The following is a 101,427-nucleotide window of genomic DNA, read 5'->3' as shown; positions in this document are numbered from 1 at the left end:
GGAGGACTATTGGAAGCAGCGCGCTCGGGAGGAGATGGATTCCTGGTCGCTGGAAGTATTGGAGGAGAGGATTGACTGGACATGGGAGCAGTTGCGGGCCCACTGTGACAACCTGCCTGGGAGGCAAGTAGAACCCGAGAGGCAGCCCCAATAATTTTTTTTGGGGGGGCACAAGGGCTATTTGGCAGGGCGAGATTGGAGCCCCAGGCCAGCTCCCCGTACCCTTGTAGGGCAGACTGGACAGGTCCCGTGCTTTGGGGTTGGGGCTGTGGTGAGGCCTGGAGGCACAGTACCAGGCCGGTAGGCACAGTACCAGCACCCCGCATGTGCCAGGGCGAAGTAGGCATCGAGCCGGAAGGGGTGATGCCAACCCTGCGCTCAAGACCGCCAGTGCGCCTCTACGGTCCGGTGTTTCCCGCCATACGCACTAGCATGGAGGTGCGTGTCTCCAGGCTGGCACGTCCAGTACCAGCCCCACGCATCAGGCGTCTAGTGCGTCAGCCCAGCCTCGCCAGTCAAGAGTCGCCTGAGCCGCCCGCCAGTCAAGAGTCGCCTGAGCCGCCCGCCAGTCAAGAGTCGCCTGAGCCGCCCGCCAGTCAAGAGTCGCCTGACCCGCCCGCCAGTCAAGAGTCGCCTGAGCCGCCCACCAGTCAAGAGCCGCCTGAGCCGCCCGCCAGTCAAGAGCCGCCTGAGCCGCCCGCCAGTCAAGAGCCGCCTGAGCCGCCCGCCAGTCAAGAGCCGCCTGAGCCGCCCGCCAGTCAGGAGCCGCCAGAGCCGCCCGCCAGTCAGGAGCCGCCAGAGCCGCCCGCCAGTCAGGAGCCGCCAGAGCCGCCCGCCAGTCAGGAGTCGCCAGAGCCGCCCGCCAGTCAGGAGCCGCCAGAGCCGCCCGCCAGTCAGGAGCCGCCAGAGCCGCCCGCCAGTCAGGAGCCGCCAGAGCCGCCCGCTAGTCAGGAGCCACCAGAGTGGCCCGACTGCCCGGAGCTGCCAGAGTGGCCCGACTGCCCGGAGCTGCCTGAGTGGCCCGCCTGTCCTCCGGCCCTGCCAGAGTGGCCCGCCTGTCCTCCGGCCCTGCCAGAGTGGCCCGCCTGTCCTCCGGCCCTGCCAGAGTGGCCCGCCTGTCCTCCGGACCTGCCAGAGTGGCCCGCCTGTCCTCCGGCCCTGCCCGAGTGGCCCGCCTGTCCTCCGGGCCAGCCCGAGTGGCCCGCCTGCCCTCCGGGCCAGCCCGACTGCCCGGAGCTGCCTGAGTGGCCCGCCTGTCCTCCGGCCCTGCCAGAGTGGCCCGCCTGTCCTCCGGCCCTGCCAGAGTGGCCCGCCTGTCCTCCGGCCCTGCCAGAGTGGCCCGCCTGTCCTCCGGCCCTGCCAGAGTGGCCCGCCTGTCCTCCGGCCCTGCCAGAGTGGCCCGCCTGTCCTCCGGCCCTGCCCGAGTGGCCCGCCTGCCCTCCGGGCCAGCCCGAGTGGCCCGCCTGCCCTCCGGGCCAGCCCGAGTGGCCCGTCTGCCAGGGTCAGCCCGAGTGGCCTGTCTGCCCGGCGCAGCTATCGGCGCCGCCAAAGTGGACGACGCCAAAGGTGGAGCGTGGTTTACGTCCCGCACCTGAGCCACCTCCAGGATAGGTGGGTTGGGGGAGGGAGGGTGTAGCACAGTGCCGTCGTTGACGGCAGCCACCCTCCCTTCCCTCCCTTTAGTTTAGGGGGATTTTTTGTTGTTGTTTTGTTTTTTTGTTTTTTTTCTTGAGGTGCTTCCGGGGTTAGCACCTTTAGGGGGGGGGGGGGGGGTACTGTCACGTCCTGCCAGTATAAGGGTTAATTGTCATTGTAGTTTGGTCAGGACGTGGCAGAGGGTATTTGGTTTATGTGGTTCGGGGTGGTGTTTTTGTAGTAAAGGCATTTGATTTAAGTATTCCGGGGATTTTTGAGCACTGTTTGAGATTCATGTATTCTGTTTAGTCTAGGTAGTCTGGTTCTATGTTTAGTTAATTAGGGTGGGGACTCTCAATTGAAGGCAGGTGTGGTCTATTTGCCTTTGATTGAGAGTCCCATATATTAGGGTGTGTTTGTGTTTGTCATTTGTGGGGGATTGTTCTTGCACTGCGTTTTTGTATGCCTGTAAGACTGTTCCTGTCGTGTGTATTGTTTTTTTCCAAGTGGATGCTTTACTCCTTTTTTTAAATTAAAATATGAGTATCCATAATCCCGCTGCAGTTTGGTCTATTCAACACGGCTCTTTTTGTGACAGCAGCCCCATCTCAATCAGCTTTATGTAGGCCAGGGATAGGCAACTGGTGGCCCGCGAGAAGGCCCTTGGATCAATTTCTACCCCCCCCCAAAATATATAGGCCTATATATACACACAGTGGCAAGAAAAAGTATGTGAACCCTTTGGAAATTCCTGTATTTCTGCATAAATTGGTAAAAAAAAAATCTGATCTTCATCCAGGTCACAACAATAGACAAACACAGTCTGCTTAAACTAATAACACACAAACAATTATACGTTTTCATGTCTTTATTGAACCCACCGTGTAAACATTCATAGTGCAGGGTGGAAAAAGTATGTGAACCCTTGGATTTAATAACTGGTTGACCCTCTTTTGGCAGCAATAACCTCAACCGAACATTTTCTGTAGTTGCGGATCAGACCTGCACAATGGTCAGGAGGAATTTTGGACCATTCCTCTTTACAAAACTGTTTCAGTTCAGCATTATTCTTGGGATGTCTTGTGTGAACTGCTCTCGAGATCATGCGACAGCATCTCAATCGGGTTAAGGTCAGAACTCTGACTGGGCCACTCCAGAATGTGTATTATCTTCTCTTCAAGCCATTCTTTAGTTGATTTCCTGTCTTATTGTCCTGTTGCATCATCTAACTTCTGTTGAGCTGCAATTGGCGGACAGAAAGCCTAACAGTCTCCTGCAAAATGTGTTGATTAACTTGGGAATTCATTTTTCCGTTGATGATAGCAAGCTGTCCAGGCCCTGAGGCAGCAAAGCAGCCCCAAACCATGATGCTCCCTCCACCATACTTTATAGTTGGGATGAGGTTTTGATGTTCGTGTGCTGCGCCTTTTTTCTCTCCACACACAGTGTTCCAAACAACTCAACTGTAGTTTCATCTGTCCACAGAATATTTTGCAAGTAGTGCTGTGGAACATCCAGGTGCACTTTTGCAAACTTCAGACGTGCAGCAATGTTTTTTTTGGACAGCAGTGGCTTCTTCCGTGGTGTCCTCCCATGAACACCATTCTTGTTTGGTGTTTTACGTATCATAGACTCGTCAACGGAGATGTTAGCTTGTTCCAGAGATTTCTGTAAGTCTTTAGCTGACACTCTAGGATTCTTCTTAACCTCATTGAGCATTCTGCACTGTGCTCTTGCAGTCATCTTTGCAGGACGGCCACTCTTAGGGAGAGTAGCAACAGTGCGGAACTTTCTCCATTTATAGACAATTTGTCTTACCGTGGACTGATGAACATCAAGGCTTTTAGAGATACTTTTGTAACCCTTTCCAGTTTTTATGTAAGTCAACAATTCTTAATCTCAGGTCTTCTGAGATCTCTTTTGTTCGAGGCATGGTTCACATCAGGCAATGCTTCTTGTGAATAGCAAACTCAGATTTTGTTAGTGTTTTTTATATGGCAAGGCAGCTCCAATATATCCAATCTCGTCTCATTGATTGAACTCTAGGTTACCTGCCTCCTGACTCCAATTAGCTTTTGGAGAAGTCATTAGCCTAGGGGTTAACATACTTTTTAGAATCTACACTGTGAATGTTTTATGTATTTTTTTGTCTATATTGAATACAATAATTTGAGTGTTATTAGTTTAAGCACACTATGTGTGTCTATTGTTGTGACTTAGATGAAGATCAGATCAAATTTGATTACCAATTTATGCAGAAATCCAGGTAATTCCAAAGGGTTCACATACTTTGTAACTTAACTCAGCCAGGGTCTCAACTTACTGTTTCGAGTGAGAATAATAGAATACAAAATTTGCTTGTGCATCAGCAGTTTTTCTCTTTTTATGTAAGTCACTGATAGTCAGTCAATTAGCCATGTCATCTAACATTTTTTAGATTGCCAAGTTAGTTTAGTGGCCAGTTATCTAAACTTGTTATCATGATCGATTTTACTCAGATATCATATTAAAAACTGCAAACATTTCTCTCCACCCTATGGCAAAATGTGTAGAATTGAAAGAAATGAAAACAGCTAATTTTCCTCTCCGCCTCATGGCAAATGTGTAGAATTGCAACAGACTTGCTTTAACACTACAACATACAGTTGAAGTCGGAAGTTTACGTACACTTATGTTGGAGTCATTAACCTGTTTAATCTAGGGGGCAGTATTGAGAATTTTGGAAAAAAATATGTGCCCATTTTTAACTGCCTCCTACACCAACTCAGAAGCTAGAATATGCCTATTATTGTTCAGGTTTGGATAGAAAACACTCTGAATTTTCTAAAACAGTTTGAATGGTGTCTGTAAGTATAACAAAACTCATATTGCAGGCAAAAACCTGTGAAAAATAGATTAAAAAAAATTGAATTTTGTGACTGTACTATTTAGTGTCATTGTTTTATAGATACCATAGTGAGAAAGGATTCAGTTCGCAACTCCTAAGGCTTCCACTAGATGTCAACGATCTTTAGAAAGTTGTTTGAAGCATCTGTGATTAATACAGACCGAATTAGAATGCTTACAAGTTGACACGTCATCACTTCATTTTTTGCGCCTGCGCATAAATCTGAGAAGAGTGTCTTTGTCATAATCGTTTATTCTAGACACTTGATAGGTTGTGTGAAAATATTACTGATGTTTACTGATGTTTCACGTTAAAAATGGACCAAAAGATTAATGCTAAACAACGTTTGACATGTTTGAACAAACGTAAATAGATTATTTACTAGGTTTTCTTTAGCTTTTCGGCGTGACTTTACACTGCCCACCTCATTTTGTGGGAGCCTACTGAACGCTAACTATTTGGACAAATTATGAACTTTGTCAAAAGAAACCACATTTGTTCTGGACCTGGGATCGCTGGCAGCGCCTTCTGATGGAGATAATCAAAGGTAAGGGGATATTTAGAATGTTATTATCGATATTAGATGATGCTAATGCTAACTGTATAGCTTAGCTTAGCTTATAGCTTAGCTTGCTGTTGTTAGCATAGTACCCAGTTTATTGCAAAATGTGATTTCCCAGTAAAGTTATTTTGAGATCTGGCCATTCGGTAGCAATTACGAGATGATAATATATTATTCTTTGAATGACAATATTATAATTTACCAATGTTTTCGAATAGTAATTCCGTGATTTGTAATGCTGGATTCACTGGGAGCATTCGAGCCGAAAAAAATTCTGAATTTCACCGCGACTGTAAATGCTGTTTTTGGATATAAATATGAACTTGATGGAACTAAAAATACATGTATTGTATAACATAATGTCCTATGAGTGTCATCTGATGCAGATTGTCAAAGGTAAGTGCATAATTCTAGCTAGTTTTCTGTCTGTTGATGCCCTTCTTTGAATTGGCTAAACATTACACGCAGCTATTGTCAATGTACTCCTAACATAACCTAACTTTATGCATTCTCCGTAAAGCCTCTGAAAATCGGACAGCGTGGTTAGATTTAGGAGATATATCTTTCAAATGGAGGAAAATAGTTGATTATTTGATTATTTGAAATGATTACTCTTGCAGTTTTGAATTCCCCGCCATGGTCACATGACAATGAATCCCAATACCGGGATAAGATCCTGCCCCCTGGCCTCAACAGGTTTTAACACTCATTTTTCAACCACTCCCCAAATTTCTTGTTAACAAACTATAGTTTTGTCAAGTCGGTTAGGACATCTACTTTGTGCATGACACAAGTAATTTTTCCAACAATTGTTTACAGACAGATTATTTCACTTAATCACAATTCCAGTGGGTCAGAAGTTTACATACACTAAGTTGACTGTGCCTTTAAACAGCTTGGAAAATTCCAGAAAATTATGTCATGGCTTTAGAAGCTTCTGATAGGCTAATTGACATCATTTGAGTCAATTAGAGGTGTACCTGTGGATGTATTTCAAGGCCTAACTTCAAACTCAGTGCCTCTTTGCTTGACATCATGGGAAAATCAAAAGAAATCAGCCAAAACCTCAGAAAAATAATTGTAGACCTCCACAAGTCTGGTTCATCCTTGGGATCAATTTAGAAACGCTTGAAGGTACCACGTTCATCTGTACACACAATACTATGCACGTATAAACACCATGGGACAACGCAGCCGTCATACCGCTCAGGAAGGAGACGCGTTCTGTCTCCTAGAGATGAACGTACCTTGGTTACGTAAAGTGCAAGTCAATCCCAGAACAACAGCAAAGGACCTTGTGAAGATGCTGGAGGAAACAGGTACAAAAGTATCTATATCCACAGTAAAACAAGTCCTATGTCGACATAACCTGAAAGGCCGCTCAGCAAGGAAGAAGTCACTGCTCCAAAACCCCCATGAAAAAAGCCAGACTATGGTTTGCAACTGAACATGGGGACAAAGATTGTACTTTTTGGAGAAATGTCCTCTGGTCTGATGAAACAAAAATAGAACTGTTTGGCCATAATGACCATCGTTATGTTTGGAAGAAAAAGGGGGAGGCTTGCAAGCCAAAGAACACCATCCCAACCGTGAAGCACGGGGGTGGCAGCATCATGTTGTGGGGGTGCTTTGCTGCAGGAGGGACTGGTGCACTTCACAAAATAGATGGCATCAGGAGAAGAAAAATGATGTGGATATATTGAAGCAACATCTCAAGACATCAGTCAGGAAGTTAAAGCTTGGTTGCAAATGGGTCTTCCAAATGGACAATGACCACAAGCATACTTCCAAAGTTGTGGAAAAATGGCTTAAGGACAACAAAGTCAAGGTATTGGAGTGGCCATCACAAAGCCCTGACCTCAATCCTGTAGAAAATTTGTGGGCAGAACTGAAGAAGTGTGTGCGAGCAAGGAGGCCTACAAACCTGACTCAGTTACACCAGCTCTGTCAGGAGGAATGGGCCAAAATTCACCCAATTTATTGTGGGAAGCTTGTGGAAGGCTACCCGAAACATTTGACCCAAGTTAAACAATTTAAAGGCAATGCTACCATATACTAATTGAGTGTATGTAACTTCTGACCCACTGGGAATGTGATGAAAGAAATAAAAGCTGAAATAACTCTACTATTATTCTGACATTTCACATTCTTAAAATAAAGCTCTGGATAAATTATGCTCTGGATAAGAGCGTCTGCTAAATGACTAAAATGTAAATGTATGGAGGAGCCATCGTCATAAGCCAGGACTGAATACTGACAGTTGCTGTGTGTTCATACACCACCGCATTGGTATATATACATATATTGAATGTATACTATTTAGCTACTTTAGTTTTGACTCTTTCCAAAAATGTAACTTTTCATTTGCGCTTTTTGTTGCAGCCTTTGGACCTACCTGATAGTCAAAGCTAGGACCATGGATGCAATCAACAATGACGCTAACACACAGGAATTACACATTTAGAGAATAGTCAGTCAAGAGTTTTAATCCCATCACACTGCAATACAACGTTGCACTTATGAACATGAAAACCCCCTTGTATTCAACACCTTTGTGGATCAAATTTGCATCCCAGATTAATCCAAATGTTAAGGAACATAATTATAGTATCTGCCACATCACAGGCTATGCAGGACCCAATGGAAAATCCCAAAATACTACACTGCTTTGCATCGTCAAAGTATAGCTCGCCACATAGCCTACTGCTTCAAATGGTTAGACACACCAGTACCAGTCAAAAGTTGGGACACATCTACTCATTCAAGGGCTTTTCTTTATTTTTTACTATTTTCTACATTGTAGAAAAATAGGGAAGACATCAAAACTATGAAATAACACATATGGAATCATGTAGTAACCAAAAAAGTGTTAAGAAAATCAAAATATATTTTATATTTGAGATTCTTCAAAGTAGCCACCCTTTGCCATGATGACAGCTTTGCACACTCTTGGCATTCTCTCAACCAGCTTCATGAGGTAGTCACCTGGAATGCATTTCAATTAACAGATGTGCCTTGTTAGAAGTTAATCGGTGGAATTTCTTTCCTTCTTAATGTGTTTGAGCCAATCAGTTGTGTTTTGACAAGGTATACAGAAGATGGTCTTTTACCAAATAGGGCTAAGTCCATATTATGGCAAGAACAGCTCAAATAAGCAAAGAGAAACAACAGTCCATCATTACTTTAAGACATGAAGGTCAGTCAATAAGGAACATTTCAAGAACTTTGAACATTTCTTCAAGTGCAGTTAGAAAAACCATCAAGCACTATGATGAAACTGTCTCTCATGAGGATCACCACAGGAAAGGAAGACCCAGAGTTACCTCTGCTGCAGAGAATCATTTCATTAGAGTTACCAGCCTCAGAAATTGCAGCCCAAATAAATGCTTCACAGAGTTCAAGTAACAAGACACATTTCAACATCAACTGTTCAGAGGAGACTGCATGAATCAGGCCTTCATGGTCAAATTACAGCAAAGAAACCACTACTAAAGGACACCAATAGGAAGAAGAGACTTGCTTGGGCCAAGAAACATGAGCAATGGACATTAGACCAGTGGAAAATGCTTTGGGATGAGTTGGACCGCAGAGTGAAGGAATAGAAGCCAACAAGTGCTCAGGATATGTGTGAACTCCAGCTTCACCTGGAAAAGCATTCCAGGTGAAGCTGGTTGTGAGAATGCCAAGAGTGTGCAAAACTGTCAGGAAAAGGGTGGCTACTTTGAAGAATCTCAAATTTATTTTGATTTGTTTAACACTTTTTTTGGTTACTAAATGATTCCATATGTGTTATTTCATAATTGTCATGTCTTCACTATTATTCTACAATGTAGAAAATAGTAAAAATAAAGAAAAATCCTTGAATGAGTAGGTGTGTCCAAACTTGACTGGTACTGTATATTCATACAAAATGTAACTTGGCTGAAGTTGTGAAGAGATGAAGATAAGCCAGGAGATGGAGCAACCACTGTAGACATCTAGAAACGACTAGAAAATTCAGCTGAGAAAGAGGGTTGGCTGACCCCTGGTGGAGAGATGTAACTTTTCTCTGTAATAATGGGCTGCTGCACTGTGGCTTTGTAGTCTCTTTTTACAGTTCTCTTTTCACTTGTCTTCGCCACAGCATCTCGGTTCAACACTATTGGGCATTCAGCGAATGAGCCCCCCCCCCAAAAAAAATAAAAATCAGAAGTGGATGGGCTGTTGATGTTAAAAATGAAATTACTGACAGGTCATCACACCAATCAGACACCAAGTGGGCAGAGACAAGCAACTGAAAATAGACTAGTGGCTTTACAGATCACAGAGCAGGGCCCGGTTTCCCAAAGGCATCTTAAGTTGCACCACTGATGCATAGCGTTTATGCATAGTGAACAGACCTCAAGCCTCGAGGTTAACAAAGAAACATTTATCTGAAAGATCTTTTTTTATCACTACAAAAGTACAGTACATTTTGTGCTTTCAATACTGACTCTAAAAGATTATAACATCCTTCATTGTTTTAAATTGTACTACAATTGGCACAGTATAAAAAAATTAAATAGGAAATGTTTGCAATTCTGATGGCTTATGCATGGGCAGATTTTTTTTTAAACTATTCACCCTTTCCAGTTTTGGATAGCACCAATGTGTGTTGAATACATGGCAGGGCAACATGTTGTCCCACCCATAGAAATAAAATGAGTAGAATGGGCTTGGAACTTCTCACCGTGGCTCATTCTAGTTCTATGGTCACACCACTGTAAGATGAGATGTTTAAAACATGCAAATGTGTAATTATACAGTAGCAACTTGCAAAAAAATCCAAATACCACAGAATAGTCCAAGTTCAATACATTTATTTATGAACCATTCAATTTCAACTTCACTCAAGAGATGGACTTATAAATTACAATGTTTGTCTGTCATTCAAGTAGTCTAAACTACTTCCAAATCAAACAAGGCTTTAGTTTTGCAACGGAGTTGTGCTGTTAATGTAGGATCGTTGAAAGAAGAGTTCATGAGAAAGAGAACATAAAATCTTGCATGAAAAACCATTAGAATTACATTTAAATCAATAATGTCTCATTTAGATAAAAAAAAGTGGTTGATCAACCTATATAAATTGTAGTACAGTGAATTTGACAAAAAAAAGCCAATCTGGAACTAAAATATTGTTCAATATTTTGATGTTCATTTAATTAAAAAGGGCAATGAAACTTTTTGCACAAGAAAAGACAAACAATGTCACCATTTAAACCATACACACACACACACACACACACACACACGATATGGGAAAGTGCAAATTGTTACCACCTGCCAAACCATAAGATACTTTTTTGAATTTTGCAATTTGTTACTTAGCCTATTTTTATGTCAGTAATGCAGAAATTGGCTGTCAAGTATGAAAGATCAGTCAAGTTTTATCAACATAAAGAATAAGTTCATCATGTCAATGTACACAGTAACACCAGTTATACAGTTTTTGACCTCTAAAATATACACTATGCTATACAGTCAACATCTCAACCTTACCCTCCGCAATCCCTTTTCTATTCATCACAAGCACAGCAATAAAATGAAAGCCTTTGACAAATAAAAACTAAAATGTTAAAAGTTCCACAGGTTTTATAAGGCAAGAATTTGTTCTCATCTTATACCCACTGCAAACTGTTTTGGTAATACACCAAGTCGTTGATTTCTGAAGATGTTACGTTTCATGTTAACACAATAGAAAGGCACAGGGCAGCAGTCTCGTGATAACCCCGATGTAGCCTCGTGAAGTTAGTCAGAGTTGAAGATGCCCTTTGTGGCTCAATGGACAGTACAGAACAAAGAAACAAGCTTAGCAATTGACTAGCCTTTTGGACGCCAGGCTTCGCTTGTTGGACGCCAGGCTTCGCTTGTTGGACGCCAGGCTTCGCTTGTTGAAAGCCCGTGACAGAGGCTAGCAGTCGACTGACTGACTGATACTTATTCAAGCTAAGATATATTGACTCAGTATAGGAGCCTCCGTGATATCAGCCAATAAGATAATCAGTTTATCAGAAGTCAATTGTTCCATATTACCAGTATTGTGTTTGCTTGCTATTTAAATAATGATTATTTACAATTCATTACTGTATGGTGCACTATAGTGAATACAGATGTTTAAAGGTAAATATCTACACCAGTTTACCTTGTCTTGTGGCCGCGCAGACATATAACCGTAAGCCCGGTGAATAGCGTTACAGTTAAACAGGAGTTCCTTTTCTATACACGATCGATGAGATCACTGTCATTCCCGCTCATACATCCAAGGACTTTGAATATTGTCCAGAAATAAACAGCTTGTCCGTTTTGTTGGTTCAGTTTGCTGCTGATATGTTTGTTGCACATCCTTTTTCGTTCCATACCAATTCAAAGTGGGTTTTAAAAGGGATTTCTTCCAGCAAGTCTGAAAGCTCGTAACATAGCAGTGAGCCGTTAAAACAAACCTAGAGATGTGCGGGGACAGAAACGTACGATGACCGATCGATCGCAGCTCTGAAAGTAAGTGCCGCGATAGAGGTGCAGGCATTTGTTTGCCTGAAGTGAGCTGTACTTGCTGGCGGTATTGTATTGTTTGAATAGTTGTTGATCTGAATTGTATCATGAAAAATGGTGGTTAGAGGAAGTCAGTTTCACATCGACTACCCAGGGGACATATATGCACTATATAGGGAATAGGGTGCCATTTGGGACACACACTGAGCCTGGTCTCAGATCTGTTTGCACTGTCTTTCCAACTCCTACGGTCATTGTCACATGAGGAGTTGGCAAGACGGCATAAACAGATCTGAGACCAGGCTAAGAGAGACAGGACAGGTTATGGAAGGACAAGGAAAGGTTAAAGTGCATGGGGGGGGGGGGGGGGGGGAAGCTTCCAGCTCGTCTCATTGGCTCCACGGTCCCATCCTGACAAACATGACGGACTGTGGACCCCTCAGGTGAAAGGAGAGCGCAAGGTACAGGCTGAACTAAAAACAAACCATGGAATGGATTGAGACGATAAACAAATCTCTACAGTTTTTGTCTCCCTCTACAAAACAAGATGCACAAAAATCATTATTTCTGGGGATAAAATCATTGATCGGAGTAGTCGGGAGAGAAGAGGGGAGAGAGAGTGGATGAGGGTATTGGCAAACGTCTCCTTGATAGGTGGACCTAAATGTCAATCAAAGAGAAGTAACCAATCCTATTCCTCCTCTGTCAGAGAGAGGTGAGGAGTGGTTGGATAAGCACCGGTAAGAAGCAGCTCAACCCCATGCAGACGGACATGCTGTAGCTTCACTCCCACCCAAAACCTCAACAAACATAGTAGAGTAGACTCTGGCCAAGAGAGAGAGAGAGAGCACGCACTTAGGCAGAAGACAGTGTAACAGGGTGGCTAAACTAAGTCCAAGCCCATTCACCATCGCCACTCCTGTTCTGCCACGCTGTCCCACTGACAGATGAGTGAATGTGAGAGGTCCGTTCTCAGGAGGAGCAATCCATCCCACACCCCCGCCTCTCTCCTCTCTCTCTGTCCATCAACTCATTCTTAGAGCCTCTACACACCCTCGTCTCCACCCCAGTGGACCCCCATAGCCAGCCTTCACTCTAGTGGACCCCCATAGCCAGCTTTCACTCTAGTGGACCCCCATAGCCAGCCTTCACTCCAGTGGACCCCCATAGCCAGCTTTCACTCCAGTGGACCCCCATAGCCAGCCTTCACTCCAGTGGACCCCCATAGCCAGCCTTCACTCCAGTGGACCCCCATAGTCAGCCTTCACTCCAGTGGACCCCCATAGTCAGCCTTTACTCCAGTGGACCCCCATAGTCAGCCTTCACTCCAGTGGACCCCCATAGTCAGCCTTTACTCCAGTGGACCCCCATAGTCAGCCTTCACCCCAGTGTGTCCGGCCCTCCTGTCTGGCCCTCCTCCTCACATCTCACATGTTATAGGCCACGTAGATGGGGTCCAGCTGGTCGGCCAGGAACGAGTCCCGGAGGTGCATCCTCTGCTTCTCTCCCCGGGAGTTGATGGGGATGACGCCCGGGTCCACGACGACCACCACCCCCACGATCAGGTGGTGCTCCTCCAGAACTACGTTGGTCACCAGAGGCACCAAGTCCAGGGCCTCCTGCTCCGACCCGGCCAGCTCAGCCACTACAACCAGGAGGTTGGTCCATGTGAACACAGCACTGGGAGACAGACAGAGAGACAGACATGCACAAATAGTCAGTCACTATTCAAGTTTAACTTTCAACTGTGGTTCCAATGGCTCAGTGGTTTAGAGCAGCGGTTCTCACACCTTTTGACCCACGACCCGCTGTAGTTCAAAGCTTGCCACACACCCACGCTCAATCGCTGCGGAAATGTAGCCTGTCATTACAGCCATAAATTGCGATGCATTTTCAAAACGCAAGATACAGAAATAAACTGCGTTTTATACCTGCATTTTTAGCTGAAAGTCATTCATGTTAGCAGCCAATATCAACTAGGGATATCATGTCCCTCCTCTGGAGTCCAGAGGAAGCAGAATTATACAGGCTATCTGAACATAGCGGAGGTCGCAGGATCGGATGGAAAGCAGGTTCCGTCTGCACCGTGTGCTATCACTTTGGACGGCCGCCTGCCCGCAGATACTCGTTGACAACTGTGGAGCCCTTTTATTCCTCACAAATGTCTATTTTATTTGTATTTATTACACCTTTATTTAACCAGGTAGACTAGTTGAGAACAAGTTCTCATTTGCAACTGCGACCTGGCCAAGATAAAGCAAAGCAGTTCGACACATACAACAACACAGAGTTACACATGGGATAAACAAGCGTACAGTCAACACAATAGGAGGGGGGGAAAAAAAGTTTCTATACAGTGTGTGCAAATGGCATGAGGAGGTAAGGCAATAAATAGGCCATAGTAGCAAAGTAATTACAATTGAGCAGATTAACACTGGAGTGATAGATGAGCAGATGATGATGAGCAGATGATGGTGTGTAAGTAGTGATACTGGTGTGCAAAAGAGCAGCAAAGTAAATAAAAACAATATGGGGATGAGGTAGGTAGATTGGGTGGGCTATTTAAAGATGGACTATGTACAGCTGCAGCGATCGGTTAGCTGCTCAGATAGCTGATGTTTAAAGTTAGTGAGGGAGATATAAGTCTTCAGCTTCAGCGATTTTTGCAGTTCGTTCCAGTCAACGGCAGCAGAGAACTGGAAGGAAAGGCGGCCAAAGGAGGTGTTGGCTTTGGGATGACCAGTGAGATAGACCTGCTGGAGCGCGTGCTACGAGTGGGTGTTATGGTGACTAGTGAGCTGAGATAAGGCAAAGACTTAAAGATGACCTGGAGCCAGTGGGTCTAAAGGCGGCCAGTTTTATTGCTTCTTTAATCAGAACAACAGTTTTCAGCTATGCTAACAATTGCAAAAAGGGTTTTCCAATGATCAATTAACCTTTTAAAATGATCAACTTGGATTAGCTAACACAACATGCCATTGGAACACAGGAGTGATGGTTGCTGATAATGGGCCTCTGTACGCCTATGTAGATATTCCATTAAAAATCAACCGTTTCCAGCTACAATAGTCATTTACAACATTAACAATGTCTACACTGTTTTTCTGATCAATTTGATGTTATTTTAAATCAACAAAAGTGTTATTTTTTTTCAAACACAAGGACATTTCTAAGTGACCCCAAACTTCTGAACGGTAGTGTATGTATGAAAAATATGTATTCACACTTGCGACCCCCCCAAATCCTCCTTGAGGGGGGTTGAGACGCCCACTTTGAGAACCACTGGCTTAGAGCATGGTATTGTGGGTTTATAGCAAAAATATATGTCACTGTCAAACACAGCTCTGGGAGACAAGAGAGACGGCGACCACAACAGTCACACATCAGGTACAACAGTCAGCTTCAAAACAGTGTGAGTTACAGCTTCGGGATCCTAACTTTCATCTGTGTGCATAATCCAATCGGTGTGACTCGTACTCAGACCAAAGGCAGCCACAAACAGTCACCACAATCACATTCAGCCCATTCATTGAACTGTGTGTGCTATTGGTGCCACCCAGAGACAGCAGCTATACATGTGTCTATATCATAGTGCTGTACGCTGTGCATGTATGTGTGCACCCATCTTACATCTCAGTGATTCTGCGGTGTATATATACACAGTATACACACTCTGTGAAGCATGTAGGTACTGTGTGTGACAACACCCGTCAGCGTGCATTTACCGTGTGTGTCTGAGCAGACAACAGAACGGTGTGTATCGTACCTCTCAGCGATGCTGCGGTGTGCCCGGGACACAGAGGTCTCGATGTCGATGGGGTGGTAGCGAAGCCCCCTGAGCTCCAACGTCTCATCCAACTGGCCCACCACAAACAGGGCGTCATGCCGATCTAAGAAGGGGGGGAAAAAAGATGGTTCTGGTTGGAAAGCGCTATAATCCTTCATAACTGAATGATCGATCAACTGACTAAACACGCCTTGCACGACTAAGCGGAACTTCTCAGATCGGTTTAGTGTAGCAAACCGACGCCCAGGGTGAGAATCGCCACAATCCCAAGAAAGATATCTGACTTGGGAGAGTCCATAACATGCTCAATGCTAGGATGGTTACATTAGAAGAGTCCTTAACCTCCGGTTGACCCCAGTAGCTCGGTCCTCTTGACAAAGCCCAGGTATCCCGTCCTGGCCCACAGGGTATGGGGCTCCCCGAAGCTCAGCCGCGTGTTGAAGTGGTCCGCCTGCAAGCTCTCCTCTCCATAGATGGTGTAGTAGCCACTGGAACTGTGGGGACTCTGAACCCAGATCTAAACAGAGAGAGGGAGAGGGAAATATGCAAAGGAGGTAGAAAAAAGAAAGCAAAGTGAAAGGCAAGGAAATGGGGGATGGGATTTGAACGGATAGTGGATTAATTTAAAAAAGGACAAGAAACTGGGTGGAATCCTCTGTGCAATACTCAATGCAATAACACCATTTTCAGCCATTCTTCAACGCTGCCATGCCTTCAACTCTAGTGTCTGTCTGCCAACTCACCTCTCCAAGATGGGAATCCCCCAGCGGTCCCCTGGTCTCTGGGTTCACGATGATCACCCTCACCCCTGGCAGAATCTGGAGACAAGAGGTTTGGGTTAAGGTTAACAGACAACCCCACAGTTTCATCAATCTCAACAATGTTTTTGAACAAGTCCACTGGTTCTTCAGTACAGTAGCTCGATGACTGAACATGATGACAGGACAGCATGTGTAACCTGACCACTTAGCTACCCTGATCAACAGTGACACAGCCACATACTGTCAGAAACCCCAGGGATACTTACAGTGCCTGACTCCATGAGGGAAAGACTCTGGGGGGCACCTCGCTCCACCAACCTCACCCTGGAAGAGACACGGACAAGACAGACAGGGAATGAGACTAGCAATGTCTCCGACACAAAGTGAAACACAAAACACTAGTAAATTGCATTCTACTATGGTCTCTGGCTCGGCAGTGTAGGGCACATGTTTTTCCTGTCAACGTGACCCGACCAGTTAAAACATCTGAGCTGTAGTAAATGACAGCTATGCCTCGTCTTACCTGTCATGGCGGAGGGACTTCATGTCTACATAGACGGTGGAGGGGTCTGGTCCAGCAGTTCCCTAGCACAGAAACAGAGAGAGCATTTTAAGCTGTATGTTTACCTGAGGTTAACCCCTGTAAATAGACCTAATGACGCAGTAAATTAGTAGGTGTGGGGTTGTATATTTAGTCTAATGAGTGGTTGTGTGAGACAGGGGTGAAGTTCAACGAAAGAGGGAGGGAGGGAGGGAGAGAAAGAGAGAAAATGAAAGAAAGAGAAGGTACATGGAGATAGAGAGCACATGAGAGGGTTAGACATCATACATGGGGAGAGCCAGAGAGCGAGAAAGAGTGTGTGCTGGGGCCCACCTGTAGGCAGATGGCTAGGTTGACCCTGGATCCGAAGGCTGTGCTGACCGCGCGGGGGGAGAGACCCAGGTCTTTAAACAGCTTGGAGAAGGACTGGGTCAGGGTCAGCCGGGGACGCTCCTCTGCTATCACCACACAGCTCCTCACACACGACAGGTTCACACCCCGCGCCTGGAAATATAAACACACACAGGTGACATCGCAATACAGAAATACACACAGGTCGGAAACAGACAAAACACACATTCAGCCACTGATGCCATGCGGTGGTTAAGAAGTATCCTTTCATGACCCAAATTGTAATATTCTGGCTCAGATGGTTTGATTTTTCATATTGTCCATCCCAGCACGGTTTCAGCAACTATGGTGGATTTGCAACCAGGCCATCATCAGTACAGCTCAACTTGGCTCGGCTCAGCTCAGTAGTGTGAAAAGGGTAAGTGTGTGTGTGTCCCTCACCTTGAGTGCGTCAGTCTGCGTTCCCAGGCCCTTGGTGCAGAGCTCCATGACAGAGTAGGAACAGAAGGTGTCTCTGATCTTATACTGGCTCAGGGTGCTCAGCCACAGAGGCAAGGACAGCTCCAACTCCATAGGAGGGATCAGGATGGACTGGTGACCTGAGTAGACACTAGACACACCAACGGTAGAGTATTTAATTAGAATATATACTGAAATTGATCATCTTGCTATTACAATGCCCAACCTTACATACACACAGACACTCACTGGGATGGAAGCAGCCGGTCTTTCAAGTACTTGGATCGTTTGATTGGGCTTGTCTGAAGAGCTGGATGGGCGGGGTTTGCACGATTCCATTGGTTACGTTGAGCCAGCCAGACAAGCTCAATCAAGCACAGATCAAGTATTTTAAAGAAAACCAATACTATTTGAACTATATTTCATTTAAGGACCAAAAAATGGACAGCTGTGCCATAGAGGTTGCAAATAGCTGGGAAGAGATTTCCAATGTACTGATTCCATGGCACAACAACGCCAGATTCAAAACTTGAGAGTTTTCTATTTAAATGATCATACCAAATTCTTGCAACCAATAGAATATATATATGGGGGATACAACCATCCCAGCTCTGCAGATCTTGCTGCGAAGAGACAGAATCATTAGATCACTTGTTTTGGTACTGTCCATATGTAGCTTGTTTTTGGTCGCAGGTTCAGGAACGGCTGAAGAATTACAACACTTACTTGGAGCTAACTATGCAAATAGCACTGCTGGGTGATTTGAAAAGTCATAGTCAATCGATCAATAATATAACAACTCTTAGCAAAATATTTCATGTTTAATTTACAATCTGTAGAAACTATGAGAACAGAAAGGTTCAGAACCTTTGTGAAACATCACAGCACAGTTGAAAAATATATGGCAAATAGAAATAAAAACTGGACGGTGTTCAGAGATAGATGGGAGATGGCACATCAATGCGAGCTGTGGCAAGAAGGTTCGCTGTGTCTGTCAGCGTAGTGTCCAGAGCATGGAGGCGCTACCAGGAGACAGGCCAGTACATCAGGAAACGTGGAGGAGGCCAACAACCCAGCAGCAGGACCGCTACCCCCGCCTTTGTGCAAGGAGGAGCAGGAGGAGCACTGCCAGAGCCCTGCAAAATGACCTCCAGCAGGCCACAAATGTGCATGTGTCTGCTCAAACGGTCAGAAACAGACTCCATGAGGGTGGTATGAGGCCCCGACGTCCACAGGTGGGGGTTGTGCTTACAGCCCAACACCGTGCAAGATGTTTGGCATTTGCCAGAGAACACCAAGATTGGCAAATTCGCCACTGGCGGCCTGTGCTCTTCACAGATGAAAGCAAGTTCACACTGAGCACATGTGACAGACGTGACAGAGTCTGGAGACGCCGTGGAGAACGTTCTGCTGCCTGCAACATCCTCCAGCATGACCGGTTTGGCGGTGGGTCAGTCATGGTGTGGGGTGGCATTTCTTTGGGGGGCCGCACAGCCCTCCATGTGCTCGCCAGAGGTAACCTGACTGCCATTAGATACCGAGATGAGATCCTCAGACCCCTTGTGAGACCATATGCTGGTGCGGTTGGCCCTGGGTTCCTCCTAATGCAAGACAATGCTAGACCTCATGTGGCTGGAGTGTGTCAGCAGTTCCTGCAAGAGGAAGGCATTGATGCTATGGACTGGCCCGCCCGTTCCCCAGACCTGAATCCAATTGAGCACATCTGGGACATCATGTCTCGCTCAATCCACCAACACCACGTTGCACCACAGACTGTCCAGGAGTTGGCGGATGCTTTAGTCCAGGTCTGGGAGGAGATCCCTCAGGAGACCATCCGCCACCTCATCAGGAGCATGCCCAGGCGTTGTAGGGAGGTCATACAGGCACGTGGAGGCCACACACACTACTGAGCCTCATTTTGACTTGTTTTAAGGACATTACATCAAAGTTGGATCAGCCTGTAGTGTGGTTTTCCACTTTAATTTTGAGTGTGACTCCAAATCCAGACCTCCATGGGTTGACAAATTGGATTTCCATTGATTATTTTTGTGTGATTTTGTTGTCAGCACATTCAACTATGTAAAGAAAAAAGTATTTAATAAGATTATTTCATTCATTCAGATCTAGGATGTGTTATTTTAGTGTTCCCTTTATTTTTTTGAGCAGTGTATATCACACACACACACACACACACACACACACACACACACACACACACACACACACACACACAGGTTTGGACATTCCAGGGTGTTTCGTTATTTGTACTATTTTCTACATTGTAGAATGTGAATGTGAAGACATCAAAACAATGAAATAACACATATGGAATCATGTAGTAACCAAAAAAAGTGTTAAACAAATCACAATATATTCTATATCTTCAAATTAGCCACCCTTTGCATTGATGACAGCTTTGCACACTCTTGGCATTCTCTCAACAAGCTTCACCTGGGATGCTTTTCCAACAGTCTTGAAAGAGTTCCCACATATGCTGAGCACTTGTTCGCTGCTTTTCCTTCACTCTGCGGTCCAACCTTCTTGGTCAAATAGCTCTTACACAGCCTGGGGGTGTGTTGGGTCATTGTTGTGTTGAAAAACAAATGATAGTGGGACTAAGCCCAAACCAGATGGGATGGCGTATCGCTGCAGAATGCTGTGGTAGCCATGCTGGTTAAGTGTGCCTTGAATTCTAAATACATCACTGACAGTGTCACCAGTAAAGCACCCCCACACCATCACACCTCCAGCTCCATGCTTCACGGTGGGAAATACACATGCAGAGATCATCCGTTCATCTACTCTTTGTTTCACAAAGACACGGCGGTTGAACCAAAAATCTAAAATGTGGACTCATCAGACCAAAGGACAGATTTCTACCGGTCTAATGTCCATTGCTTATGTTTCTTGGCCCAAGTAAGTCTCTTCTTCTGATTGGTGTCCTTTGGAGTCATTAAAACTCGTTTTTCAACCACTCCACAAATGTATTGTTAACAAACTATAGTTTTGGCAAGTCGGTTAGGACATCTACTTTGTGCATGACAAGTCATTTTTCCAACAACTGTTTACAGACAGATTATTTCACTTATTATTCACTATATCACAATTCCAGTGGGTCAGAAGTTTACATACACTAAGTTGACTGTGCCTTTAAACAACTTGGAAAATTCCAGAAAATTATGTCATGGCTTTAGAAGCTTCTGATAGGCTAATTGACATCATTTGAGTCAATTGGAGGTGTACCTGTGGAGATATTTCAAGGCCTAACTTCAAACTCAGTGCCTCTTTGCTTGACATCATGGGAAAATCAAAAGAAATCAGCCAAGACCTCAGAAAAATAATTGTAGACCGCCACAGGTCTGGTTCATCCTTGGGAGCAATTTCCAAACCCTTGAAGGTACCACGTTCATCTGTACAAACAATAGTACGCAAGTATAAACACCATGGGACCACGCAGCCGTCATACCGCTCAGGAAGGAGACGCGTTCTGTCTCCCAGAGATGAACGTACTTTGGTGCGAAAAGTGCAAATCAATCCCAGAACAACAGCAAATGACCTTGTGAAGATGCTGGAAGAAACAGGTTCAAAAGTATCTATATCCACAGTAAAACGAGTCCTATAATCGACATAACGTGAAAGGCCGCTCAGCAAGGAAGAAGCCACTACTCCAAAACCGCCATAAAAAAGCCAGACTACGGTTTGCAACTGCACATGGTGACAAAGATTGTACTTTTTGGAGAAATGTCCTCTGGTCTGATGAAACAAAAATATAACTGTTTGGCCATAATGACCATCGTTATGTTTGGAGGAAAAAGGGGGAGGCTTGCAAGCCGAAGAATACCATCCCAACCGTGAAGCACGGGGGTGGCAGCCTCATGTTGTGCGGGTGCTTTGCTGCAGGAGGGACTGGTGCACTTCACAAAATAGATGGCATCATGAGAAGGAAAATTATGTGGATAAATTGAAGCAACATCTCAAGACATCAGTCAGGAAGTTAAAGCTTGGTCGTAAATGGGTCTTCCAAATGGACAATGACCCCAAGCATACTTCCAAAGTTGTGGCAAAATGGCTTAAGCACAACAAAGTCAAGGTATTGGAGTGGCCATCACAAAACCTGACCTCAATCCTATAGAAAGTTTCTGGGCAGAACTGAAAAAGTGTGTGCGAGCAAGGAGGCCTACAAACCTGACTCAGTTACACCAGCTCTGTCAGGAGGAATGGGCCAAAATTCACCCAATTTATTGTGGGAAGCTTGTGGAAGGCTACCCGAAACGTTTGACCCAAGTTAAACAATTTAAAGCCAATGCTACCAAATACTAATTGAGTGTATGTAAACTTCTGACCCACTGGGAATGTGATGAAAGAAATAAAAGCTGAAATAAATAATTCTCTCTACTATTATTCTGACATTTCACATTCTTAAAATAAAGTGGTGATCCTAACTGACCTAAGACAGGGAATGTTTACTAAGATTAAATGTCAGGTATTGTGAAACACTGAGTTTAAGTAGTTTGGCTAAGGTGTATGTAAACTTCCCACTTCAACTCTATATATACATGCACACTATTTGAAGCCAGGTCTTACCTGGAGAGGCACCACTGTACAAAGCCCAGGCCGCAGTAGGGGTCCAGACAGATGGCTATTTGGCGTGAGGAGTAGAGCTCACACTGTAGCTTGATGGAGCGACACAGAGTACTGACCGCCGAGTGGGACATCTGACGCATACACACCACAGACGGAGACAAAAAAAGGGAGAGCGAGAGAGAGACAGAAGACAGAGAAAGAAAAGAGAGAGATGCATTTCAATATATAAATGTGCAAACAATTACTGTGGTGTTTTCCGAGTGGATACAGTATTTAAGCGCACATAGACATTGAGCAAATATACTTTTTGTCTATTCATGTTACTGCAGAGCCCTTACCTTGACCCCAGTCAGCATGCCTGTGGTGGACACACTGAAGTCCAGGTAGGCCAGCATCTCTGCTGTGGGGGGCTTGTAGAGCTGGGGGGGCCGCCTCCTGGGGAGGTCGTCTAGAAAGGGAGCGGGAGACTGAACTTAGGAAAAGACATGACCATCTCAAAAGGTACGACTCTCACAATTAAAAGCTGTTGAAATTCATTTCACTTCACTTCTCTCCTTGCGGTGAGCTTTGAATAGGCTACCACCAAATATTTCAGATCAGTACCTGTGTCTATGATAGTGGGCCAGGTCTTGACGTTGACGCTGGCAGCAGCCTCTCTGGACCGGAGGATCCTCATAAGGGGCTGGGTGGTTAGGATACAGGCTGCTTTACTCACCTTTAACACAGACAGAGACAGGGACGTTAAGAGTAGATGGGGGGGTCATTTTTCAAGATCATTTCAGCGCTCACCAAAGTTTTCATAGTACAACTATATGCATGTCTACATTTGATGTTGCTCATTGAGGCCAAGCATCTTTTATAAAGCTATAAGGCTGTAGCTGACTCACGTCGATGATCATGCGGACGGTGGGCAGGGTAGCAGCCAGGTTCTGGGGGTGAGGGGGCCGCACTGTTACAGGGATCACCCCCGCGTACAGACAGCCATAGAACGCAGCTATCAGATCAATGCCTGGGGAGAGAGAGAGAGAGAGATGGGGGTGGGGGCTTTTAACAATAGCATATAACTGACTATTCTGAGGACTAGATTTAATTGAGGTGAGGAAGGGCAGTCGCAGCAGTCAGGTGTGTGTGTGTGTAGCTCCTCACCAGGGGGGTATAGCAACACTACGTTGTCTCCAGTGTTGAGGCCTCCTCTCTCCATCAGGGCTGAGGTTATCTTCTCTGCTCTCTTATGCAGCTGACTGCACGTGGCCGTGCACACCGCTACCCCCTGCAGGATGGAGGTGGGGAAACAGATACCATATGCAACAGAACAGCTGCAGCTCAAATTCACAGGAAAGTCTAGCAATTGTGACTGACCGGGGTTCGAACCCTGATCTCCTGCATTGTACCTGACTGTCAGCCCACTGAGCTGAAGGCACCGCAAATCTTCCAGACGCCGTTACTCATCAAGCGAGCACGGTTCCAAACGACCTCCCTAACACGACCATGTTAATGCTTAGAAGCTCATAAAGAAAACGTGTGAACATGAATGTGTGTGTCGTACCTTAGCGTTGAGCAGCACATAGAGGACGTGGTCAGGGTCGGTCTGGGCTCTCCACTGTAAGGCTTCAGACAGAAACTGGTGCTGAGAGAGAGAGCGAGAGCGCGAGAGAGGAGAAAGAGAGCGAGGGAGAGGAGAGGAGAGATAGAAGAGAGAGAGAGCCGAGAGAGGGGGTGAGCAGTCAGGATCATTCAATACTGATATTACGATTTCAGTTCAGGACTTTTCAGGGGCCGATCACACAACCAAAGACCAGGGTACAAGAACAGGACGCTAAGGGTCACTGTAACTGGGGAGGGAGAACAGTTACAGTAGCAGGCTAGCAGCCACAGTAAAAACACACCGATATAGTGAGTTCTCTGTTGATCCCTGGACGGTACCATGCTGAGCTTGATTCCCTTCTCAACACAAGGGTGTACACACAAATGACTACCAGCGCAAAGCAGCACATCTGACAGAGGCAACATGAGCAGAAGCAACACCCAGCTCAGCTAGCGGTAGACTTACCATCATGGTGGGCCAAGAACAGAGCTACCGGCGCCACCGACAGTAGAGACAGAACACAACACAACCTTAGGACAGGAAACCAGCAATAGTCACCCCTCCCCGACTCCATACCAGACATAAGGATCCTGCGTGGCCAATCTCTCTCGTACAACAATACGGTTTAGTCAATGCTGGTATAATCAGTTGTGATGTGGTTTCTTCCAGGCGTAAGTCTGTTTAGGAGAGAAGACAGACAGTAGGGACAAGCCTCACCAGGTACGTTAAGGTCTTACCTTCCTGACCAGGCCTTCTTCCTCCAGCACTCCCAGCTCTCTGCCTGCAGCCTGGGCCATCCTCTTCCCCGCTACCAGGTTACCAACCATGATAGAGGCCGGGCCCACACCAACTATACAGGATAGGAGGATGGGAGAGTCAGAGATGCACAGAGACTGAGACATTAGGCGAGCCAATCGTTGTCGCCCTGTTCTGTATACAAACAGACAAGAGTTCAAGATGCGAGATTACAATCCCGAATCACGGGAACCGAACTTCCCCCAACATTCAGGACAGCCCATCGTCTTTACCTGGTTGTTTCTGTCGTGGTTTGGGCAGGTTGGTGACACAGGTGTGTGGACAGAGGAGGATGTTACATGGGTGCAGGTTCCCCTCTAGGAAGTTCTGTTTGGTCTCAGAGATGTGGATCCCTCCCAGCGGGGTCTTGGGTAACGTGTTGGCCGGCACCAGGGCCAGACAGTACAAACCCACCTGATGAATACTGTCTATTGCCTACAGAGGAAAACACAGCACAAGTGTTATGTTTAGCTAGGTGTACTAACTATACGTCCATCTAACTGTAACTGAAAGACACATCGACAGATGCTATTCGAGATGAATGCATAGGTGACATGGAGGTGATGTGACAGGATACCTGTAGTACTCTGCTCATCCACTGGAAGCTGTCCTCTTCACTGGCGTCAGGCCTCTGCTCAGCTACAATCACTATCCTCTCATCATAGAACACGGTCACTGAGAACACAGCGATCCTACACAAGGGGAGAGAGAGATTAGAGAGAGGGAGAGAGGGTCAGTCGGCAATAACACACAACCCTGTGAACTACCATCACACACACACACACCAAAAGCAACGTATTCTGACAACACAACACACAGTACATCAGGGAACACCGTTACAGAGAACACAGTGATCCTGCCCCGGTGCCGAGGGGAAGGACAGCGCGACCCCACACAGCACGGCACGCTTTCATACCACGCCCTCACGCCGCCCTCACACGTCACTTAAGGTCAGCACAACACGGAGATTACATTTGAAACGGATCCAAAACGTTTCCTCCGGAGTCGTGCCTACTCAACAGGACCCGGAGGCTTCTGTATATCTCACCTCCCTCCTCAAACCACAATTCTACAAAGGCACACTTGAACACAGGATGTCACACAAGAAACCTGAGTCCCCTGACACCCACCTCCCCCGGTAGACAGTTTTAACAGGCTCCACGGCCAGGGCGGTGGCCACCAGGTCATCAGCATTGTGTCGTCTACCACTGACCGTCAGGAGCCCCTCGTTCTTTCCCACTACAAAGACCAGACTGCCCTGTGGAGAGAGAGGGAGAAGATCTTCACCTACTGCACATCGACAGACTAAAGAAGCCAATTCTAGATAGACAGGTTTTTTCTTCTTCTATTCCTCCAGATCAGTAGAGAGCCTGGTCCCAGATCTGTTTGTGCTCTTGCCAACTCCATCGGTGTCAAGCCAAACTGTCTGGCCTCACTGCAAACTATAAGTGTGAACTTTTTAATCATTCAGCCAGACTGTACGGCAGGACAATTCCATAAGGATTTGGCAAGAGAAAGGACTGGCACCCAGGCTAGCTCAGTATGGCAAGTCCTACAATTTGGAGGCAAGTCCAAGGGGGACTCGATGTGGTCTTACCGGCCCTACGAAGCCCAGCAGGCCAGTCCTAGTGAAGAGGATCTCTCCCAACGGAGCTCCAGCCTGATTGACAGGAATCACCTGAACAGAAGACAGAGGGACACGCGTTCAGTTAGGGGGTTTACGGAAATATATTTCATAATGACCATCATTTCAAAAACATCACATAAACAACACTTTTAACGGTCAACACAACTCCTCAACTCAGTTTAAAGAGTAGAGAGACCATAGGCAACCATGCCCAGTGAAGAATAAAGGTGGGGTAGAGCTTTTAGAAGTGTAACGCTCTGACAGAGGGGTCTGTTTTTTAGGTTGATGTCTACACAACCGTGCCGGTACACCACACTGCGGCCGGAGACGCAGAGGCCTGATGAGAGAGTTCAGTAAACAGTCCTCTCCTGACCTCAAAGGTGTTCTTGGTGACTCCAGGCAGGCCGTAGTACATGGTTCCTCCAGCCCTGGAGTTCAACACTATCTCTCCGATCTCATCTGTCTTACAGAGCTGCGGAGGGCCGTCTGGCTTCACGATACACATCAGAGCTGAAACACAAGAGGACAATGACATCAGGGCTGAAACACAAGAGAACAATGACATCAGGGCTGAAACACAAGAGGACAATGACATCAGAGCTGAAACACAAGAGGACAATGACATCAGGGCTGAAACACAAGAGGACAATGACATCAGGGCTAAAACACAAGAGGACAATGACATCAGAGCTGAAACACAAGAGGACAATGACATCAGGGCTAAAACACAAGAGGACAATGACATCAGGGCTGAAACACAAGAGAACAATGACATCAGGGCTGAAACACAAGAGGACAATGACATCAGAGCTGAAACACAAGAGGACAATGACTTCAGGGCTGAAACACAAGAGGACAATGACATCAGGGCTAAAACACAAGAGGACAATGACATCAGAGCTGAAACACAAGAGGACATTGACATCAGGGCTAAAACACAAGAGGACAATGACATCAGGGCTAAAACACAAGAGGACAATGACATCAGGGCTAAAACACAAGAGGACAATGACATCAGGGCTAAAACACAAGAGGACAATGACATCAGGGCTAAAACACAAGAGGACAATGACATCAGAGCTGAAACACAAGAGGACAATGACAACAGAGCTGAAACACAAGAGGACAATGACATCAGGGCTAAAACACAAGAGGACAATGACATCAGGGCTAAAACACAAGAGGACAATGACATCAGGGCTAAAACACAAGAGGACAATGACATCAGAGCTAAAACACAAGAGGACAATGACATCAGGGCTGAAACACAAGAGGACAATGACATCAGAGCTGAAACACAAGAGGACAATGACATCAGGGCTGAAACACAAGAGGACAATGACATCAGGGCTAAAACACAAGAGGACAATGACATCAGAGCTGAAACACAAGAGGACAATGACATCAGGGCTAAAACACAAGAGGACAATGACATCAGGGCTGAAACACAAGAGAACAATGACATCAGGGCTGAAACACAAGAGGACAATGACATCAGAGCTGAAACACAAGAGGACAATGACATCAGGGCTAAAACACAAGAGGACAATGACATCAGGGCTAAAACACAAGAGGACAATGACATCAGGGCTAAAACACAAGAGGACAATGACATCAGGGCTAAAACACAAGAGGACAATGACATCAGAGCTGAAACACAAGAGGACAATGACAACAGAGCTGAAACACAAGAGGACAATGACATCAGGGCTAAAACACAAGAGGACAATGACATCAGGGCTAAAACACAAGAGGACAATGACATCAGGGCTAAAACACAAGAGGACAATGACATCAGAGCTGAAACACAAGAGGACAATGTCATTAGGGCTAAAACACAAGACGACAATGACATCAGAGCTGAAACACAAGAGGACAATGACATCAGGGCTAAAACACAAGAGGACAATGACATCAGAGCTGAAACACAAGAGGACAATGTCATTAGGGCTAAAACACAAGAGGACAATGACATCAGAGCTGAAACACAAGAAGACAATGTCATTAGGGCTAAAACACAAGAGGACAATGACATCAGAGCTGAAACACAAGAGGACAATGTCATTAGGGCTGAAACACAAGAGGACAATGACATCAGGGCTAAAACACAAAAAGCACACACACATAAGAAACTAACTTCCGAAGCGTCTTTGGGTCCAAGATAAGCGCGATATAAAATCAATGTATTATTGAAGCAATGACTCGAACACTGAGCCAAGTAGACTTAACACCAAGGAAGAGACATTGACATGACAGTAAAAGCCCCACTGTTAAAGTAAGTCAGTGAGGAACAACTGTTAAAGCGATTTGAACCGTAACAGTACACAAAACGCGTGTACTGTAGTGTGGTGCGCGGTGAAGTCAGTTCGCTGACCTCCAGGCATGACATGGCCCACGTCCTGTACAGTGAGGGCAGAGTTTTTATCCTCTGTGTTGACCCTGATGACCCCGTGACTCAGACCGCCCATGGACAGGATGGCTCTGGCTGGGAGGGCTGCACCACGGGCACCAGGCCTGGAAGGGGAGGGAGGGGGAGATGGAGAGCGAGGGAGAGTAAGGGCAAAGAAAATACGGAGTGTGAGAGAGCTATGGAGACATGAGACATGCGTTTCTCAATTGATGTGAAGAAGATTACTTTATTGTTCATATACTACATGAGCACTGGAAATGGGTTGGGTGTACGTTTCCTTAGAGGTTGTGTATATATATATATATATATATATATATATATATATATATATATATATATATATAAATAAAACCCATTTTGTTCACAGCTACTGGTGCACCATATAATTCATATAATTCATATATATATATATATATATATGAATTATATGGTGCACCAGTAGCTGTGAACTGGTGTATAGTGTAGTACCTGCGGATAGCCACAGTGAGGGCTTCAGGAGAGGAGGCACAGGGGCAGATGACCTCCGGCTTTAACCCGTGAGACTGGAACACGTTGAGGAAGGCGTCGCACGACGACACGGACCCTGAAAGACATCACAAATACAGTGAGTGTGTGTCAATATTCACGCACAATGCAAACTTTTCTATACTTCCAATGTACTTTGATAAGGTTAGATACAGTGCAACCTGTAATCCAATTGAGAATCTGTGGTATGACTTAAAGATTGCTGTATACCAGCGGAACCCATCCAACTTGAAGAAGCTGGAACAGTTTTGCCTTGAAGAATGGGCAAAAATCCCAGTGGCTAGATGTGCCAAGCTTATAGAGACATACCCCAAGAGACTTGCCGCTGTAATTGCTGCAAAAGTTGGCTCTACAAAGTATTGACTTTGGAGGGGTGAATAGTTGTGCACGCTCAAGTTCTGTTTTTTGTGTTGTTTGTTTCACAATAAAAAACAAATTGCATCTTCAAAGTGGTAAGCAAGTTGTGTAAATCAAATGATACAATCCCCCCCCCCCAAAAAAAATCCCTTTTAATTTGTGGTTGTAAGGCAACAAAATAGGAAAAATGCCAAGGGGGGTGAAAACTTTCGCAAGCCACTGTATGATTGTTGACCGGCGGATGCACTGTAGCTTACAAATACTAAATCACAGTGTACCTTTGTAAGGACAAATAATAGTCTTACGAATAGATAAATAAAGCAAGCATGCTTCGTGGCTGCCATGTATATGTGACTCACAGGAAAGGTTAAGGAGTGGTCCCTGTGTGTGTGTGTGTGTGTGTGTGTGTGTGTGTGTGTGTGTGTGTGTGTGTCCAAAGCGTCCATGTGTCTGTAGCCCGCGCACGTGTGTGTGACTCACAGGGGTTGGCTCCATCGGCTACTATGAGCATGCGTATGGAAGACAGGTTGGTGTCTCTCTGGTCCCTGTGAGCCATCATAGCCCAGTGGAGGTCACGACACTTCACCAAGGCGACACGTGCTGCAGGGAGGGAGGAACAGTAGGGACAGCTCAGCCTCTCACATATAGCAGTTAATGACACAAGCGCTAATGCCAATTCCACACATTTAGGTTGCGTTCATTAAGGCACAAAATGGAAGAAACGTTCCAAAACAGACTGAAACAGAGGTAATATCTGAATTTGCTCAATAAGAAACGCTTGTTTTCATTTTCCAGCAGACCACATCTTAAAACATTTTGCTACAATGTCTCCTAATGAACCTGACCCGATTTACCTAATCCATAGCGTGCAGTTTAGGATGCTAGTCTCTATGCAGTTTACAATACAAATGCTAACTGTAGCCTTACCTTTGTGTATGTGGACCCTCTGCACCCAGGACATGGGACAGGCCTTCATGACAGCGTAGGGTACAGTGATGGTGTGGATCCTGTTCATCACACTGGTTAACACCCCATGCCACAAACCCATGTCCTTCTTACAATCTAGCACGTTGACCAGCGTTTCTCCTGAAAAGAGAGGACACACACTCGATTTCAATCCACAAATCACATTACAGTCACGAACGATTCCAACAGTTACACGGACACTTAAGGATACCGAAAGCAGCTTCTCCATATAGCTAGGCTGCCACAGGGCATTTGATAATAGCTTTATACCACACGATAAGTCTGTAGGCTACAATTAAACGAAACTAATTATGGACAGGGAGACACCGTGTTCCAGGAACAGTCTTGCTGCCTGCCTGCCTCTGTGGATTCCCCTCACAGGATCTAATGTTCTCTGAGACACAGAGGGTCAAGTTCCCTTTGTCCAACAGACGATCTGAGTAGAGAGAGGAGAGAAGAGAGAGACAGAACGAGACAGAGAGCGTACAGGAGAAGAGACCTCAGGCCTGATCAATTATTTAACCTGAGCGTGAGTATTCGTGGTGAAGACAAGAGTAACAACATCACCCTAACCTCCTCCAAAGGTTCCAGTTCCTTTAGCTTCTTCATGTTCCTCCTTGCATAATTAACAAACTCGTTTTGGGTCATCTCTGTGTATCTAGGCTACCAAGAGTGCTTGAGTAGATAAATTGTCACTAAAACATTTTTACATTTTAGTCATTTTTAGCAGACGCTCTTATCCAGAGCGACTTACAGTAGTGAATGCATACATTTCATACATTTTTTCTCTCCGTACCAGTCCCCCGTGGGAATCGAACCCACAACCCTGGCGTTGCAAACACCATGCTCTACCAACTGAGCCACACGGGAACAATATGTGTCAGTGTGTGTTTTTCATGTACTGACCTTCACAGTAGTTGCAGGCCTGTGTCAGGGCCTGGCAGTGTGTCAACAAGGCTATCTTAGACACGGCTACTCCCATCACTGTCCCCTCTTTACTAGCCTTGTACTGGAAGAGCAGAACACACATAGTCAGTCATAGAGTTAAATGAATTCTCAAAAGAAATCTGCGATACACAACATAAACAGAAAGACAAACGAGCATAATTATTATTATTTTTGTATTTATTTAAAAAAATCTGTCAAATACACACATAAATGGTCTGTATACTTCCCATAAGGCCGCTGGTCTCACCTCGATGTAAGCTGTGTCTGTGTTGGCGGTGGGGATGTGGGGCTGCCAGTCTTTAGAGGGCTTGGTCAGGTACTTGGTGTCTGTCACAACCCACTTCATACGGGGCCAACCTGGGAGGCAGAACAACAACATCATCAGCAGACACAGGACAATACCAGAAGTCCGTTTGACGACTGGACAAAGATCCAGTGTGGATCAAAACCTTGTAGCTTTGAAAAAGGTGGTGTTAGGACCATTTGTGTAGGCCTCGTTTCGTTCACCCACAGATAAACAGTATAATGAGCAACGGGCTCCTCCTAATATGCCTAGCTAATGAGTCCCAGAGAGAGAGAGAGAGTGAGTGGGGTGACAACTGCAGTGGAGCATTTTGTGGTGTGTGCTGACCTTTGAACTGCATGATCTCTCCCTGGGGTGTCTTGGGCAGTCCTTTGAGACAGATCTCGCTAGTCAGGGCCAGGCCTACCCCACAGCTGCCCAATAGAAAGCCAATCTGAAGACTGCCTGCGTCCTGGGATGTGAAACACAAAAGGTAACCATTACAAATTGACAGGAAATCTATACTGCCACTATTGGTCTGTAATGAGACAGGTGCCCACTTGGATCTAGCTATGTTGTTTGTGTTGCTATAGCTGGTAAGAACTGGCCCATGTCTACTGCATAGTGACTGAAAGCTGGATTTATGCTACTCTGATTTGGTTATTTGTCAGGAACCAAATATTCCATGAGATTGAGCTACATAGCTAATGATGTCACTATAAAACACTCAACATCCTTGTCCCTTACCTGTCTAGACAGTGGCACCTCTATGGGTACAGGGATGACCTCTGCTAGGAGACAGCCATAGAAGGCCACCCAGAACATAGCAGGGTCACTGTTGGGGTACACCAGCGCCACCTAGGGGACATAGACATGCAGTACAGTTTCAGAAAGAGCACCACACGTCACAACGGGAACATCTTACATAGTGTGTTGTGTCGTCTGTGCATGTGCTATGTATCTAGAAGACACGTTTCACGTTTTTGAATAAAGATCAATCAGTTTTGACCACGTACCCTATCTCCAGGTCTCAGGACAGGCTCGTTCTTGGTGCCCAGTTTGTTCAACAGCGTGTAGGCCAGTTTCAGACTGCGGCTCCACAGTTTACCTGAAGGAGAGAGAGAGAGATACATACACCGTGGTCACAACAGCAATTTCTAAGAGGAGACTAAAATGACTTGAGCTCTCCATAGACTGACTGAGAGGAGTGTGATCTTTTGTGTCGATGAACTACGTAGCACAAGTCATAAACTAAAGAGGTCAGATCTGAGACACCCGCAATCCTCCTCCCACCTCGGCAGCAGCGTCCTCCAGGTCTGTGGGTTTCGTGTTGCACTTGTAATGACTGGGAAGGACCCTACCATGTTGCGTGTAGAACACCCACGTTTCAGGAAATCGTTCGCGAGCTATTGATTGTTTGAAGGCCCGAATGTCTGGCGAATATCGAAACTCAAGCCAACTTGACCACGTTTTTTTTCACCAAGCGTTTCGCTTTGGATGTTTCTATCTGCTCTAACGCGCACCTGTCTGGTAAGGTTGAACGCCTCCTCTCCTACTCAGCCTCCCGAAAAAAGCTTCTCCCAAGCAGGTATGACACCTACTCCCGTTGCCTGCTGCACTGCTGTTTGGATCCCACCCATCGATCTGTTCCCCGTCTGCCTCCCCGTCTGGTACAGGTACCCCTGGCACCCCCCCCCCCCCTAAATGGGACTCCTTAAATCTCTCTCAGATTATTACCAATCCCACAATGTATGACTCCAAACACCCAGAAAAGGCTACTCTCCTTGATGTTATCCTCACAAATAATCCTGATAGGTATCAGTCTGGTGTTTTCAGTAATGACCTTCGTGATTACTGTTTTACAGCCTGTGTTAGTAATGGCTGCTCAGTGAAACAACCCGTCCTGATTTGTCATAGGCGCTTGCTGAACAACTTTAATGAGCAAGCCTTCCTTCATGACCTGGTCTCTGTAAATTGGTATAGAATAAGCTTGATCCCCTCTGTCGAAGACGCTTGGACCTTCTATTTTTATATTTTCAGTGGTATTGTTAACAAACACGCCCCTATAAAGAGAAATTAGAATTAAAAAAAGGTTCAGCCCCTGGTTTGACCGTGATCTGGCAGAGTTACTCCATCTCAAGAACACCATCCGGCGAAAGGCTCGGCACACAAATACTCAGGCTGACTGGCTGTGGTTCAGGCAAATGAGAAATAAGTGCACTCTGGCTATACAGAAGGCCAAATTTAGTTACTTTAAGGAGCAGTTTTCCCTCTGTGGGTCTAACCCCAAGAAGTTCTGGAAAACAGTGAAAGACCTGGAGAATAAACCCTCCTCCTTACAGCTGCCCATGGCCCTTAACGTTTTTATTTTAAAAAGTCATTATTATTTAACCTTCATTTAACTAGGCAAGTCAGTTAAGAACACATTGTTATTTACAATGACAGCCTAGGAACAGTGGGTTAACTGCCTTGTTCAGGAGCAGAACAACATATTTTTACCTTGTCAGCACGGGGATTCAATCTAGCAACCTTTCGGTTACTGGCCCAACGCTCTAACCACTAGGCAACCTGCCACCCCAAATGTTGATGATGTGGTTGTTACTGACAAGGAGCAAATGGCTGAGCTCTTTAATCACCACTTCATTAAGTCAGGATTCCTATTTGCCTCCTTGCCCGTCCAACATTTCCTCATCTTCCAGCCCTTCTAATGCGACTAGCCCCAATGCTCATCCCTCTTTTCTACCTGCTCCGCTACACCACTTCTCCCTGAGGTGTAAAGTAGCTCCTCAAACTTGACCCCAAAAAACATCTGGGTCAGATAGTTTAGATCCTTTCTTCTTTAAGGTTGCAGCCCCTATCATCGCCAAGCCTATCTCTGAACTTTTTAACCTGTCTCTCCCCTCTGGGGAGGTTCCCATTGCTTGGAAGGCAAATCAAGCTGATCCTAACTGTTATAGGCCAATTTTTATCTTGCCCTGTTTATCAAAAGTGTTGGGAAAAAGTTGTCAATAATCAACTGACTGGCTTTCTTGAGGTCTATAGTATTCTCTCAGGTATGCAATCTGGTTTCCGCTCAGGTTATGGATGTATCACTGCAACCTTAAAGGTCCTAAATGATGTCAACATTGCGCTTGATTCTAAGCAATGTTTATATTTTTATTGACTTGGTCAAAGCTTTTAATACGGTAGACCATTCAATTCTTGTGGATCGGAAAAGGAGTATTGGTGTCTCTGAGGGGTCTTTGGCCTGGTTTGCTAACTACCCCTCTCAAAGAGTGCAGTGCCTGTCTGTCACCAAGGGAGTACCCCAAGGCTCAATCCTAGGCCCCACGCTCTTCTCAATTTACATCAACAACATAGCTCAGGCAGTAAGTAGCAAGCTCTCTCATCCATTTATATGCAGATGATACAGTCTAATACTCAGCTGGTCCCTCCCCAGATGTTGTGTTTAACACTCTACAACAATGCTTTCTTAGTGTCTAACAAGCTTTCTGGACCGTTTTATCTCCATCTCTAGATTCAAAGACTCAATCATGGACACTCTTACTGACACTTGTGTCTGCTTCGCGTGATGTAATGTTATCTCTACCTTTTTGTCCTTTGCGCTGTTGTCTGTGCCCAACAATGTTTGTGCTGCTGCCATGTTGTGCTGCTGCCATGTTGTGTTGCTACCATATTGTGTTGCTACCATATTGTGTTGCTGTTGTGTTGTGTTGCTGTCATGTTGCTGCCAGGCTGTGTCGTCATCTTAGGTCTTTCTTTTTGTAGTGTGGTGGTGACTCTCTCATTGTGATGTGCTATATCTACATGTTTAATTTTAATCCACGCAGCAGGCCTTTTTACTATTGGTAGGCCGTCACTGTAAATACAAATGTTTTCTTAACTGCCTTGCCTAGTTAAATAAAAGGCAAAATAAAAAATAAAGTGGGTTAGCTGGAAATTACTCCCTATATAGCAGGGAATAGCGAGCCGAGTACCATTTAAGACGGTGAGACCAACCGTATGTCAGCGTGTAGAGGGGTTTCCCGGTAACGTCCAGGGCGGTGAGAGCGGGGCTCTTGGCCTGTGTGGCTCCCCAGCGTGCCAGGGCTGCCTGAAGGGCCGGGGGCCAGTTACTGACCACCCCCAGGGGCTCCCCCTTCACTGGGATGATCTGACGGCCCTCTGGCCTGGGGGTGTTGGGGTCCGGCTGGGGCACTACGGAGAGGGGAGGAGACAGGGATGAGGGTGAAGAGGAAGAGAATAATAAAGTGGGGTATAGTGAGTTAAATGTCTACTGTCTATATATTTCTTTCAAGGAAGGGAGGAAGGAAGAATGCATTGTATTCAATGGAATGTAAGTATTGGAATGTACAGTGCCTTCAGAAAGTATTCATACCCCTTGACTTTTTGTTGTTGTTGTGTTACAGCCTGAATTCAAAATGGATTACATTTATTTTTTTCCTCACCCATTTACACACAATAACACATAATGACAGTGAAAACATGTTTTTACAAATTGTTACAAATGTATTTCAAATGAAATAAAAAAAACTGCTAATTTACATAAATATTCACACCCGGGTCAATATTGTTAAGAGCTTTCCGCACCTGGATTGTACAACCTTTGCCCATTATTCTTTTCAAAATTCTTCAAGCTGTGTAAAATTGGTTGTTGATCTTTGCTAAACATACATTTTCAGGTCTTGCCATAGAAATTCAAGCAATTTAAGTCAAAACTAACTAGGCCACTCAGGAACATTCACGGTCTTCTTGTTAAGCAACTCCAGTGTAGATTTGAACTTGTGTTTTAGGTTATTGTCCTGCTGAAAGGTGAATTCATCTCCCACTGTCTGGTGGAAAGCAGACTGAACCAGGTTTTCCTGTGCTCAGGAATTTGCCTGTGCTTAGCTCCATTCCATTTTTATCTTGAAAAACTCCCCAGTCCTTAACAATTACAAGCATACCCATAACATGATGCAGCCACCACTTGCTTGAAAATATAGAGAGTGGTACTCAGTAATGTGTTGTATTTGCCCCAAACATAACACTTTGTATTTAGGAAAAAAAGTGAATTGCTTTGACAATTTTTTTGCAGTATTACTTTAGTGCCTTACTGCAAACAGGATGCATGTTTTGGATTTAAAAAAAATAATCTGTACAGGGTTCCTTCTTGTCAATTAAGTTACTATTGTGGAGTTACTACAATTTTGTTGATCCATCCTCAGTTTTCTCCTATCACAGCCATTAAACTCTGTAACTGTTTTAAAGTCACCATTGGCCTCATGGTATCACGGCTGTCGAAAGGAGCGGACCAAAGTGCAGCGTGGTTGTAGTTCCACATTTTATTAAATCCGTGATACTTTGCAAAACATAAATAACTGAATTTACAAAACAACAAACCGTGACGCAGAGAGAAACAAACACTACTTAAAAGATAACCCACAAACACACGCGGAAAAACCCCCTACATAAATATGATCTCTAATTAGAGACAATGAGAGAACCGGCTGCCTCTAATTGGAGATCATCCCAACAACCCCAACATAGAAATAGAAACCTAGAAACACACATAGAAACAAATAACCAGAAAAGCACCCAAAAACACCCCCTGACCACTCTACTATAGAAAATGACATCTTACAAGGGTCAGGACGTGACCTGAGCGGTTTCCTTTCTCTCTCCCGCAACTGAGTTAGGAAGGACGCCTGTATCTTTGTAGTGACGGGGTGTCTTAATACACCCTCCAAAGGGTAATGAATAACTCCACCTTGCTCAAAGGAATATGTAATGTCTGCTTTTTTTATTTACCAATAGGTGCCCTTCTTTGCGAAGCATTAGAAAACCTCCCTGGTCTTTGTGGTTGAATCTGTGTTCGAAATTCACTGCTGGACTGAGGGACCTTACAGATAATTGTATGTGTGGGATACAGAGATGAGGTAGTCATTCAAAGATCTTGTTAAACACTATTATTGCACACAGTGTGAGTCCATGCAACTTAGTATGTGACTTGTTAAGCAACTGAACTCCTGAACTTACAAAGGCTTGCCATAACAAAGGGGTTGAATACTTATTGACTCAAGACACTTCAGCTTTTAATTTTTTATAAAATTTGTCAAACATAATTCCACTTTGACATTATGGGGTATTGTGTGTATGACATTGACACAAAATCTCTTAATCCATTTTAAATTCAGGTTGTAACACAACAAAATGTGGAAAAGTCAAGCGGTGTGAATACTTTCTGAAGGTGCTGTAAGTATCAGAATGGAAGTATTGTATTTTATGGAACCTAAGTCTTGGAGCAGGTCCTCTCTGTGCTTCTTACCCTCTACGATCTCCTCGGAATCATCCAGGAAGAACTCACTGAGCGCTTGTCTCTTGGGCCGCTTCAGAGTGTTCAGCAGCTGCTGGATCTTAGTGGAAACACGGCTGTTCACTGGCACACCTGGAGAGCACAGAGGTAGAAGCAGACAATCACAGACACGACCATAGACACAAACACACACACTCACTAATAGTCACAATCACGCACAAAAACACACATACTCATACACTCAGACATTAAATAGGCAAGCACGCACAAACGGACACAAATGCTCACAAACGGACACACACAACAGGTAGATACAACTTTATTCTGGGTCAAAAACAGAAGGATATTTCTATCTGTGGAGAGCCGATGGAGAGACAGGACAAACAGACGACAGAAGAGGTGAAAAAGCAAGCTGATTGGAATTGATCCCTCCATCGCCCCTCCCCGGCCCCGGCCCATTTTGATTCATATTACCTTTTCGCTTTCCTTTTTTTAATGAAAGACACGACACGAACAGCCGAAAAAGGGATCACCCCAAAAAAGAACAAAATATAGTATGTTAGCAGCATTCCCAACAACGCCTGGAATGGGGATGAGAGTGAGTGAGATTCATTCAATGTTATTATGTCTTGTCAGTGTGTCATTATGTCGGAATAAAAATAGATTATTAAAAAAAGAGGGAGGTTGACATGAGCATGAGCACCCAAATCATCCGAATAGATTCACATAGGAACTGTCCCAAATGGCACCCCATTCCCTATATACATGTAGTGCACTACTTGACCAGGGGGCTCTGGTTAAAAGTAATACACTATGTAGGAAATAGGGTGTCATTTGGGATGCAGCCATAGCCATTTCAAACACAGTAGGGTAAACACACTGAATTTCCGGCCACATTCATGATTACTGCAAACGCAGTACAACAGTGCTTTGTCAGTTAGCCAAACCATCACCAGATTAAGGACGTTACAGACTAGAGATTATGGTTAAAACAGTGAGTGATCGCAGTGTGTGGTGGTTTTCTGCGGTGTGTTACCAGTCTGCTGCCGTGTGTGTGTGTGTGACATCATACATTCTGCAGTGTGTGGTTGTTGTTCTACAGTGTGTTCTACTGTGTGTGGTTGTTGTTCTACAGTGTGTTCTACAGTGTGTGGTTGTTGTTCTACAGTGTGTTCTACAGTGTGTGGTTGTTGCTCTACAGTGTGTTCTACAGTGTGTGGTTGTTGCTCTACAGTGTGTTCTGCAGTGGGTGGTTGTTGCTCTACAGTGTGTGGTTGTTATTCTACAGTTTGTAGTTGTTGTTCTATAGTTTGTAGTTGTTGTTTTACAGTTTGTAGTTGTTGTTTTACAGTTTGTAGTTGTTGTTTTACAGTTTGTAGTTGTTGTTTTACAGTTTGTAGTTGTTGTTTTACAGTTTGTAGTTGCTGTTTTACAGTTTGTAGTTGCTGTTTTACAGTTTGTAGTTGTTCTACAGTGTGTGGCTGTTGTTTTACAGTGTGACAGTGTGTGGTTGTTGCTCTACAGTGTGTTCTACAGTGTGTGGTTGTTGCTCTACAGTATGTTCTGCAGTGTGTGGTTGTTGCTCTACAGTGTGTTCTGCAGTGTGTGGTTATTGCTCTACAGTGTGTGGTTGTTGCTCTACAGTGTGTTCTGCAGTGTGTGGTTGTTGCTCTACAGTGTGTTCTGCAGTGTGTGGTTGTTGCTCTATAGTGTGTTCTACAGTGTGTGGTTGTTGCTCTACAGTGTGTTCTACAGTGTGTGGTTGTTGCTCTACAGTGTGTTCTGCAGTGGGTGGTTGTTGCTCTACAGTGTGTTCTGCAGTGGGTGGCTGTTGCTCTACAGTGTGTTCTGCAGTGTGTGGTTGTTGCTCTACAGTGTGTTGTTGTTGTTCTGCAGTGTGTGGTTGTTGTTCTGCAGTGTGTGGTTGTTGCTCTACAGTGTGTGGTTGTTGCTCTACAGTGTGTTGTTGCTCTACAGTGTGTTCTGCAGTGTGTGGTTGTTGCTCTACAGTGTGTGGTTGTTGCTCTACAGTGTGTTCTGCAGTGTGTGGTTGTTGCTCTACAGTGTGTGGCTGTTGCTCTACAGTGTGTGGTTGTTGCTCTACAGTGTGTTGTTGTTGCTCTACAGTGTGTTGTTGTTGCTCTACAGTGTGTGGTCGTTGCTCTACAGTGTGTTGTTGTTGCTCTACAGTGTGTGGTTGTTGCTCTACAGTGTGTTCTGCAGTGTGTGGTTGTTGCTCTACAGTGTGTTGTTGTTGTTCTGCAGTGTGTGGATGTTGCTCTACAGTGTGTGGTTGTTGCTCTACAGTGTGTGGTTGTTGCTCTACAGTGTGTGGTTGTTGCTCTACAGTGTGTTCTGCAGTGTGTGGTTGTTGCTCTACAGTGTGTTCTGCAGTGTGTGGTTGTTGTTCTACAGTGTGTGGTTGTTGCTCTACAGTGTGTGGTTGTTGCTCTACAGTGTGTGGTTGTTGCTCTACAGTGTGTGGTTGTTGCTCTACAGTGTGTGGTTGTTACTCTACAGTGTGTGGTTGTTACTCTACAGTGTGTTCTGCAGTGTGTGGTTGTTGCTCCACAGTGCGTTGTTGTTCTGGGGGGGGTTGTTGCTCTACAGTGTGTTCTGCAGTGTGTGGTTGTTGCTCAACAGTGTGTTCTGCAGTGTGTGGTTGTTGCTCTACAGTGTGTTCTGCAGTGTGTGGTTGTTGCTCTAGTGTGTTCTGCAGTGTGTGGCTGTTGCTCTACAGTGTGTTCTGCGGTGTGTGGCTGTTGCTCTACAGTGTGTTCTGCAGTGTGTGGCTGTTGCTCTACAGTGTGTGGTTGTTCCTCTACAGTGTGTTCTGCAGTGTGTGGTTGTTGCTCTACAGTGTGTTGTTGTTCTGCGGTGTGTGGTTGTTGCTCTACAGTGTGTTCTGCAGTGTGTGGTTGTTGCTCTACAGTGTGTTGTTGTTCTGCAGTGTGTGGGTGTTGCTCTACAGTGTGTTGTTGTTGTTCTGCAGTGTGTTATTGTTGCTCTACAGTGTGTTGTTGTTGCTCTACAGTGTGTGGTTGTTGCTCTACAGTGTGTTCTGCAGTGTGTGGCTGTTGCTCTACAGTGTGTTCTGCAGTGTGTGGCTGTTGCTCTACAGTGTGTTCTGCAGTGTGTGGTTGTTCCTCTACAGTGTGTTTTTGTTCCTCTACAGTGTGTTGTTGTTGTTCTGCAGTGTGTGGTTGTTGCTCTGCAGTGTGTTCTGCAGTGTGTGGTTGTTGCTCTACAGTGTGTTCTGCAGTGTGTGGCTGTTGCTCTACAGTGTGTTCTGCAGTGTGTGGATGTTGCTCTACAGTGTGTTCTGCAGTGTGTGGTTGTTCCTCTACAGTGTGTTTTTGTTCCTCTACAGTGTGTTGTTGTTGTTCTGCAGTGTGTGGCTGTTGCTCTACAGTGTGTTCTGCAGTGTGTGGTTGTTGCTCTACAGTGTGTTCTGCAGTGTGTGGTTTTTACTCTACAGTGTGTGGTTGTTGCACTACAGTGTATGGTTGTTGTTGTTCTGCAGTGTGTGGTTGTTGCTCTACAGTGTGTGGTTGTTGCTCTACAGTGTGTGGTTGTTTCTCTACAGTGTGTTCTGCAGTGTGTGGTTGTTGCTCTACAGTGTGTTCTGCAGTGTGTGGTTGTTGCTCTACAGTGTGTTGTTGTTGTTCTGCAGTGTGTGGTTGTTGCTCTACAGTGTGTTGTTGTTCTGCAGTGTGTGGTTGTTGCTCTACAGTGTGTTCTGCAGTGTGTGGTTGTTGCTTTACAGTGTGTGGTTGTTGCTCTACAGTGTGTTCTGCAGTGTGTGGTTGTTGCTCTACAGTGTGTTCTGCAGTGTGTGGTTGTTGCTCTACAGTGTGTTCTACAGTGTGTGGTTGTTGCTCTACAGTGTTTTCTGCAGTGGGTGGTTGTTGCTCTTACAGTGTGTTCTGCAGTGGGTGGCTGTTGCTCTACAGTGTGTTCTGCAGTGTGTGGTTGTTGCTCTACAGTGTGTTGTTGTTGTTCTGCAGTGTGTGGTTGTTGTTCTGCAGTGTGTGGTTGTTGCTCTACAGTGTGTGGTTGTTGCTCTACAGTGTATGGTTGTTGCTCTACAGTGTGTTGTTGCTCTACAGTGTGTTCTGCAGTGTGTGGTTGTTGCTCTACAGTGTGTGGTTGTTGCTCTACAGTGTGTGGTTGTTGCTCTACAGTGTGTTCTGCAGTGTGTGGTTGTTGTTCTGCAGTGTGTGGTTGTTGCTCTACAGTGTGTTGTTGTTGCTCTACAGTGTGTGGTCGTTGCTCTACAGTGTGTGGTCGTTGCTCTACAGTGTGTTGTTGTTGCTCTACAGTGTGTGGTTGTTGCTCTACAGTGTGTTCTGCAGTGTGTGGTTGTTGCTCTACAGTGTGTTGTTGTTGTTGTTCTGCAGTGTGTGGTTGTTGCTCTACAGTGTGTGGTTGTTGCTCTACAGTGTGTTCTGCAGTGTGTGGTTGTTGCTCTACAGTGTGTTCTGCAGTGTGTGGTTGTTGCTCTACAGTGTGTTCTGCAGTGTGTGGTTGTTGTTCTACAGTGTGTTCTGCAGTGTGTGGTTGTTGTTCTACAGTGTGTGGTTGTTGCTTTACAGTGTGTGGTTGTTGCTCTACAGTGTGTGGTTGTTGCTCTACAGTGTGTGGTTGTTGCTCTACAGTGTGTGGTTGTTACTCTACAGTGTGTGGTTGTTACTCTACAGTGTGTTCTGCAGTGTGTGGTTGTTCCTCTACAGTGTGTTTTTGTTCCTCTACAGTGTGTTGTTGTTGTTCTGCAGTGTGTGGCTGTTGCTCTACAGTGTGTTCTGCAGTGTGTGGCTGTTGCTCTACAGTGTGTTCTGCAGTGTGTGGTTGTTGCTCTACAGTGTGTTCTGCAGTGTGTGGTTGTTGCTCTACAGTGTGTTCTGCAGTGTGTGGCTGTTGCTCTACAGTGTGTTCTGCAGTGTGTGGTTGTTACTCTACAGTGTGTGGTTGTTGCTCTACAGTGTATGGTTGTTGTTGTTCTGCAGTGTGTGGTTGTTGCTCTACAGTGTGTTCTACAGTGTGTTGTTGTTCTGCAGTGTGTGGTTGTTGCTCTACAGTGTGTGGTTGTTGCTCTACAGTATGTTGTTGTTGCTCTACAGTGTGTTGTTGTTGCTCTACAGTGTGTTGTTGTTGCTCTACAGTGTGTTGTTGTTGCTCTACAGTGTGTTGTTGTTGCTCTACAGTGTTCTGCAGTGTGTGTGTGGATACCGTCAGCGGTGGTATCCAGCATGCTGGTGCGGCTCTGTCCTCGGGGCATCCCCTTGGGCATAGCATTGGGGGGCAGGTCCACCCTGGAGTCCACCCTTGAACCCCTCTCAGGGGTGTAGGACGTCACATCTGGGGGGACACTGTTCTCTGGAGGAGAAGGGACAAGGAGGTTTAATACTCTGAGGTAAACTTACCCAAAGCTGTGGAGCTACAGACAATACATCTTCATTTAGAAAGTGTCTCTGAGGGTACGAAGGGCTGTTATGTGTGTGCGCACGCGAGTCAGTTTTACCAATGCGTGTGCGTGTAAGGAATATGGATTATGTGTTTGCAGGGTGTGTTTGTCTTACCTATGTGTGGGGTGTGTGTGTTTACAGAGTGAGTGTGTGTGTGTGTTACCTATGCGTGTGCTTGCCAGTATGTCGGCCAGTGCTGAGGTGGGCTGCGGCTGCGGTTGCATCTGAGTTTTATTTTCCCCGTGGGACAGGGTGGAGGAGGCGGAGGAGGAGGTGGAGGAGCTCTGCACTGAGCGGTTGATCCAGTAGTCTGGGCTCTGGAGACTCTGGGCCAGCACTGCACTCAGAGTCGCCTGGCGACGCAGAGAACCTTCGTCCTCAGACGCTGACGATGTGTCTGACAGGGAGACAGAACGAGATGTATTTAGCAGATGACGCGTGGTGAGCTTTGTAGCACAAAATGGCTGCCTTGGCAGCACCCCAGGTGGGTTATATACAGTGTTTGTGGACACCCAATACTCCTGCTCTTATTGGGGCAAAAGCAGTGATAACCAACCATCCCTGGTCCTGATGATGAGCTACAGGGTATGCAGGATTTTGTCCCAACCCACACCTGAATCAACTCATCAAAGGTTGCCCAGTTACTGAACATCTAGACTTTGAATATGCTGAATCAGGTGTGTTAGTGCTGGGCTGGAACTAAAGCCTGCACAGCGCACCCTGTATTTTAGCTCTCCGGGACCAGGGTTAGTTATTGACCACTACAGTGTACTACTCAAACATGGCAGGGTTGGGGTCAATTCCATTTCAATTCATAAACTAAACCAAATTCCCATTCTAAAATCTCCTCATTGAAAAGCATTGAAGAGAATTGGAATTTCAGTGTACTTCCTGAATTGTGTGGAATTGAAATGGAATTGACCTCAACCCTCAAGCAATAGTTTGATCTCATTGGTAGTGACCTGGAGGGGTGCAGTTGTCTACGGGTGACTGGACGAAGGCTGAGCGGCGCTTGGTGGGCATGGGCAGTGCCATCTTCTCCTCCTTGTGTTTGGCCAACGCTGCCTGCACCGCCTCCGTGTGGATATCTGACAGAGAGGGTGAGAAAGAATGAGAGCAAGATCTGGACAGACCAAAAAACAGGGATGAGGAATGGAAAAAGTAGGTCAGTCACTGCACCAACTGTGGTCCACTAGACTCCTCTGTCACAATCAGAACCAACCACTATCCCTAAGCAAGGCAGCAGCTCCCACACATCCCACTTCTACTGTGGTGCCATGCATGTTAGAGGTCTGTGTCATTTTTATGAAATTGCACTTAGTCTACTTCCCATGTAAATATCCTTTGCTATGTTGTTGCTTTTAAATCTGTAATTTCCTCTGAATGTACTGTGTTTGCTGCTAAATGAATGGCCTCATTGAGGACATTAACGTTTTCGGAATCTGAATCTGTGACGTATGAATGTGTGTCTGTACCTGATCTGTAGCGGTCATCCCTTGCCCCCCCGCTGCGGTTTCTGCGGCCCCCGGAGGAAGAAGAGGGGCCAGAGGCCTCAGGACTGGCAGGGCTACGGTCAGAGCTGGCAGGGCTGGGCTCACCACTGGTAGGGCCGGAGGACGACTGCTGCTGGACGTCTGGGAGAGGCAGATCCACACCTGGACAGAGAGGAACGAGGAGATACTCAGGGCCTAGCTCTAACACACATACTAGGGCTGGGCGATATGGCAAAAAATCATATACATTTTTTCTCAAACTTATGGGTGATTCACAAAATACACTATATACACAAAAAAGTATGTGGACACCTCTTCAAATTAGTGGATTCGCCTATTTCAGCCACACGTTGCTGACAGGTGTATAAAATCAAGCTCACAGCCATACAATCGCCATAGGCCATTCTACTGCCAATGTTTGTCTAACTGAAGAGCTCAGTGACTTTCAAGTTTGTCAAATTTCTGCCCTGCTAGAGCTGTCCCGGTCAACTGTAAGTTCTGTTATTGTGAAGTGGAAACGTCTACGAGCAACAACGGCTCAGCGACAAAGTGGTAGGCAACACAAGTTCACAGAACAGGACCGCCAAGTTCTGAAGTGTGTAGTGCGTAAAAATGGTCTGTCCTCGGTTGCAGCACTCACTACCGAGTTCCAAACTGCCTCTAGAAGCAACGTCAGCACAAAAACTGATCATCGGGAGCTTCATGAAATGGGTTTCCGTGGCCGAGCAGTGGCACACAAGCTTAAGATCACCATGCCCAATATCAAGCGTTGTCTGGAGTGGTGTAAAGCTTGCCGCCATTGGACTCTGGAGCAATGGAAATGTGTTCTCTGAAGTGATGAATCACACTTCACCATCTAGCAGTCCGACTGACTAATCTGGGTTTGGCGGATGCCAGGAGAATGCTACTTGCCTCAATGCATAGTGCCAACTGTAAAGTTTGGTGGAGGAAGAATAATGGTCTAGGGCTGTTTTTCATGGTTCGGGCTAGGCCCCTTAGTTCAAGTGAAGAGAAATCTTAACACGACAGCATACAATGACATTCTAGATGATTCTGTGCTTCCAACTATGTGGCAACAGTTTGGGTAAGGCGCCTTCCTGTTTCAGCATGACAATGGCCCCGTGCACAAAGCGAGGTTCATAAAGAAATTGTTTGTCGAGATCGGTGTGGAAGAACTTGACTGGCTTGCACAGAGCCCTGACCTTAACTCCATCAAACACCTTTGGGATGAATAGGAACGCCGACTGCGAGCCAGGCCTAATCGCCCAACATCAGTGCCCAACCCTCACTAATGCTCTTGTGGCTGAATGGAAGCAAGTCCCCACAGTAATGTTCCAACATCTAATGGAAAGCCTTCCCAGAAGAGTGGAGGCTGTTATAGCAGCAGGTGTCCACATACTTTTGGTCATCAAATCAAGCTTTATTTACACAGCACATTTCAGACATGGAATGGAACTCAATGTGCTTTAAAAGAAAAAAATATGAAAATAAAAGCTGAAACATTTACTATACAACAAACATAAGATAAAACACTAAAGAATGACAAACTGAACTACTAAAAAGCACCCTAAAGAAAATAAAAAAGTTTTAAGATCTCCTTCTAAAAATGTCCAGTTTCAGCCCCCTCAGGCTCTCTGGCAGGCTATTCCAGAGGCTGGGGGCATAATAACTAAAGGCTGCCTCTCCATGCCTCTTGGTCCTAGGCTTTGGGATAGTTAAAAGGCTAGTGCCAGAGGACCTGAGGGACCAACTGGGTGCTTAACTTAAAAGCATGTCTGACATGCATTGAGGTGCACAGTTGTGAATTGATTTTAAAAAAACAATAAGAATCTTAAAATGAAATTCTAAAAAAACTCACAGGCAGCCAGTACAGAGACCTTAAAACCGGTGTAAAGTGTGCTCTCCATGTGGTCTTGGTCAGTACCCGTGCTGCAACATTCTGTATCCTTTACAGTTGAACAATGGCTTTCTTGGGTAGACCAGACAGGAGAGTATTACAGTATTCAAGCCTGCTTGTAATAAAAGCATGGATTAGTCCATCTGTATCAGCCGGAGAGAGAAACGACCGCAGCTTGGAAATGTTCCTCGGGTGTTAGAAAACTATTTTGGTTACATTCCTAATGTGCGATTCGAAATTTTGTTCAGAATCTAAAATAACACCTAGCTTTTTTACCTGGTGTTTTATCTCTGTTGTGAAAGGAATTAAAATGTGCGTCTAGATTCTCTCTTTGTGCTTCGACTCCAACAATAAGTACGTCGGCATTGTTTTGATTTAGCTGGAGGAAGCTGTATTTTCTCTGAGTTATGTTCACCAAGGGTGACCTAAAAAAACTATTGACCGGTTAAATAGGTCCTAAACCAACCCACCTCTCCAGTCTGTCCAGAAGGACATCATGGTCAACAGTGTCGAATGCAGCACTTAAATCTATGAGTAAAAGGCCAGAGAGCTGTTTGGCATCTGTGTTGGCTCGAAGATCCTTTACCACTTTAACTAAGGCTGTGGTGCGCACAAAAACCGGATTGGAATTTTTCAAAAATACATTTGGCACTAAAAAAAAATGGAACTGTTTGAACACCAATTTCTCCAGAATTTTGCTTAAGAATGGAAGGTTGGATTTTGGCCAAAAATTGCTAAGAGCTGAATAATCTTGATGCCTTTTCTTCAGAAGGGGTTTCACCATTGCAGTTTTTAGTGCAGTGGGGAAAGTGCCTGTGAACAGGGAGTGATTAACAATAGCTTGCACTTCTTCAGATATGCAATTAAAAACTATTTTGAAGACGGTGGTGTGGATAGGATCAAGAAGGCAGGTAGAAGGCTTAAGTTGTGATATCACTTTCCTGAGCATGTCTGTGTCAACCAGGGAAAATAAATCAAATCAAACTTTCTCACATGCGCCAAATACAACAAGTGCAGTTCAAGAAGAGTTAAGAAAATATTTAGCAAATAAACTAAAGTAAGAAAAGCATAAAAAGTAACACAATAACAACAATAACGGGGATATATACAGGGGGTACAGGTACTGAGTCAGTGTGTGGGGGTACAGATTAGAGGTAATTTGTACATGTAGGTAGGGGTGAAGTGACTAAGCATAGATAATAAACAGCGAGAAGCAGCAGTGTACAAAACAAATGGGGCGGGGGGCAGGTCAATTTAATATTTCGGTGGCCATTTGATTAACTGTTCAGCAGTCTTATGAATATTACAATCGCCCAACACATAGATTTTTTTTCATAGTTCTGAAGAACTATAGACAATAGCTCAGATAAATCAGTGAAGAAAGTGGGGCAGTGCTTTGGTGGCCTACACAGGGTTATGGCCAGCACTGGTGGCTGACATTTAAACAGTATATCATGATGCTCAAAAGACCCAAAGTCGCCAAATGAAATGTCCTTACACCTGAAAGCATTAGTAAAAATAGAGGCTGTCGCCCCTCCCTTTTTCCCTTTTCTGATAGAGTATGGGGTGGCAGGTAGCCTAGTGGTTAGAGCGTTGGGCCAGTAACCGAAAGGTTGCTGGATCGAATCCCTGAGCTGACAAGGTAAAAATCTGTCGTTCTGCCCCTGAACAAGGCAATTAACCCACTGTTCCTAGGCCATCATTGTAAATGAGAATTTGTTCTTAACTGAGTAGCCTAGTTAAATAAAAACATTTAATTGTGATTGCTCTAACATTTAAAAGCACCATGTTCAATGAGTGTGGGCCACTCTGCCCTGGGGCATCTGCCTCGAGGTAACCAATGGAATAACAACCAAATGATTAACATTACAACCACATTTTCTGACAGCCTCCAATCTATCAGAATGGTAGGAGATAACAGTTTGTATAAACTCACTAGAAGGCAGAGTTAAAGAAACTCATAGTGCCATTTCTACAAGAGTTTACATGCTTTCCAAGACCTGTCTTGCCTATTTTGACAGGGAGAACTGGAGCACTAACAGACCTGGTACGTCTATCCCTAAAACAGTTTGCCATGTTGCGGGAAATAATCCTGGAACCCCTGAGGTTAGGGTGAATCCCGTCTCTTTTAAAAAGTGCTGGTTGCTCCCACAGCAAATCAAAGGTTGTCACAAAAAGAGACATTCCTGTCGTTGATAAGTTTCTTCAAATACTCATTCAGGGCAATGAATTGGTTGAAATGTTCCGAACCCTTTCGGTAGCACGGGAGGGGGACAGAGATAATTATTCTCTTCCCTGTGATAGCGATAGTGCACTCGAAATTGAGCTCAGATGTTTCTACAACTTGATTGGAGTCCACCTGTGGCAAACTCAAATAGTTGGAGATGATTTGGAAAGGCAGACACCTGTCTATATAAAGGTCCCACAGTTGACAGTGAACGTTAGAGCAAAAACAAAGCCATGAGGTTGAAGGAATTGCACATGCACTGTCAACTGTGGGACCTTATATAGACAGGTGTGTGCCTTTCCAAATCATGTCCAATCAATTGAATTGACCACAGGTGGACTCCAATCAAGTTGCTGACACATCTCAAGGATGATCAATGGAAACAGGATGCAACTGAGCTCAATTCCGAGTCTCATAGCAAAGGGTCTGAATACTTATGTAAATAAGGTCTGTTTTTTTTTTAATTATACATTTGCACATAAAATTCAAAAACTGTTTTCGCTATGCCATTATGGGGTCTTGTGTGTAGATTGAAGAGGAAATGTTTTTATTTAATCCATTTTAGAATAAAACTAACATAACAAAATGTGGAAAAAGTGAAAGGGTCTGAATACTTTTATAATGCACTGTATACAGGGTATCAGTATCGAGTCGATGTGCAGGGGTACAAGGTAATTGAGGTAGCTACGTACTGTACATATACAGAAGGTAGGGGTAAAGTGACAAGGCAACAGGATAGACAGTAGTAGTAGCAGCATAAGTGGTCAATGTGAAAGTGTGTATGTGAGTGTATATGTGAGTGTGTGGCCACAGTGTACATGTGTGTGCATATAATGTGTGTGTGTGTGTGTGTGTGTTTGGTTGCCAGTGTAAGTATGTGTGAGTGTGTAGGTAGAGTCCAGTGTGTGCAGAGTCAGTGCAAGAGAGTTAGTGCAAAAAAGGGTCAATAAAGGTAGCCATTTGATTAGCTATTTAGCTGTCTGTTTTTACAAGTCTTGGGGTTAGAAGCTGTTCAGGGTCCTGTTGGTTATAGACTTGGTGCATTGGTACCACTTGTCATGCTGTAGCAGAGAGAACAGTGTGGGGCTTGAGTATTTGACCATTTTTGGGGCCTTCCTCTGACACCACCTGGTATAGAGGTCCTAGACGTCAGGGAGCTTGACTCCAGTGATGTACTGGGCCGTACGCGCTACCCACTGTAGTGCCTTGCAGTCGGATTCCAAAAAGTTGCCATACCAAGTGGTGATGCAGTCATTCAAGATGCTCGATGGTGCAGCTGTAGAACCTATTAAGGATCTGAGGTCCCATGCCAAATCTTTTCAGCCTCCTGAGGGGGAACTTTGTTGGTGTGCTTGGACCATGACAGATTCTGAGTGATGTGGACATTGAGGAACTTGAAGCTCTCGACACGCTCTACTACAGCCCGGTCGATGTGAATGAGGCGTGCTCAGTCCTCCGTTTCCTGTAGTCTACGATCAGCTCCTTTGTCTTACTGACGTTGAGGAAGAGGTTGTTGTCCTGTCACCACACTGCCAGGTCTCTGATCTCCTCCCTATAGGCTGTCTCATCGTCGTTGGTGATCAGGCCTTCCGCCGTCGGTAAACTTAATAATGGTGTTGGAGTCGTGCTCGGCCAGTATGACCAAGGAGTACAAAAGGCGATTAAGCACGCACCCCGGAGGGGCCCCTGTGTTGAGGGTCAGTGTGGCGGATGTGTTGTTGCCTATCCTCACCACCTGGGGGTGTCACGTCAGGAAGTCCAGGATCCAGTTGCAGATGGAGGTGTTCAGTTCCAGGGACCTTAGTTTAATGATGCGCTTCAAGGGCACGATGGTGTTGAACGTGGGGCTGTAGTCAATGAACAGGATTCTCACGTAGGTGTTCCTTTTGTCCAAGTGGGAAAGGGCAGTGTGGAGCTTAGCTCGTCTGGTAGGCGCGTATCATTGGGCAGCTTGTTGCTGGGTTTCCCGTTGTAATCCGTGACAGTTTGCGAGCCCTGCCACATCCAATAAGTGTCAGAGCCAGTGTAGTATAAGCGTCCGGGTTAGTCTCCCGCTCCTTGAAAGCGGCAGCTCTAGCCTTTAGCTCAGTGCAGATGTCTGTAATCCATGGCTTCTTGTTGGGATATGTACAGTTGAAGTCAGAAGTTTACATACACCTTAGCCAAATACATTTAAACTCAGTTTTTCACAACTCCTGACATTTAATCCAAGTTAAAATTCGCTGTTTTAGGTCAGGTAGGATCATCACTTTCTTTTAAGAATGTGAAATGCCAGAATAATAGTAGAGAGAATGATTTATTTCAGCTTTTATTTCTTTCATCACATTCCCAGTGGGTCAGAAGTTTACATACACTCAATAAGTATTTGGTAGCATTGCCTTTAAATTGTTTAACTTCGGTCAAACGTTTCGAGTAGCCTTCCACAAGCTTCCCACAATAAGTTGGGTGAATTTTGGCCGATTACTCCTGACAGAGCTGGTGTAACTGCTCGCACACACTTTTTCAGTTCTGCCCTCAAATTTTCTATGGGATTGAGGTCAGGGCTTTGTGATGGCCACTCCAATACCTTGACTTTGTTGTCCTTAAGCCACAACTTTGGAAGTATGCTTGTGGTCATTGTCCATTTGTAAGACCCATTTGCGAGCAAGCTTTAACTTCCTGACTGATGTCTTGAGATGTTGCTTCAATATATCCACATAATTTTCCTGTCTCATGATGCCATCTATTTTGTGAAGTGCACCAGTCCCTCTTGCAGCAAAGCACCTACACAACATGATACTGCCACTCCCGTGCTTTACGGTTGGGATGGTGTTCTTTGGCTTGCAAGCCTCCCCCTTTTTCATCCAAACATAACAATGGTCATTTTGGTCAAACAGTTCTATTTTTGTTTCATCAGACCAGAGGATATTTCTCCAAAAAGCATGATCTTTGTCCCCATGTGCAGTTGCAAACTGTAGTCTGTTTTTTTTTATGGCGGTTTTGGAGCAGTGCCTTCTCCTTGCTGAGCGGCCTTTCAGGTTATGTCGATATAGGACTTGTTTTACTGTGGATATAGATACTTTTGTAACCGTTTCCTCCAGCATCTTCACAAGGTCCTTTGTTGTTGTTCTGGGATTGATTTGCACTTTTCACACCAAAGTACGTTCATCTCTAGGAGACAGAACATGTCTCCTTCCTGAGCGGTATGACAGCTGCGTGGTCCCATTGTGTTTATACTTGCGTACTATTGTTTGTACAGATGAACATGGTACTTTCAGGCGTTTGTAAATTGCTCCCAAGGACGAACCAAACTTGTGGAGGTCTACAATTGTTTTTCTGAGGTCTTGGCTGATTTCTTTTGATTTTTCCATGATGTCAAGCAAAGAGGCACTGAGTTTGAAGGTAGGCCTTGAAATACATCCACAGGTACACTTCCAATTGACTCAAATGATGTCAACTAGCCTATCAGAAGCTTCTACAGCCATGACATCATTTTCTGGAATTTTCCAAGCTGTTTAAAGGTACAGTCAACTTAGTGTATGTAAACTTCTGACCCACTGGAATTGTGATACAGTGAATTATAAGTTAAATAATCTGTCTGTAAACAATTGTTGGAAAAATTACTTGTGTCATGCACAATGTAGATGTCCTAACCGACTTGCCAAAACTATAGTTTGTTAACAAGAAATTTGTGGAAACAAAAAAAAACCGACGTTTTCATCTTTTGAGCTTCTAGGCATGAAATCTATGCAGCTACTCAATCACTTTTTATAGCTACAGTTAACAGGCCTCCTGGGCCATATACAGCGTTCCTCACTGAGTTCCCCGAATTCCTATCGGACCTTGTAGTCATAGCAGATAATATTCTAATTTTTGGTGACTTTAATATTCACATGGAAAAGTCCACAGACACACTCCAAAAGGCTTTCGGAGCCATCATCGACTCAGTGGGTTTTGTCCAACATGTCTCCGGACCTGCTCACTGCCACAGTCATACTCTGGACCTAGTTTTGTCCCATGGAATAAATGTTGTGGATCTTAATGTTTTTCCTCATAATCCTGGACTATCGGACCACCATTTTATTACGTTTGCAATTGCAACAAATAATCTGCTCAGACCCCAACCAAGGAGCATCAAAAGTCGTGCTATAAATTCTCAGACAACCCAAAGATTCCTTGATGCCCTTCCAGACTCCCTCTGCCTACCCAAGGACGTCAGAGGACAAAAACACTGCTGCTCGATCATCCTATTTTCCCAACCTAATTGAGGAAAATAAGAAATATCCTAAATGTATTTTTGATACTGTCGCAAAATCTAACTAAAAAGCAGCATTCCCCAAGAGAGGATGGCTTTCACTTCAGCAGTAATAAATTAATGAACTTCTTTGAGGAAAAGATCATGATCATTTGAAAGCAAATTATGGACCCTCTTTAAATCTGCGTATTCCTCCAAAGCTCAGTTGTCCTGAGTCTGCACAACTCTGCCAGGACCTAGGATCAAGGGAGACACTCAAGTGTTTTAGTACTATATCTCTTGACACAATGATGAAAATAATCATGGCCTCTAAACCTTCAAGCTGCATACTGGACCCTATTCCAACTAAACTACTGAAAGAGCTGCTTCCTGTGTTTGGCCCTCCTATGTTGAACATAATAAACGGCTCTCTATCCACCAGATGTGTCCCAAACAAACTAAAAGTGGCAGTAATAAAGCCTCTCTTGAAAAAGCAAAACCTTGACCCAGAAAATATAAAAAACTATCGGCCTATATCGAATCTCCCATTCCTCTCATAAATGTTAGAAAAAGCTGTTGCGCAGCAACTCACTGCCTTCCTGAAGACAAACAATGTATACGAAATGCTTCAGTCTAATTTTAGACCCCATCATAGCACTGAGACTGCACTTGTGAATGTGGTAAATGACCTTTTAATGGCGTCAGACCGAGGCTCTGCATCGGTCCTCGTGCTCCTAGACCTTAGTGCTGCTTTCGATACCATCGATCACCACATAAGGAAGTGGATGGCTGCAAACGTTCTACTTTTAAACTTGGACAAAACAGAGATGCTTGTTCTAGGTCCCAAGAAACAAAGAGATCTTCTGTTGAATCTGACAATTAAGCTTGATGGTTGTTCAGTCGTTTCAAATGAAACAGTGAAGGACCTCGGTGTTACTCTTGACCCTGATCTCTCTTTTGACGAACATATCAAGATTGTTTCAAGGACAGCTTTTTTCCATCTGCGTAACATTGCAAAGATCAGAAATTTTCTGTCCAAAATTGATGCAGAAAAATTTATCCATGCTTTTGTTACTTCTAGGTTAGACTACTGCAATGCTCTACTTTCCGGCTACCCGGATAAAGCACTAAATTAACTTCAGTTAGTGCTAAATACAGCTGCTAGAATCCTGACTAGAACCAAAAAATGTGATCATATTACTCCAGTGCTAGCCTCCCTACACTGGCTTCCTGTTAAGGCAAGGGCTGACTTCAAGGTTTTACTGCTAACCTACAAAGCATTACATGGGCTTGCTCCTACCTATCTTTCCGATTTGGTCCTGCCGTACATACCTACACGTACACTACGGTCACAAGACGCAGGCCTCCTAATTGTCCCTAGAATTTCTAAGCAAACAGCTGGAGGCAGGGCTTTCTCTTATAGAGCTCCATTTTTATGGAATGGTCTGCCTACCCATGTGAGAGACGCAGACTCGGTCTCAACCTTTAAGTCTTTACTGAAGACTAATCTCTTCCGTAGGTCCTATGATTGAGTGTAGTCTGGCCCAGGAGTGTGAAGGTGAACGGAAAGGCTCTGGAGCAACGAACCGCCCTTGCTGTCTCTGCCTGGCTGGTTCCCCTCTCTCCACTGGGATTCTCTGCCTCTAACCCTATTACAGGGGCCGAGTCACTGGCTGACTGGTGCTCTTCCATGCCGTCCCTAGGAGGGGTGCGTCACTTGAGTGGGTTGAGTCACTGACGTGGCCTTCCTGTCTGGGTTGGCGACCCCCTTGGGTTGTGCCGTGGCGGAGATCTTTGTGGGCTATACTCGGCCTTGTCTCAGGATGGTAAGTTGGTGGTTGAAGATATCCCTCTAGTGGTGTGGGGCTGTGCTTTGGCACAGTGGGTGGGGTTATATCCTGCCTGTTTGGCCCTGTCCGGGGGTATCATCGGATGGGAATTTAAGTATTCTCTCTCTCTCTCTCTCTCTCTGATTTTGGAGTGGTTGAGAAACTAGATTTAATGACTCCAACCTAAGTGTATGTAAACTTCCGACTTCAACTGCACGTGTGGGGACGACGTTGTTGATGCACTTAATTATGAAGCCGATGACTGACGTGGTAAACTCCTCAATGCCATCGAATGAATCCTGGAACATATTCCAGTCTGTGCTAGTGAAACAATCCTGTCACTTAGTATCCGCTTCATTGGACCACTTCCTAATTGAGTGTCACTGGTACTTCCGGTTTGAGTTTTTGCTTGTAAGCAGGAATCAGGAGGATAGAGTTAATGTCAGATTTGCGAAATGGAGGGCGAGGGAGAGCTTTGTATGTATCTCTGTGTGTGCAGTAAAGGTGATATCGTTTTTTTCCCCTTGTAGTTGCACAGGTGACATGCTGGTAGAAATTAGGTAAGATGGATTTCATTTTTTCTGAATTAAATCACTGGCCACTAGGTGCTTCGCTTCTGGGTGAGCATTTTCTTGTTTACCTATGGCCCTACACAGCTTATTGAGTGCGCTCTTAGTGCCAGCATCAGTTTGTGGTGGTAAGTAGCTATGAAAAATATAGATCTCTTGTAAATAGTATGGTCTACAGTTTATCATGAGGCATTGTAACTCAGGCGAGCAGAACCTCGAGACTTACTTTTAATATTAGAGATTGCCCGCTGTTAACAAAGAGACACATATTCCCCCCCCCTGTCCTGCCAATGTATAGAAAAAACAGCTAGATTTATATTAACCATGTCCTCGTTTGAAATTTAAAACGGTTAAGGTTAGGTACCGGCTTATGTTTAGAGTAAGGGTTTAGGGCAGGGTCGTCTGAAGGATCTCACTAAGCATCCACCATTGTACTTCGTTTGAGCAGCAGTGCAGCTGTTCCGTCATCCACCACTAGAGTGCAGCAGAGAGCCATAAACTCTCCCATCGCCATAGGAACACACAGGCAGAAGGAGGTCAAAAACAGATATAGTGGAAAAACAATCATGGGGAAGTCAGTTCAGTAACCCACTATTTGTGGAACAGTTTTGGTTTATCTGTGCATTCTTTCCCCATAAAAATGACTTTTTGGCACAAAACGGACTTAGATGATGAGTTTGGTCATGGCTGTCAGTTGGATTGAAAAGGCATTTGTTTGAGTCTGGGGTTAGGCTGAAAACAGATAGTCATGTCTTGTTCTCTCTGCTGCTATGTCATCTGCGCGTGGATGACAAATATCAAGAGAGGTCAGAGAAGAAGAGAGCAATGAGGAGGAAGACAATGGTAGAGCGGGATGAGGAGGAGAAGGGACTGAAAAGACGAGAGAGGAGATGTAGTATGAAGAATATATAAAAGGACAACGACAAAAGGGACCGAAAGAAAAAGACAAGAGGGGGAGATGTGTCTTACTGAGGAAGATGAAAAGAGAAGAGGAAGGAGAGAAGAGAAAGGCCTGTACTTACTGGTGATCTGAGGGAGGAAAGGGGCCAGCAGCTTGGCTCGTTTCTTCTCATAGCCCTTCTGTGTGATGTCACCTAGCAGAGAAGAGAACAGGACACAGCCACGTTAGTCACCAGTCAGTCACCACACACTACCATCAATCAATCAATCCCCCCCCCCCACACACACACACACACACACACACACACACACACACACACACACACACACACACACACACACACACACACACACACACACACAGGCTCTGACTGTCTGGGGTTTGAGTATTAGGCCTTGATCGATTGATAAAAACAATATTACAATCAATTAAGATATTGGGCATCAAGATTTAGTGTTCTCTCACTCTAAAGTCTCTGATTACAGACATGCACACGCCGGTCATCACCCCACCCCCCTGTATCTTTCCAGTTTTATTAACAGGGAGAAACATGAAATAAGGAGGGAGACCGATAGAGGACAGAGAAGTGTGTTGGGACCGGGATTTGATCCCATGTAGACAGGGGATTGCCTAGGTGCCGAGGGCAGCAACCTTAACTGCTCAACCACTCTCAGGCAACCTTAACTGCTCAACCACTCTCAGGCATCCTAACACACTTCAAAACATCCTAACACACAAAAACCTTCCAGGGGAGATTCTGTCAGCTTCGGGTACAGCGTCACATGTCCTGTGGCTCACTGCAAACAGAAACTAATGTTCATTTGTCACATGCGTGGTAAAACAACAGGTGTAGACTAACAGTGAAACTCTTACTTCAGGGTCCTTATCCAACAATGCAGAGTAAAAAAAAAAAATATATATATAAAAATAGTGACATGAGGAATAAACGCACAGTGAATAATGAATAATAATATTGAGTAAAAAGGATTAGATTATTGTTTTCCCATCCTTAGTGGACAAATATGACAAGAGCACACAAACCCCAGGGCAGGCCAAGGAACTAACAAAAACTCTTACAGCTACAGTTACAGCCTCCCACCAGAGAACAATACCAAAGTAAGCAAATCGAGCCACAGAATAGTAAACATGGACATGGCTTGCATCTCAAATGGCACCCTATTCCCTACTATATATAGGGCACTACTTATGGGCCCTCGGGTGCCATTTGGGATTGTAGCCATGGCAAAAAAAAGCAAAGAGGAAGCAATGTGAGGTAGTTTCACATGGAACCCAACTCCCCCCCCACACCCCCCTCTCCTCTTTTCCCCTCTTCTTCATTCTCTAGGGGGGGGGGGGTAGAGGGGAAGGGGGAGAGCGTTTGGCCCAGCCCCCCCGCAACTGCAAAGAGCAAAGTCCAAACACTCCCTAGGCTCCCCCAAAACACACGCGCACGGGCACGCAGGCACGCACGCACACTTGCACACATCCCCTTATCTGTGACCAGCGATAGCGTCACAGGGAGAGATAAGAGTCAAGTGGAGTAGAGAGGAGGCCTGGGGGTCTGTATCTCGGCATCCCATTCCTCCTAAACCTCCCTTAAAAGAGTAACTGTCATGATTTCTTTTCTTTTTTTATAGAAACTCCGATGTTTTAGGCTTAGTTATAGTGAAACGTCAATTGTGGTCTTCATTTTGACAGTTTGTAGCAAAAGTGATGTATTTTAATATTTTAGTAGGAAATCTCTCTCTTTTTGCCCCTAATGGTTCAACTCTAGCATTGAAATCGTGATGTAGAGCCTCTCGGTCATCTCAAGGGAGGGGTTCGGCATGAAATCCACTCCCTTCTAGATGTGCTGGGTGGTACCACCTCAAAGCTAACTATAAAGCAAGTGACGGCGCGCCTTATTTGGCAATGGTCTTGATAAGTGGGGTGTGCCAAAATATTTTGCATGGCGCTTCCTTGACAAGACAACTGACGTATCACAACATTTGTTTTTAAAAAGCATTAAGGCACATTTCCACATATGACCAAATTCAAAGAAAATAAAACATATAGGCTATGAGGATTATACTCATAGCTACATCCATCGTAATAACGGGCAAAGGCTGAAATTGGGGTTGAGAGTTACCCTTTAAGGCATCCGCATGCTTCCATCCGAAACAGCTCGGAACAGCTGGTGCATGAATTATGTACGGTTTTGGTCTTTGGCAAGTGTTGTTTTCGCGCTGTTCGTGCACACGTCATTTTTTTCCTGAGCAAAGTCGAACTTCGGGAACCGAAGTCTACGCCCCTTCGTTTGTGATTCGTCAAATGTACGGGTAAATCGAGGCTCTTCTTCTCGATTCAGCCCGAAACTTAGTGTGGATTCAAAATGGCGATCGACAACAACAACTTGCAGCGTCGCTTGGTCGAGGAGGTACAGAAGTACCTGCACCTCTACAATTCCAGCCCTGGCATCATATACAGACTAGCATGTAAAGGCCGATTCATCCTGAAGTACACAAAACGTTGCTCCTCATCAATTGGGCGCATTTGTTGGAGCAGCATGGCATACTCCGCCCCCCCCTCCGTTGTTCCTTCTCTGTTGACTGGTCGCACTGACTATCTTCTCCTTCTCTCGCCTTTTATGTGTGCTGCTAGGTAAAGTGAATTTAGCAGATCCCGGGCAATTCCCACAACTTCCATTTTCTCGCCAGTCAAGTGTCACTCTGTGTACACCATATTATTTCTACAGCACGCCTCTTCCTTGTTTGGGTGTCGTCATCACTTCCTTGTTTGGCCGTAGTTGAGTATTCCCAGCACTACTTCCGCTCTTCCCCTTTTCAAGCGAACGTCTTTTTAAGGGAGTATGCGAGCGAGCACGCTTTATACCCTTACACCACCTCCTACTACAACTCCCACTGACTTGTGAGAACAAGTGGCACCTCAAAGCCTTATTGACATATCGAGGGACAGGGGTGGTGTGTGCTGCAGCCCAGACTAGAGGTAGATAAACGTGCAATGAGAGAAACTGGTTGGGGAAGTGAGAAGGAACAAATAACGCGAGGGAGCGAGAGACCGATGGAGGTGTTTGATAAGCTGCTGGGCCTGGGGTGGTGTGTTTCATCTTGAAGACACCGGCATATATATATTCTCTCACTCACTCACTCACTCACTCACTCACTCACTCACTCACTCACTCACTCACTCACTCACTCACTCACTCACTCACTCACTCACTGAGTGAGTGAGTGAGTGAGTGGAACAACAACTGTTGACATAGGGCTAAACATGAGAGAACTACTGCTGTGGGTTGTTTTTGGGGACAGTATTATTTGCAACGTCCATCAGAGAAAAGGGGCAGGGGCCACAAGAGTTCAATTCAAAACAACAGAGTGACTCAGTGTATTGGAGACGAGAGAGAGGGAGAGAGTGAAAGTGACTGCAGGAGTGAGAAGGAGTAACAAAAAGAGCGACCTAGTGAGAAAAATAGAAAGAGTGATAGAGAGAAGGAGCGTAACAGAGTGATAGGTAGAGAAACCAACAAAGTGAGAGGAGAGAGAAAGAAAGAGAGAGAGTTCTGAGTGCTTTTTCATTCTGTGTCAGAGTGCTGTAGGGGCTCCCAGTATTCAGCAATGTGTTCATGCCTGGATACACACACTGTTACCACTGCCTGAAAATCTGGCACGGAAACAGCAACTACAAGACACACACAAACAGGGACACACACACAAACAGGGACACACACACACACACCCACCCACGTACGCAAAGGCCTACATTACAGACACACACTCTTTCCGTCTTTCACACACAAACACACAGAGAGGGAGCTGGCCCCACGCTCTGCCACAGTAAGTGGTAGATTGATGTTAGTGAGGAGTAGTGGACTGGAGCTCCATTGTGTGAGAGAGAGTTCTGGCCTACTCCAAGCATGAGCTCTGAACTGTGACTGATGTTGGGTCATTAGCACAGAGAGACAGAGGGGTGCCTGTATTGGTGATGGGGTGGGACACAACAACAGGCACAGACTGGCACCGCCACACAGCACCACCACAGACAGCAGCAGACACCCAGACCTGGAGTTGGAGCTGGGCAGACAGAGTGGGCCGTGACCTGGTCAAGTCTGCACACACCAACAGTTTGTGTATTAGAGAGAGGAAGAAATAATGCTTTTGGGAAAACTGTTGCATGTTTTGAGAAATGTTTGTGTGTGTGTGTGTGTGCGCGCGCGTGTGAGCGTGTGTGTGTGAGAGGTCTACGGGCAGGATATGAGCGTTACCCCACCCTGTCTCCCCTTGCCAAAAGCAGTTCGCAGTTTATTGAGACTACAGGAATGTGCACCAAATGGCACCCTATTCCTGAAATAGTGCACCACTTTTGACTAGGGCACATAGGGCTCTGGTTAAAAGTAGTGCACTATATAGGGAATAGGGTGCCATTTGGGACACCACCTAAAGGAATGTGCTGATGGGAGAACAGTCTCTTAACTGACTGGGCCAACTGGCTCACTGGACAAACTGTGTATGTGCATGTGTGAGATGCTATTCTGATAGTGTGTGTGCGCATGCAGAACAGTGCTTTTCTGTGGTGTGTGTGTGTGTGTGTGTGGGTGATGCTATTCTGCGGAGTGTGTGTGTGTGTGTGTGTGTGATGCTATTCTGCGGAGTGTGTGTGTGTGAGTGTTTGACGCTATTCTGTGGTGTGTGTGATGCTATTCTGCGGAGTGTGTGTGTGTGAGTGTTTGACGCTATTCTGTGGTGTGTGTGATGCTATTCTGCGGAGTGTGTGTGTGTGTGTGTACCGCTGGAGCAGGTTAATGCAGGGTGGGGGGGTTTACAGTGTTTAGAAGAATGGGTGCTGAATTAGCTAGCGATGCAGTGGCACGGCGGGCCACCAGATCCATGTGTGTCAGCACAGCAGCACCAGTTAGGGCTGGGCAATATATCGAATTCATATGAATGTATGTTTTTGCGCGATATTCCAAATGCACGTATCGCAAGAATCAAGGTTTTGTTATTTTTTGTTCGTTTTTATGAGCATTTATGTTCGCTTGTTTTCAAGTTGTATTTTTGTTCTCGACTCCTTCGCTCCTCTGTGCTGTGTTCACCTTCCCATTTACACCAGAGATCGGTATATAATGAGGAGGCGCGTCTCTGCCCTAACAATGGGGGCTGTTGTACCAAAGGCAGGAAGGCAGGAGTCAAGCTTAGGTCCAAAATAAGCCCATAGAAACACATTGGCCTTATTTTGGACAGATTTTAGACAGTGAAACCTCTCGCTTCGCCTCTTCTTCTGGTTTACAAACACCAAGCCCCTCCCCCTGCCTCTCACGCCAACAAAGTTGAGAGATCACATCTTCCTCTCTGACAAGCGGTTTCAACCCCCCATTTGCATTTGAGGTTTTGGCCAACAGAATTGGACACCAAAACACATTGGGACTTCATTTTACTGTAATAGAGGAGAAGCGATCTTTTCTAACCATACCCTTTTAATGTCTCAACTACTTTAATTGCATTCAGAGCAGACACTACTAAAACGAGAGTATCAATGAACATTGATTCTGGAAAATGTATGCACAGTTTGTTGCGCGTGGCATTGGGCTACCACGTACCGTACCGCTAGCAGCATTTTAGCCAAAGACTTCTACGGTACTAGCTGTCTAGTCTGTGTCTCATAAATGTGTAATAAGCAGTGTTGTGTTCGAGACCACCGAAAACGAGACCGATTCAGGACCAAGACCGGAGGGGGAGCGAGACTGAGTCATGACCGAGACCGGGAGGGGGACAAGGGGTCCGAGCACAGAAAAATGTCCAATTCAAGACCATGATTGTAATTGTGTCAAATCACCACTATAATAAGAGTTGAAAATGTCCAGTATTTCTGTGTTCATATCTCAGAACAACATATGGATTCTTTAGACATTCAGAATAGTGAACAAATTGCATGTTGGGGGAAAATAGAGCCACTACACAAATGATTACTAACCCAAACACAGTGGGGAACAATGGGCCTTCTACACCTTCAGAGAAGGACTGATTTCTAAAATAAGGATTACGATAATAATGATAATTACAGTGCATTCAGAAAGTATTCAGACCCCTTGACCTTTTCCAAACGTTGTTAAGTTACAGCATTATTCTAAAATTGATTAAATTGGGGGGGGGGGGGGGGGGGGGTTCTCATCAATCTATACACAATACCCCCACAGGGCTTGTAAGTAAGCATTTCAAGGTAAGGTCTACACTGGTTGTATTTGGTGCATGTGACAAATAAAATGTTATTCGATTTGAATGACAAAGCAACAGGAGGATAAGACATTTTTGCAAATGTATAAAATAAAAAAATATGAAATATTACATTCACATACCGTACCAGTCAAAAGTTCAGACACACATATTCATTCCAGGGTTTATTTATTTTGACTATATTCTACATTGCAGAATAATAGTGAAGACATCAAAACTATGAAATAAAACATATGGAATCATGTAGTAACCAAAAAAAAGTGTTGAACAAATTAAATATATTTTAGATTCTTCAAAGCAGCCACCCTATCGCTCTCACATCTTTTGGACTTGCCCCGCAATCGAAACATACTGGGGAGAAATAAGATCTAACATTGGAAAAATAATGGGATTTGACATAGAACAAACATTCATTTCTTTGTAGTTGGGTGAAATACCTGATAACGTACACAATAGAGAAAAGTACCTCTTGAAGGTCCTACTGGCAGCCAGTAAAAAGGCTGTCACTAGGAAATGGCTACAAAAAGACCCTCCCTCCGTGACACAATGGATAGGCATTGTAAAAGAAATACACCACATGGATCGTATGACCTTTGCTTTAAGAACACAAGAGGAGAGAGGTCAGGAATACTGGGAAAAATGTATTTCGTACTTGAAAAAGGTCTAATTCAAAGATGTCAATGTAACTAATATGATGAAGGTATGACGTGCACTGTAGCTGCCAGATCTTTTTTGTTGTTCTTTTATTTTACTTTATTTTTAAATTCTTTGTGTTCCTACAATAAAAACAAAGTATACATTTTTATTTCTTTTTTAAAGCAACCACCCTTTCCCTTGATGACAGTTTTGCACACTCTAGGCATTCTCTCAACTAGCTTCACCTGAAATGCTTTTCCAACAGTCTTGAAGGAGTTCCCACATATGCTGAGCAGTTGTTGGCTGCTTTTCCTTCACTTTGCGCTCCAACTCATCCCAAACCATCTCAATTGGGTTGAGGTCGGGTGATTGTGGAGACCAGGTCATCATATGGCACTCCATCACTAAAGGACACCAATAAGAAGTACTGTAGGTATTCAGACCCTTTACTCAGTACTTTGTTGAAGAACCTTTGGCAGCGATTACAGCCTTGAGTCTTCTTGGGTATGACGCTATAAGTTTGGCATACCTGTATTTTTATGGAGTTTCTCCCATTCTTCTCTGCAGATCCTCTCAAGCTCTGTCAGGCTGGATGGGCTGCGTTGCTACACAGCTATTTCCAGGTCTCTCCAGAGATGTTCGATGGGTTTCAATTCCGGGGTCTGGCTGGTTCACTCAAGGACATTCAGAGACATGTCCCAAAGCCACTCCTGCATTGTCTGGGCTGTGTGCTTAGGGTTGTTGTCCGGTTGGAAGGTGAACTGTCGCCTCAGTCTGAGGTACCGAGTGCTCTGGAGCAGGTTTTCATCAACAATCTTTCAGTACTTTGCCTCAATCCTGACTAGTCTCCCAGTCCCTGCCGCTGAAACACATCCCCACAGCATGATGCTGCCACCACCATGCTTCACTGTAGGGATGGTGCCAGGTTTCCTCCAGACGTGACACTTGGCATTGAGGCCATAGAGTTCAAACTTGGTTTCATCAGACCAGAGAATCTTGTTTCTCATGGTCAGAGTTTTTAGGTACCTTTTTTGGCAAACTCCAAGCGGGCTGTCATGTGCCTTTTACTGAGGCGTGTCTTCTGTCCGGCCACTCTACCATAAAGGCCTGATTGGTGGAGTGCTGCAGATATGGTTGTGCTTCTGCAAGGTTCTCCCATCTCCACAGAGGAACTCAAGAGCTCTGCCAGTGACTCACCTCCCCGACCAAGGCCCTTCTCCACCGATTGCTCAGTTTGGCCAGGTGGCCAGCTCTAGGAAGAGTCTTGGTGGTGCCAAAGATCTTCCATTTAAGAATGATATTCTTTGGGACCTTCAATGCTGCAGAAATGTTTTGGTACCCTTCCCCAGATCTGTACCTCGACACAATCCTGTGTAGGAGCTCTACGGACAATTCCTTCGACCTCATGGCTTTGTTTTTGCTCTTGCATGCACTGTCAATTGTGGGACCTTATATATACAGGTCTTTCCAGCCTTTCCAAATCATGTCCAGTCAATTTAAATTGACCACAGGTGGACTCCAAACAAGTTGTTGACACATCAAGGATGATCAATAGAAACAGGATGCAACTGAGCTCAACAGGATGCAACTGAGTTTCATAGCAAAGGTTCTGAATACTTATGTAAATAAGGTATGTTTTTTTTATTTTTAATACATTTGCAAAAAGTTCTAAAAACCTGTTTTTGCTTCGTCATTATGGGGTATTGTGTGTAGATGGCTGAGGATATGTTTTTATTTAATCAATTTTAGAAGAAGGCTGCAAAGTAACAAAATGTGGAAAAAGTCAAGGGGTCTGAAAACTTTCCGAAGGCACTGTAAATTTGTCACGTTCGTCGTAAGGAGGAGACCAAGGTGCAGCGTGGTAAGCGTACATTTTATTTTATTTAGATGAACACCGACAAAACAAAGAAAATACAAAAACGAACGTAAAGTTTTGCAGGCTTAACAGCAGCTAACAAAAACTAAATATGATCCCCAATCAGAGACAACGAAAGACAGCTGCCTCTGATTGGGAACCCTATCAGGCAAACAGAAATACATAAACTAGAATGCCCACCCAAATCACACCCTGACCTAACCAAATAGAGAAATAAAAAGGCTCTCTACGGTCAGGATGTGACAAAATTATTATTTTCAAGGATGTTCTGATTTAATCTCCTCAGTTTTTGTTAGAAAGGAAAGGGTTAACACCGGGGAGATAAATCTAGCTAGCCAAGTCAGCCATTGGCTAGGCCATGAGAAGCTAGATAAAGGCATCTGCTATTCAACTGTATTAGAGCAAAATTTGTGAGTGACATTAGAATCAACCAATCACATCGAGTTAATGGGTGGGACATTTTTTACAAAAACATGGAAACTTCTGCCTTCTTGAAGAACAACAGGTCACTGTGCAATAGCGAGCAGTAGTTATCCCATGGTCTAGCTAGCTAGCTTTTGTTGTCAGCTAGTTTGCAGTGGCTGCAGCAGGTGTTATCAAAGAGGATGTTGTTGCTAATCTGTTCATATACACCCCCAGGAAGAATGACACTAAAAAAAACAATTCTGAAAAGCGACCACTTCGATATGGACATTTCATAAATTCTTAGAATGTTTAGGAATGACTAAGGCATTTGTGAAAATTCGATAGCAATGTAGAGTGGGAAAGCGGCCGTGCGTTTGGACAATTAATAGACTCTGCAGTAAATAAAACCGAATAAAAACATCTGTCTTGTCCAGGACCGGAGTCTACACAGACCGGTGCACTATAGCCAATCAGAGTATCACAGTAGGCCTTTATACAAACAAGCCATTTGCCACACGGGCCTGCCATCATTCACTTTGAACTGGACTGTGTGTTTACAGGCAGTTGCAACCGCGTGACTTTAGATCATTAGAAAGCATTCGCCAAAAAAAGCCACAAAACACACCTGAATGGATTTCTGCAAATATGTAAACACCACAGAAGTCCTCTTACATTTGGGAACTTTACTGTCCTATTGATCAAACAACCATGAAAAGGTAAGCTCTCTCCCTCTATTATGCACATTAACAACACAATCGACAACTAATGCTAGCCAGAGCTAAACTCTAACGGAGGAACTTTAGATAAACCCTCTCAAACTTTTTCAGCTAGCTGGCCGTCAAAATTGCACTGACAAACAATGGGGAATTGTAGCCTCCTCTTCCTTCTGCAGCTTACTTGCCAATGCATGCTTGTCCCAACCAAGCACCCATGCTAACTGGCTAAAGTTGGCTAGCTTGCTACTTCCAGACACAATTGAGAGAACACCTCACTCTGAACATTTTATTCACCCTAACAGACCTGGTTAGGCTGTTTGAATGTTATCTAGTGCGTTCTTGACTAACTATAACTTTTTTTGCCTACGTTTACTGACACCGGTCATATTCAGCGGATGTTGCACGTTCGTAAATTCATCAGTTGTTCTGTGCTCTGGCGAGAGTGCTCTGAAATCGAAGTAGATAGCCAGAGTGAATTTGCAAACACAAGAGATATGCTAACTAGATAAGTCGTTCAAGTTCTTGCTAGCTAACCAAATGACACCTGCATCTCTAGCTGTGTATTGCCACCGAAAAGCGATAAGAGGTGAAAATGTCAGTGACTCACCCACTCCTCCAATGTCATGACATCCTGCTAGCAGCTAGCTAGCTAACATTAGGCTTTGTTTTTAGCTTGCTACATAAATAGATACGCTAGCCTATTAGCCACGTTACGTCTGACTTGTGATCATTGCCCTTGCTAGTTTGATTGTATTGACATTCCCTGCCTTAGTTACATTCGTCCCTTTTTGTCCAGAATATTGAGTCATTTAAACTGAAACAGTGCATCTCGAATGGGAGGCAGAATACAATGTAGCAGGCCAGCTGGGATTTACAACCTGATAGCAATATTTCTACGACTACCAAGAAATGTATTGGTGAATTATACATCGAGTCAAATAGAACCTATTTTTAAAATCTCAAACTTTTGACTGATATTATGATTGTTTGTTTCATATCTGCAAAGTAGTTAAAACGCTGTCAGTTCCACTTTAAACTATAGGTCACCGGTTACTTTGTGTGCTAAACTTGAAATGTTTTTTTTGTAATGGGAAGTAATAGTTGTACATTCGATTGGGAAATGTTTAATGGTTGCGTTTTTGTATTCTTATGATTGGGACCTACTGGCTTATTATGTCAGAGTTTATGGACTGCTTATCCTTTAGTATTATGCTGTGTGTGACTGCTGTCTTTCCATCGCCCTATGCCTTGGTGTAGTGGTGCCTGGAGAAGTTGCTATACTCTAATTTTGCCCAGTGAAGGAAATGCCTTAAAAAAAAAAAAAAAGAGTTCTCTGAAAATCACACTTTTTTTAATATAAAAAATACAAACATGATGGTCACAGTCCACAACGATGCTTAAACCACATGAATCTGATTGGGTGGGCCTGTCAGGGCCTGGCTCCCCAGTGGGTGGGCCTCTGTCCACCCAGGCCCATCCATGTCTACGCCCCTGATGCAAACTACGCATGATGACAATTGCGCATCACAAATAGTCTACTAACCAACACTTCAGACTAAACTTTTTGAATACCTGGTTTGCATACCCATTGTTGCTTTAGTTAGCTGGTAGATAAGTTCAAACATATTTCCTACCCAACCGGCTACCGATGTCATTCTTCTGTGAACAGCTCGTTGCCAAAACCAGTTCAGAGCTGCACTCTTGCTGCCTGCAGATGATATTCCGCTGAAACTAGGGGTGCATGTGAATATATTTCACGTGCTTCGCGATTGTGTAGGCTACTTTGGCCATGATTTCCCTATTGTACTACATAATTGATGTCGTATACCTTCACTACAAGAAGAGACACTCAATGTGGTCTCAAGACCGGACTGGTCTCGAGTGAGTACTGAGAAATAAGGTAGGCCACTTGATTTCAACATCTGAACAAAGTGGACAGGCTAACATGCTTTTCAAACAGTTGAAGACAGACAGAAGGGTGTGTTCATAACAATTCAACCTTGTTAGCTAGCAAATAGATCCAAGTTGGCTAAACCTGAAATAAAGATTAGCTGGCTAATCACTAGCATGTGGGCTTGAGCGATTGTTGATGAGACCTCTTAATGTTTGTCACGTCCTGACAATAGAGAACTTGTATTTTTCTATGGTAGAGTAGGTCAGGGTGTGACTGGGGGGTTTTGTCTAGTTTCTTTATTTCTATGTTGGTTCTAGTTTCTTTTTTCTATGTTAGGGTTTTTGTATGATCCCCAATTAGAGGCAGCTGGTCATCGTTGTCTCTAATTGGGGATCATATTTAAGTTGTTGTTTTTCCCACTAGGTTTTGTGGGAGATTATTTTGAGTTAGTGTATGTTGCACCGCTTCATCACGGTTTGTTGTTTTTGTTTATTAGTTTATTGTATGTCTTGCATAGTTTCACAGATATATAAAGATGTGGAACGATACACAGGCTGAGCCTTGGTCTCATTCATACAACAACCGTGACAATGTTCTATAGTCTAATGCCTGCTACAAGAAGTCAGTCATTATTAGTGAATGTGCATTATGCATGATTCTAGTTAAGTTTGTAACAAAAAAAGGGCATTTTCATAGACAGACGAGAGAGCCAGATCAGTGATTATTGCAACAACAAAAAAGCAGGTTGAACTATTTGGATTCAAGTATTAGGTCTTATGGTTATGGAAGTCATATTTAATCTAGATATAACTTCACAAGCCCTGAATTTATTAGATTATGGCTGACTGTTTGAAATGCAGTGTATTTTACCTTTAATTGTACAACAATGCTTATTTAGAGGAAACCCCCCAAAAATGGAGATGTACTGTATATCGTGAGTCACCCATAAGTTAGATTAAAAAAAAATTAAATATGATTTTAAAGCCATATCACCCAGCACCAGTATGTGTTTACACTTCACATCTGTTTCTGTCTCAGTGAGTGTGTCTCCGTCAGTGTGTGTGTGTTTATCAGTCGGATATGAGAGGTTTTGGGAGCTTCCTGGACTCCCTGTTCTTGGTGGGGAGGGGAAAGGACCCATAGTACAGAGAGGAAGTGTGTGTGCAGTGCACGTCATGGCACCGTCGCACAGCTCCGTCAGCAGAGCTGAGATCTCTGACTCCCTAAACATGATTAAGTTACACACTTATCATACACTGCCCTCATAACATTACCATCTTCTCCCTTTACTCACGGTCCTGTCTATCACACTGAAAGTGTAAACAGACCCAAACAACATGGCTGCCGTCTCTATGCTCATTCATAGGGATGACTGTGACAAATCCTGTTGACCTCTGACCTTCAGGAAGAGAGTTAAGGCCTCTGTATGCTTCCCAGCCAAAACAGTTCGGTAGAGTTCGTGCATATGACGACATTTTGTGACGTTTTTGTTTGTTTTGGACTTCATTGAGTTTTTGGGGGGGGCTGTTCGGGCCACAACGTTTTTTCTGGAAGCAAGCCGAAGTCTACACCCCTTCATTGGTGATTGGTCAACAGTACGGATTCTTCAATAAAGTCTTTGTTGTCATTCAAGGAGAGACAATTTGTTTTCATGCAAATTTTTTCATTGAAAATCCTGCAGCAAACATTACTTACTTAGAGATCTTAGTCGTGCAATTTCACATCTTCGGCAAAAACGTAAAACTTTGACATTTCTTGAATTATTTATTACTTCAGACTATTTTGAGGAACTGTATACCGGCTACGGTGTCTCAAAATGGACAAACAGTACTATTGCAGCTTGTTCTTGTTTTTCAAGAGAAGGTCTTTTATGGGAGTATGCGAGGACACTCGTTAGGTTAGCTGAGTTCGGCTAGGCGTCAACCGAACTGAAGCATGCTGACGCCTTAAGGTCTGATCTCTGACAGACAGCTGAAGCACAAGGGTCAGCTTGAGGTCATTGACCCGACTCCTCTCCCTCACTTGTCACTGTTCCCAGACCAGTTTATAGAAATACAAAAACAAACAGTTTAGCTCAACTAGTTGTTTGGCTTTAATGTTAAAGCCATTCTGTCATTACTGACCCCTTTTTACATTTAATCCATAGGGTGGTCAGGATGGATATTATGCCATTTTATCGAAGAATTAGTCTGATGTTCCATTATATAGTCATTCAGCCACTCAACACCCTCGGACAGCTCATCCTTTCAGTGTGTGTGTGTGTGTGTTCACTGGTGATTATGTTTCTTTGTGTTAAACTTTGACCTTGGTGGAGGTCAGCACTGTAAATGCTGTATGTTCTAATATACAGACTAGTAACTGACCCCAGAGAGATTTCTTGCCATGCTAGGGTGGGTAGCAGTCCGGCTACCGTATTTCATTCAACTACTAGCCGACACTTCTTCATGTATAACTCAACCAGAGGAAATACTGTAACTAAAATGGTATGTAATATGTACGTTTAGGCCTAAATATAAAATAGGCTACCATATATAGCTTCCACAGCAGTATTGGTGGACTAGGAATATGGCCATGGTCAGTGATAACTAAGGAGAGAGAACTGTAGTAGTTTCTATTCTAAGAGACTTGGATGAGACTGGGATGAGCTAATGGTTGATGCTAGCAGACAGGAGGACTGGGTTGGTGTGGTAATACGCTGATTAACGCCCACACACCCCCAACTAACACACACACACACAAAATCAGATTAGACTACAGTCACTGTAAATACGCTAAACTAAGCATTTCAGACTAGGGGGCTTTGGGAATCCTGGCTCAGGGACACTAAGCCCTTAGTGAAACAGTTTAATTCATTGTGAAATGGTGTGAGTAAACAACATCTTTAGTAACAATGCATCTTTATTCATTTCAGAGCTTGTGTAACGGAGTTAAGAACGTACCGTAAACTCACTCCCACAGCAGCTTGGAATGTCGTCGATGGAGCTATCCAATTAGAGATTTTTGGACTCAAAACGGTTGGTATGTTGTCAAGGAGGACGGTTACGTGTGTTTGTGAGCAGAGGATCACTGGTTCGAGTCAGGTGTGATAACAGGGGCAGTGGAGGAAGCTTTAAATGTTAGCAGCACACTGACAGCCATTTCACTTGGAACAGAAAATGTAAAAGTGATAAACTCAACATCATTCTCATTGTTATTCTTGAGGTTGTGGCTGAAAGTGGCAACGGATGTCAATCAATTCTAAACTGATCTGTGTCTTCCTGTGTCGAGCCCCCCCCCCCCCCCCCCCCCCACGTGTACCACAGCGGAGCATGAAGAACACAGCGAAAACACATGCTCTCTATAAATGTCTCTCAACATGTCTGTAAATGACCCCTCTGTGATCAGCCAGCCCCCTACTGAGCGTATGCAGATCGACAGGTCTAATTAAGGTTGAATGGACGGATCGGACTGGTGGCTGGTCACATGCAGCTCTGGGAGGAAGCAACATCTTTATCTCTCACTTCCTCTTTCCACAGGAACACTATCAGTTCCCTTCGGCCTGAACTAGGAACACTACAACATGAGACACTCCCACTGGCTTAACCGGAAAGACTGGTAAGAGAGGAGAGACAATACAACTCTGGCATCCATAAAGGTCCTTGCATCAATAGCGGTCTATGAATTTGAGAATGGTTACATTTTTCCAGCCAGATCGCTCTTACTACCAAACCAAGTGGAGGGGCTGCTGTTGGGCTGAAAAACAAACTCAGAATTTAACCTGAGGTCCTGGTAATAGATCAGAAGGCAATCAAAATCTACATCGAACTCAGTTCATCATTATAACTAATACCATCTCTTCCATTAGCTGAGTAGTGCGCACAGTACAGTCAGAGGGAGTGGGACATTCCCGCTGAGACCTCTCTATCATCTCCTATTATCTCCATTCCAAAAACACTCCCATCTCATGCCTGCCGTAATCCACAACTCCCTCTATAATCTCAGATTATTTGATGCGAAAATCTGACAAGGGGGATAACTAGGGCTGACTGTCACTTTATCATAATCATGTCTCTCCACCCTTGGTCAGTCTGTCCGTGCCTGTATATTAACTTGTATCACCTCACCTTTAACTGGTTTGTTGTAGATTAGCTTCAATATGTTTACAGAGCAAGACGGAGCCTTGGCCTATAGTGTCGCAAAACCATTTGGAGCATTCCCTGGATGGTTGTGGTGGAGTGAATATTTTTCCTATTTGAGGTTATCTTGAGCTCAACTAAATAGAAAGGATGGAGTGTTGAAATGAGTTGTTCTAATTTAAAGTAGCCTTCAGCCCTGGCCTGTATCACTTTACATTAATACTACGACATTACTGCAGTGAAACATGATACTTCACTTTCACTGGTGGTGTCACACAGAGCTATGTTGAAACACTTGTCTGCCATGCAGTCAGGCAGCACTCCCTACATAACGGCCCTTTGTCTTTCTAAAGAGAGAGAGAGAGGAGGGTGTTAGAGCTTGAGTTTAGTTTACCTGTATATTAGCTAAACTAAACCCTCTATTGATTTTGTGATTAAAACATGGATGTCTCATGGTATGGTGGGGTATGCAAAATTGGTGAATTTATGCACCTCCATCTCCTGATTGTTTTGGCATTCAGGTCCAAAAAGTTACTTCCCGAACACTCCTACCATGAGCAAGGTTTTGTTCAAATCAAAAGGGGTGCAGGCAGAAACTGACTGAATTCATTTGGAACATCCCCTTAGTAAGCAGGTTCAGTAGTCCAGACAGCAGGGCCATGAACCATCATGTAGGCTGCTGATGACTGGGTGGGAAGGAGGCAGACAGTACCTGCCAGGGAGAGGTTAGCTAAGTCACACTGGGTCAGACTCCACACCACAGGGAAGTCTCTCACATGACCATGAAGCTAGCCTCGACTCCAGTCGTTCTAGGAATACGGTGGAATGTCTGGATGTGCAAGAATACTGTAGACTAGAGAGCTAGCGTCAATGTAGGCTAAGGTCCCAACAGTAATCACCATTATTAACCTAGCCAGTATGCTAACAGTCAGACAACTGTATAGCAGCAACAAAGTAGGTGTGTTTAGGTACCTTCTAAACCTTCACTGACTGACTCAGCGATTTACAAGAGCTACAAATGTTCAACTCTTTCATTTTGAGGAATGAAGTAACAAACTGTGGATTATCCATAAGAAGGCTTATAGGCTAGTCGTGAGAATCTGAGCGAGAACGATGATAGACAGTTCTTGTGTGGAGAAAACGTGTTGGCCTGGATCAGACAGTGTGGGAAAGTAGGACGGGAGGGTAAAGTAAGATGGGAAACTCCTATTCAAATGGAGTTATGGATGTTGGGAAGAAAGGTGCAGGGGGGAATGGAGGATTGGTCTTGAGCTGGAGGATGAGTGGAATTTGCTGAAGTGGGAGCCTGGGAGGCTGCTGTGCTGCACTGCAGGGGTGGAGGATGGAGTGGGTAGTGGAGATTGGAGTAGAGGAGGGATTTCTCCCTGCCTATAGCTTGGCTAAATGTAGCCTGGAGTCTGGCACAGAACAGAGCCGCCGTCTCCTCTCTCCCACGCCCCCACCATAGCTGGGGGTAGGAATTCCCCCTTGGGGTCTACTGTTCATAAACTGCAGCCTAATCTGGAGTGGACTCAGTAAAGATGAATTCTTGGTTCAGAGCCGCTGGCCACGATGACATATTTACAAGCCTTGTTTAATTGGCTCTTATCCAGACGTGGAAGTATGATGATAGTTCACAGCGGTAAATGTATGTTTGAAGCTTTAGCCTACTCTCCCCTACTATGTCACACTGACTCACTAAGGTCAACACACTCACACAGTCGAGCTGGCCAAGGAGGAGTGCTGTCTGAAACACTACAGTATGTTGTTGGCCGATATTAAAATATAAACTTCATGTAAAAGGCAAGAAGAGGTGCAAGATGGATATAGGCCTATATGTATTATTGATAATCACATTTTCAAACCAAGCTTAGTTCACTGCTTGTGTTTTTTTATTTTATTGTAATTTTTTATTTAACTAGGCAAGTCAGTTAAGAACAAATTCTTATTTACAATTACGGCCTACCCCGGCCAAACCCTAACCCGGACGATGCTGGACCAATTGTGCGCCGCCCTATGGGACTCCCAATCACAGCCGGTTGTGATACAGCCTGGAATCGAACCAGGGTCTGTAGTGACGCCTCTAGCACTGAGATGCAGTGCCTTAAACCTCTGCGCCACTCGGGAGGCAGGCTACATATTGGGCTAGGTAGGCTACATCTTGTAATCGTATTAGCTAGTTCCCACACCAATAGAGTAGTATTGTTTTGAACTGGTAGAGGAAGTCTTGATTTAAAGAAAGGATTATTGGGTCTGGATTCAGGCAGGGTTTAAACTAACTGCATTCTTTAGAGCTCGTTGCAGTGGGTCAAGACAGAGGAGGAGCATGCCGGGTCTCTTTGAGGAGGGACAGGGCAGGAGTAGCTCGAGGTGAACAGAGGACATCAGTCTTTGATACCATCCAGACCACCACAGTCATCAGTGTGTCATTGGAGTCTGTGTGGGAGAAGATACAGATGAACACACACAGAGATGAGCTTGTGTAAGAGATACTGCTAGTCCTGCTTCCTTACCTCCCATTAGTCATCCCAGTGACAGACGGATTAGCTCATTAGGCCAACCCATTACCCCCTCAGTCGTCAATGACACCATTCACTGACACAGGCTACAGCATAACATAACCCACTACTACAGCAATAAGACGTCACTAGCTGATCATAACATGACATATATTAGCTCATATTCAGGAAGTGACTAAGACTGGACTAATTTTCACTAATGGATTGTAATGGTTATAATAACACACTTCCTCTAAGGCAGGTATTCCCAATGCCGTCGGGGGTAAGCCAAATAAAAATGTGATTCACATAAAAATAATAATTTTGAATTAAATGTTATTCCCCCCACATTATCAAACAGTACATTTATATTTTCCAACGGGGCTATACATTTGGATGAGTTTTTTTTTCCTCGCCTGAGTAGCCTCGTTTCACTGGCAAAAATAAAATTAAGCCATATAGTGTTCAGCGAAATAACAACACAATGTCAAATACAGGTAGCCTAGTCAAATAATTAACATCCAATCACATTAACCGTTACTCTCTCGCGGGAAACCTTCAGTCATGCACAGACATTTAGAAACGAAACATGACAATTTGAAAAATAAGCCACAGGAGTTTTTGGAGCGAGAATAAAGACGACTTTCGAGTAGTAAGACATGTATAAAAGCAACAGATACCATTAATAAGAAGAGGCTAGAAGCGTCTTATATGGTGAGCTACTGAGTGGCTAGGACAGGCAAGCCCCATACTATTGTGGAGGACTTAATTCTTCCTGCTGCCGCGGATTTGGCTGGGACGATGCTGGGGGAAAAGGCCAAACAAACTATACAGACAATGTCTTCATCAAACAACACTATTTCATGATGCATCAGTGTTTTGAAACAACTACTGGTTCGCATACAAGCCAGTGAATTCTATGCGTTACAGCTGGATGAGTCAACAGATGTGGCGGGCCTGGCACAGCTCCTGGTATATGTCCGTTACGTTTATGGGGGGTCAATTAAGGAAGACATCCTCTTCTGCAAACCACTGGAAACCAGGACAACAGGAGAGGATATTTTTAAAGTACTGGACAGTTTTGTGACATCAAATGGACTTTGGTGGTCAAGATGTGTTGGTATCTGTAATGATGGTGCAAAAGCCATGACGGGGAGGCATAGTGGAGTGGTAACGCGCGTGCAAGCATTTGCTCCCGACGCTACTTGGGTACACTGCAACATCCACCGAGAGGCTCTTGCTGCCAAGGGAATGCCTGACAGCTTGAAAGATGTTTTGGACACTACAGTGAAAATGGTTAACTTAAAGCAAGGCCCCTGAACTCTCGTGTCTTTTCTGCACTATGCAATGATATGGGCTGCGACCATGTAACGCTTTTACAACATACAGAAGTGCGCTGGTTATCAAGGGGCAAAGTATTGACATGAGAGACAGGCTTAAAGTTGTCTTTACTGGCCATCATTTTCACTTGTCTGACCGCTTCCATGATGACGAGTTTCTCACACGACTGGCCTTTCTGGGTGATGTTTTTTCTCGCCTGAATGATCTGAATCTAGGATTACAGGGACTCTCCGCAACTATATTCAATGTGCGGGACAAAATTGAAGCTATTATTAAAAAGCTGAAGCTCTTTTCTGTCTGCATTAACAATCACAACACACAGGTCTTTCCATCATTGTATGATTTGTGTGCAAATTAACTCAAGCTTGAGGACAATGTCAAATGTGATCGGTGCTTCGCTATGAGTGAGTTGGGTGCGCAAGTACGCAGGTACTTTCCCGAAACGGACGACACAAACAACTGGATTCGTTATCCCTTTCATGCCCTGCCTCCAGTCCACTTACCGATATCAGAACAAGAGAACCTCAATGAAATTGCAACAAGCGGTTCTGTGAAAATGTAATTTAATAAGAAGCCACTGACAGATTTCTGGACAGGGCTGCGCTCAGAGTTTCTTGCCTTGCCATCTCTCGCTGTTAAGACACTGATGCCTATTGCAACCACGTACCTAACTGAGAGTGGATTCTCGGCTCTCACTAGCATGAAAACAAAATACAGGCAGACTGTATGTGGAAAATTATTTAAGACTGAGCCTCCCTCCAATACAACCCAACATTGCAGAGTTATGTCCATCCTTTCAAGCACACCCTTCTCATTAACCTGTGGTGAGTTATTCACAATTTTTGATGAACAAATAAGGTTTTATATGTAAGATGGCTAAATAAAGAGCAAAATTATTGATTTTTATTATATTTTTGTTATTTGTGCCCTGGTCCTATAAGAGCTCTTTGTCACTTCCCACGAGCCGGGTTGTGACAAAAACTCACTCATTCTTATGTTTAATAAATGTACAGTATAGTGTGTGTGTGTGTGGCAGGCTTACAATGATGTCAAAAAACAACATTTGAGAGTGTGCTGACCCTGGTGCTAGAGGGGGTACACAGCTGGGGGTTGAATGTTTGAAGGGGTACGGGACTATAAAAGTTTGGGAACCACTGCTCTAAGGTATAGTTCAATGTTATTCAGTTGTTGTTACACAGTTGCTATAGGCTGCAGTTGGTATAAGCCTATACAATGATAGCCTCAAACCAATAAATGTCTAACAGACCTTGATGTAGAGCTTATTACAGCCAACTGAACTTTTCCTGACTTTTTAAACCCCACCCATTCAATGTTTTCATACCCTTTGTTCTGGCTTTTCTCTAGAGAGTTGAATTAAGGGGTCCACACACACACACACACACACACACACACACACACAGCTCTGAGACAAACACAAATTATAAGGATCAGTGGGAGGGTGGGAGGGTTTCCTGAGGACTGTGAATTCTCACAAACAAAGTAACGGAAAATCAGTCCATGGGGATTTAGACAGACACAACTTTGTTGAAATCAACCACTGAAATCAACCAAGGCAGGGGACATAGCCTGCACTAGAAAGATATAAACAATTGTTGAAATGACCACCAACAACTAGATTCCTAAAGATTCCCCCCAGGGACATGGGCTACACATACCAGAGACAGCACTGATACTGTACAGAACTATGCCCTCTATCACATCGGCCCTAAATCCCATGACATATCCATGAAATTTAACAAACCCAGTAACAGGCCATATGTCCACAGGGATTTAGAAAGAGATCAAGCACCACGGGATTCCTTTACACATACCACCCAGCACACAGTCCAGTAACGTATCAAACTATGTTGCCCACTGTCAAAAATCGCCTCTGGTTAAACCCATGAGCTTGTTTTATATTTAGAAAGTGACCAACTGCTTCGAAAATGTTCAGTGCTCTCCACACCCTGTCCAAACAATCCACAGTCTAACAACCACATCCAGAGAGCCTAGCCCACTGTTATAAAGAGAGACCGAGAGACGGGGGGGGGGGGTGAAGAAAGCGGGAGGGAGAGATGAAGAGAGATTGAAGAGAGAGGACACTGGGAGAATGAGGACAAGACTAGAATGCTAAAATGTTACTGAGAGACTAAATATAGATTTATCCAAAGTCAAACAGCTTGTTTGAAGTTGCTTCTCAGTTCATAATCATACACAGACAGACCGACAGAATCTGGTCTTTTTCATCAAAATGACATCATTAATCAAGTTCTTTATCATAACACTCCAACTTGATCTCATGAGTGTAGGTCAAATACCACAGACAACGAGTTGATAAGAGATGAGAGAGAGAGATAGATAATACGTCCCTGTAGCAATAAGGCAGTCAGTAGGCCAATGTCGGTAGGCCATGTGTGTGTAACAGTGACTCACATATGGCAGCCAAGTCAAGCGGTTAGTTAGACTGACAGTGTGAAACAGTGTCAACAAACCATTCTGCTTTGGCTGTGCAAGCAGGACACAGGAGAAGAAGGAGAGAGGGAGAAGAGAGACAGAGAAACGGACAAACAAATATGCCTGCCTTACTGACTCCTACATGGAGCCTCTAAGGGGGCCCTACTTTTGTGAAGTGGTGTCAAAGAGTGGCTTGTTTTCCTCCTGCTCAGCCATGAAAGTGAATTTGTCGTCTCGCCAGGTTTATTTGGTCCTATATTTAGTGAGAACAGCATTCTCCAACATCACCAACAGTCACATGGTTGCCATGGATAACATGGGGCTGGAGGGGAAGATTCCAGACTCCAGAACAAGAACATTATCGGTTAGCACATTCTGACAACAGGATCGTGTTCATTCGGCACCAATTGGAAGAAAGCGGACTGGATCAGGGAGGGAATAACTGGAGTTGTCCAATAAGAAGCACTGGTTTTCAGGGTCCGTTGCACGTTTCGTTACAGTGTGTCATAATGAACACGACCCAGGCAAAGACACCAAGGCTGAAGAGCAGTGTTCCTGTATCTAGGCCCTTGAGAGTCACATGGTGTGCAGGCTTTTATTCTAGCCTAGCACTAAAAACACCTGATTCAACTGATCCTAGTCTTGATCAGTTCAATGTAAGTCCGTCGTGTAGGCTAAATACTGGGCTGGAATAAAACCCTGCACACCCTGTAGCGCTCAAGGACCAAGCGTGAGGAATACTGCTCTATGTCTATGTCTATGGAGACATTGTCACACCGATCCTCCTATCTGTAAATCAGAGAAAGTGACAGTTGTATTTTAGTACCAACGCCCATCTTGTCTGCTGCTTCAGTGTGATGATAGAGTTGTAACTTGTAACGACTGGGTGTGAGTGAGTGACTGGCATGTGGTGGTAGGTGTTAGCACATGTCTATGAGAATCCGGTGGGCCTCTGACAAAGGCTGGCTGACTGACTCCCAGGCAGTTTAGTAAAGCAGCTCTGTGCAACAGCGGTGCTTCAGCAGCACAACACCACCACGTATCCTCGATTTCAGGTCTGTCCGGTGACATGAACTACAAGTGCCTTGGCTTGTTGTTGTGACTTGAGAGTAATCTTGGAAACCCAGAACTAAAATCTTTCGGAATTGCATCGGATGCTCGATTAGGTTCTGTGGGCAGACGTGTTGGAAAAGATACTAGAACGAGGAGCTGAAGCAGGACGGTAGCTCCAACCCGCTCTCTCTGATGGGCCAAATGTTGCCTCCGCTTCTGAAAGATGCGATCACCTGCGAAATCGTGATTTGTCCAAATGACCAGCGCTGAAAAATATGGGCACCAGAGAAGAAGAAAAAATGAATTGTCCTTGTTAGTCGTCACATCCGATTTATGTTAGGTGTGTCTGTCCTTGAGAAATGAACTTGAGAGTGAATCACCCAACTTCTCAAGGCCCCCTATAACCAGCCGTCATTGCTCTATGAATCATAGCTTTAATGTGAAAGAGGTGCATCCCACTCACAGTAACACGTAAACAGCCCTACGGTGACTGGAGCACTGAACAGGTTCTCTCGCTCTGCTATGCTGTGACTGACAGCGTCGCCCCTGAAGGGGGGGACGCTGATCCTAATTGCATTGAGTAATGCCCCTAATGCTAACTTCATGCATGGTTTAACAGTGGGAATATATATACACACACACCATGTCCAGGGCTCTAAATGATCATTTTTCATTGGTAGCACTGGTACTCCTACCTTTAAAAAGTTAGGAGCGCCACATGAAATTTAGGAGCACCAGAAAATAAGAGGTATTAAATTGATTGAGATACAGCCTATGTTGGACCTGAATGAATTCGAGCTACTTTCAAAGCACATGTTGTGCCCTATAAACAAATATGGAACACTGTAAACACACAAGTTTATTATAAAAGCTAAAATGTTGACACAAAATACCTGTCATTGAACTTACAAAGTCATTTTTGGAACATCAGGTTTCGACATTGTGTAAAAGCACTATATTCCTATTGAGATGCATTTCATTGCAGATTGTACACCGTCTCTTTAAAAATAAAACGTTAGATTTATGATGATCATTGATCTTCCTTTTACTTTCTTCATGTGCCCCCAAATGTTTGCATATTACTGGTCGAGTTAGCAGGTTGTTAGCTAGCTAGCCAGCCAATGAGGGAACATAACTGAACAGTGTAAACAAATGGTTAACGACTTTGAGATGCGAAAACTTTCAGAACTGCCCACAACATGGTTTATGAATGTAAAATGTGGTCCCGGTAATATGGGTCAGAACTTTTGCCTTGGTTGGGCTAGAAGGCAAGCCGTTGTTGCTGTAGTAGTGGTGCAACCACTTGTTTCTTTAGGGCACTCGGAAACAACGGTACAGCGCGAAAACGTATCATGAATACTGTAATGAAACAGGCAGGGAGCGGGTCTCGAACCCTCGACCTTCTGGCCCGAGGTTCCGGCGCGCTATCGACTGTGTCGCAAAAGCATGCTCGAACGGCAGAGTCGACTTCCGCGCTTATAAACCCAGGGTCGTTACAATACAAGTATTATCTGGGAGAATTTTTGTTCATAGTCGCAGTGCTCCCAAAATAAAACTCCTGGTTGCACAGCAAATGATTTAGTTGCATATGCGACCAAATTGGTCACACTTTAGAGCCCTGACCATGTCTGTAGACATGTCAAAAGTCATGCTTTATCAGACAATATCTCATATCTGAGGCAGCATCTGGAGCAGGCCTAATATCCTGTACATGTTCACCCTCAACTCAAAACCCAACAAGCCAGTGTACAATAGCGAAGGTGCATAAAGATGACGGCCCCCATGCACTTACCACAAATTCCTATGTTCGCCTGTATTGTACATTGCTCTCGTTACTCTTTGTATGGTAATTAGCAGAGTATACACGATCCCAATTTTAGCTTGAAGACGCCGGCAATTACAAAACCAAGTATATTTTTGCTGGTTTATTGGAACACTGAACCATATTGCGCGGCGTCGTTTTAAAAAAACTCAGCGGATGGTGCTAAAACGACGACGACATACTGGAATTCAGCTAATCTTCATGCGCGTTCGCCATTAGGCTAAAATGGTGACTTATAATACAAGTTAGTAACGATATTAGGATGCGAACACTGTTCTATAGGGTCGTAAAAAAAAAATCATTTCTTATGGGATTCATTCAGGTAGTACTCAACCCTGTACCCTCCCTCTTCTTACCCTCTCTCCTTTCATGCCAACTGAACACGACCCGGGTCGTTGCCACATACGCCTCAACTCTTAACTGTGGAGTAGGATGACACACACACACCTACACACACCTACCTCCTGGGACAGAGGCCGAGTGGTGACAGCCTTGTCTCCTGGTGTTTAATGAGAGCATGTGAATTATTCATTCAGCCCTGAAGGAGTGAAGGGAACACAGCCCTTGGTCCATCCTAAAGGAGAACCATGGGATGGGAGACATCATTAACTATTCACAGCCCACAAGCTGTTTGGACTAAATTGTTATATAGCCTAGCCTAACAAATAATGAGTTAAGGAGATGCTGCCCTGCTCTCTCTTCTCCATTAGACTTGGCTCAAAACAGAAGTCACAGATGCAGCCTGAATACTGTATAGCCTATGTACTCACAACAAGTGCTTGGTCCAAAAAAAGCTCTACTGTAAAAGTAGACTGACAGCAAGTGCTTTCCAAACAAACATCTGGTACAAGAGTCAAGGCTCAGTGTATCATGGTCAGCGGAGTCTAAAGCCCCTAGACAGAGGAGAGGGATGATTGGCTGAGATTCAAGCTAGACGTGCTCGCGTGGCTCAGCTTTAAAAGCCCCATGTTCCCATCCCTGGCCAGACTCAAACCCTCCCTTCTCCACCATACACGCAACACAACACAAAGGCTCATCGGCTGTTCTAAAACAAGCGGAAGGAAGTGTCTGTCAGTCACAAGCTTGTCGTCTCTCTCAACTGAATCCCTCGAAGGCCCTGGCAGGCATGCACATAGAACAGCATGCTACTTTACTGTAGGCGCAATCCCATCCACGTCGTCCACAGTTCAGTTCAGGCAACTTAGTATTTCTTAGGAAAAGAGCAGCTACTCTTCCTGGGGTCCACGTAAAACGTGACGTTAACAGACAAGCACAGCACAAGGACAGAACTACATACATTTAAAAGAAGAAATGCACGCTTTCATACATTTACGCATTTGCATTCCATGCATCGTGTACTCATAACGGCAACACTGTAGTCATTCATTCTCCCGTATATTGCTATCCTTTGCTCTACTGCTACAATTGCTTTGTCTAAGCAGGTCCTGGTATCCTAATCTCACAGCACCGGTTGTTCTGTAAACAGCAGAGAAAATCTCAAAAGGGCAGGAACCATCTGTGTCTTTGGTTCAATATCATGTGACTCAGATGCAAGTGCAACACACTAAAACGCAATAATATTTGGGGGGGGGGGTTCACCGAAGTCGTTAACTGCTGCTCAGTTCCCCTGGCATAAACAGAGGCACATATATGGAGTTGCACCTCATTTTCACCACTACCATGTTCCCCTGGTGCGAATGAGGCAACAACGAATGGGATTTTCATGTGTTTTATATATATTTCCACACTATGAGGTTGGAATAATACTGTGAAGTGGTGAAAATGATTTCTGGTCAAACAGATGGAAAAGGCGAGTTAGAAAACACCTACCAGAAAAAGGCCAGAAAAGGGTATTAGAAATACAAGACCCCTCCCAATTAAAAGCAACACATATTTTGTTTGGAAGAATTTTCTAGGCCTTCTGTAAGAAACATTGCATTGTGCCTAAAAATACCATTATCCCAAAACCCACATATCTTTAACATACAGTGCCTTCAGGAAGTATTCACACTCCTTCACCTTTTCCACATTTTGTTGTGTTACAAAGTGGGATTCAAATTGATTTAATTGTCTACACAAAATACTCTGTAATCTCAGAGTGGACGAAAAAATTGTAACAAATAAAAATAAATATATATCTTGATTAGATCAGTGCTAGAGGCGTCACTACAGACACCCTGGTTCGAATCCAGGCTGTATCACAACCGGCCGTGATTGGGAGTCCCATAGGGCGGCGCACAATTGGCCCAGCGTCGTCCAGGTGTGGCCGTCATTCTAAATAAGAATTTGTTATTAACTGACTTGACTAGATAAATAAAAGGTTAAATAAATAAATAATAATATAAGGATTCAACCCCCTGAGTCAATACATGTTAGAATCACCTTTGGCAGCAATTACAGCTGTGAGTCTTTCTCGGCAAGTCTCTACATTTACATTTACATTTAAGTCATTTAGCAGACGCTCTTATCCAGAGCGACTTACACATTGGTGCATTCACCTATAATATCCAGTAGAACAAACACTTTACAATAGTGCATCTAAATCCTTTAACGGGGGGGGGGGGGGGGGGGGGGGGGGGTTAGAAGGATTACTTTATCCTATCCCAGGTATTCCTTAAAGAGGTGGGATTTCAGGTGTCTCCGGAAGGTGGTGATTGACTCCGCTGTCCTGGCATCGTGAGGGAGATTGTTCCACCATTGGGGTGCCAGAGCGGCGAACAGTTTTGACTGGGCTGAGCGGGAACTGTGCTTCCTCAGAGGTAGGGAGGCGAGCAGGCCAGAGGTGGATGAACGCAGTGCCCTTGTTTGGGTGTAGGGCCTGATCAGAGCCTGAAGGTACGGAGGTGCCGTTCCCCTCACAGCTCCGTAGGCAAGCACCATGGTCTTGTAGCGGATGCGAGCTTCAACTGGAAGCCAGTGGAGTGTGCGGAGGAGCGGGGTGACGTGAGAGAACTTGGGAAGGTTGAACACCAGACGGGCTGCGGCGTTCTGGATGAGTTGTAGGGGTTTGATGGCACAGGCAGGGAGCCCAGCCAACAGCGAGTTGCAGTAATCCAGACGGGAGATGACAAGTGCCTGGATTAGGACCTGCGCCGCTTCCTGTGTGAGGCAGGGTCGTACTCTGCGAATGTTGTAGAGCATGAACCTACAGGATCGGGTCACCGCCTTGATGTTAGTGGAGAACGACAGGGTGTTGTCCAGGATCACGCCAAGGTTCTTAGCACTCTGGGAGGAGGACACAAGGGAGTTGTCAACCGTGATGGCGAGATCATGGAACGGGCAGTCCTTCCCCGGGAGGAAGAGCAGCTCCGTCTTGCCGAGGTTCAGCTTGAGGTGGTGATCCGTCATCCACACTGATATGTCTGCCAGACATGCAGAGATGCGATTCGCCACCTGGTTGTCAGAAGGGGGAAAGGAGAAGATTAATTGTGTGTCGTCTGCATAGCAATGATAGGAGAGACCGTGTGAGGATATGACAGAGCCAAGTGACTTGGTGTATAGCGAGAATAGGAGAGGGCCTAGAACAGAGCCCTGGGGGACACCAGTGGTGAGAGCACGTGGTGCGGAGACAGCTTCTCGCCACGCCACCTGGTAGGAGCGACCTGTCAGGTAGGATGCAATCCAAGCGTGGGCCGCGCCGGAGATGCCCAGCTCGGAGAGGGTGGAGAGGAGGATCTGATGGTTCACAGTATCAAAGGCAGCAGATAGGTCTAGAAGGATGAGAGCAGAGGAGAGAGAGTTAGCTTTAGCAGTGCGGAGAGCCTCCGTGACACAGAGAAGGGCAGTCTCAGTTGAATGCCCAGTCTTGAAACCTGACTGATTAGGATCAAGAAGGTCGTTCTGAGAGAGATAGCAGGAGAGCTGGCCAAGGACGGCACGTTCAAGAGTTTTGGAGAGAAAAGAAAGAAGGGATACTGGTCTGTAGTTGTTGACATCGGAGGGATCGAGTGTAGGTTTTTTCAGAAGGGGTGCAACTCTCGCTCTCTTGAAGACGGAAGGGACGTAGCCAGCGGTCAAGGATGAGTTGATGAGCGAGGTGAGGTAGGGGAGAAGGTCTCCGGAAATGGTCTGGAGAAGAGAGGAGGGGATAGGGTCAAGTGGGCAGGTTGTTGGGCGGCCGGCCGTCACAAGACGCGAGATTTCATCTGGAGAGAGGGGGGAGAAAGAGGTCAAAGCACAGGGTAGGGCAGTGTGAGCAGGACCAGCGGTGTCGCTTGACTTAGCAAACGAGGATCGGATGTCGTCAACCTTCTTTTCAAAATGGTTGACGAAGTCATCCGCAGTGAGGGAGGAGGGGGGGGGGAGGGGGAGGAGGATTCAGGAGGGAGGAGAAGGTAGCAAAAAGCTTCCTAGGGTTAGAGGCAGATGCTTGGAATTTAGAGTGGTAGAAAGTGGCTTTAGCAGCAGAGACAGAAGAGGAAAATGTAGAGAGGAGGGAGTGAAAGGATGCGAGGTCCGCAGGGAGGCGAGTTTTCCTCCATTTCCGCTCGGCTGCCCGGAGCCCTGTTCTGTGAGCTCGCAGTGAGTCGTCGAGCCACGGAGCAGGAGGGGAGGGCCGAGCCGGCCTGGAGGATAGGGGACAGAGAAAATCAAAGGATACAGAGAGGGAGGAGAGGAGGGTTGAGGAGGCAAAATCAGGAGATAGGTTGGAGAAGGTTTGAGCAGAGGGAAGAGATGATAGGATGGAAGAGGAGAGAGTAGCAGGAGAGAGAGAGCGAAGGTTGGGACGGCGCAATACCATCCGAGTAGGGGCAGAGTGAGAAGTTTTTGATGAGAGCGAGAGGGAAAAGGATACAAGGTAGTGGTCGGAGACTTGGAGAGGAGTTGCAATGAGATTAGCGGAAGAACAGCATCTAGTAAAGATGAGGTCAAGCGTATTGCCTGCCTTGTGAGTAGGGGGGGAAGGTGAGAGGGTGAGGTCAAAAGAGGAGAGGAGTGGAAAGAAGGAGGCAGAGAGGAATGAGTCGAAGGTAGACGTGGGGAGGTTAAAGTCACCCAGAACTGTGAGAGGTGAGCCATCCTCAGGGAAGGAACTTATCAAGGCGTCAAGCTCATTGATGAACTCTCCAAGGGAACCTGGAGGGCGATAAATGATGAGGATGTTAAGCTTGAAAGGGCTGGTAACTGTGACAGCATGGAATTCAAATGAGGAGATAGACAGATGGGTCAGGGGAGAAAGAGAGAATGTCCACTTGGGAGAGATGAGGATTCCAGTGCCACCACCCCGCTGGCTCGATGCTCTAGGGGTATGTGAGAACACGTGGCCAGACGAGGAGAGAGCAGTAGGAGTAGCAGTGTTATCTGTGGTGATCCATGTTTCCGTCAGCGCCAGGAAGTCTAGGGACTGGAGGGTAGCATAGGCTGAGATGAACTCAGCCTTGTTGGCCGCAGACCGGCAGTTCCAGAGGCTGCCAGAGACCTGGAACTCCACGTGGGTCGTGCGCGCTGGGACCACCAGGTTAGAGTGGCAGCGGCCACGCGGTGTGAAGCGTTTGTATGGCCTGTGCAGAGTGGAGAGAACCGGGATAGACAGACACATAGTTGACAAGCTACAGAAGAGGCTACGCTAATGCAAAGGAGATTGGAATGACAAGTGGACTACACGTCTCGAATGTTCAGAAAGTTAAGCTTACGTTGCAGAAAATCTATTGACTAAAATGACGGAAATGATACAGTACTGCTGGCTGGTGGAGTAGGCTAGCTAGCAGTGGCTGCGTTGTTGACTTTGTTTGACCGTGTAGCTGGCTAGGTGTAGCTGGCTAGGTGACCTCGATAGTTTCAGTACTACACCTTGTCATGATACCAAAGCAACTTTGTAGCTAGCTAACATAACACTAGTCAAGACGTTCCTTTGTAATGTATTTTAGTTTCTACAGTGTTACTAGTTGGCTGGGTTAGGAAAAATGGCGTCGCGGGGGACGGCAGTAGCTGGCTAGCTAACCTCGGTAATTACTAAACTACACAATTATCAAGCTATGACAAAGACAACTATGTAGCTAGCTAGCCAACACTGCACTAGTCAAATCGTTCCGTTGTAAAGTATTGGTATCTACAGCGCTGCTAGTCGGTAACGGTTGGCTAGCTGTTGGCTAGCTAGCTAGCAGTGGATTAATGATGACTAGGTGTGTTGACTACGTCTGGCGTCGCGGCTGGCTACTTACTAATAATTACTCTAAACTACACAATTATCTTAGATGCAAAGACAACTAAGTAGCTGGCTCACTAACACTACACTAGTCAAGTCGTTCCGTTGTAATGTAATAGATAGTGCAGCTAGTCGGTGGAAGTTGGCTGGTTGGCTAGCTAGCAGTGTTGACTAGCTAGCTAGCAGTGATGACTACGTTAGGAGGACGAAGATAGCTAACTTCGATAATTACTCTAAGCTACACGATTATCTTTGATACAAAGAAGGCTATGTAGCTAGCTAAGAAAATAAAAGAATTGCTCGGATCAAACAAATCAAACCGTTGTAATGTAGTGAAGTGTAATATTACCTGTGGAGTGAAGCGTAGTGCGACTGCTCGCTCCAAACCGGAAGTACTCTAAGAGCTTTCCACACCTGGATTGTGCAACACTTGTGCATTATTGTTCTTAAAATTCTTCAAGTCCTGTAAAATTGGTTGTTGATCATTGCTAGACAACCATTTTCAGGGCTTGCCATAGATTTAAGCAAATTTAAGTCACAACTAACTCGGCCACTCAGGAACATTCCACTGTCTTCTTCGTAAGCAACTCCAGTGTAGATTTGGCCTTGTGTTTTAGGTTATTGTCCTCCTGAAAGTTTAATTTAACTCCCAGTGTCTGGTGGAAAGTAGACAACCAGGTTTTCCTCTAGGATTTTGCCTGTGCTTAGCTCCATTCCGTTTATTATTTAATTCTGAAACACTCCCCAGTCCTTAATGATGACAAGCATACCCATAACATGATGCAGCCACCACTATGCTTGATAATATGGAGAGTGATACTCATTAATGTGTTGTATTTTCCCCAAACATAACACTTTTTATTCAGGACAAAAAGGTAATTGCTTTGCCACATTTTTGCAGTATTACTTTAGTACCTTGTTGCAAACAGGATGCATGTTTTTGAATATTTGTATTCTGTGCAGGCTTCCTTCTTTTCATTCTGTCGTTGGTCAATCAGTTTTCTCCTATCACAGCCATTCAACTCTGTAATTGTTTTAAAGTCACCATTTGCCTCATGGTGAAATCCCTGAGCTGTTTCCTTCCTCTCAGGCAACTGAGTTAGGAAGGACGCCTGTATCTTTGTAGTGAATGGGAGTATTGATACACCATCCAAAATGTAATGAATAACTTCACCATGCTGAAAGGGATATTCAATGTCTGCTTTTTTATTCATACCCTTCTACCAATAGGTACCCTTCTTTGCGAGGCATTGGAAAACCTCCCTGGTCTTTGTGGTCAAATCTGTGTTTGAAATTCACTGCTCGACTGAAGGACCTTACAGATAATTGTATACGTGAGGGTAGTCATTAAAAAATAATGTTAAACACTCCCGAGTGGGGTTCCCAAGTGGAGCAGCGGTCTAAGGCAGTGTTTTTTTTTTTTACTGAAATCAGTTTTATTCACGAGTTATTAAGTGATTAAAACTGGAAATTCCATTATCAAATCAATTGGCTGCAATGGGAAATCATAGTAGTCACACACAACAGTTGGGTTGACAAGTTTGGACAGCACAGTAGAGTATAGTACAGTACAGAAAAGTACACCGTAGAGCACACTAGTGGAGTACACTATAATGTACTGTATTGTACTATACTCTACTGTCCAAACTTGTGAAACATAGACGTCTATGATTGGTTCAGATTTAGTCCGGTCAGGACAAACCTAATTTGGTCGTGTTTGGGAGCAGAGCTCATTCAAATAATAACCAGTGTGAAGCATATCCAAATATGCAAGGTGGATATCGCATATTTTGTGTACCTATTTAGGATACATCACCATGAAGAGAATGACATTCATTTCCATAATTATGCATTTCTGTGTAGTACAGATCAGGGACCCACAATATAAATCCACTTCACTTACTGTAGTTCAATAACCAAAATACATTTTCAAGGTCAAGGTGCCATGTCATAGATGACACCCCATTGTCTCTGCAGACATCTTTGAATATCAATTCAGAGCACAGAGTTATTGGAAAAAGTGGACACAACCACAACCAGCAAATTACTAAAAGTAGTCCTTCTGCATAGAGTTGTATGGTTTGTTAAACTTTGAAATCGATGGTTTTTGTTTGGCATACATTTTAAGGGAACATTCTGAGTCTCAGCACAATTCCGTTACTGTGGAATTTCCCTTTTTAGACCAATAAGTATGAGATCCAAACCTCTCTGCCAATAACAGCTAGTTCGGTTTTTCCCTCCCCACTCAGAACACTCCCAGACAGTTCATCAAAATCCTTGCTTGAGAAATTGCTCTTTGCTAAGAAGCTATTTTTGTTTCTTTTTGACCACTTTAATTGAAAACAATTGTTACCCACAAATTATTTGACATTGAGATAAAAATGGCTGCATTGGACCTTGAAGGATCTGCCTTATTCTTGCTCTCCATCATCTCCTATCTACAGTGCTGTCACTAATTGATGCAGTTGGTGGATGATAGCATCAGATATCACTGGGGTTCAAATAGGATTCAAATTCTTTCAAATAATTTAAGCTTTGGGCGAGGTTTGCGTTGCACTTTTGGGACTATTCTGTTGGTTACCTTGCGCCAGGGCGAGCTCAAGTCGAGCACAGCTCAAAGCTTTTGAAAGAAAAACAAATAGGCCGACTTACTTGAACCTATAGGTCTGCTGGCTGCCTACTAACGGCTGGATAACAGCGTAGCACAGCGCTGCTGCAGATGCCCTTATTTCTCAGACTGGGCCTTTTTAGATGCCGTTCCTCTGCTGTGCTGCCTGACCCACTGGATAAATGACTCAGATAGGGCACAAATGGCTGGCTGGCCTAGATAGGAAGCAACTGGCAATAATCTGGACCCCCAATCACACACTGGCCACAGCAGCAGGCAAAGTCAGTAAGTACGTAGGGCAGGACCTCATCATACTGTATACACGCCGATGCACACACCCACACACAGGCACTCATGCCACATTATGTTCCAGAAAACACTCGAGAGGAAATGTAAAAAAAAAAAAATACGGTTTCCTATCGAACAATATGAAAGCAGCAACCGACAAAAAACTAATTCAAATATCAAAAACACCCCGAATAATCTGTATCTTTCATAAGCAAACTCGGTGAACCCTTGCTGACGAAAGCAAATACCTCAAAGCAGAAAATAGCCAAATGCTTCTGTAAACTTTAAAGGACGGACGGACATTTCTCAGCTACCAATGAGAAGAACCAGCAGTTAGTTACCTAGGACGGGTGAGTCACGTCGAGTCACCCCTGGCTGAACGCTAACACAACAACACAGGGGGGGCTTTGAACCCACACAGTACACTACATCATCCGAACCAACTCTGTCCGACCCCTCCCCTCCCTTTGTATGAGAGCAGCTCATTTCTACCGCAGCACGCAGAGCTGCGTCCCAAAAGGCACCCTATTCCCTATACAGCGCACTACCCTGGTCAAAAGTAGTGCACTATAAAAGGGACTAGGGTGTCAATTGGGACACCGCTAAAGAGTTTAGTTGAATGGCCTACTAAATGCCACCATGGCCGTGACCAGCTGAATGAGGCGCATTGTGTCCTCACTGGTCACTGGGGGCTTTGCTCCACACACACACACACACACACACACACACACACACACACACACACACACACACAGAACTGGATTGTTATTTAAGAGGCCACTTGGCTTGCCTCTGTTCTCATCTAAGCAACCCAACAACAGGCATTTCCGCTGCGACTCGGTTCTGTGGTGTCGTTTGTAATGAGCAGGGGACAAAATATGGTTGTGCATGTCACTCTTTTTTAGACGCTTGTCCCTTGAATCACACTCCAGAGTAGATTAGCTACTGTCACAGGGGTGGTGTGTGTCACACAGGCTAGCCTAAGGAATCTGGGCTACAACGGTCGTTCAAGGGGCTGCATCTAAAAAGAGTCTGGATGGAATGATTGATGTGAAACATGTTAATGACCTCTAGTCTCTACTTTCCACTTTATTACCATGTTATCACTCCTTTATTACACAATCTGAAGGGCTATCTTTCTAATGATCAATCCCAATCCAGAAATCAGTTGGTTAGGTGATGGAGCGAGCAAGCTTCTCCAGCTGAATGCATTCAGCCCAGGGATGTTTTCAGTGAAGAAGTGTAACGGTCAGATTGAACGTTGCAGATAGGCTAGAGCTGACACGCTTCCAACCCTCTACCTGACAGATGTTCATATCTGTTGTACTACTCAATGGCTTATATCTATATGTAAGGGCACAACGTGTGACGTGCAGATAGAATGTTACGTAGGACAAACTTGTTTGTCTGACATGTAGAAAAAGGAATCATGCCAACTACATTCATGACATTTCTATTGGTAACGTTCCACAACATCTGACTTCTGAACGTTGCCCTGGTGTCAGGGAGGAGGAGACCAGGGCTGCATTCAGTTCGGTTCAACGTTTCCTAGGTTGCGTGGCAGTTTGTACCGAATGACACATTACCCTAAAACGGCGCGAGCCATTCTTCCTCCCGTTTGGTGCGTGCGGTGAGGTGTGGCCTGATCAATATGGGTGTGACCATCAGAAGTTGCATAACTCGTGCGGCACACCACCGTAAATCAGGCCCTTCTCCAATCAACCGGTCGATTAGCACAGTGCCGATTCCGTTTAATTAAACGTTTAACACCATTCTGTCATACCCCGGGTTGCAGCTGTTTGAGAGAGGAGGGAGGGAGATGGGCATGTGCCACATGTGTACACACACACACACACACACATCCCCACCCCAAAAAACACACAGCTCAAGCTAATATTGAGTGTGCCTCAGCAAACGATGAAGCCTAAATGTCATTGGTGTCCAAAGGTTAACCTACCTGGTCAAGCCATGCAGAGGACCGTATGATGTCACATCCTGTCATACCAACATAATATGGCCTAGACTGGCTACAGGTGCATTTATGATATGTGATGAGTATCAGTACTGATGTTTCATTTCAATGGCTGTTGTGGTTAGTTATCTCCAATTCTTCCCGTCATAAACCCACACATTGAGTCGCAGGTTGTGCAATGCAGAATTAACCAGCTGAAAACCCAACATTACACTACTAAATCCACTGACTGCTACCGCCAGTCTCTGGTTAATACTGGGAAAATACTGGTTCTTGACGCCAACCCTGAATTGATGGTCAAGAAGATTCATGATTGCTAAAGACAAAGGCTTTGGCTAAAACCAAGCTGTCATAGCCAGATGATTCTGACAAGTTTGGCTTTGACATTAAACCACAAACGATATAGTATATTAGTATTTATCTACATAATTACAGATGAATCAAAGGCTGTACATATAAAACAGCTATGAAATGATTGAACCTGGATTGTCTCGTACTTGTCTACGTTGAGTCACAGACTAGAGAGCCCATGGCCACAGGGGTTGAGCCATTCTCTTTCTGCTGTCTGTCAATGCAATGCTAGCAGAAAAGGGTTGCTAGCTGGCCAGACATTGGCAGAATACGATTGTGTATGGCTACAATACGTTCAAATGTTGCAATTTGCCTTGTCTACTCAAAGAGATACATAATACATAGCGCTAATTGGATAGACACCAGTGGCGGCTATCTATCTAACGTTAACTACATGGGGTGAATTTGAATTCACTCTTCTAGCTTGCTAGCCTCATCCCCTCGTCACCCTCCTTACCTTCCGATAGCTCCAATTCCAACTCTGCCAAATGGTCTCGAAGCTCTTTCGGTATACCAGAGAAATCCACGCCACGGTCCGCCATGACTTGAAACGAAGTGTGGTTTAAGTAAAACGAAGTGTGCTTTAAGTAAAACGAAATCTATTCTGGGTTAAAATACCAGCTTCAAGACACAAAACCTGAATTTGAATAGAAGAGACAATCCATTCTCCGCCATAATGGGGAGAGCTCACCAATGGCAATGAGCAGTCACGTGATCTCTCACATACTAGCGGCCAGGCTGCACCCAAAACAGGGTATATCGATCGAGTCATACAGCTTGTGCTCCTCCTTGTGGTGCTCTAGAGATAGTACAACCGTGTACAATGGATGACTATATGCTGATTTGATATCATTCAGTAGCTAGTGAGTCCTAAATGAGCATTAAAGTAGAATTGTAAATGTACAGTTTAACTTAACTTCATTTGTATGACACCAGATGGCCTGACATGTGGCCTACCATCTCAAATGATTATCAGTGTGAATCAGACTGTATAAGATTTGCAAATCAAATCAAACTTTATTTGTCACATGCGCCAAATACAACAAGCGTAGACCTTATTGTGAAATGCTTGCTTAAAAGCCCTTAACCAACAGTGCTGTTCAAGAAGAGTTAAGAAAATATTTACCAAATAAACGAAAGTGAAAAATAATAAAAAGTAACACAACATAACAATAACAGGGCTACATACAGGGGGTACCGGTACCGAGTCAATGTGCGGGGGTACAGGTTAGTTGAGGTAATTTGTACATGTAGATAGGTGAAGTGACTATGCATAGATAAACAGCAAGTACAGGGGGGTCAATGTAAATAGTCCGGTGGCCATTTTATTAGTTGTTCAGCATTCTTATGGCTTGGTTGGTAGAAGCATTTTGGTCCTAGATTTCGCGCTCTGGTACCGCTTGCCATACGGAAAAAGAAAACAGTCTATGACTTGGGTGACTTGAGTCTCTGACAATTTTATGGGCTTTCCTCTGACACCACCTATTATATACACTACAGTTCAAAAGTTCGGTGTCACTTAGAAATTGTCTTGTTTTTGAAAGGAAAGCACATTTTTTGTCCATTAAAATAACATCAAATTGATCAGAAATACAGTGTAGACATTGTTAATGTTGTAAATGACTATTGTAGCTGGAAACTGCAGATCTTTTATTGAATATCTACATAAGCCTACAGAGGCCCATTATCAGCAACCATCCCTCCTGTGTTCCAATGGCACACTGTATTAGTTAATTCAAGTTGATAATTTTAAAAGGCTAATTGATCATTAGAAAACCCTTTTGTAATTATGTTAGCACAGCTGAAAACTGTGGTCCTGATTAAAGAAGCAATTAAACTGTCCTTCTTTAGACTAGTTGAGTATCTGGAGCATCAGCGTTTGTGGGTTCGATTACAGGCTCAAAATGGCCAGAAACAAAGAACCTTCTTCTGAAACTCGTCAGTATATTCTTGTTCTGAGAAATGAAGGCTATTCCATGCGAGAAATTGCCAAGAAACTGAAGATCTCATACGACGCTGTGTACTACTCCCTTCACAGAACAGCGCAAACTGGCTATAACCTGAATAGAAAGAACATTTTAAGGTGGCCACCTTGTTGATTTCCAGAGCCACCAAAAATGTGGCAAAAATGTACTCCATTGAGGTTAATTTGGGAGGGCCAGAGTCAGGTGGCGGTGAAGGCTGAATGGCACAATGACTGACCACGCAAAGTTACCACCTTAGCCTGTTTTTGAGCCAGGAAAACCCCTGATATACACCGCCCTTCAAAAGTTTGGATACACTTACTCATTCCAGGGTTTCTTTATTTTTACTATTTTCTACACTGTAGAATAATAGTGAAGACATCAAACTATGACATAACACATATGGAATCATGTAGTAACCAAAACCAACCAGCTTCATGAGGTAGTCACCTGGAATGCATTTCAATTAACAGGTGTGCCTTATTAAGTTAATTTGTGGAATTTCTTTCCATCTTAATGCGTTTGAGCCAATCAGTTGTTGTGACAAGGTAAACAGAAGATAGCCCTATTTGGTAAAAGACCAAGTCTATAATATGGCAAGAACAGCTGAAATAAGCAAAGAGAAACGACAGTCCATCATTACTTTAAGACATGAAGGTGTCACGTCCTGACCATAGAAAGCTTTTATTTTTCTATGGTAGAGTAGGTCAGGGCGTGACAGAGGGTTTTGTCTAGTTTATTTATGTCTATGTTGGTTCTAGTTTATTTTTTCTATGTTGGGTTTTGTCTAGTTTATGTATTTCTATGTGGGGTTCTAGTTGTTGTATTTCTATGTTGTTGTTTTTTGGGATGATCTCCAATTAGAGGCAGCTGGTCATCGTTGTCTCTAATTGGGGATCATATTTAAGTGGTTGTTTTTCCCACCTGGGTTTGTGGGAGATTATTTTGAGTAAGTGTATGTTGTACCTCTTCGTCACGGGTTTGTTGTTTTGTTTATGAGTTTATTTTGTATGTCTTGCATAGTTTCACAGTTTAAATAAAATGTGGAACAGTACACACGCTGCGCTTTGGTCCCATTCTTCAGACAGCCATGACAGAATCTCCCACCACCAACGGACCAAGCAGCGTGGTCAGGACTGGACCTGGGAGGGAATCCTGGATGGGGCAGGACCCTGGACAAGGCCCGGGGAGTATCGCCGTCCAGATTGAAGCAGCGAGAGCAGAACGGCGATATTACGAGGCATTATACCATCAAGGCAAGCAGGCGGAGACAGTGAGAGAGGAACGGCGACAATACGAGGAACTAGCACGGCAACGACGGCAGCTCCCCCCAAAATTGGGGGGGGCGGGTGGCACACGGGGAGTTTGGTGGAGTCAGGTTTGGGACCTGAGCCAACACCTCGTGCTTACCGTGGAGAGCTGAGGGGTGAACCAAGCCAGTCAGGGAGATGAGTGAGGAACGCGACGCAAGATTCCGGAGAGAGGTGTTGGCATTGAGAGCGCTGCAGAGCGTGACACCAGTCCGGTGTCATGTGCACCAGTTTCACGCATTTGGCCTTCAGTGCGCCTCCCCAGTCTGGTACGTCCACGCACTCGCTTGAGGGAGCGTGTGACCTGTCAGGCACCATGTTTTGCAGTGATACGCACGGTGTCTCCAGTGCGCATTCACAGCCCAGTGCGTCCTGTGCCAGCGCCCCGCACTTGCCGGGCTAAAGTGAGCATCCAGCCAGGACAGATTGTGCCAGCCCTACGCTCCAGACCTCTAGTGCGCCTCCACAGCCCAGTACGCCCTGTGCCTGCTCCTCGTACTCGCCCTGAAGTGCGTGTCACCAGTCTAGCGCCACCTGTGCCAGCTCCACGCACTAGGCCTTTAGTGCACTTGCCCAGTCCGGGGTGTCCTGTTCCTGCTCCCCGCACTCGCCCTGAGGTGCGTGTTACCAGTCTGGCGCCACCTGTGCCAGCCTCACGCATCAGGCCTCCAGTGTGCATTCCCAGTCCGGAGCTTCAGGCGACAGTTCCCAGTCCGGAGCCTCCTGAGACGGCCCCCAGTCCGGAGCCTCCTGAGACGGCCCCCAGTCCGGAGCCTCCTGAGACGGCCCCCACTCCGGCGGCGGTCAGCAGTCCGGAGCCTCCGGCAATGATCCGCGGTCTGGTGACACGAAAGCGGAGGGATCAGCTAGCGGAGTGGGGGCTACACCCCGAACCGGAGCCGCCTCCTATGCTGGCGGATAAGCAGGATGTGAGGATTCTTCGTCCCGCACCAGAACCGCCTCTGATGCAGGAGGATCCGCGGGATGTGAAGGTTCTTCGTCCTGCACCAGAGCCGCCACCGACATTAGACACCCACCCTAACCCTCCCTGTTTTTTTGTTGTTGTTTGGGGTTGTGTGTTCGGAGACCGCACCTTTGGGGGGGGGGGGGTACTGTCACAGAGGGTTTTGTCTAGTTTATTTATGTCTAAAGAAGGACAGCCGTGACAGAAGGTCAGTCAATCCGGAACATTTCAAGAACTTGTGCGGTCGCAAAAACCATCAACCGCAATGATGATACTTTTTAATTACGGTTTATATTTTTAGTTTTTCCCTCCCTCGACATTTTTTTCATTCAACTTTTTCACTCCGGACGCTTTATCTGGACATGGTTCGTCAGGACCTCCACCAGCCGAAGCTAAGTAGTAACATTAACATGATGCCTTCTAATTGCAGTTGCTGTACTCATAATATACAGGAGAACAATCGCCTTACGGCGAGGATAGCTGTGCTGCAAGCCCAGCTTCAGATGCAATCGTTAGGCAAGGGTAATTTCAGTGTAGGAAAGGATAAAACAGCGTCTAAGCCACCAATAAGTACAGATAGTAGTATAAATCCCCTCTCACAGTCCCCGCAGCCGGACAACTTTCTCATGGCTTCTGGAGGGAAATGCTGTAGGAATGCTCAACCGGTGTCGCTCATTCAGACAGAAACTTTCAACCGGTTCTCCCCATTAAGCAGCGAGTCGGAGTCAGAGGCCGAGCCTTCTCTGGTCTCTACTCCTCCCGTTACGGGGTCTGAGACGAAGCCTCCCACCATTACCTCTGACAAATTGAAAACCCTAGTCATTGGCGACTCCATTACCCGCAGTATTAGACTTAAAACGAATCATCCAGCAATCATACACTGTTTACCAGGGGGCAGGGCTACCGATGTTAAGGCTAATCTGAAGATGGTGCTGGCTAAAGCTAAAACTGGCGAGTGTAGAGAGTATAGAGATATTGTTATCCACGTCAGCACCAACGATGTTAGGATGAAACAGTCAGAGGTCACCAAGTGCAACATAGCTTCAGCGTGTAAATCAGCTAGGAAGATGTGTCGGCATCGAGTAATTGTCTCTGGCCTCTTCCCAGTTAAGGGGAGTGATGAGCTCTACAGCAGAGTCTGTTTTCTGCTCCCCCCAAAAAATAGAATTTGTAGATAATTGGCCCTCTTTCTGGGACTCACCCACAAACAGGACCAAGCCTGGCCTGTTGAGGACTGACCGACTCCATCCTAGCTGGAGGGGTGCTCTCATCTTATCTATGAACATAGAGCACTGTCTAACTCCCCTAGCTCCACAATGAAATAGGGTGCAGGCCAGGCAGCAGGCTGTTAGCCAGCCTGCCAGCGTAGTGGAGTCTGCCACTAGCACAGTCAGCGTAGTCAGCTCAGCTATCCCCATTGAGACCGTGTCTGTGCCTCGACGTAGGTTGGGCAAAACCAAACATGGCGGTGTTCGCTTTAGCAATCTCACTGGAATAAAGACCTCCTCCATTCCTGCCATTATTGAAAGAGATTGTGATACCTCACATCTCAAAATAGGGCTACTTAATGTTAGATCCCTCACTTCCAAGGCAGTTATAGTACATGAACTAATCACTGATCATAATCTTGATGTGATTGGCCTGACTGAAACATGGCTTAAGCCTGATGAATTGACTGTTAAATGAGGCCTCACCGCGCATCCCGCAAAGGCGGAGGTGTTGCTAATATTTATGATAGCAAATTTCAATTTACCCCCGCCAGAAAACGACGTAGTCATGAAATCTGTGCAGCTACTCAATCACTTTTTATAGCTACTGTTTACAGGCCTCCTGGGCCATATACAGCGTTCCTCACTGAGTTCCCTGAATTCCTATCGGACCTTGTAACCATGGCAGATAATATTCTTATTTTTGGTGACTTTAATATTCACATGGAAAAGTCCACAGACCCACTCCAAAAGGCTTTCGGAGCCATCATCGATTCAATGGGTTTTGTCCAACATATCTCCGGACCTAGTCTCTGCCACAGTCATACTCTGGACCTAATTTTGTCCCATTGAATAAATGTTGTGGATCTTAATGTTTTTCCTCATAATCCTGGACTATCGGACCACCATTTTATTACGTTTGCAATCGCAACAAATAATCTGCTCAGACCCCAACCAAGGATCATCAAAAGTCGTGCTATAAATTCTCGGACAAACCAAAGATTCCTAGAGGCCCTTCCAGACTCCAGCCGCCTACCCAAGGACGTCAGAGTACAAAAAAATCAGTTAACCACCTAACTGAGGAACTCAATTTCACCTTGCACAATACCCTAGATGCAGTCGCACCCCTAAAAACAAAAACATTTGTCATAAGAAACTAGCTCCCTAGTATACAGAAAAGACCAGAGCTCTGAAGCAAGCTTCCAGAGAATTGGAACCGAAATGGCGCCACAACAAACTGGAAGTCTTCTGACTAGCTTGGAAAGACAGTACCGTGCAGTATCGAAGAGCCCTCACTGCTGCTCGATCATCCTATTTTTCCAACTTAATTGAGGAAAATAAGAACAATCCGAAATGTATTTTTGATACTGTCGCAAAGCTAACTAAAAAGCAGCATTCCCCAAGAGAGGATGGCTTTCACTTCAGCAGTAATGAATTCATGAACTTCTTTGAGGAAAAGATCATGATCATTAGAAAGCAAATTACGGACTCCTCTTTAAATCTGCATATTCCTCCAAAGCCCAGTTGTCCTGAGTCTGCACAACTCTGCCAGGACCTAGGATCAAGGGAGACACTCAAGTGTTTTAGTACCATATCTCTTGACACAATGATGAAAATAATCTTGTCCTCTAAACCTTCAAGCTGCATACTGGACCCTATTCCAACTAAACTACTGAAAGAGCTGCTTCCTGTGCTTGGCCCTCCTATGTTGAACATAATACATGGCTCTCTATCCACCGGATGTGTACCAAACTCACTAAAAGTGCTGGTAATAAAGCCTCTCTCGAAAAAGCCAAACCTTGACCCAGAAAATATAAAAAAACTCACTGCCCTCCTGAAGACAAAAAGTGTATACGAAACGCTCCAGTCTGGTTTTAGACCCCATCATAGCACTGAGACTGCACTTGTGAAGGTGGTAAATTACCTTTTAATGGCGTCAGACCGAGGCTCTGTGTCTGTCCTCTTGCTCCTAGACCTTAGTACTGCTTTTGATACCATCGATCACCAAATTCTTTTGGAGAGATTGGAAACCCAAATTGGTCTACATGGACAAGTTCTGGCCTGGTTTAGATCTTATCTGTCTTTTCTCCCCAATTTCGTGGTATCCAATTGGTAGTAGTTACAGTCTTGTCTCATCGCTACATCTCCCGTACGGACTCGGGAGAGGCGAAGGTCGAGAGCCATGCCTCCTCCGAAACACAACCCAACCAAGCCGCACTGCTTCTTGACACAATGCCCATCCAACCCGGAAGCCAGCCGCACCAATGTGTCACACCTCGCGACCTGGTCAGGGTGCACTGCAGACTCGGTCTCAACCTTTAAGTCTTTATCGAAGACTCATCTCCTATGATTGAGTGTAGTCTGGCCCAGGAGTGTGAAGGTGAACGGAAAGGCACTGGCACCATGAACCGCCCTTGCTGTCTCTGCCTGGCCGGGTGCCCTCTCTCCACTGGGATTCTCTGCCTCTAACCCTATTACAGGGGCTGAGTCACTGGCTTACTGGTGCTCTTCCATACCATCCCTAGGAGGGGTGCGTCACTTGAGTGGGTTGAGTCACTGACGTGATCTTCCTGTCTGGGTTGGCGCCTCCCCTTGGGTTGTGCCATGGCGGAGATCTTTGTGGGCTATACTCGGCCTTGTCTCAGGATGGTAAGTTGGTGGTTGAAGATATCCCTCTAGTGGTGTGGGGGCTGTGCTCTGGCAAAGTGGGTGGGGTTATATCCTGCCTGTTTGGCCCTATCCGGGGGTATCGCCGGATGGGGCCACAGTGTCTCCTGACCCCTCCTGTCTCAGCCTCCAGTATTTCTGCTGCAGTAGTTTGTGTCGGGGGGCTAGGGTCAGCCTGTTATATCTGGAGTATTTCTCCTGTCTTATCCGGTGTGAATTTAATTATGCTCTTTCTGTCTCTTATTCTTTCTCTCGGAGTCCTAGGACCATGCCTCAGGACTACCTGGCCTGATGACTCCTTGCTTTCCCCAGTCCACCTGGCCGTGCTGCTGCTCCAGTTTCAACTGTTCTGCCTGCGGCTATGGAACCCTGACCTGTTCACTGGACGTGCTACCTGTCCCAGACCTGCTGTTTTCAACTCTCTAGAGACAGCAGGAGCGGTGGAGATACTCTG

General features: G+C 45.0%; 1 protein-coding gene across 3 annotated transcripts; it reads right to left on the bottom strand.

Annotated features, from left to right (window-relative positions):
• Positions 1–9,905: 9,905 nt before the first annotated feature.
• LOC115167795 (disco-interacting protein 2 homolog B-A) lies at positions 9,906–93,563 on the bottom strand. 3 transcript variants are annotated; one of them, XM_029722406.1, is made up of 39 exons: positions 93,318–93,563; positions 56,581–56,652; positions 44,806–44,985; positions 44,293–44,418; positions 43,494–43,727; positions 43,095–43,241; positions 38,340–38,351; positions 37,878–37,997; positions 35,570–35,767; positions 32,587–32,678; positions 32,318–32,428; positions 31,919–32,042; positions 31,535–31,644; positions 31,246–31,348; positions 30,301–30,459; positions 29,854–29,973; positions 28,960–29,074; positions 28,456–28,595; positions 26,455–26,591; positions 26,052–26,132; positions 25,585–25,712; positions 25,032–25,146; positions 24,688–24,889; positions 24,397–24,509; positions 23,621–23,701; positions 23,221–23,344; positions 22,962–23,083; positions 22,678–22,789; positions 22,413–22,522; positions 22,075–22,205; positions 17,473–17,641; positions 17,014–17,184; positions 16,663–16,724; positions 16,406–16,463; positions 16,122–16,196; positions 15,721–15,895; positions 15,358–15,481; positions 12,970–13,271; positions 9,906–12,911 (listed from the first exon to the last, which is right to left on the bottom strand). In XM_029722406.1, the coding sequence occupies exons 1-38, from the start codon at positions 93,400–93,402 to the stop codon at positions 13,019–13,021; spliced, it is 4,791 nt and encodes a 1,596-aa protein (XP_029578266.1). In that variant the 5' UTR covers positions 93,403–93,563; the 3' UTR covers positions 9,906–12,911; positions 12,970–13,018. The 3 variants fall into 3 exon arrangements, with proteins under 3 accessions (XP_029578266.1, XP_029578265.1, XP_029578267.1); XM_029722405.1 differs by having other exon boundaries at positions 9,906–13,271; XM_029722407.1 differs by lacking the exon at positions 38,340–38,351 and having other exon boundaries at positions 9,906–13,271.
• Positions 93,564–101,427: the final 7,864 nt, after the last annotated feature.

The sequence above is a fragment of the Salmo trutta genome, chromosome 30 (genome assembly GCF_901001165.1).
Source record: "Salmo trutta chromosome 30, fSalTru1.1, whole genome shotgun sequence".
NCBI classification, from domain to species: Eukaryota; Metazoa; Chordata; class Actinopteri; order Salmoniformes; family Salmonidae; genus Salmo; species Salmo trutta.
Note: the sequence above shows the minus strand (reverse complement) of the source record. Positions and strands in the feature narration are given on the sequence as shown.

Bases quoted from the DNA above. Each gene is read 5' to 3' on its own strand.
- LOC115167795 (XM_029722405.1), bottom strand. From the start codon at position 93,402: ATGGCGGACCGTGGCGTGGATTTCTCTGGTATACCGAAAGAGCTTCGA. The intron at 56,653-93,317 runs GTAAGGAGGGTG...CTTCTCTGCTAG, and splicing joins GGAATTGGAGCTATCGGAAG to GTGACATCACACAGAAGGGC. The intron at 22,523-22,677 runs GTACTGATCTGA...CTCCCTTTCTAG, and splicing joins GCCCACTATCATAGACACAG to ACGACCTCCCCAGGAGGCGG.